General features: G+C 43.7%; 3 protein-coding genes across 4 annotated transcripts; 2 read left to right on the top strand and 1 right to left on the bottom strand.

Annotated features, from left to right (window-relative positions):
• Positions 1-31,652: 31,652 nt before the first annotated feature.
• Positions 31,653-93,003, top strand: LPCAT4 (lysophosphatidylcholine acyltransferase 4). Of its 2 annotated transcripts, XM_058182337.1 has the most exons (14): positions 31,653-31,929; positions 71,572-71,714; positions 71,827-72,047; positions 72,911-73,023; positions 73,653-73,713; positions 74,421-74,479; positions 77,732-77,766; positions 77,864-77,918; positions 78,928-79,010; positions 80,433-80,558; positions 82,393-82,534; positions 84,823-84,921; positions 87,255-87,414; positions 92,317-93,003. In XM_058182337.1, the coding sequence occupies exons 1-14, from the start codon at positions 31,828-31,830 to the stop codon at positions 92,472-92,474; spliced, it is 1,557 nt and encodes a 518-aa protein (XP_058038320.1). In that variant the 5' UTR covers positions 31,653-31,827; the 3' UTR covers positions 92,475-93,003. The 2 variants fall into 2 exon arrangements, with proteins under 2 accessions (XP_058038320.1, XP_058038321.1); XM_058182338.1 differs by lacking the exon at positions 31,653-31,929 and having other exon boundaries at positions 71,581-71,714; positions 71,832-72,047.
• A 1,708-nt stretch (positions 93,004-94,711) lies between these two features.
• NUTM1 (NUT midline carcinoma family member 1) lies at positions 94,712-118,282 on the bottom strand. The gene is made up of 6 exons (XM_058184011.1): positions 118,184-118,282; positions 113,010-113,138; positions 112,729-112,868; positions 105,727-106,016; positions 100,648-100,764; positions 94,712-97,576 (listed from the first exon to the last, which is right to left on the bottom strand). The coding sequence occupies exons 1-6, from the start codon at positions 118,210-118,212 to the stop codon at positions 95,333-95,335; spliced, it is 2,949 nt and encodes a 982-aa protein (XP_058039994.1). The 5' UTR covers positions 118,213-118,282; the 3' UTR covers positions 94,712-95,332.
• A 136-nt stretch (positions 118,283-118,418) lies between these two features.
• On the top strand, positions 118,419-123,834 carry NOP10 (NOP10 ribonucleoprotein). Its single transcript, XM_058183852.1, has 2 exons — positions 118,419-118,622; positions 123,429-123,834. Exons 1-2 carry the CDS (start codon positions 118,569-118,571, stop codon positions 123,567-123,569), a joined length of 195 nt encoding a protein of 64 aa, XP_058039835.1. The 5' UTR covers positions 118,419-118,568; the 3' UTR covers positions 123,570-123,834.
• The last annotated feature ends 2,966 nt before the right edge of the window (positions 123,835-126,800 follow it).

The raw sequence follows: 126,800 nt of genomic DNA, 5'->3' as shown, positions 1-126,800 counted from the left end.
AGGTTTCTACCGGTTCGCCCCAGTTCGGGCGAACCGGTAGTGGCAGCAGTGGGAGGCTCCGCCCACCTACCCGGACGTCATCATGGACCCTCTGTGGATGCACAGAAGGTTCTGCACATGCAGAGAAGTGCCGCGTGCAAGCAAAGTGAGCGCGTGCATACACATGCTCACAGTTCCAAACTGGTAGCGAAGGTAAGTGGAACCCACTATTGATGTATACCGAAGAGATAGAGAAAGGTGGGGCACAAAGACATTCCTGGATGATTGTGTGTGCCTAGACGTCTGCAGGGGAAGCGAGGCGGCAAGTGACATCGTACCAGATGACATCAGGAGATGTGTGACTATCACTTGTCCCAAAGGTGCTTTTTCAAGAAGCAACTGGACTTTCTGGTGGTTTTTCTTTAGAAGACCTTCCGCTTCTCATCCAAGAAGTTTCTTCAGTTCTGACTGGATGGTGAGGAATGGGAGGATTTATACTCCTTGCAGACAGCTGGTCATTTGCATTCTTTTAGCTAGTGGTTGAGGCCACCTGGAGGTTTGTCTGTGTCACCAGTGCAAATGGGTGTGGAGCCTTCTTGGAACTGTTGAAAGGACGTGTTGTAGATTGGAGATAGATGATGTCATATCCTTCCCCCTCTGTTGAGAGAGGGCTGTTCAATCTTGATGTAGATGGCCTCTTTGACCCCCCCCCCTTTGAAGCCAGCGGTCCTCTCTATCCAAAATGTGGACTTTGCTGTCTTTGAAAAAGTGACCTTTGTCTTTTAAATGCAGATAGACTGCTGAATCTTGTTCTGATAGGTTTGTTCTCCTATGTTGTGCCGTGCGTTTAGGAAGTGGATGTTTTGCACTACTCAGGCGACCCTCAGGACACAGATAAACTTCCAGGTGGCCTCAACGACTCTCTAAAAGAATACAAATAATCAACGGCTTGCAAGGAATATAAATCCTTCTATTCCCCACCGTCCAGTAAGAGCTGAAGAAGTTTCTTGGATGAGGAAGCAAAATGTCTTCAAAGAAAACCAGAAAGTCCAGTTGCCTCTTGAAAAAAGCAACCTGGATGACTGAAAATGTCCATAGACATTGTAGGAAGTTAGCACCTACCCCTCTCCTAGGAAAATAAAATATTCTAGGAAATATTAAAAATGCAGAATATTATATTTCCCTGGATGAGGAATGGAGAAACATGTTTTTTAGGCAGGAAACCTAAACCTCTTAATAGCCCCCACCCTCCTCAATAGCCCACAGCAGATGTCCACACTTAAGAGATAAAGAGATAGCTAGGTCTACTCATAGGCAAAACCCTCAAGATCCAACAAAGATAGGATTAGCCCTCTACCCATCTACCCACCAAAAACTATCTACTATTGACCTCACCCTTTTATGCAGGGGCGTGCATAAGAGCACAAAAGTGCCTACCGTTCCTGTCCTATTGTTCCCTTCATTATATCAAATTAACATAGCTGTTGCATACTTTTACTTATATATATATATATATATATATATATATATATATATATATATATATATATATATATAGGTCTTTGGTTGTTCGGGTTTTCTCCCGTGTAAAATTGGAAGTGTCTTGGCGACGTTTCGACGAAGTCGAAACAAAGCCAAACAACAGCTATGCAGCTCACCAGCTCAAATCCCCCTGCAGCACAGACTAGACTGAGCACAACCAAGCCCCCACCAACACAGGACACACCCCCAGCCAATCAGAGCACAGAAAAACCCCCATCCAATCAGAGCACAGCCAAGCTCCCACCCAATCAGTTCAAATCCCCACTAGCAGTTAAAAGGAAGAAACAGCTGCGATCACACATTGCTCCCAGAAGCACGAAGCTGAAGCCTGAAGATGACGAATGAGACTTCGTCGAAACGTCGCCAAGACACTTCCAATTTTACACGGGAGAAAACCCGAACAACCAAAGACCTATATACAAACACCCGTGAAAACCTCAGAAAACAAATATATATATATATATATATATATATATATATATATATATATATATATATATATATATATATATATATATATTTCTTTTATGATGTGTTGTTTTTTTTATGTCGATGTTTGTGTATACTGTTGTGACAAAATGAAATTTAAAAAAAAAAGGCACCTGGGGAGATTGCATCAACCACCAAGGCTCAACCAAGCTTGGGACTCAGGACAAGCCTACAGAGTTGTCCCTGCATGGCCCCATGGGGGTCTGACAACCAATCAGAATACAAGCTCAAATTCAAAAGCCCAGAGAGGGTATAATACTCAGGCATTCTCAGCATCTCTGCCCTTTTTCTTCTTCACCCAACGTCTTCAAGGCATGTGATCCTGTCCACCATTAAAACCGTCTTTCCAAACAGCCACCATGTCCAGAATCTTTCTCCCCACTTGGAACTGAACCCAGAAGGACATTTCTTCCAAAAACATTTTGCTGAAAAATGTCTAAATCTTCATAGACATTTTGCTGATAAATCCACAGACATCAGGGTAAGCGTGATTATGTCAAGCTATATAATACACCCTGCTTCCAGGCGGTGTCTTCTGCTGAAAGGACCACCTGGATGAGGAACAGCTCTAAGGCAGCGTTTCACAATCTTGGCATCTTAAAGATGCCAGTCTTGGAGTACTTGTTTCAAAGGCTTTAAGTGCCAAAGCCCACTGTAACAACATCACCAAAAAGGCATTAAGGGTTGTAAACCTAATCTTGTGTAGCTTCTTCTCCGGTAATATTACACTACTAACCAGAGCATACAAAACATTTGCTAGACCAATTCTCGAATACAGCTCGTCTGTCTAGAACCCGCACTGTATATTGGACATTAATACAATTGAACGTGTCCAGAAATATTTCACAAGAACAGCCCTCCACTCCTCCACTTGCAACAAAATACCATATGCCACCAGACTTGAAAATTTTGATCTTTAGAAAATTTAGAACTACGCCGCTTTGGTTATGACCTAAGCATAGCGCATAAAATCATCTGCTACAATGTCGTACCTGTCAATGACTACTTCAGCTTCAACCACAACAATACACGAGCACACAACAGATAAAAACTCAAGGCAAACTGCACCAAGATTGCAGAAAATATGACTTCAGCAACAGAATGGTCAATGCCTGGAATGCACTACCTGACTCTGCGGTTTCATCCCCAAACCCCCCAAAAATTTAAGACTGGCTACTGTTGACCTCACCACATTCCTAAGAGGTCCGTAAGGGGCGTGCATTAAGAGCACCAGCGTGCCTACCGTCCCTGTCCTAATGTTCCCTTTAATTGTATTCATTTTATGTATTCAATTCATGCTTATACTTATATATATTATCTAATATGTACTCAACAAATAAATAAGTAAAATAAAAATAAAGATGTGTAGACTTCAACTCCCAGAATTCTCCAATCCAGGAAGCACTCAAAACAATGGTTTGCATGAAATGAAATGAACCAGCTAGCTCAGGGGTCTCCAACCTTGGCAACTTTAAGCCTGGCGGACTTCAACTCCCAGCTGGCTGAGGAATTCTGGGAGCTGAAGTCCGCCAGGCTTAAAGTTGCCAAGGTTGGAGACCCCTGAGCTAGGTAACGGAGATGGTTGCCTGGATTCTGAACCAACATCTGTGATGTAAAATATGACGTGACATGGAAATCCAGCTTTGCAGAATGCTCTTAACTTGTGCAATAAATTAATCCCCCCCTCCCTTTTTTTTTCTTTTTTTGCTTGCATAATGCTTTGAGTTACAAAATAACCAAGCAGGAAAGAATTGCTTATCACGCTTAAGCTGTAGAAAAAGTAACGAAGATTAAATTTAAGCAAGCTTATTGTGTTGTGCATAGGCAGCCACTCAGTCCTTAATTGACCTGGTGAAGTACACCATGCGGATTCAGTCAAATAATAAAGGTAGCCCTCGACTTACAAATGATGTGTTTAGCGACCGTTTGAAACTACAAAGGCATCGAAAAAAGTGTCCTAGGAACAATTTTCACACAGATGACTGTTGCAGCATCCTCATGGTCATGTGATCAGAATTTAGGTGTTTGTCAACTGGCATGTCCTGTAGTCATATGATCACCATTTGTAACCTTTCGAGCTGGCTCAAAAATCAATGGGGGAAGAAGCCAGATTCTTTTAATGACCACATGATTCACCCAATCTCTGGGCCATGGCCCACTACTGGGCCTTGAGTTGTTCGGAACTAAAGATCTAAAATGGACAGCTAACTTCAAAAACATCAGCTAAAAAGGACAACAAAGAAGGTTCCTTCTGCGCCAACTCAGTAAGCTCAAACTGCCCAAGGAGCTACTGATTCAGTTTCACAGAGGAATTGCTGATTTGCACCTCTATAACTGTCTGGTTCGGTTCTGCAACCCAACAAGAAAGACACAGACTTCAGAGGATAATTAGAACTGCAGAAAAAATAATTGCTACCAACCTGCCTTCCATTGAGGACCTGTATACTGCACGAATCAAGAAGAGGGCCGTGAAAATATTTACAGATCCCTCACATCCTGGACATAAACTGTTTCAACTCCTACCCTCAAAACGACGCTATAGAGCACTGCACACCAGAACAACTAGACACAAGAACAGTTTTTCCGCAAATGCCATCACTCTGCTAAACAAATAATCCCCTCAACACTGTCAAACTATTTACTAAATCTGCACTACTATTAATCTTCTCATCGTTCCCATCACCCATTTCCTTCCACATATGACTGTAACTTTGTTGCTTGTATCCTTACGATTTATATTGATATTGTTTCCTGATTGCTTATTTGTACCCTATGACTATCATTAAGTGTTATACCTTAGAATTCTTGATGAACGTATCTTTTCTTTAATGTACACTGAGAGCATATGCACCAAGACAAATTCCTTGTGTGTCCAATCACACTTGGCCAATAAAAAAATTTATTCTACTCTAAAAAAACCAGGCCGCAAAAGTGGCGGGTGAGTGCAGCCACTTCCCCACTTGCATGAACAGCAGGCAGTGATTCACTTAACAACGGTGGCCAGACAGGTCGTAAAATGGGGCAAAACTCACTTAACAACTAAGCTTGCTTAGCAACAGAAACCTTGGGTTCAATTGAGGTTGTAAATCGAGGACTACCTGTAAGGCTGAATCACTTCCTAAGCCCCCTCAGAGTTACCTCTATCTAGACCGATTTGTGTTGTGGCTTGTGGGCCGCCGGTCCCTATGGCAACCTAATCAGAGGTGGAGGAGATGTGGTAGTCAGGGCCAGCATCAAGGCAATCGGAGAGCTCTGAGAGGGAAAAGGGAATGGAGCTGTCAGAGATAGAGACAAAGGCAGAGCCTGGGCCGTCCATCAGCCCTCATATGGAGAGTCAACAGCCCCCAGGTCCAGAGGTGGCTGATGAGGAAGAGGAGGAACAGCTGGGTCCAGTGCCTGAAGCATGGATGCGCAGAAGGAGAATAGGAGAGAATAGGAGAGCAATGGAAATCTATGGCCAAAAAAGCCAACACAGTTCTATGTTGCATAAACAGAGGGATAGAATCAAAATCACGTGAAGTCTTAATACCACTTTATAATGCCTTGGTAAGGCCACACTTGGAATACTGCATTCAGTTTTGGTCGCCACAATGTAGAAAAGATGTGGAGACTCTAGAAAGAGTGCAGAGAAGAGCAACAAAGATGATTAGGGGACTGGAGGCTAAAACATATAAAGAACGGTTGCAAGAACTCGGTATGCCTAGTTTAATGAAAAGAAGGACTAGGGGAGACCTGATAGCAGTGTTCCAATATCTCAGGAGCTGCCACAAAGAGGAGGGAGTCAAACTATTCTCCAAAGCACCTGAGGGTAGAACAAGAAGCAATGGGTAGACACTAATCAAGGAGAGAAGCAACTTAGAACTAAGGAGAAATTTCCGAACAGTTAGAAAAATTAATCAGTGGAACCACTTGCCTCCAGAAGTTGTGAATTCTTCAACACTGGAAGTTTTTAAGAAGAGATTGAATAACCATTTGTCTGAAATGGTATAGGGTTTCCTGCCTCAGCAGGGGGTTGGACTAGAAGATCTCCAAGGTCCCTTCCATCTCTGAAATTCCATTCCATTCCATTCCATTCTATTCTATTCTATTCTATTCTGTTCTATTCTATTCTATTCTATTTATCTGAAAGAATAAACTAACCACAACAGCAATGTGCCTTGTGAATTCTTGAAAGACTAATAGTTTTACTATGGCCTGAGATATGGTAAACCATAGCTTACTTCATCCAGTGCCTGAGGTATAATCATGGCACGGGATGAATAATAAGGTTTGAGGTCAGAGGGAAATGAAATGCAGGGGAGGTTTCCTATGATAATTAATTAATGCAAAACAATTTCAAAACAATTGTTGACAGGTATTCTTGCATTAACAAATGAATAACTAGCATAACATGGGAAGAATCTCGTTAAACCTGCCAAGGAACAGTAATCCTTGCCTATTCACTTAGTGATCTTTTAACGTTGTAACGGCACTGGAGAAAAGTGTGACTTACGACCATCTTTAACACTTAGACTAGTGGTTCTCAACCTTTATAGTGCTGCGACCCCTTTAATACAATTCCCCACGATGTGGCGACCCCCAACTGTAAAATTATTTTCATTTTGAATTTATCGCGCCTGAAGCCATATTAGGCTAGCGATTGGGAGTGATTGCAGCTGGCTTGAGAGGGAGACATCAGAGCAAAGATTTCTCTCTTTTTTAATTCTTCGCGCCTGAAGCTGAATTCGGCTAGCAATTTGAAGAGCCTGCAGCTGGCTTGTGGAGTCAACTATTGGAGCGCAATTCTTCGACTCGCAAGTATACTTCCCATATTTCCGATGCTCTTAGGCAACCCCTGGCAAATCGTCATTCGACCCCCAAGGGGGTCCCGACCCACAGGTTGAGAACCACTGACTTAGACCCATTGCAGCATCTCCATAGTCTGATGATAAAAATTCAGACACAGGGCAACTGGCTCATATTTATGATGGTTGCAGTTTCCCAGGTCCTGTGGTCACCTTCTAGGACCTTCTGACAAGCAAAATCAATGGGGAAGCTATATTCACTTAAAAACCATGTTATTATCTTACATGCGCTCAAAAGCCCGATTGGGCTTATTATCCAGGAGATGTCTTATTTTCGGGGAAACAGGGTAATAACTTCAGCGATTCACTTAACAACTGTGGCAAGAAAAGTCGTAAAACGGGGCCAAACTCCCTTAACAACTGTCTTGCCTGGCGAGAGAAATTTTGGACTCAATTGTGGTGGTAAGACAAGACTGCCTGTATTCCGGGGGGGGGGGGGGGAGTGGGGAATCATGACTATTGGTGGCTGGAGAACTCTGGGAGTTGAGGGCTGGGAAGTGGCTCACCAGGCTAATGCAGCCTGTTATTAACACACAGCTGCCTGCAATTACAATTACTGCAGGCTCGAGTCCCATCAGGCCCAAGGTTGACTCAGCCTTCCATCCTTTATAAGGTAGGTAAAATGAGGACCCAGATTGTTGGGGGGGGGGGCAATAAGGTGACTTTGTATATAAATATAAAAATAGAATGAGACTATTGCCTTACACAATGTAAGCCGCCCTGAGTCTTCGGAGAAGGGCGGGATATAAATTCAAAAAAAAAAAAAAAAGTCCACACATCTTTTAGGAGAAACTCTCCTGCACTTTTAGAAGAAACCCTCCTATTCTACTGCCTCTTAAAACACTAGACAACACAGTATCAACAGTACAGACTTTCAAGTTTCTAGGTTCTATAATATCTCAAGACTTAAAATGAACACCTAATATCAAAAACGTCATCCAAAAAGCAGACCAAAGAATGTTCTTTCTGGACCAACTCTATAATATCTCAAGACTTAAAATGGCTCAAACTGCCCAAGGAGCTGCTGATCCAGTTCTACAGAGGAATGATTGAGTCTGTCATCTGCACCTCTATAACTGTCTGGTTTGGCTCTGCAACCCAACAAGAAAGACACAGACTTCAGAGGATAATTAGAACTGCAGAAAAAATAATTGCTACCAACCTGCCTTCCATTAAGAACCTTTTACTGCACGATCCAGAAAATACCTACAGATCCTGCGCATCCTGGACATAAACTGTTTCAACTTCTACCCTCAAGATGACATTATAGTATAGGGCACTGCACACCAGAATAACTAGATATAAGGACAGTTTCTTCCCCTTTGCCATCACTCTGCTATACAACTAATTCCCACAACACTGTCAAACTATCTAGTAAGGCTGTATTAGTTAATTATTCTTCTCATCTTTCCTAATTCCTATCTCCTTATCTTCTGATGACTATAACTTTGTTTCTTGTATCTTACGATATATATTGTTTTATTTAGTATCCTAGTATGATTTATGTTGGTTGCTTATTTAGTATCCTATGACTATCACTAACTGTTGTATCTTATGATTTATAATGCATGTATTTTTATGATGATCATGATCTATCACTTGTTGCTTGTATGTACACTGAGAGCTTATTTACTGGAGACAAACTCCTTGTGTGTCCAATCACACTTGGCCAATGAAGAATTCTATTCTATTCTATTCTATTCTATTCTATTCTATTCCATTCCATTCCATCCCATCCCATCCCATCCCATCCCATCCCATCCCATCCCATCCCATCCCCTCCCATCCCATCCTATCCTTTCACAAAAGAATCTCCATTCTTTTGTGCTGGTTACATCATGAATTAAAGTATTTCATCACCTTATCCTGCTTTTTTTCTTCGCCACAAGTTTGGGCACTTCTTTTCATCATTCACTGACTTGCAACTGACCTCTTGGAAAGTGTGAGTGCGCGGGTGTGCCTGCGCATTGTAACTTTAAAGATAAACACATTCCTTAATCTCTGAGGCATGGAGAGGAATGTAAAATCATAACTGGCTGAGACAGCCCAGTTAGCTCAAAGGGAAATGAAATGCAAGCCACGTGGCCAACTTTTAGTTACTTACTTAATCGTAATGTTGGGTGTGAAAACAGTTGCGTGTTAGTTAGGCATGTTTGCTACGTTTGATTTTATAGAAGACGTGCAAAATACGTGATGGTATGTGAGAGTGACCTCGGGAGACAGGAAGGAGAAGTGAAGACCAGAAAATTAGGGCATAAAAAGTATCTCTATCCAGAGAAAAAAGGAGTACAGGGGAAATGTTTCAGACAGACCCGCCAACTTTTGCAGAAAGTAAAAGCAATGGAGGAGAAAAATATAGTCTTACCCGATTCTGTTAATATAGGTCTCTGAGAAACACTGTTCTAGACAGTAGTGGGAATATTCATAATCTCATAAGTGGAATCTTTGCAGACGGGGATGTCTGCAAGGGGTTCAAAAAAAACAAACAGGTGGTCCCAACCATGCACTCAAGGTCCTACCAAAGCACCCACAAAAGGAAATGTGTTTTCAATTGTGACTATGGAAGTGGAAAGATTTGGCAGTAAAGGGATGGACAATCATAGACCAGAGCTTTGCAAAATTCAGTGACCAAGAAATCTGATCAATACAACTACTAATAGTCCTCAAATTATGATCACTTCACTGATGGCTCCTGAGTGACTTAGGGCCATTTCACTGATGGCTTATACTTAAGTGGTTGTGTCCATGAACTCCTAGATCCTTCTCACAGTTACTGCGATTGAGCCAAGTACCACCTGTTCTATACCTGTGTATTTGCTTTTTCTTGCCTAAATGTACAATTGTACAAATGTACAAAATGTGCAAAAACTCTTGCTCCTTGGGAGGAAAGCTATGGCAAATCTAAACAGCATACTAAAAAGCAGAGACATCACCCTGCCAACAAAAGGGTGTATAGTCAAGGCTATGGCTTCCCAATTGCAATGTATGGCTGTGAAAGTTGGACCATAAGAAAGCCTGAGCCCCAAAGAATTGAGGCCTTTGAACTCTGGTGCTGGAGAAGACTCCTGCGAGTCCCTTGGACTGCAAGGCAATAAAACCAGTCAGTCCTGGAAGAGATCAACCCTGACTGCTCTTTAGAAGGCCAGATCCTGAAGATGAAACTCAAATACTTTGGCCACTTAATGAGAAGGAAGGACTTACTGGAGAAGAACTTAATGCTGGGAAAGATTGAGGGCAAAAGAAGAACGGGATGACAGAGAACGAGGCTGGGTGGAGTCACTGAAGCAGTAGGCATGAGCTTAAATCGACTCCAGAGGATGGTAGAGTACAGGAAGGCCTGGAGGAGCATTGCCCATGGGGTTGCGATGGGTCGGACACGACTTTGCAACTAACTACAACAACAAGATGTTGTCTCCCCATTGCTTTTCTCCCCATTGAATGTCATTTTGTCTGATAGGGCCCATTGTTCAAATCTGTCAAGATCTTGCTGGATCTTAAGCCTATCTTCTGGAAGGTTGGCTATTCCTGATAGCTTGTTGTCATCTGCAAATTTGATAGGTCGCCCTCCTATCCCCTCATCTAAATTGTTTGAGAGGATATTGAAGCATACTGGAAAGAATGGATTCTGCTCTCACAAAGAGTGTGATTTTTTCAGCCGAAAGAGCCTACAGTTTTGCAGTGCTCACATGCAAGATATGAAGACAATGAAATCTTTGTTTGACTCAAGCATCTGGTATTCGGAGCAGATGACCTCTGAGTTCTCGTGGTTATTTGGGAAGTTGATCATTATGAGTTATGAACACCCATGATATTCTAGGCATGCTGATGTCAGACTGTTGCAAGAAATCCCTTTTGTGGCCAGACTTAAGAGAGCAGGGATGTTGCCAACCAAGCATGGGATGAGTCCCTGTATGACCTACAACAGCATATTAGTTACCAAACCCTACTTAGCCAATTATGCTTTAGAGCAGTGCTTCTCAATCTTGGCACACTTAAAATGTATGGACTTCAGGTCACAGAATTCCCCAACCAGCATGCAAGTTTAAGATGGGTGGGCTTCAACTCCCAGAATTCCCCAACCAGCATGCAAGTTTAAGATAGGTGGGCTTCAACTCCCAGAATTCCCCAACCAGCATGCAAGTTTAAGATAGGTAGGCTTCAACTCCCAGAATTCCCCAACCAGCATGCAAGTTTAAGATGGGTGGGCTTCAACCGCCAGAATTCTCCAACCAGCATGCCTGGCTGAGGAATTCTGGGAGTTGGAAGTCCACACGTCTTGAATTTGCCAAGGTTGAGAAACACTGCCCTTAAAAAAAAAAAATCAAGATTAAATTCAACTCTAGCCATCCATTTATCCTACTAATCTCCTGCCTTAAAAATCCAGGACAGGAAAGGTTCCTGCCCAAGCTGGAGTTGAATCTTGAGTGAGCCTAAACCTCACCCCGGTGGTTCTGTCCCCTGTCCTCACGCCTGTTCTCTCTGCAGAGCACAGCAAACCAAAGATAGATCCGAGAAGGTCAAAGAAGGACATGCTGAGTGGAAAACCAGGAGATATGGATTCTCCCAGCTCTGCCTGGATTGTGAAGGCCGGAGCCAAAGATATAAATGAACCTGGGGGACTGCCAGCTTCTTTACACTTTGCTCAGGGAGGTCTCAGAAGGAAAAGGGGGAAAGTTACTGCAGCAGGATTGGTCTACTGAAGTCAACACAGGAGAAGGAAGGGAACTGTTTGTTTATTTGGAAGTATCTCCCAGGCTTGGGACTTAGGTCCAAGAGGCTATCAAATAATTGCAAAGTATCCTGGAGGTTACCTTGGTTGTGTTTTTTTTTGCAGGTATCTCTCTCTCTCTAAATTCTGCTCTTTTTCTTTCTTTCTTTTTCTCATTTGCATGCTAGCAGGGACAAATTTACTGCTGGTCCTTAGCCAGCAGCAAGACTAATGTTCAATGCGGTGACAGTTGTGCAAAGAGACAAATGCTGCCTAGCCCCAGTTCCTCACCCAGCAAGCAAAACCAGTCCTACCTGATTTTGGTATCCAAAGTCCAGCCATCCCGCCCTTTCTAAATATGGCTGGGCCAGCATTTGCCCTTGGAGATGTTTGCAAAGCCTGCGGCTCCGGCTACCAAACTCAGAGGCATCCGCTAGATGTGCCCAAGGTGCTTTTTCAAGAGGCAACTGGACTTTCTTGGTTTTGTTTTTGTTTTCTTTGAGGACTTTTGCCCTCCCTAGGCTCTGGAGGGTTTCCTTGAGCCTCCGGGAGGGCAAAAATGGGCTCCTCAGGCTCCGGAGGCCCTCTGGAGGCTGGAAACGGGCCCATTTCCAGCCTTCCTGAACGTCCAATAGGCCTGTTTTTCACCCTCCCTGAGCCTCTGCGTGCGCCCTGCACTTACATTCATCCAAAATGGGTCGTGTGGGGACTCCTGGGAGGGGAGGGGACGGGTAGGCGGGACCAGCCAGGATTTGGGGGTTCTTCAAACTGCACAGAATCTTAGCTAGAGGTTCTCCCGAACCCCTGCAAACCCCCAGCAGCCCACCCCTGGATGGCAGAAAAGTGAAACTAAGGGGGGGGGAAAACCCACTAATGTGTTGCCTCTTGTGCTCAGTTGGAGTTTTGCATCTGAGGTAGTCCACTGACTAGAACATGCCACGCTCATACCGAACAAGCCAAAGCCTCTGAGCACGTGCAGAGTGCCTTTCCCTTGGTGCTGCCTCGCTGGTCCACTTCTTCCCTTTCCACCACGGCTTTGTTTGCAAAGTTCCCTATTATGTTTGCATTACCTAACTAATTATTATTAGAGCCGTGGTGGCGCAGTGGCTAGGATGCAGTACTGCAGGCTACTTCTGCTGACTGCCAGCTGACTGCAATTGGGCAGTTCGAATGTCACCAGGCTCTAAGATGACTCAGCCTTCCATCCTTTCCAAGGTGGGTCAAATGAGAATTCAGATTATTGGGGGGGCGATAGGCTGACTCTGTAAACCGCTTAGAGAGGGCTGTAAAGAACTGGGAAGTGGTATATAAGTGCTACTGCTGTTGCTATTATTACTATAACTACAATTGGGCATGAGTTTCCATGAATTGCATTTCAGATTGTTGTTGTTTTTTTAAAAAAAATAAAAGGTCTGTTTGTACTGAGACAGACAGAAACAGGCCTTGTGGGTCCTGAACGGCCCTGCACAGTTCTACTTAGCAAAGGTACACCGATATTTCTCACTCCAGCTATGCAAAGAACATTCTGGCCACCGCAGTGTGTCTCTGCAGGTTGTTTCACTTCCTGATAAAAGGAGACATTGATTTCCTATTATATATCTGCAAGGCAGCGTCTGCGGTCCACCCCTGCACCCTGCTGCATTCACGTATCAGCAAGGAATGACAGCAAAGAATTCTGGACAAAGAATTCCAGCTTGTTGATGGAATAGATCCTTCTGCAAAAACCCACTTCTCCATAACAAACCAACTCAGAACTGGTCAATTCTTGGGGGGCGTATCCCCATACCCCAGCCCTATTTTTCCAAGCTACAAAGCTGCTAGGGCTGAAGTACTGAAATGTAACAGTGCAATCCCCTCACCACCTAACAAACATTTTTTTCTACAATATAAGGGGGTGACTTTTCAATTGGATTGTTCCTTAGGGTACAGGTCAGAGTTGGTATTCAGCCGGTTCACCTGAATTGCTAGCAGGAAATCACAGGTGGCCGCGCCCACCTGTCCTGTGTCTATGCCATCCCATTTAGGCACATTTTTTGAGGCCAGGCACATGTGTGGAAGGCACACACGCCAGACCAGTGGTGGGTTTCAATTTTTTTTACTACCGGTTCTGTGGGTGTGGCTTGGTGGGCGTGACTTGGTGGGTGTGGCAGGGGAAAAATACTGTAAAATCCCCATTCCCACCCCACTCTGGGGAAAGGATACTGCAAAATCCCCATTCCTCCCGATAAGCTGGGACCTGGGAAGCAGAGAATAGATGGGGATGGGGCCAGTCAGAATTTTTACTGTAGTTCTCCGAACTACTCAAAATTTCTGCTACCAGTTCTCCAGAACTGGTCAGAACCTGCTGAAACCCACCTCTGGCATGGACACAGGCTCACATTTGTGAACCAGTAGGGAAAGTACGTGAATACCCCCTCTGGGTCAGGTAGTTCTCGGCTTATATCCAGAATTCCACTGCTAAGCAAGGTAGTTGTTAACTGAGTTACCAATTATATGATGGGGTGTTTTTTTTTTTGGCATGGTTGTTAAGCGAATCGCTGCAGTTGGTAAGTGAATCCAAGTTCCCCTATTGACTTTGCCTGTTGGAAATCAGCTGTAGGTCACAAACGATTCTGCAAACATGATAAATACAGGCTGGTAGTCAAGAGCCTGAATTTTGATCACATGACCAGGGGGCTGCTGCAGTGCAAGGAACGGTCTTTAAGTCACTTTTTTCAATGCTTGTTGTTGTTAGTTGCGAAGTTGTGTCCGACCCATCGCAACCCCATGGACAACGTTCCTCCAGGCCTTCCTGTCCTCTACCATCCTCTGGAGTCCATTTAAGCTCATGCCTACTGCTTCAGTGACTCCATCCAGCCACCTCGTTCTCTGTCGTCCCGTTCTTCTTTTGACCTCAATCTTTCCCAGCATTAGGCTCTTCTCCAGTGAGTCCTTCTTTCTCATTAGGTGGCCAAAGTATTTCAGTTTCATCTTCAGGATCTGGCCTTCTAAAGAGCAGTCAGGGTTGATCTCCTCTAGAACTGACTTGTTTATTCGCCTTGCAGTCCAAGGGACTCGCAGGAGTCTTCTCCAGCACCAGAATTCAAAGGCCTCGATTCTTTGGCGCTCAGCCTTTCTTATGGTCCAACTTTCACAGCCATATATTGCAACTGGGAAAACCATAGCCTTGACTATACTAACTTTTGTTGGCAGGGTGATGTCTCTGCTTTTTAGTGCGCTGTCTAGATTTGCCATAGCTTTCCTCCCCAAGAACAAGAGTCTTTTAATTTCTTGGCTGCAGTCCCCATCTGTGGTGGTCTTGGATCCCAGGAAAATAAAATCTGTCACTACCTCCATTTCTTCCCCATCTATCTGCCAGGAATTGAGAGGGCTGGATGCCATTATCTTAGTTTTCTTAATGTTGAGTTTCAAGCCAACTTTTGCACTCTCCTCCTTCACCCGTATCAAGAAGCTCTTTAGTTCCTCTTCGCTTTCTGCCAACAGTCATTAAATGATTGTTAAGTCAAGAACTACCTGTATTGGCAAGTTCCAATGGGTTCCCACATCCCCGCAAAACTATGGACTGTCCCAAGATGGCAGCAGGGGTTGGAATTTGATATGACTTTGCTGCCCTCTGTTGGTTGTTTATACTTTTACATTTCAGGCACGTTTCTCCTCAAACTCTAAAGTTGTGGTGGAGGGCTGAACTTATTGGCCCCACCCAACTCTGTGGAAATCTTCCAACATTGCCATGCCCCTCACGGTCCTCCTCAAAGACCTCCAAAATGCAAAAAGATGTCACCTAACTACAGCGCCATATAATTGATTGCTGAGGCTGTTGGGTATTGTAGTTCGCCAATATTGGGACAGCCACAAGTTGTCCTTTTCGGAAAGAATCTTAAGCAGTTTCAAATCCTGGAATTCCAAAATTAGCATGGAGTTGTGATAGGCTTCCGATGCACCAATTCAAGTCCAGCTTCAGTCCTGGGAGTTCTACGATTGAACCTGCCCACATATTCTCTCAGCCCAGCCGACCTCACAAGGTTGTTGTTATGGGGAAAAAAACAGAAGTAGAGAGTGTTTTTGAACCTCGCCTTCAACTTCTGGAAGAAAGTCAAGCCATAAATCAAACAAGTAAGTAAATACAGGCAAACCTCGATCTACAACAGTTCATTTAGTGACCTTTCAAAGTTCCAAAAGTGACTTATGACCATTTTTCACACTTATGACCACTGCAGCATCCCCGTGCTCACCTGATCAAAATTCAGACGTTTGGCAACTGACTCATATTTAAGACGGTTGCAATGTCCCGGGGGTCGTGTGATCCACCTTTTGCGACCTTCTGACAAAAAAAAAAAAATCATCAGGGAAGCCAGATTCACTTAACAACCATGTGACTCACTTATCAACTGAAGTGATTCACAATGCGTCAAGAAAGGTCGTAAAAGGGGACAAAGCTCGCTTAACAAATGTCTTGCTTAGCGACAGAAACTTTGGTCTCGGTTGAGGTCGTAAATTGAGGGCTACCTGTAAATTTAGCAGATATATACAGAAATAGTGAAGCACCCTTCCTCACTTTCCTGACATCTGGGATTTTCATTAAAAACGCAGTTTATATGTAGGCACATAAATAAAAACCAAATTAGCTGTGGCCAAAATTGTGGAAACCTTTTGGGAAAAGTGTATTTTCTAAAACTAGCTAGGTAAAGGTAAAGGTTCCCCTCGCACATACATGCTAGTCGTTGCCGACTCTAGGGGGCAGTGCTCATCTCCGTTTCAAAGCCGAAGAGCCAGCGCTGTCCGAAGACATCTCCGTGGTCATGTGGCCGGCATGACTAAACACCAAAGGTGCACGGAACGCTGTTACCTTCCCACCAAAGATGGTCCCTATTTTTTCTACTTGCATTTTTACGGGCTTTCGAAACTTTTAGGTTGGCAGAAACTGGGACAAGTAACAGGAGCTCACCCCGTTACACAGCAGCACTAGGGATTCGAACCGCTGAGCTGCCGACCTTTCGATCTACAAGCTCAACGTCCTAGCCCCTGAGCCACCATGTCCCCATAAAAAACTAGCTAACTAACTAGCTAATAATACCCCCCCTTTTTTTAGTAGTACCATAAAATTATATATCAATGGAAAGATAATTTAATCAGGAATGCAATGCAATAACTTTTACGAAGGATTTGCTATATAATACAGAATATTATAAGATCTGGTGTAGATGGTAGGAATGGTTGGAAAATAGGAAAGATAGTAAAATTGAGCAACAGGGTAAAATGTAGATGAAAAGTAGAATAACATAGAATTAAAATATGTATAAATAGTAAGAAAGGACCATTTTGAATAGCTGATAAGAAACAGTGATAAGTATATAAATGTTGTATGTTTGTCTTGTGTTTTAATGTGTTCAAAATAAAAAAAACTTTTTTAAAAAAAGAGTAGCAGTTACTGTATAAAGAAGAAAAGTGAAACACATAGAAAAAACAAGATATACAAAAATGATCATCCTGTCAGTTAATAGTTAGTTGGGTAACCTTTAGCATGAATTACAGCCTTACGACATCTTTCCATGGAGTGAACCAAGTCTTTTAGTTCTGCAGCTGTTATAATGTGAAACCAAGATTGAATGATTGCTTCTATTAACTGGGTTTTATTGCTGGGTCCTTCTGACCAACAACTTTATTTGGCTCCATAGATTTTCAACTGAGTTAAGGTCTGGGCTATTCCCAGGTCATTCCAGCAGTGGAATACAATTATCTTGAAACTCCAAAAAACAGTAGTGTTGTTAGCCATCAAACCTCAAAAGTACACTTTTCCCAAAAGGTTTCCACAATTTTGGCCAGTACTGTAGCTATAAATAGTGGATAGACATGTGTTCTTTTGGACATTCAACCCTGTGGTTTGTTCTAAGCTGCAAATAGAATTGTTAAAATATGTGTAATGTTCTTCCTCTCTGGAAACATGTTTCCGTTCTCCATTAGAATGGCATTTCTTAAGAAATAGCTCCTTTTCCTGCATTTGCAACAACAAATTCTTCTGAGTTCACAGCCATTAAGCTGGTGGTTTTTAGATTATTTGATGTCGTGCCAGAACAGAGCTGCAGGGCTGCCCGTAACCTCTCATACTCTCATTGTTATTGTGCTTAACGTTATAATTAACATAGCTCTTTGTTAAGTTGTGCTATTTTGGCTGTGACTGCCGCTTGCAACCAAGCCTTTTAATTCTGGCAAAGTTGAAATATTAGCCAGTTCAAAAGTGCATTATGGTGGTCTGTTAAATAAACAAATCTAAAAATATGGTTATAGGGGAAGAGAATAACAGGTTTGGAAGGGACCTTGGAGGTCTTCTAGTCCATCCCCCTGCTCAAACAGAAAACCCAATACCAGCGGCCTCCAACCTTTTGGGCACCAGGGACCGGTTCCATGGAGAGAGGTTTTTCGGCAGACAGTAGGGAGCGTGTTTTTGAGCACGGCCTGTAGCCTGCAGATGGGGCTTTGCTTGTTTGTATGGCCCAGTTGATGGCGCACCACACCGGAGTGCCGGTCCATGAACTAGGGGTTGGGGATCCCTGTCCTATACCATTTCAAACAAATGGTTCTCCAATCTCTTCTTAAAAACTTCCAGTGTTGCAGCATTCATAATTTCTGGAGGCAAGTTGCTCTACTGATTAATTGTTCTGTCAGGAAATTTCCCCTTAATTCTGTGTTGCTTCTTTCCTTGATTAGTTTCCATCAGGGGTGGCATTCACTTACCTTCACTACCGGTTTGCAAATGTGAGCATGCGCGTGTGTGCTTGCTTCACTCACACGTGACACCTCTGCACATGCGCAGGGCCTTCTTGTCTGATCTTCTGGTGCTTTGGAAAATAAGTTGACCCCTATTTTCGCCCACTATGGCAGCCTCTCAAATACTGGAACACTGTTATCATGTCCCCCCTAGTCCTTCTTTTCATTAAACTATACATACCCAGTTCCTGCAACCATTCTTCATATGTTTTAGCCTCCAGTCCCCTCATCATCTTTGTTGCTCTTCTCTCCACTCTTTTTTTAATTTTATTTTGTCACAACATTACATACAAGCACATACAATGAAAGGAAACAATAGGACAGGAACAGTAGGCACTTTTGTGCACTTATGCATGCCTCTTATAGTCCTCTTAGGAACGGGGTGAGGTCAATGGTAGACAGTTTTTGGTTAAAGCTTTAGGGAATTTGAGAAGAGTTTACAGAGTCAGGTAGTGTATTTCAAGCATTAACAACTCTGTTACAAAAGTCATATTTTCTGCAATCAAGATTGGAGCGGTTAACATTAAGTTTGAATCTATTGTTTGCTCTTGTATTACTGCTATTGAAGCTGAAGTAGTCTTTAACAGGAAGAGTCTCCACATCTTTTTTTACATTGCGGTGACCAAAACTGAATATAATATTCCAAGCGTGGTCTTACCAAGGCATTATAAAGTGGCACTAACGTTTCAATAAAGGAATGAAATTAGATTGTCAAACAGCTGAGTGAGGAGTGAAAAGATTAAGAGAAAGGGGAAGAAAGGAGAAGAAGTACAGCACTTGTGGGTTGCCCCCGGTTCAGACCAGTAGTATAACTGGTGGGAGGCTTCACCCTGCCCACTGACCCGGATGTCATCAGGAAGTTCTGTGCATGCAGTCCCATTGCGATCAACCCCCTCCCCCAACGCTGTTCTATTTACACCATGCCTCCTTTTGGGGTGTACTGCATGTGTACACACCTTGCATTTGGTGCATGGTGTGTATGCGCAGCCAGCAAACTGGTAGAAAACCGGTTCAGATTTCATCACTGACTTGAAGGTGTGTGGACTTCATCTCCCAGAATCCTCTGGCAGCCTGTGGAATTCTGGGAGTTGAAGTCTATAGGTCTTCAAGTGGCCAAGGTTGAGACACATTGGATTACCGTATATACTCGAGTATAAGCCGAGTTTTTCAGCACGTTTTTTGTGCTGAAAAACGTCCCCTCGGCTTATACTCGGGTCTATACGGCTTATACTCGAGTTTTTTTTAAGCCCTCGGCTTATACTCGAGTATATACGGCTTATACTCGAGTTTTTTTTTTTCTTTTTTTCACATTTTACCGGACGGAAGCCCTGCCGGTGCAGTGAGAGGGCGGGGCGGGGGAGCCGCCAGCCTTCTCAGCTGAGGGAGGGAGGCTTTCCCCAACTGGTAGGTGCCTCATTTCCCACCCTCGGCTTATACTCGAGTCCCCAGTTTACCCCAGTTTTTGGGGTAAAATTGGGGACCTCGGCTTATACTCGGATCAGCTTATATTCGAGTATATACGGTAATTGAAGAGGATCTGAGAAAAGGAGGAACAAGATGCTAGATGACTGCCATAGAAATTAGTTTTTTAAAAAATAAACAACACTTGCTGCAGCCTCACCCTTAGAAATTACAGGGCTTTATGTATGACCTTTGCAATACAGACATAATTTTGTAATAAGCAGGTCAGGCCATAGTGACGACACTATCAAATTTTATCCCAGGAGTGTTTGGAGGAATGCTAAAATTATCACTCTGTCCCATGTTGCCTCAGAGCCAGATCCCTGTTTGCTGCATGATGTTATTCCATATTATTATTATTATTATTATTATTATTATTATTATTGTTGTTGTTGTTGTTGTTATTGTTATTGTTATTATTTTATTTACACAAAATGACAGTATACCCAGCAAACGAGATAACTAAGCTGGATTTCGTATCACAGATCACTAGTCGAACACTTCCCAAGCGTTTAGGACTGCGTGATGTTATCGGCAAATTATGCGAGCAGATCCCAGTAAGGTGGCCTTCTGCAGCTGACCAATGGTGATCTTGTCAGCGCCAATTGCTTTTAAGTGCTTGCCTAGGTCTTTAGGCACAGCTCCCAGTGTGCCGAGTACCACTGGAACCACCTGCACTGGTTTATGCCAGAGTCTCTGCAATTCGATTCTCAAATCTTAATATCTGGTGACTTTTTCAAGTTGTTTCTCATCAATTTTGCTGTCACCAGGTATAGCAATGTCAACCATCCACACTTTTTTCTTTTCCACAATCGTGATATCCGGGGTATTGTGTTCCAAAACTTTATCAGTCTGTATTCGGAAATCCCACAATAGTTTTGCATGCTCATTTTCAATCACTTTTTCAGGCTTATGATCCCACCGGTTCTTTGCCACAGGCAGATGGTAATTGTGACACAAGTTCTAGTGGACCATCTGAGCGACTATGTTGTGACGTTGTTTGTAGTCGGTCTGAGCTATTGTCTTACAACAGCTCAATATATGATCAATGGTTTCATCTGCTTCTTTGCATTTGGGATCATCAGCAGATTTTTCTATTCTGGCTTTGATTACATTTGTTCTAATGGCTTGTTCTTGGGCTGCAAGAATTAGGCCTTCTGTTTCTTTCTTCAATGTTCTGCTGGTCAGCCATAACCAGGTCTTTTCCTTATCTACTTTTCCTTGGATCTTTTCAGGGAACTGTCCATGCAGTGCTTTGTTATACCAGCTGTCAGCTCGAGCTTGCATCTCTGTTTTCCTATATTGATACTTGGTTTGCCGTACTTTTAGCAGCTTCCTCTTGTTGACCTCCATCAAAGCTGGTTCAACACTGTCTTTCACATAATCTGCCAGAGCATGTTTCTCTTCTTCAACTTAGACAACTGAATAATTCTTCCTTTTTTTTTAACATCCTGCTGTCTCCTTCTGCCACTTCTAAGTCTTTTCTGGAAACTGCTAAATTTTGGGGCCTTGGGGCAGAGGCCTTGACTGTGGCTGACAGCGTGCAAGTTTTATAGAGTACACCCTTCCTCATTACAAAATTATTTTCCTGCTGAGGTAAACTCAAAGGCTGGAGGAAGTATGGATGGAATGTCACCTCTGTCCTTCTCACGTTACTTCTGTCCTTCTTAGTCACAGCCTTTTCATCCATTCCTTTAAGCTGCACAATTTGCAGTTTGCAAATCCCCATGTTTCTTTTCTTGAGTAGAACATTTAAGTAAGGTGAGCAACTTTTTTACAATGAGAAGGAGGACACAAATAAATTGAAGAGAAAAAAATATCGTAAATAAAAGAAACATTTTATTCATGGCAACAATAATACAGGGGTCTATAACAGGGGTCCCCAACCTTTCAGACCTCAGGGATCCACTAAATTCATAATTTTAAATCCCGCGGACCACTAATGTGATCTGCCTAATGACTGGCTGGGTGGGCGTGGCTAGGTGGTCATGTGCTGGGTGGGCATGTCCAACTCGATGTCACTCACCTCGAGGGGTGCCTTGCCGGCCTCTACTCGCCCCTCCCCTCCCCTCCCAGCCACTCCTTGCCTCCCCGCCCAGGCTCCTCAGGGCCTCAACAGGAAGCAGTTGTTGGAGCTTAGCAGCCACCACAAGAAAGAGTTGGGAAAACAGCTCAGTTCAAATTGGATATGACTCAGAAGAAGGCTCAGCAGAAGCACCTTACTGAGGACTATGAGCATAGGCTTTCCAAGCAGAGGGAAGACCTGTGGGAGTGCAATTTCTGCCCCCCTCCAACCCGCACAAAAAAACCTTCAAAGGGGGAGATTCTCGGCTGCAACACATATGTTCATTGCACGTATTCGGCCGATGGGCCATATTTTGAGGACCCCTGATTTAGTGCAATATAAAAAAATGCAAATAATTTTTCTGGGGACTACCAAAATTTTCTCGTGGGCCACCTGTTGATGACCACTGCACTATAATATGATAAATGCATAATAAAAAACATTTGTAACAATAACATTTTATATTGTAATTATGCTTACATGCATATTATTATTTAAACGAGTACTTTTCCATTGAATGAATATTTTTGTCAACGTATCATCTTCTAACAATATATTGGAAATACCTGAACAAGAAATATCCTTCATATTGAATTTTACGTCAAGTGCTGCAGCTAGAGTATCAACATTCAATCTCGATTTCTCACTTTTCCAAAAATCATTAGCAATTGAATAAATAAAATTAATTATCAAAACTGAAATAATAACGTAAGGAAATAAACTTGTAAATAAAATTATACATATTTGGAAATTATTAAATAGATAATGAATTAATAAAACGTGAATTATTGTGCTCACCTGTGTATGATTGAATATTCACTGAGAAAGAAGTGAGTCTAATACGTACATGTGTGCCATGTCATGTTTCAGTAAGAAGTAAACAAAGTCACTTGCGTGTGGGACACTCTTGCGCATGGCGCACTCTCTCAAGACAATTCTGTCTGGAGCGCATGCGCCTCATAACCGCATTTCGCCGCAGTGTACTGAGCCTTGACGAATCATCATGTCAAATCAAATACATCACATCACACACAACGGATCGGCTTGGTATCGATCGAATACGGAGATTTACAGATTAGTCTTCAAATATTGGAAAGGAGGACATGTGGGAGGACACTTTTCAAGAGAAGACAGAACTTACAAAAGAAGGACTGGCCTCCCTAAAAGAGGATGATTGGTCACCTTAATTTAAGGCAAGATTTTATGTCGGCAGGGTCAAGTTTTTTATTGCTAAACACATACGCTCTGGTCACGTCTCGGTTGGATTATTGCAATTCTCTCTACATGGGGCTGCCCTTGAGGTGCACCCGGAGGCTGCAGTTAGTCCAGAATGTGGCTGTGCGAGTAGTAACGGGAGCCACTTGTGGCTCCCACGTAACATCACTGCTGCGCAGTCTGCACTGGCTTCCTGTGGTCTTTCAGGTCCGCTTCAAGATTCTGGTTACCACCTTTAAAGCACTCCATGGCTTAGGACCCGTGTACTTACGAGACCGCCTGCTGTTACCTTATGCCTCCCACCGACCCGTACGCTCCCACAGAGAGGGTCTTCTCAGGGTGCCGTCCGCCAAACAGTGTCGGCTGGCAGCCCCCAGGAGCAGGGCCTTTTCTGTTGGAGCTTCGACGCTCTGGAATGCACTTCCCCCTGGTTTACGCCAAGTGCCTGATCTTCGGACCTTTCGCCGTGAACTAAAAACTTATTTATTTATTCAAGCGGGACTGGCATAATAATTTTACTATTTTAAATTGGGGTTTTATGGCTTTAGGGTTTTTAAATTTTTAAATTTTAATGTCGGCCTTTGTTTGTAATTTGCTTTGTTTTAAATTCTGGTTTTAATTGTATCTATATTGAGTTTTATTCTTGGCTGTACACCGCCCTGAGTCCTTCGGGAGAAGGGCGGTATAAAAATCTAATAAATAAAATAAAATAAATAAATAAATACTGGTAGCCCTCGACTTATGACCACAATTGAACCCAACATTTCTGTTGCTAAGTGAGACATTTGTTAGGTGAGTTTTGTCCCATTTTACAACTTTTCTTGCCGTCGTTGATAAGTGAATCACTGCAGGGCTTAAGTTAGTAACATGGTTGCTAAGTGAACCTGGCTTCCCCATTGACTTTGCCAGAGGTGGGTTTCACATAATTTTTTACCACCAGTTCACCGTGCACTGAAAATGTGAACACGCGTGTGCGCCTTTGCATGCGTGTAGCTTAGAAAACGTGGCTAAATAGGATGGCATAGCGCCGGGGCGGGTGGACGAGCCCACCTGCAGGTCGCCCCTATCAGTTTGCCTGAATCAGCTGAATACCACCACTGGACTTTGTGGGTCTGAAAGTGATCACATGACCCTGGGATGTTACAACCAATATAAATATTAACCAGTGGTCAAGCATCTGGATTTTGATCATGTAACCACAGGGATGCTACAATGGTCACAACTTTTTTTCAGTGCCGTTGTAACTTTTTTTTTGTTGTTGTTTACATTTATACCCCGCCCTTCTCTGAAGACTCAGGGCGGCTTACAATGTATAAGGCAATAGTTTCATTCTATTTGTATATTTTTTACAAAGTCAACTTATTGCCCCCCCAACAATCTGGGTCCTCATTTTACCTACCTTATAAAGGGTGGAAGGCTGAGTCAACCTTGGGCTGGGCTCGAACCTGCAGTAATTGCAGGCTTTGTGTTCTAATAACAGGCTTCTCTATTGCCTGAGCTATCCCGGCCCCTAAACAGCCACTAAATCAATGGTTATAAATCAGAGGCTACCTGTAAGGATAAATCTGTTTTATTGCTTTCTTTTGCTGGTGCAGTTGATCCCAAGTTCCGGTTGGGAAGGGCGAATAGTAAAATATTTTTACCTTCCTTGAGAGTTCTTTGATTAGGCTACTGTTTCTTCCCTGCTTGTTCGTTTGATATTGTTTCCACCTTAACTGTTGCTTGCTAGGTTCTCTGATGTTTTTCCTCCTTCACGTGTGGTTATATCAGTATTTTTCAGTCCCACGAACTTGAAGATCTGTCGTGTCCCACTCCTCCGCTGACGGCCGGGTCAGGGAAATCCAAATCAGGCGTGCCTCTGCAGCTCTGCCAAAGTCCTAGCAAAGTCCTCAAGGCAGGCAAGAGACCAGAAAGTGACTTCAGCAAGATATGTTCGACTTTGCCTGACTCAGAGACTACCAGAAAGCAGATCCTTTATATAGGCCATGGGGTGTGGCTCCATGACTCAGCACTTATCCAGGCCTGCCCCTCCCTTCCTTCTGACGCCGCCGCCTATCAATTCTTCTGAAGCGAGGGTCACTCCAGTCGGCAGCTGTTGGTAATTGACCTCCCTCAGGCTCACATGCTGTGGGGGAGGGGGAGGGATCTAGTTGCTCCGTTTGCCTGGGCATGGAGCCAGGGCTGGGGCCGGGAGGTGCTTCCTCCTCCTCAGCCTGTCTGGGCATGGAGCCAGGGCTGGGGCCGGGAGGCATACTAGGACATTCCTCGGCGTTCGGAAGCAGATAAGAAGGCCCCGGCTGCAGTGAGAACGGGCAAGACACAACAAGATGTATGGATTTTGACTTCCAGAATTCCCCCACCTGAATGGAATTCTGGGAGTTGTGTTGTAACCTAGGCCCAAGTAGTTATTACCAGACACAATCAGTCCTGACAAACATATTTTATTAGAACAGTTGAGAATTACTTCATTCTCAGCTTAGTCCAAATTAAGTCCAAAACAAAGTCCTTCAGAAAAAAGTCCTTCGGCCTTTTCACAAACCTTTGTCTTCTTTGACACCCTGCCAAAGGCTTTTCCTGGCAAGAACCCCATGAAGTTCAGACACAGGAGACGCCGACAAGAAACAATTGTAGCAACGGTGCTTTTCTACAAAGAACCCAAGAGCCATTGCTGCTCTTTTAAGCCTTAAGGGGCCAATCATCTCCTGGCCTTACTCCCAAGTTGTCCTTTTTGTTTAGCTGCTCTTGCCTTCTGGCAGCTCTTTGCATGCGTGCACTAGGAACAGGCTCCTCCTGTTCCTCTGCCTCTCTGCTGCCCGCCTCTGGAGGCTCTGGAGTCTGTGCGTCGCCCCCAGATGGCCCCGGCCCCATCTCTGCCTCTACGCAGAACCCTTGTCCGGGCCTTCCCCTGACTCCAGGACTGACCTATTGTCCTCCCCAGCATCCTCACTGTCCAACTCCGCTGCCAGCTGCACAGGCTGCTGGCGGACAACAGCAAGTTGAATTCCACACGTCTTCAGGTTGCTAAGACTTGAGAAACGCTGGATTACATTTTATAAACATATAGAGGCTGAGTTTATCTCTATCTGTTCACTGGTGGCTGATTTGTCAGAATGTCAATCCTGGATTGGATCCAGGCTATGGGGCCATACTGGAAAAGGTAAGGTGCTGGCCTGTGTCACTTCAGCCTGGTCTACCCGCATCACTTCAGCCTGATCTAGCCACATCGCTTCAGCCAGGTCTAGCCAGTGCAAAGAAGAAACATGCCAACAGTTTGGAGAATGGAGTCAAGTTGGCCACGCCCACCCAGTTGGCCACGCCCAGTGAGTGGTGTCAGGCTGGCCATGCCCACCCAGTTGTCTCCCCCGCCCCCCGAGGTCAACCACAGCCCTGATGCAGCCCTCAATTAAATTGAGTTTGACACCCCTGCCCTAGCATTTTTCAACCAGACTTCATTTCCAAGCGGGACTAGCCTAAGAATGTATTTTAGTGAAATTTTAATGGGTTTTAATCGGTCTTTGACCGTTTTAGTGATTCGGCCACTAAATATTTGCTTTTAATTGTTTTTAAATAGTGTTTATTTATTATATTTATATCATAGTGGTATGTGTATTTTAATATTGGCTGTACACCGCCCTGAGTCCTTCGGGAGATGGTGCAGTATAGAAATGTAATTATAAATAAGATAAATAAAATAAATTTCACATGTTGACAGTTGAATTGAAAAGAAGGACTAATGAAAAGAAGGACTAGGGGATACATGATAGCAGTGTTCTAATATCTCAGGGGTTGCCACAAAGAAGAGGGAGTCAGGCTGTTCTTCAAAGCACCTGAGGGTAGAACAAGAAGCAATGGGTGGAAACTAATCAAGGAGAGATGCAACTTAGAACTAAGGAGAAATTTCCTGACAGTTAGAACAATTAATCGATGGAACAACTTGCCTGCAGAAGTGTGAATGTTCCAACACTGGAAGTTTTCAAGAAAATGTTGGATAACCATTTGTCTGAAATTGTGTAGGGTTTCCTGCCTGGGCAGGGGGTTGGACTAGAAGACCTCCCAGGTCCCTTCCAACTCTGTTATTATTATTATTATTAAATGGAATTGGATTTGCCTACAGATTGAGATAAGCGATTTTTTTCATCAGGGCTGCCAGGTGAGAGTCATGGACTCATTGTGTCAATGTCTTACCTGCCTCCCCCACATGGTAGGTGTATTCTAACTCTGGGTTTTCACAGCAATGTGGAAATTGCTACTGTAAATATTTGTGGCTTTGACCTCGCTTGGAGATAGGACAGTAGAATGCTGAAATTGGATATACAGGAATTTCCTGACTCACTAAGGCCATTCGCTTAATCCCTCTTTTGCTAAATAGGACAACTGAGATGGAGAACTGGGTCTCCATGTTTCCTTGCACCAAACAGGGACAAACAAATTCTGAAAGTTGCCAAAAAGGGAAACGATCACCTTAATCACTGCAGTTCCAAGCTAACCCTGTGTCTTAATGCTCATAGAGGGGATTTCTGTATTTTTATTCCAAACAAGCTTACAAAGTGGGTCGAGCCAAGAATGACTTAGCCCATTGATGGTGAACCCTTTAAGACACTGAGTACCCAAACTGCACGTGCATGTATGCCCAAACTAAAAGGGGTGTATGCATGTGGGGACATGCGTGAACGTGCACATGCATGGGCACGCGCAAATGTGCATCTGAGCAGATATGCGCAAACGAGCGGACATGCGCACATGCGCACATGCACAACAGAGACCTGAAGACCAGCTGGCCAGCGGCAGGCAGGGCGTCCCAACACCAACAGTGCGTCAAGAGGTAAGATCTTTTTCTTTCGTGAGTGAAAGAAAGAAATGAAAGAAAGGCCACGGAGATACGACCTGGGGCGACGGCACGCATGTCGACAGAGAGGGCTCTGCGTGCTACCTCTGGCACACGTGCCATAGGTTCACCGTCACGGACTTGCCCATGTTTCTCAACCTTGACAATTTTAAGATGTGTGGACTTCCAGAATTCCCCAGACAACATATGCTAGCCAAAAAACTGGAAGCTTCAAATTTAACGCTTCAAATGACTGCCATACTGAGCACCTTCACTACATTATATTGGTTCTCCTAATTTAATTTTAATTGCTGTACATTAACATTAGGGACGCGGTGGCTCAGGGGCTAGGACGTTGAGCTTGCCAATCGAAAGGTTGGCAGCTCAGCGGTTCGAATCCCAAGTGCTGCCGTGTAACGGGGTGAGCTCCCGTTACATGTCCCAGCTTCTCCCAACCTAGCAGTTTCAAAAGCACGTAAAAATGCAAGTAGAAAAAATAGGGACCACCTTTGTTGGGAAGGTAACAGCGTTCCGTGTACTTCTGGTATTGAGTCATGCCGGCCACATGACTACGGAGACGTCTTCAGACAGCGCTGGCTCTTTGGCTTTGAAACGGAGATGAGCATCGCCCCCTAGAGTCAGCAATGACTAGCACATATGTGCGAGGGGAACCTTTACCTTTAACATTAGTTTAGGTTTTGTTCATTCCTCTCCATCCTGTAAGGGTACAGATGCCCTTGAGCTGAATGTGACTCCATGAAGATGTTCTGAAAACAATGCAAATGTGATGTGCTATTGCTGCCTTTGGGCATTTCTTTAGCTCCCTGTTAAGCCTAACACATTTGCCCTGTGGCATTTCCTAGTGGTCACCTATCCATCCTAAGCAGTGCCAGACAGGATGGGCTATTTCTGAGACAACTGACCCTTCATATAGCACAAAGAATAGAATAGAATAGAATAGAACAGAATAGAATAGAATAGAATAGAATAGAATAGAATAGAATAGAATAGAAAAGAAATTTTTATTGGCCAAGTGTGATTGGACATGAAAGGATTCTGTCTTGGTGCATATGCTCTCAGTGTACATAAAAGAAAACGATACCTTCATCAAGGTACAACATTTACAACACAAATGATGGTCATAGGGTACAATTTAACACTTAATGATACAACTCTTAGTGATAATCATAGGGTACAAATAAGCAATCAGGAACAATCAATATTAATATAAATCATAAGGATTACCAGCAACAAAGTTACAGTCATACAGTCATAAGTGGAAGGAGATGAGTGATTGGAATGATGAGATTAATAGTAGTGCAGATTTAGTAAATAGTTTGACAGTGTTGAGGGAATTATTTGTTTAGCGGAGTAATGGCGTTCGGGAAAAAACTGTTCTTGTGTTTAGTTGTTCTGGTGTGCAGTGCTCTATAGCATTGTTTTGAGGGTAGGAGTTGAAACAGTTTATGTCCAGGATGTGAGGGGTCTGTAAATATTTTCACGGCCCTTTTTTTGACTCGTGCAGGATACAGGATATGGAAGGCAGGTTGGTAGCAGTTATTTTTCTGCAGTTCTTATTATCCTCTGAAGTCTGTGTCTTTCTTGTTGGGTTGCAGAACCAAACCAGACAGTTATAGAGGTGCAGATGACAAACTCAATAATTCCTCTGCAGAACTGGATCAGCAGAGAAGATGAGAGACAAAAGGGATGGAGGAAGGAAGGAAGGAAGGAAGGAAGGAAGGAAGGAAGGAAGGAAGGAAGGAAAGAAAGAAAGAAAGAAAGAAAGAAAGAAAGAAAGAAAGAAAGAAAGAAAGGAGGGAGGGAGGAAGTGTTGGAAGAAATGTCCATCTGGGTTCAGTTCCAAGTGGGAAAAAAGACACTGGATTCATGGAAGTTGCTTGGAAAGAAGGTTTATTGATGAACAGGATCACTTGGCTTCCTGAGCTCCTGAGCAGAAAAGGGAAGAGATGCTGAGAGTGCCTTGGTTTTATTCCCTCTCTGGGCCCCAACCTAGAGTTTCCTTTTCCTGTGTAAGAAATGCACTCTGATTGGTAGTCAGACTCTCAGGGGGCGGGGGTCTTAACTAGCTTTGTGGGCTGTCTGTCTCCCAAGTGCCATGTGGTGAGTTTCTGTTGCTAGATGAGCAGGGAGGGCTAATTTTATCTTCCTGATGTAGAATGGTCTGGCTCAGGCCTTAATGGCCCATTAACAAAAGTGGGAAGGGGGCTGAATTTATGCCTCCCTTTTTGGGGAAATATTCTGTCCTTTCAATAGTTTCCAAAATATTTCTCATTTTCCTAGGAGAGAGGTGGGTACTAACTTCCTACAGAAGGGAGGAAGTTGGGAGGGAGGGAGGGAGGGAAAGAAGGAAGGAACTGTAGGAATTTAGCACCCACCCCCATCCTAGAAGAATGAAATATTTTAGAAAATATTTAAAAAGGCAGAATATATTTCCCTGGATGAGAAATGGAGAAACATGTTTTAAAGACAAAGCAGCTCCCTGCAACTTCCTGCCACCCCCCACCTTTGTCAATGGGCCATTAAAGCCTCAACCAAGCTCACTCATTTCCCCCCACCTTTGTCAATGGGTCAGAGGTAGAAACTCATTCTCCCCACCTTTGTCAATGGACCATCATTTGCAACACAATAGAACAGAAACTCACCACATGGCAAGGCTCAGGCAAGCTTGAGGGACAACCTACAATGTTAACTAAGACCCCTAGACCACCTGGGAGTTTGACAACCAATCAGGATACTCTTCCTGTGCCCCAGAAAGTTCAAAGCTCAGAAAAAGCATAAAGCCAGGGAGCACACAGGATCTCAGCCCTTTTCTGTTCAGGAACTCAAGCCATGTGATCCTGACCACCATTAAACCATCTTTCCAAGCAGCCTCCATGTTTCCAGTGTCTTTGTCCCCACTTGGAACTGAACCCAGATGGATATTTCTTCCAACAGAAAGAACTAAGGGGAGGGAAGAAAGGAAGAAAGGAAAAAAGGGAAGGAAAGAACTAAGGGGAAGGAGGAAGGAAGTCGGGAGAGAACAGGGGTGAAATCCAGCAGGTTCTGACAGGTTCTGGAGAACCAGTAGTGGAAATTTTGAGCAGTTCGGAGAACCAGCAAATACCACCTCTGGCTGGCCCCCGAGTGAGGTGGGAATGCGGATTTTGCAATATCCTTCCCCTGCCACAACCACTGAGCCACACCCACACAACCGGTGGTAAAAAAAATTAGATTTCACCACTGGGAGGAAGGGTAGGAGGGAAAGAAAGAAAGAAAGAAAGAAAGAAAGAAAGAAAGAAAGAAAGAAGGAAGGAAGGAAGGAAGGAAGGAAGGAAGAAAGAAAGAAAGAAAGAAAGAAAGAAAGAAAGGAAAGGAAAGGAAAGGAAAGGAAAGGAAAGGAAAGGAAAGGAAAGGAAAGGAAAGGAAAGAAAGAAAACAAGCAAGCAAGCAAGCGTCTCGACTTGGCTCGTTCCAGATGTTTTGAGCAGCGGTGCCCTTGTTGCCTCCTCTTGCTTCCCATGGTTCCTACCGGCTTCCCGCTGAGAGCGACTTTTTGCCTAGCGGAGAACGGGGAGGCTCATAGACAGCTGGGGGTGGGGATGATGGAGGGATGCAGCGCTGCGCAGGGATGCCGAGTCTTCCTCCTCCTCCTCCTCCATCATCCGGTCCCTCCAAAGCGAAAGTCCGTCCCCCCAGCCATGCCGTCGCCGAGACGACCGCGCCGAGCCCCGCCCCACCCCCCGCCCCACTCCTTAGCATCCTGGCTCCCTGCTGCCGCCCGGCTCCGGTGCCAGGGCGTCCTTCCAACCGCGCGCCCGCTCGCTCTCTCGCTCCTTCCTCCGTCTCGCCATCCTTCGTCCCCCTTCCCCCCGACCAGGCCCCGGGCCCCGGGCCTTGGGGACGCAACCCAGGCTGGAAGGGGGGAGATCCGGCCATGGAGGGCGGCTCGAACCGGGGGGAGGACGAGCCGGCCGCGGCCGCCGCCCCCAATCCCTTCGTCCACGAGCCGCGGCTCAGCCGCCGCCAGCAAGTCCAGGTAAAGCTCCGTGCCCCGACTGCGGCCGGAGAGAGAGCCGGGTAAAGGAAGCCGCGGGGCTGGGGCTCTCTTGTCCGGGCTGGGCTTGGGAACCGACGAGCCGGCCGGAGCCCTGCAGGGAAGGGAAAGGAAAGGGAAAAGCGCAATCCGGGTTTGGCCTGGCCGCGGGATTTTCTCCTAGCGCCTCTTTCTGCTTCTATCGCTCGCCCTTTTGGGTTCTTTGCCTTTGCGCAGCAGCCGGGCGGATTTCCCTTTGCGATCCACTGCGAGGCGTCGCGGGCGGCGGCGACGGCGGCGGTGGTGCGGGAGATCCCGGCTAGCGGGTCACCTTCGGAGGTGGAGATCTCCCGGTACGCCGGCGGGGATGATCCGATAGCCCTGCAAAGCAGGAGGGGTGGAAACGACGATCTCCCTCTCCCCAACTCGGAGAAAGGGGCAGATCGAATCGATGATGATGATGATTTATCATCATATTATATTATATTAATATTAATATTAATTATCATCATCATTTATTACTACTACTACTACTACTACTGCTACTATTATCTCTTTTAATCATTAAACATGAAACTCAGTCAACTAAACCTTCAAAAATGCATCACAAATACCATTGACTGGTGCTAATGGTTGATACGGGTTGCTACCAGCATCCTAGGTATCAAATAATAATAATAATAATAATAATAATAATAATAATAATAATAATAATAATAATAATAATAATAATAATAATAATAATAATAATAATAATAATAGTGTACATCACCCAGTCCTAAACACTTGGGAAGTTTTCGACTAGTGATCTGTGATACGAAATCCAGCATATATCTCGTTTGCTGTGTATACTGTCATTTTGTGTAAATAAAATAATAATAATAATAATAATACCCCAGAACCCTAGAATTAACAGGGTTCTGGCAAAGGGTTTCTTTCAAACATCAATTTCCTTTTTTTGGGGGGGGAGGGTTTTTTCCCCACAATTATGCTAAGGCAGAAGTTTCCTAGAATGAACTTCCGGAAAAGCTGAGTGGAGGAGAGAGGTTTGTGGGTTCAGCTTATCACAGATGAGAGAATTGGGGTGGGGGATGCTTCATATGGAGTGGTTCCCCCCCCAAAAAAAGGATGTTGAAGAGAGCGGCTGGTTGGATGCTCAAATTTGTTGCCAGTCTGAAAAGTTCTGCTTGGTGTGTGGGGGAAAAAAGGGGGGGTCTTGCAAAGCCCCCCTCCATCTTCCCATGCACCACGAAGAACAGAATGTTTTCAGGTTCAGGAGGGGATGGAGGTTTGATATGGGGGTGTGTGTGAGATGCTGCTGCGGTGCATTGTGGGTGATTATGCAGTCTCCCCCCTCCCTCCCAAATCCCTAACCCCCAGCCCCTCCCAAACCCAAACCACTCCAGATGTGTTGCACTGTACGCTCCCTTCCCAACATGGAGGGTTTCTCAGCAGGCAAAGGCAAAGCCCCTTCCCCACCTCCCCATACACACACACACACACACACACACACACACACACACGAGAGAGAGAGAGAGAGAGAGAGAGAGAGAGAGAGAGAGAGAGAGAGAGAGAGGGAGGGAGGGAGGGAGGGAGGGAGGGAGGGAAGCAGGGATAAAAAGGATATATATATATATATGTATGTATGTATGTATGTATGTATGTATGTATGTATGTATGTATATATGTATATATATGGATCCTAATTGTTGATCTTAAAAATGCCTTTGTGTGGGATTTGGACCCCTCCCCTTGGCCTCAAACAGGATGGGGAGGAAGTCTAAGGATCCCCCTCCCCCTGCCCTCCCTCTCCATCAGCAATCTGCGGGTAGTGCAGAAGGAAAACAGGGCCCTGGGAAATGTAATATAAAGGGGTTTTTTTTCCTATTAGACTCCTACACACACACACACACACACACACACACAGTCCCAGTCTTTTCGGTCGGGTTCACGAGCACCAAATTAAGCCTACCTCTCTTCCCAAAGATCCCTTCCTTCCAGAAGAGATCTCTGCTTTTGCCTCCTTCCTGTTTCTCTCCCTTGCTTCTTAATTTGGTCCTGCAGAGATTAAGCATGAACGTGCCTCCCATGCCTGCCTGCCTGTTTGCTTCCCTTGATAGGTCACAAAATGGAGCAGTGGAGAGCTCCTTTTTCTGCTCCCAAGGCTAAAAAGCAGCCTCCAACCTCCCGGGATCAATAGAAATTCTCCCCTATATGTCATTTTCATCACCCTGCACCCTGCTATAAAATGATTCTTTTTTTAAAAAAAAATCTGTTCAATTCTTCCCCTTTTCCCTACCAATCTGCTTCATCCCTCTGGGGCTTGTTTATCCTTATCGCCAGCACATCTGAAATGTTTAGGTCCCGCCTTGCTTAAAAAAAACCTACGCTGGTTCTCCCACTATGCTGAACTTGCCTGCTTTTAACCTTAGTTGTAAAAAACAAACAAACCAAAAAAACTTGCCCGATTGATTGGTTTGTGGTTTAGAGTAGCAGGACAGCAAGAAGTAAATGCATTAGAACAGAATAGACTTCTTTATGGGCCAAGTGTGATTGGACGCACAAGGAATTTGTCTTTTGTGTATATGCTCTCAATGTTCATAAGGAGAATAAAATACATTCACCGAGAATAAAAAGATACGACACTTAGTGATAGTCAAGATTACTAATAAGTTATCAAATCGTACAAGAAAACAAGTAAAAACAATATAATTGAAAGATACGAGCAACATGGTTGTAGTAATAAGCGCGAAGAGATAGATACTAGTAAGGAAGAGAATAATAATAATAATACAATCTTGGTAAATTATTTGACAGTGTTGTGGAAATTACCGTGTTTTCCCAAAAATAAAACCCTATCTTATTTTTTTTTTAACCCTGAAATAAGCGCTTGTTCTTATTGCCATGCGCTCAAAAGCCCGATTGGGCTTATTATCAGAGGAATGTCTTATTTTGTGTCTAGTTGTTTTGGTGTGCAGTGCCCTATAGTGTCTTTTTGAGGGTAGTAGTTGTAACAATTTATGTCCAGGATGTGGGGGGTCTGTAGATATTTTCACAGCCCTCTTTTTGACTCGTGCAGTATACAGGTCCTCCATAGAAGGCAGGTTGGTAGCAATTGTTTTTTCTGCAGTTCTAATTATCTGTTGAAATCAGACAGTTATAGAGGTACAGATGACAGACTCAATAATTCCTCTGTAGAACTGAATCAGCAGCTCTTTGGGCAGTTTGAGCTTAATTAATTAATTAAAATCGTTAATTCAATGCTTCAGTTTGTGTCAAAGCCAGGCACTATTGAAAAAAATGAGTTGTTCTTTTCAATGACTTTTTTTTACACTTTTTACACCAACCATTAAGTGCATTGCATTGTCGTTTGCAGAAAATGATAACGCCGTTTTTGTTTTCATTTTAGACGGTAATGCTAACAACCGAGGTCAGGGATCACCAAGGCCTCTTCAATGCAGTGTTTCCCAGTTTTAGGTTTATAGCAAGGGTCTCCAACCTTGGCAACTTTAAGCCTGGCGGACTTCTACTCCCAGAATTCCCCAGCCAGCACAGAATTCTGGGAGTTGAAGTCCACCAGGCTTAAAGTTGCCAAGTTTGGAGACCCCTGGTTTATAGGGTTCCCGGCATAGGGAGAGTGGGTGAGAAAGAAACAAGGGAAGCAAATAATCTCTAAATGCTTCTCTTTTTTAAAAATAGCGGTTTCATTAAGAATGACAATTGCAACGATAAAAAATGAACACAAATTAGAAGGGAAAAAAATAGAAGGCGTAAAAAAGAAAACACTAGAAAGAAAAACAGAAAAAAATAATAATAATACTGCAAAAAAAGAAAAGAAACATAGAAAGAAATATCCCAAAAAGTGTTTTTTTTTCCCCCCAAAGGGCAACTGGACTTTCTGTTTTTTCTTTGAAGACGTTTTGCTTCTCATTTGAGAAGCTTCTTCAACTTTGAACGAATGAGGCAGAGCTGAAGAAGCTTCTTCGATGAGAAGCAAAATGTCTTCAAAGAAAAAACAGAAAGTCCAATTGCTCCTTTAAAAAAAAAGCACCTTTGGGACAACCATGACCTGGATGACTGAGAATCTCCATAGATATAAAAAGAAATAATTCCCTCCTTCATCACAAGTATAAACGGTTTAAATAACTTAACACCTTCTCTTAAATACAACACATGATCGTTTCTTCTCATATCACACCTCTTAGGTATAAACAATTTCATTAATGACATTTTCCTTAGAGTGTAACAGGACACGGAGAGTTTATTGTATTCTGAACAATCTCAACTTTATTCAACACTTTACACAGCGTGAACAGAGTTTACAGGTTGTGCTTGAGTTACGACCACAACTGGGCCTAAAATCTACATTGCTAAGCGAAACATTCGTTAAGTGAGTTTGTCCCATTTTACAACTTTCCTTGCCGCCGTTGTTAAGTGGATCATTGCATTCGTTAAGGGAGTAACACGGTTGTTAAGCAAATCTGGCTTCCGCGTGGACTTTTGCTGGTCAGAAGGTCGCAAAAGCTGGCCCCAGGACACTGCAGCCGTCATAAATGTGAACCAGTTGCCAAGCATCTTAATTTTGATCATTTGACCATGGGGATGCTGCAGCAGTCATAAGCGTGAAAAATGGTCGTAAGCCACTTTTTTTTCCAGAGCTGTGGTAACTTTGAACAGTCACTAAATGAGTTGTTGTAAGTCAAGGACTAGATTACCTGTATAAGTTGTATCTCTTTAAAGAGAACAAAACTCCTTCTTTTGATTTATTTGCAGACATGACAATTTATATTGCAACAAGAAGGTGTTTTTTTTAAAAAAAAAAATTATCTCCTTTATTTATTCATTTTTTTTACTGTCTTTTTCCAACTGCTTGCCTTTTGCAATGTGGTTTTAATCAATACGATTTCCATCTCATGCCCAGGCCAGAACCTGCCCTGCCAGGGGTCCAAATAAATCTATATCCTCCCAAACTATAAGTAAAACCACAATTGAGGCCAAAATTCCTGTTGCTAAGCGACACAATTATTAAGTGAGTTCTGCTCACTTTTACCACCAAGTGTGATTCACTTAACAATGACCAGTTGTTAAGTGAATCGCAGCGGTTGTTAACTTAGTAACAGGGTTATGAAGCGAATTTGGTTTCCTGATTGACTTTGCTTGTCAAAGGGTCACAAAAGGGGATAATTGCCATAAATATGAGCCAGCTGCCAAGCGTCCAAATTTTGATCATGTGACCATGGGGATGTTGAAACAGTGGTCGTAAGTCACTTGTTTCTGTGACTTTGAACGGTCACTAAATGAAAGTTGTAAGTTGACATCACTTCAACATCACTTATTCAACAACCTTCTCCCCAGAGTTAGAGATTGGATGGTATTTGTCCACTTTTTGTTGGATCAAGATCTGGCTTCTTGATGTAACTACAGGTAGTCCTCAACTTACAACAGTAGATTGAATAACTGTTCAAAGTTACAATGGCACTTGAAAAAGTGACTTCTGATCGTTTTTCACACTTAACGACCGTTGCAGCGTTCCCATAGTCACATGATTAAAATTCAGACTCTTGACGGCTGATGAAATGAAGGCAAATATACGTGTCCCGGGATAATAGAATAGAATAGAATTTTATTGGCCAAGTGTGATTGGACACACAAGGAATTTGTCTTGGTGCATAGGCTCTCAGTGTACATAAAAGAAAAGATACGTTCATCAAGGTACAACATTTACAACACAATTGATGGTCAATATATCAATATAAATCATAAGGATTGCCAGCAACAAAGTTACGGTCATACAGTCATAAGTGGAAAGAGATTGGTGATGGGAACTATGAGAAGATTAATAGTAGTGCAGATTTAGTAAATAGTTTGACAGTGTTGAGGGAATTATTTGTTTAGCAGAGTGATGGCCTTGGGGTAAAAAGTGTTCTTGTGTCTAGTTGTTCTGTTGTGCAGTGCTCTATATAATGAAGGCAAATATACGTGTCCTGGGATAATGAGGTGAGATCGAATTTGGATTGGTCACCGAGACCAGAGGTTTACTCTTCCGAGCTTTGTTTTCGGATTTATGCTGGACTCCATCTTCAGTGGTGGGATGTGGTGGCTCAGTGGCTAAGATGCTGAGCTTGTCGATTGAAAGGTTGGCAGTTCAGCAGTTCAAATCCCTAGTGCTGTGTAACAGGGTGAGTCCCGTTACTTGTCCCAGCTACTGCCAACCTAGCAGTTCGAAAGCACGTTAAAAAAAACCCTGCAAGTAGAAAAATAGGGGCCATCTTTGGTGGGAAGGGAATAGCATTCCATGTGCCTTTGGCATTTAGTCATGCTGGCCACATGACCATGGAGATGTCTTTGGACAGCGTTGGCTCTTCAGTTTTGAAACAGAGATGAGAACCGCTCCCTAGAGTCAGGAACGACTAGCACATATGTGCGAGGGGAACTTTTACCTTTACCATCTTCAGAGAATTTGTCTCTATTAGAATCGGTGCCCACAATTCAGATGCTTGGCTACTAACTCATTATTTGTGATAGTTGTAGTGTCCTGGGATTATATTATGTGATCTCTGTCAGGGTTCCAAGGAACACCCCCAGCGAAATAAAACTCTGAGGCTTGAGGTTCCTCAAAGTTTCAATTTATTAGAGATGTCATGTTGGCACACCTGGGAAAACTGAAAGCTTCAGGTTTTCCATGTCCAGTTGACAGTTCACAGCCCTGCCCCACACCCACAAATTCATCACCTTATCCAATCAACTCTTCACACTCAATTGGATACAATCTTCAGGCAATCTCCATCAGACGCAGGGTGTCCTTGAATACAGAATGTTGTCATGACTTAACTTTCTACCGCTCCAACAACAACCCCCTCCCGATTTCCCCAGCTAAAACATGTGGCAGTTAAGAAGTAAAAAAGAAAATTGCCTTCCAAAACTGACAATCTCTTTTTCTGACTTTTTTTCCTGACTTTTTTTATTTTTTTTAAAAAAACAACAAACCACCTACACATTATTTTGAACAAGATATCAATCAGGTACATAATCAAATACATTTCAAATTTCCCTCCCATTGTATTGTTTATCCAATATTTTCCCTTCCCCTCTTAAAATTTTATTTGTTTGCATATTTCTATTAAAACATCTATTCCATCCCCCTGTTCTGAAATTAATATTAAATCAAATCTAGTCCCTATATTTTACCCCCCACAATTCTCTTTCTTTCCATTCCTTATACTCGCTATCTGTAAGGCTTACATTTCACAAAATACACCAATAATTTTACCTAATTTTTCAAAAACAGACCTATAACAAACAAACAAAAAATAAGAAAGAAAAGCAAGGAAATAGCTATAAAATCTCTTCATTTGAACCTCACCCTTTAATTTCAAAAGGGTCTCTCATCACTTATTGTTTCATAATCCAATTCCAAAAAAGAAAAGTAAGGTAAAACACGAAGTAAAATCTTAGAAAGTTCTCTCATACATCCATTCTCACCGTCCAATTTCAGAAAGGTCTCCCATTCTTTTTTATTTCTTCCTTCATCTTAGAAAAAGAAAAATCAATATGCTTTCACTTTTCAAAGTTCAATTTTTTTTCATAATTATAGCTTCATTACCATTCTTCCCTTATTCAATAACAATTTCCATGCTATCTATTCTTAATAGAAGAGCAAATTAAAAAGGAGCAAACGTTTCTTGCATCTTGAAAAGTTCCCTGTTTATACGCATGTATTTCTATTGGAAGTTTTATCTCAATCTATTTCAATTTCATTATATCCTTTTGTGACTTTCTGACCAGCCAAATCAATGGGGAAGTCAGATCCACTTAACAACTGTGTTACTAACATCAACAGCCATGATGATGCACTTAATAACAGTGGCAAGAAAGGCCATAAAATGGAGCAAGATTCACTTAACACATGTCTCACCTAGCGTCATAATTTTTGGGCTCAATTGTGGCCGTAAGCCAGGGGCTGCCTATCTTAGTCTTTTTAAACATCTTATTGCAACCTACCAATCTAGTATTTCCTATTCATCTGCAAAGCAACTCCAATCGTCCATAGCTTTATAGGAAGCTAGTAGCTGGATACCCATGAAACTATGTGATCGGGCTTGATAAATTGACAATTAAAGCTTGAACATTAATGAGTACTTACCATTGGCCTCTCCTCTCCTCTTCTCTCCCTCAGGCTTGCCGCACAGAAGCCTCTCCTATCTTATCCCCTTCTCTCCCTTTCAGGTGGAGAAGGGGAGTAGAATGTCTAACTCCTTAGCATCAGAGTGTTTTTCAGGTAGGGAGGGCGAGTAGAATGTCTAAACTCCCAGCCCACAGGCTGGATGAGTCACGCGCTGGCCACGCACACTCCCACTCCCAAGTGGCAGTTGGAACAGAGTTCTTTTCAGATGGGGAGGGGGAATAGAACATCTTAACTCCTGAGCATGTTAATAATAATATAAGAAATACTAATGATCTGATGGTCATTTCGAAAAATCCTTTCTTAGCAAGCACCTAGAAGCCAAGAGGAACGTACGTGCCAAATTTCAAGTTTGTAGGCTTTACGGTTCTGGAGATTTCGTGATTACAGTGTGAGTGATATTTCGCTTTTATATTCATAGATAAAAATTGGATCAGCTCAAACTCTTCCCAGTGTTAAGGACATGACTTGCCTTCTTCCAGCCTCTTTTTCTCAAATTCCTAATCTAACCTACATCTTTGGGATTCCCAGAGAATTTCCCATCCTAGTTCAGTGTGCTTCTCCTATATAAATCTCTTTTTGAACTATGCAGTGTATGTGTACAGACCATTTAGTGACCATGCAAAATTACAGTGTCTCACGACTATTTTTCACACTTATGAAAAATGTGAAAAAGTGAGACATGGTCCATTTTCAGATTGAAATGAGGAAGCAGGTTCTATATCTGAACTGACTTTGGAATCCATAGAAGAGTCATTAGAGGTAGTCCTCCACTTGCAACAGTTCACTTAGTGACCATTGGAAGTTTCAGGATCACTGAAAACAGTGACTCATGACCATTTTTTCACAATTATGACCGCTGCAGCACCCCCATGGTCACGTGATCAAAATCGAGCTGCTTGGCAACTGACTCATATTTATGACGGTTCCAGTGTCCTGGGGGTCATGTGGTCCCCTTTTTTGCGACCTTCTGACCAGCAAAGTCGATGAGGAAGCCAGATTCGCTTAACAACCAGGTTACTAACTTATCAACTGCAGCGATTCACTTAACAGCCGTGGGAAGAAAAATTGCAAAACAGGTCAAAATTCACTCAGCCGTCTCACTTAGCCACAGGAATTTTGGGTTCAGTTGTGGTCGTATGTCAAGGACTGCCTGTACACGCACAGAAACACACACAATTTGGTGCGGGGGGGGAGTAAATTCCAATGTTTTGTGATTGTCCATTCAATCGAAGAGCATGTCCAATCATGGCAAATGATACAGATTACACCCTTGGTAATTGTCCGGTGGTGTCCATTGATGTCATTTGCAGAACGATGCCATCGTGTGAATGTCATATAAATCACAGTGAAACTTGATTTGTGGCATGCAAAATCCTAGTTGGATCAAGCTCTGGCAATTTGTCATTAACGCTATTTAAGATTTCTTTCCCACCATTTATAAAAACAATCGGAATGCACACAATAGGTTGCCTAGGCAACCACAACCAGTTTGGGAAGAGATCCGTGGAAATGTAAAAACACAGATCTGATTTACAGTCACATATCAACAAGATCTTCCCAGAATCTCTGGGTCACAGAAAGAGCTTAGAAACTGATCAAACTGAATTAATTAATGCATTTTCTGAACTCGCACCCAGAGGGGGGATTCAGTTAGCTTCCCTACTGGTTCACAGATGTGAGTGGGCCCGTTTTCTGGGCATGCTCTTCGCTTGCGCATGTGCCTTCCACAATGGCCTACAAAACATGGCTAAATAGGATGGCATTACATCCGGGAGGATGGGCGGGGCCTGCACTCACCGCTACCGGTTCACCCGAACTGGACAGAACCGGCTGAATCCCACCAATTGCTTACATTGTAATATTTTGGACAGCACGAAACATAATAAGGTTGATAAAATTTAGTATGTGGGAGCGTAGCCATTAGAATTTTATCCATGTCGGTTAAGTGTCAGCCTCACCAGGTAAACCAGACAGGAAATACATACAACCAGATAAAATATTTATACTTTATTGTAAAGTAGTGCAAGGTCAGATGACGTGGAAAGACCTGGCCCATAGAGTCGTCAGAAGTCGGACATGACTAAATTGATAACATCATCATCATCATCACCACTTTATTGTAAAACTGCTTTAACACAATTTGGCAAGTCTGAAAATACACTTGTCACTCCATCGCTTCCAAAGGTAGTCTTCAGTGACCACAACTGAGCTCAAATTTAATAGAATTATTTATTTATTTTTTATTGGCCAGGTGTGATTGGACACACAAGGAATTTGTCGTGGTGCATATGTTCTCAGTGTACATAAAAGAAAAGATACCTTCATCCAGAATCATAAGGTACAACACTTAATGATAATCATAGGGTAAAAATAAGCAATCAGGAACAGTATCAACAAGCAAGGCACTTGACTTTTATGCCCTTTCTTGTCACAGTTGTTAAGCCAATGATTGCAGTTGTTAAGTTAGTAACACGCTAACGTCTTCCCCATTGACTTTGTGAATCTGAAGTGCATCAGGCTTCCCCACTGATTTCAAAAAATGGTCATAAGTCCCCCTTCTTTTTTTTTTACTGCCATTGTAATTTTGAACAGTCACTAAATGAATGGTTGCAAGTCGAAGTCTTAATTGTATAGCTGTTGAATATAAGTTTCTGAAGAGATAGACACAGAAATGCTTTGACTTAGTGTTGTGGTCTGCCAGCAGCCTGTGGACCTGGCAGTGGAGTTGAACAGTGAGGAGACTGGGGAGGACAATGGGCCAGTGCTGGAGTCAAGGGAAGGCCCGGATGAGGGCTCTGTGTCAGAGGCAGAAATGGGGCCAGGGCCATCTGGGAGTGATGCACGGACTCCGAAGCCTCCAGAGGCGGACAGCAGAGAGGCAGAGGAACAGGAGGAGCATGCGAAGAGCTGCCAGAAGGCAAGAGCAGCTGAAGCAAAAGGACGACTCAGGAGTAAGGCCAGAAGATGATTGGCCACTCCCATAAGGCTTAAAAGAGCAGCAATGAGCTGTTGGTTCTTTATAGAAAAGCAATGTTGATTCCATTGCTTCTTGTCAGTGTCTCTTGAACTTTGTGGGGGGTTTGCCAAGAAAAGCCTTTGGCAGGTTGCCAAAGACAACAAAAGTTGATGATAAGGCTGCAGGGCTGTTTTTGAAGAATTTGTTTTGGACTAAGCTGAGAATGGATTAATTCTCAGCTGTTTTAATAAAATAGGTTTGTTCAGGACTAATTGTGTTTGGTAATCACTACTTGAGCCTCGGTCACAACACTTATGGGAGATTTTTTAAGAAGCATCAGAGGTGGCCATTATCACAAATAGGATGCCAAACTTGATGATGAGAGACGCCCCGTGAAACAAAATCTCGTCCTGCCTTCTAAATGATCTCCCACTCTTGCCTAACTCATCTGAATGACTTGGGTCACTCATATCGGATGACTATATATAGAAACTTCCAGATCAGATTGCTTCAGTACCGATCATATTTAAATCCTCCCTTTATCTAAGCAAGACTTGTGGAAATTGCTCAGAACTGGGAAGGTGGGAGGAGAGGTTGATTCAAAGGATGACTCAGGTTACAAAGCAGAGGTTTTCAGGCTGATACTTCGTACATCTACTTTTTTTTAAAGGAGCAAACATTTAAAACATCTGGTTTGTCTAATGAGATGTTAGTTTTCGCTAAATAGGTGAGCACGTCATAGAGGTGTGCCTCTAACTATTATTATTTTGGCTAGCTGCTGTGTATTATAGTAACCACATATCTGTAAAACTTCCTGTTGCAGAAGGCTTTAATTGTCTTTTTAGCAAAAAGAGAACTCCTTGTTACATTCCTGCCTCTGTTAGAGAGAAATGTAAGAATTGTCCTGAAAAGCATTCACCCTTCGCAGCCAGGAAAAGTTTGGCCTTTACTTATTTATTTATTATTTAAAATTAAATATTATTATTTAATTATTAATAAATATTATTATTTATAACTTCTTTGAGCCCCAGATCTCAGATTCTTTCTATTAGCAGAGGAAGAGAAAATGACGGTGGACAACCGAAAGTGAACACAGGTGGTCCTCAACTTGTGACCACAATGGAGCCCAAAACCTACGTTGCTAAGTGAGAAATGTGTTGAGTTTATACCCCGTTTTACGACTTTCTCGCTGCGTTTGCTAAGTGCAGTTGTAGCTGATGTTGTTCAGTTAGTAGCCCGGTTGTTAAGTGAATCTGGCTTCCCCATTGATTTTGCTCGTCTGAAGGTCGGAAAAGGGGACCACGTGACCCTGGGACACTGCAACCGTCATAACTATGAGTCCGTTGCCAAGCATCTGAATGTAAATCACGTGACCATGGAAATGCTACAATGGTCATAAGTATGGAAAATGGTCACATTTTTAGTGCCGTTGTAACTTTGAATGGTCACTAAGCGAACTGCTGTAAGTCGAGGACAACCTGTATAGGTAGTCCTCGCCTTACAACCACAATTGAACCCAAAATTACCTTTGCTAAGCGAGGCATTTATTTTACGACCTTTTGGCCATGGTTGTTAAGTGAATCACTATGGTTGTTAAATGAAGCCTGTGATCATTAAGCAAATCTGACATCCCTCGTTGATCTCCACAGATAGTCCTCGACTTACAACCATTCATTTAGTGATTGTTCGAAGTTATAAAGGCATTGAAAAAAGTGACTTACGACCATTTCTCACGTTAATGACCGTTGCAGCATCCCCATGGTCACATGATCAAAATTCAGATGCTTGGCCACTGGTTCATAGTTATGATGGTCACAGTGTCCAGGGGTCATGTGGTCAACTTTTGTGACCTTCTGACCAGCAAAGTCAATGGGGAATACAGAGTCATTTAACAATCATGTTACTAACTTAACAAATGCAGTTAATTCACTTAACAACTGCGGCAAGAAAGGTTGTAAAAAGGGGACAAAACTCACTTAACAAATCTTTCACTTAGCAATAGAAAATTTGGGCTCAATTGTCGTAACTCGAGGACTCATCAGAAGCCAGCTGGGAAGGTTACAAATGGTTTCATACAAACACAAATCTGGGACAGTGTCACAGTTTATTCAGCCGGTTCGGGCAAACCGGTAGTGGCAACCTGCTGCTGGGCCTGCCTACCCATGGCGCTATGCTGTCCTATTTAGCCACATTTTCTAAGCCGCATGCAAGCTGTGTGTGTGAGCAAAGTGCTTGTGCAGAAGACGCTCACATTTTCGGTGCGCGATGAACCGGTGGTAAAATTATGTCAAACCAACCTCTGGTCACTTTCATAAATGTATCCCAATTGCCAAGCACCTGAATTTTGATCACATGATCATGCTGTAATGGTTGTAAACTAGTCATAAGTCACTTTTTTCAGCGCTGTTGTAACTTCCAACAGTCATGAAATTTAATGCTTGTAAGTTATAAAGGTAAAGGTTCCCCTCGCACATACATGCTAGTCGTTGCCGACTCTAGGGGGCAGTGCTCATCTCCGTTTCAAAGCCGAAGATCCAGTGCTGTCCGAAGACGTCTCCGTGGTCATGTGGCCAGCAAGATTGAATGCCAAACACGCACGGAATGCTGTTACCTTCCCACCAAAGGTGATCCCTATTTTTTCTACTTGCATTTTTATGTGCTTTTGAAAGTGCTAGGTTGGCAGAAGCTGGGACAAGTAACGGGAGCTCACCCCGTTACATGGCAGCACTAGGGATTCAAACTGCTGAGCTGCCGACCTTTTGATCGACAAGCTCAACGTCCTAGCCCCTGAGCCACCGCGTCCCTAAAGTTATATTTAAGAAAATGTTGGATAACCATCTGTCTGAGATGGTGTAGGGTTTCCTGCCTGGGCAGGGGGTTGGACTAGAAGGCCTCCAAGGTCCCTTCCAACTCTGTTGTTATTATTATATTATTATTATATGTAAGTTATAGGGGAACATTATTTTGTTGGGATACATGGCTGTTTCCTACGATTGTTCCTGGCTGAAGAATTAAATTTTAGGTGTAGTCTGATCTGATTTCCCGTAAGAGTAAGTTCTACTGAATCCATCTGGATTCCTGATTGGTAGGTTTATAAAGTGGTTTAATGGCAAAAATCCAGAATTAGCAAGTTTTTGCTTCTTTTAGGAAGTCCTTCTAATTTCCTGGTTGAGTCTATAACCTGAAGTTTCCTAGCTGCTTCCCATCCAGGGAATAACCAGAACTATTTTTTTTTAAAGAAGTACAATAAATTATAGAATGTTAAAAAGAAAAATCAGAAAAAAAAGAGGAAAATAAGAAAAAAGAAAGGAAATGTAAAGAAAAAGAAAAAGAATGAAATCATCGAATTATGATTTCCGGCTTTCTTCCCAACCAGGAAATGCCATTTTCCCCCTGCCTCTTTAACTCCTTTTTAAATCCATTAATCCTCCACTCAGCCTTCTCTTCTTTCAACAAATATCCATATAAAGCTTCCTTATTTCAGAAGGCATTTCATCTATTCTCCACTCAAAAGACTTTCCAAGGATGCCATAAATCACTTTGATTTTATTTTTGACGTTGATGAATCTTTAATAGAAGTTATGGATCTCCGGCTGAGAACAATAGCATTATGCATTTTGATTTTTCATAATTCACTCGGAGTTACTGCACTGTCTGTATGGCTGGTTGGATGGTTTTCTTTTTTTTCTCAGAATTGACCTTTGTGGATTTAAGAATAACTTTTATTCCTTTTTCGACTATGATTTTATATACAGCTAGTCCTCAACCAGGACTAGCTGGTTTCAGCAAGTTACAACCAGAGGTGGTATTCAGCAGGTTCTGACCAGTTCTGGAGAACTGGTAGTGGAAATTTTGAGTAGTTCGGAGAACTGGTAAATACCACCTCTGACTGGCCCCACCCCCATTTATTCTCTGCCTCCTGAGTCCCAGCTGATTGGGAGGAAATGGAGATTTTTTAGTATCCTTCCCCTGGAGTGGGGAGGGAATGGAGATTTTATAGTATCTTTCCCCTGGAGTGGGGTGGGAATGGAGATTTTACAGTTTCCTTCCCCTGGAGTGGGGAGGGAATGGAGATTTTACAGTATCCTTCCCCTGGAGTGGGGAGGGAATGGAGATTTTACAGTATTCTTCCCCTGGAGTGGGGAGGGAATGGAGATTTTACAGTATTCTTCCCCTGGAGTGTGGAGGGAATGGAGATTTTACAGTATCCTTCCCCTGGAGTGTGGAGGGAATGGAGATTTTACAGTATCCTTCCCCTGGAGTGGGGAGGGAATGGAGATTTTACAGTATCCTTCCCCTGGAGTGGGGTGGGAATGGAGATTTTGCAGTATTCTTCCCCTGGGTGGGAGGAATGGAGATTTTACAGTATCCTTCCCTGGAGTGGGAGGAATGGAGATTTTACAGTATCCTTCCCCTGGAGTGGGGAGGGAATGGAGATTTTACAGTATCCTTCCCCTGGAGTGGGGAGGGAATGGAGATTTTACAGTATCCTTCCCCTGGAGTGGGGAGGGAATGGAGATTTTACAGTATCCTTCCCCTGGAGTGGGGAGGGAATGGAGATTTTACAGTATCCTTCCCTTGCCATGCCCACAGAACCAGTAGAAAAAAATTTGCATCCCACCACTGGTTACAATCATTCATTTAGTGACCATTCAAAATTACAGCGGCCCTGAAGACATGACTTATGACTTAATTTTTCACATGTACAACTTTTACGGTACCCTCGGGGTCAGGTGATCAAAATTCAGATGCTTGACAACTGGCACGTATTTATGACGGTTGCAGTGTCCTGGGGTCATGTGATCACCGTTTGCGACCTTCTGACAAGCAAAGTCCACCGGGAAGCCAGATTCCCTTAACAGTCTTGTTATTTAACGACTGCAGTGAGTCCATTAACAAATGTATCAGGAAAGGTTGCAAAACCCACTTAACAACTGTCTCACTTGAAAGAAATTTGGGTTCAATCGTGGTTCTAAGTCAAGGACTACCTCTATTATTAGTTGCTTGCTGATTGGAGCAATCCAAAATTGTGGACTCTGATTGGAAGGTGGGTTTGAGATGAGTGGAGGAATGCAAACGCAGCACCTATTAAGGAGAATATTTATAGCTCAGGGTTGAAATGAGGGATCCTCGGTGTTCTCTGACCTGGGCTGTTTTCTTGCAGATGCTTCATTTCCCTTTGATGAGCTACCCTGTTTCCTTGAAAATAAGACCCAACTGGAAAATAAACCCTAGCATGATTTTTCAGGATGTTTGTAATATGAGCCCTACCTCCCAAAATAAGCCCCAGTTAAGATCGTCAGCCGGAAAGACGCAATTAGTACCGTATTTCCCCCAAAATAAGACCTAACCAGAAAATAAGCCCTAATGCAACTTTTGGAGCAAAAAAATAATATAAGACCCGGTCTTGTTTTCAGGGAAACACAGTAGCACTGATGATACTACCTAGTTTGGGTAATGAAGAATGTGTTGTAGGAACATATCCAAACCAGGGGTGGGTTCTACTTACCTTTACTACCGGTTCGCAGCGGGATTGTGTATGTGTGCTTGCTTCACTCGTGCGCATGTGCTTGCTTCTGCACATGTGCAGAAGCTTCCTGATGACATCGGGGTCGGTGGGCGGAGCTTACCCCCAGTTTTACCACCAGTTAGCAAGAACCGGTCCAAACTGGGGGCAACCCACCATTGATCCAAAATCAGAGAGCACCAAGGTTTCATCAAACCTAGTACCTGTCTGATTCATTCAAACAATCATGACTATTTACGGGATCCTAGGTTGCAGCAGATAACACCTCCAGCTGTATTACTGTAGAAAATGACATGGCTGCTTTGATGAGTCATGGACTTGTGTGGCAGTTATGTTCCTGTACATTCAGAAACACTAATTGAATCGGACACATTAAACAGCCTATTCATTTCCTTCTTCCTCCTATCATTTATTAACCATGCATCATCATCATCATCATCATCATCATCATCATCATCATCATAGCTTTAAATGTTACCTGTTAATTAAATAATGTGAATACTGTAAGTATTGAATAATATAGTATTGAATAATAGGAATGTTCTACCTCTAATAGATTGTGAGTCAACGTTGACTTTTGACTTTTGGTAGGTACATTTTATGGGTTAACAACTTCACACATAATACTAAGTCAAGGCTCAACTGTGATTTGTTGTTCGCCCAATTTACCTTAAACCATGTTTCTTAGAGATCCACACTTCATGCAAGCCACATGTGTGGAAGTCCCATATTTTTAAACATTAAAATGATATTTTTAAACAAATGTACCATCCTTTCTGCCCCAAAACATCTCAGTTTTGGGGTTGTGTTGTATTCTGACCCAAGTAGGTAGTAGAAAACTCAGTCAGTGTAAAAACAAACAAACTTTATTAGAACAGCTGAGAATTACTTCATTCTCAGCATAGTCCAACTAAATTAAAGCAAATTCCTCCCAACACAATTCCTCAGTCCTATCACCAACCTTGGTCCAATTAGGCAAACTGCCAAAGGACTTTCATAGCAAAAGTTCAGAAGACACTGATACAAAAATTTTTGACTAGATAAAGCTATCAACGTTGTATTCTGGCAAAGAGCCCAAATGCCATTGCTGGTCTTTTAAGCCTTATGGGAGGGGCCAATCATCTCTTGGCCCTATCCTGAGTCATCCTCTTTGCTTGAGCTGCTCTTGCCTTCTGGCAGCTCTTCTCATGCGTGCATTAGGAATAGGCTCCTCCTGTTCCCCTGCCTCACTACTGTCAGCGTCTGGAGGCTCTGGAGTCCGCACATCATTCCCCGATGGCCCTGGCCACACCTCTGTCTCCAGGACTGGCCCATGTTCTTCCTCAGCCTCATCGCTGTTTGACTCCGTTGCCAGCTCTGTAGGCTGCTGGCGGACCACAACAGGTTGTGCTTTTGATTCATACTGTTGCAAAAGTGTAATATTATTCATTGTGCATTCCTTTAAATCAGGGGTGTCAAACTTGATTTCATTTATTATTTATTTATTTTATTCAAGGACTCAGGGCAGTGTACAGCCAAGTAAAAAATCACAGTATAAATATTAAAAGAAGTTAAAACAAACATATTATAAAGTGGCCGAATTTAAAACAATTTAAAATATTAAGATATAAATAACCCTAATAAAATTTTAGGCCAGTCCCGCTTGAATAAATAGGTGCGTTTTCAGCTCACGGCGAAAGGTCCGAAGATCAGGCACTTGACGTAAACCAGTGGGAAGCTCGTTCCAGAGCGTGGGAGCTCCCACAGAGAAGGCCCTATCCCTGGGGGCTGCCAGTCGACATTGTTTGGCGGACGGCACCCTGAGAAGGCCCTCTCTGTGAGAGCGTACGGGTCGGTGGGAGGCGAAAGGTAACAGCAGGCGGTCCCGTAAGTTTGAGGGCCATTGAGGGCCGCATCAGGGTTGGGTTTGACCTGGGGGGGGGAGCTGGGGTGGAACGTGGCCAGCTCAATGTCAGTCATGTTGGGGGCACCTATGGCACACCAAATGCTCTGCCAGCAAAAATGGGCTCCCGAGCTCCGTTTTCGGCTGCGATGGCCTGCAACCCTCTGCCACTGAAAATGGAGCTTCATTTTTGCTGGCAGAGGCACCGGTCTCAGTCTTCAGGGCAGCCCTACAGGCGAAATCTAACCACCCTGTGGGCTGGATCCACTCCCTGGGCCTTGAGTTTGTCATCCTTGCTTTAAATTATGGTATTAGTTTAGTTTAGCTTGGATATTTCAGAATCTTAACAATAACTTAGCAGGTGTGGAACTAAACTCTCATTCTATATAAGTGAGTCAGCTTTCTCTTTTTTAATTAAAAGGAATATTTGTTGTTTGCTTGCAGACATTTCATTACCCGACTAAGTAGCATAACATAACATAACATAACAACAGAGTTGAAAGGGACCTTGGAGGCCTTCTAGTCCAACCCCCTGCCCAGGCAGGAAACCCTACACAATCTCAGTCAGATGGTTATCCAACATTTTCTTAAAAATTTCCAGTGTTGGAGCATTCACAACTTCTGAAGGCAAGTCGTTCCACTTGTTAATTGTTCTAACTGTCAGGAAATTTCTCCTTAGTTCTAAGTTGCTTCTTTCTTTGATCAGTTTCCACCCATTGCTTCTTGTTCTACCCTCAGGTGCTTTGGAGAATAGTTTGACTCCCTCTTCTCTGTGGCAGCCCCTGAGATATTGGAACACAGCTATCATGTCTCCCCTAGTCCTTCTTTTCATTAAACTAGACATACCCAGTTCCTGCAATCGTTCTTCATATGTTCTAGACTCCAGTCCCCTAATCATGTTTGTTGCTCTTCTCTGCCCTCTTTCTAGAGTCTCAACATCTTTTTTACATCGTGGCGACCAAAACTGAATGCAATATTCCAAGTGTGGCCTTACCAAGGCATTATAAAGTGGTATTAACACTTCACGTGATCTTGATTCTATCCCTCTGTTTATGCAGCCCAGAACTGTGTTGGCTTTTTTAGCAGCTGCTGCACACTGCTGGCTCATATCTAAATGGTTGTCACTTGGACTCCAAGATCCCTCTCATAGTTACTACTATTGAGGAAGGTACCACATATATGGTACTGGTGCATTTTGTTTTTTTGGCCTAAATGTAGAACCTTACTTTTTTCACTGTTGAATTTCATTTTGTTAGATAGCGCCCAATGTTCAAGTCTGTCAAGATCTTTCTGTAATTTGAGCCTATCTTCTGGAGTGTTGGCTATTCCTGCCAGCTTGGTGTCATCTGCAAATTTGATGAGTTCCCCATCTATCCCCTCATCCAAGTCATTGATGAAGATGTTGAAGAGTACTGGGCCTAAAACAGAGCCTTGGGGTACTCCACTGCATACTTTCCTCCATGTGGATGTAGTTCCGTTGAGGACTACATGTTGAGTGCGGTTGGTCAGCCAGTTACGAATCCATCTGGTGGTGGTGCTGTCTAACCCACATTTTTCTACTTTATCTAGTAGTAGGTTATGGTCTACTTTATCAAATGCTTTACTGAAGTCCAAGTAAATTATATCGACAGCATTCCTCTGGTCTACTAATTTTGTCATTTTGTCAAAGAATGCGATAAGATTAGTCTGGCATGATCTGTTTTTGACAAACCCATGTTGGCTTTTGGTTATTACTTTGTTTGCTTCTAGGTGTTTGGTGATTCGTTGCTTGATTATCTTTTCCAGAATCTTCCCCGGTATTGAGGTCAGACTGATAGGTCTGTAGTTTCCTGGATCTGTTTTTTTTCCTTTTTTGAAGATGGGAACTACATCAGCTCTTTTCCAGTCCTCTGGCAGCTCCCCTGTGCTCCAGGATCTTTGAAAGATATAGTTCACGTCTGCCAGTTCCTTCAGAACCTTGGGGTGTAATCCATCCGGTCCTGGTGATTTGAACTCGTCTAGGGTAGACAGGTGTTCACTTACCATTTTCTTCCCTATTTTAACTTGTGTTTCTAATCTGTTTTTTGTAGTGCTGTTTTTGATAGGTTGGATTGTTTTTTCCTTTTGTGTAAAGACAGATGCAAAATATGAGTTAAGTAGATCTGCTTTCTCCCTGTTGCTTGTCATCTTCTTGCCACTTTCTCCCAGCAATGGGCCAATTGTTTCCTTGACTTTTTTCTTGTTTTTAACATGTTGGAAGAAGCTTTTTTTGTTATTTTTTACTTTTGTCGCTAGCCTTTGTTCATTGTGAGCCTTAGCTTTCCTCACTTCATCTTTACAGGCTCGGGCTGTTTGCTGATATTCTGCCTTAGTTATTTGCCCCTCTTTCCACTTTTTATATTTGTCCTTTTTGTCTTTCAATTTGTCAGATAGTTCTTTATGCATCCATGCTGGTTTCTTTTGAGATCTACTATTTTTCTTCTTCATTGGTATTGTGTTAGACTGTGCTTTTATAATCTCACTTTTCAAAATTTCCCAAGCTTCTTGAGTTGTTTTCCCCCTGAGGATTCTCATCCATTGAATCCTTCTCAAGCTCTCTCTAAGTTTATTGAAATTAGCTCTCTTAAAGTCCAAGACTCTAGTTTGACTTTGTTCTACTACTTGTATTTGCTTAATGTTGAATTCCAATATTGCGTGGTCACTTGCCCCCAAGGTTCCTGTAGCTTCAACACCTTCTATCATTTCATCTCTGTTAGTGAGAATTAAGTCCAATATGGCTGATCCCCTTGTCGCCTTCTCTATTTTTTGGGAAACAAAGTTGTCTGCTAGGTTTGTTAGGAACCTGTTGGATCTTCCACTTGGTGCAGAGTTTGTTTCCCAGTTGATATAAGGATAGTTAAAATCCCCCATTACTACTGTGATGTGCTTCCTACATACCTTAGTTAGCTGACTAGCAAAAAGTTCATCTACTTCCTCTGTTTGGTTGGGTGGCCTATAGTATAGACCTATGGCAATATCGTTTTTCACCCCTTTTATATTGACCCAAATACATTCAAGATGATTTTCATCATTGTTGTGCTCTATTTCTGTAGAAATGTAGTTATTTCTTATATATAGTGCAACTCCACCTCCTCTTTTATTTGGTCTATTTCTTTTAAATAATTTATATCCCTCTAGCTGTATGTTCCATTTGTCAGTTTCATCCCACCAAGTTTCTGTAATATCATATCTACCCTCATTTACTTGGATTTCTAATTCACCCTGTTTATTCCTCATACTCTGTGCATTGGTGTATAGACATTTGAGTCCATTTGGATTGATCTTGTGTTTACTGTCTACATAACCTGTGTTGACTGCCCCTACTTTCTTGCCACCTGTTGGTTTAGTGCACATGGTACGGCACTCACTGTTAAATGCTTGGTTTTGCTTGATAGCATGGTTGATAGTCTTACCCATACAGACATCTATGTTACATGCACTGATAACCCTTTTAGTTTTTGATTGCTGGGGACAGAAATTTTCTATATCAGTTAATTCTCTGTCCCCACTGTTCAGTTTAAATGTTTATCGAGAAAATCTGTGAATGTATTGCTAAGTAACTCAGTCCCTTTTTAGCATCATCTTTTTAATGAAGATTGCAGACAGCACTGCTGGTGATATAATATGCACGCATACACACAGAGATGTGTCTCTTTCTAGGCAGTTTTAGGCAGTGGTGAAATCCAAATTTTTTTACTATCAATTCTGTGGGCGTGGCTTGGTGGGCATGGTGTGGCTTAGTGGGCGTGGCAGGGGAAGGATATTGCAAAATCTCCATTCCCTCCCCACTTCTGGGGCCAGCCAGAGGTGGTATTTGCTGGTTCTCAGAACTACTCAAAATTTCCACTACCAGTTCTCAGAACTGCTCAAAATTTCTGCTACCAGTTCTCCAGAACCCATCATAATCTGCTGGATTTAACCCCTGGTTTTAGGATAACTAAATAAATGTAACTTCTTGCTGTCTCATCAGCCTGTGTTCTTGGATTGACTTGTCCTTTTGGGTCTGAAGTTTGAGAATTGTCCAGAGGTTATTAGCTATAAACAGAAGCATCCATGGTGTCTCTTTGTGTGCCAGATCCACAAAGTGGCATGTGTGGTGTCCACCATGTTAGAAATTTTAACAGAATAACAGCGTTGGAAGGGACCATGGATATCTTCTAATCCAACCTTCTGCAGGAGGAGAAGCAGAAGCAGGAGATCGCATACCATTTCAGACAAACGGTTGTCCAATCTTTTCTCTAAAACCTCCAGTGTTGAAGCACCCACGACTTTTGGAGGCCAGCCATTCCACTGATTAATTGATCTAACTGTCAGGAAATTTCTTCCTTTCTAGATTGGATCTCTCCTTGATTAATTTCCATCCATTGCTCCTTGTTTTGCCTTCAGGTGCTTTGGAGAATAGGTTGACCCCCCTCTCTTCTTTGTGGTAACCCATTACATACTGGAGCACTGCTATCATGTTACCTCTAGTCCATCTTTTCATTAAACTAGACATTCCCAGAGGTGGTGTTCAGCTGGTTCAGACCAGTTCGCCCGAACCGGTAACAGAAATCGCAGGTGCCCCCCCACCAGCTCTATGCCATCCATTTAGGCATGTTTTTGAGGCCGGGTGCATGCATGGAAGGCATATGCACAAGCAAAGCACATGCACAGAAGGCTGGGCGCATGTGCGGAAGGCAGGTGCGCTCATGAAGTGAGCGTGGACGCACGGTAAACTAGTAGTAACATAATGTGAAACCCACCGCTGGAATTCCTGCATCCGTTCTTCATATGTTTTAGCTGCCAATCCATTTCTGATGCTCTTCCCGCAAACAACTCTCAATCTATGAGGGAATCCTGGTGTACTTTCATATTATAATCTTTACTCTTCTCTTCTCTTCTCTTCTCTTCTCTTCTCATACAATACAATACAATACAATACAATACAATACAATACAATACAATACAATACAATACAATACAATACAATACAATCAATACAATACAATACAATACAATACAATACAATACAATACAATACAATACAATACAATACAATACAATAATACAATACAATACAATTCTTTATTGGCCAAGCGTGATTGAACACACAAGGAATTTGTCTTGGTGCATAAGCTCTCAGTGTACATAAAAGAAAAGTTACCTTCATCAAGGTACAACAATTAATGATAGTCATAGGGTACAAATAAGCAATCAGGAAACAATCAATATCAATATAAATTGTAAGGATACAAGCAACAAAGTTACAGTCATACAGTCATAAGTGGAAGGAGATGGGTGGTGGGAACGATGAGAAGATTAATACTAGTGCAGATTTAGTAAATAGTTTGACAGTGTTGAGGGAATTATTTGTTTAGCAGAGTGATGGCGCTCGGGAAAAAAACTGTTCTTGTGTCTAGTTGTCCTGGCGTGCAGTGCTCTATAGCATCGTTTTGAGGGTAGGAGTTGAAACAGTTTATGTCCAGGATGTGAGGGATCTGTAAATATTTTCACGGCCCTCTTCTTGATTTGTGCAGTATACAGGTCCTCGATGGAAGGCAGGTTGGTAGCAATTATTTTTTCTGCAGTTCTAGTGTCGTCTTCTTAGATTCGGCAAAGAATGTGTGGAAAACCCACTCAAAATAAGGCAGAATGTCTCTTTGAGGGAGATGTGAAAAACGAATAAATACAAATGAATGAAAGTGGTTACTGTTTTGTTTGAACTAAACTTAGCAGTTTTGGGGAATAGAGGAAAGGTGTTAGAAATCCAGCTCCCCTATTCACAGTTTTGCAAACACTCCTGCCTGTTTGTGTTCTATTTTTATTATTATTTCAGTTTTTTAAATTAGTTTATTGAAGTATAAAATACAGGGACACAGTGGCTTAGTGGGTAAGACGCTGAGCTTGTCAATCGAAAGGTTGGCAGTTCAGCGGTTCGAATCCCTAGTGCCGCGCAACAGGGTCGCTCCCGTTACTTCTGCCAACCTACAGTTTGAAAGCACATAAAAAATGCAAGTAGAAAAATAGGGACCACCTTTGATGGGAAGGTAACAGTGTTCCATGCGCCTTTGGCATTGAGTCATGCCGGCCACATGACCACGGAGACTTCTTCGGATAGCGCTGGCTCTTCGGCTTTGAAATGGGAATGAGCACTGCCCCCTATACTCGGGAACGACTAGCACGTATGTGCGAGGGGAACCTTTACCTTTACCTTAAAATACAGAAATACAAAGAAAAATGAAAATAAGGGTAAAATAAGGGAGGAAACGGGGAAGAGAGAAAAGCGTAAAGTAGAGGGGGTGGAAAGTCATTGACTTCCGACTTCTTTTGGTGCAATAGAATAAGGTAATTACATGACACCTTAACTTTTTATTTTTATATAATAATATGTGCTAGCCTTTTCTATAACAACAAACTTATCTAATCAGCAAAACCCAAAATCAAAGTTTCATTTTTTTCCCAACTCAGGCATGAAGTCCAAAAGTGGTTTCCAAGTAGAAACAAAATTAATTGTGTCCTTTTGTTTAATCAAAGCAGTCCGTTTAGCCATTTCTGCTAACTCCATCAGCTTTTGCAGCCATTCATGCATTCATAATCTTTCTACATCAGCGTATATAATATCAAAGCTCCAGGTTTTTTTTCTCAAGTTCTTTGTCCATTAGGCCTAAAAGAAGTCTTTGGTTTTATTTTCATATTCACTTTAAGAATCTTCTGTATTAGGATGTGAATCCTAATACACCAAATATTTCTTCAGGGCAGCATGCCCTAACACCCTAATGGGCGCCCTTCCAATGAGTCTTATCTTATCTGGAGTCCTAACCTCATTTGACTTCCACCCCATGGATGAAGGCCATCCTCCTTGCCATGAACTGGTCTCTACACACGCCATCCTAGTGAAGCGTGCAAACCAGCGTCTACATTTCCTGTGTCGGATGAGGAGAGCATATGTTTCTCCTTCCGTCCTGGCCACTTTCTACAGAAGCACCATTGAGAGGGTTTTAACAAACTGCATCACTGTTTGGTTTGGTGGCAGCAGTGCCTCAGATAGAAAGTCCCTACAGAAAGTAGTAAGGACAGCAGAGAAGATTATAGGAAGATCACTTCCCGTTATTCAGGATACTGCTTATAAGTGTTATGGGCTTAGAGCTCAAAGCATTGTTAGAGACCCCACACAACCATTTTAGGGTCTGTTTCTGTTTCTCCCCTCTGTGAGGAGGTTTTGAAGTATTTTTAGCAGGACTACCCGATTCGTTTCTTATAAAGGTTTTGTTTTATCATAAAATACAAAGAAGAGAAGAAGCTATAGGGAATTAAGGGAAGGAAGGGGAGCTGGAAAAGCGGGATATGAGATACAATGGGAAAGAGAAAAAGAAAGAAAAAGGGCATTGACTTCCAACCCATTTTAGCACAATACAAGATAAAAACACTCCAACCTCAACATTTTGCTTTTACACATTAATATATAACTAATCCTTCCTATAAGAGCAAATCTTTCTGATCAATGAAACCAAAGTCAAAGTTTCTTTTTTTTTTTTTCCTTCACAAGCACAATATCTGGAAGTGATATCCAAATAAAAAGGATTCTGTAACAGCTTTCTTCCCTATGCCATCCATCTGGTAAACTCGCAAGATTTGTTTTTCTCGCCATGTATATAATTTATACATCCAAACCAGACTGTGTTTTTTCTCTATGCCATAGAATACCTGTGTGTGTATATGCCAGTAGTGGGTTTCAATTTTCTTCGCTACCGGTTCGCTATTGGGAGCACGCAGGGGCGCTTTGCTAGCGAGCAGGGGCGCTTTGCAAGCGCACAGTGCTTCTGCGCATGCACAGAGTATTTGTGATGATGTCCGGGTGGGTAGGCGGAGCCTCCCATCGCCACTACCGGTTTGCCTGAACCAAGATGAACCGGTAGCAACCCACCACTGATATATGCATAATTTTGAATTTATTTATTTATTTTCTCATGTTTATGTAGTATATATTGGAGGTGGTGACCCTTTGAGAGTGGTACGCAACGAAATTTCATTTTAATGTAGGCCGATTAGCATACGTATCAAAGTGACAATATAGTTATTCTTAAGTTCTAAGTTCTCGTGCGAAAAATGCACAGCCGACTTACTCAGTCTGGCTGTTTCCCAAAGGAGCGATTACTGGCCCCAACGCTGAAGGCGCTCTGCGACTTAGTATTTATGCCAAGGAGCCCCAGAAGAGGAGTTACAACTGGGAATTAGTTCTCGGCCAGACAGGAATTCTGGAGCAATGCAATAAAACAAGGGACAAAGTTTCTGACTTCTCTCTCATTGGCGTGGTATCTGTCCTTCTAGGGGAGTAAAAAAAAAACAAAAAACCAGCAGGATTTGCTCTTGCTACAACCCCAAATTAGCCTGATGGTTGCCATGTGGACTTAAGCAATGAAACAGATAAAGGTAGCCCTCAACTTACGACCACAATTGAGCCCGAAATGTCTGTTGTTAAGCGAGACATTTGTTAAGTGAATGTGGCCCCATTTTACGACCTTTCTTGCCTTGGTTGTTAAGTGAATTGCTGCAGTTGATAAGTTAGTAACCTGGTTGTTAAGTAAATCTAATTTTCCCCATTGACTTTTGCGGGTCAAAAGGTCGCAAAAGGGAATCACGTGAACACAGTAACTGTCATAAATATGAACCAGTTGTCAAGCATCTGAGTTTGGATCACCTAATCATGGGGATACTGGAAAGGTTGACCTGTGAAAAATGGCCATAAGTCACTTTTTTCAGTGCCATCACTAAACAAACTGTTGTAAGTCGAAGACTACCTCTGTACCCATCCGAAGTCCTCATTAAATCATGTTCAAATTAATTTTTAATTTGCAAGGTGTAGCTTGCCTCTTTTATCCGTTTGTTTGTTTTCTTTGTATGGCTAAAATCATCTAAGATAATTTTAAGTGAACTGAAAAAGTAGGTATACAGTACCTACAGTACCTACAGTAGGTAAAAAGTATATACAGGGTGCAAAATACCAGTTGACCACCAGATGGCAGCAATGAGATACAGAACACACAAAGGTGTGCTGCCACCTGCAGGTTGTCCAGATATTTGCAACCTGGATCTCCTATGTCCATGATGGTGAACCTATGATACACATGCCACAGATGGCACATGGAGCCATATTCGTGCACATGCAAGCTCAGCTCCGGCATGCCAGCTGATTTTTGGGCCTTCTGGGCCCACCAGAAGTTGGGAAACTGGCTGTTTCTGGCCTCTGGAGGGCCTCCAGGGGCATGGAGAAGGCCCGTTTTCACCCTCCCCAGGCTCCTACAAAGGCTTTGGAGCGTGGGAGAGTGAAAAACAGGCCTTCTGGTCCCACTGGAAGTTGGCAAATAGACCATTTCTGGCCTCTGGAGGGCCTCTGGGTATGTGTGTGTGTGTGTGTGTGTGTGTAAGGTTGCTTTTGCCCTCCCCAGGCTCCTAGAAAGCTTCTGGAGACTGGGGAGGCCAAAAAATGGGCCTACTGGGCCCATCATGCCATCACATGCCAAAAGCAGGGGGAGCGCAGTGGGTTGTGCACACATGTGTGGGGAGGTGGGGCGCATAGAATTATGGGTGTGGCCATGTGTGCACACGACACCACCCCTTTATGCTTCCCCCACTTTTGGCACACGATGGCAAAAATGTTAGCTATCACTGTTCTATGCTGAGAAGAAACTTTGCATGTCCTTTGCTGGCCAGTCTACAACAAAGACAAAAACCATGTTAATAGTTATACAATTACAAAACAATTTAAAAAACCATTTTGTTTTGTAATTTTATGAGAGCATTACGAAGATATGGCTAATTTTCCACACGTTTGTCTGCATAGTTTATAATGCTTGAATACCCACTCTGATAATAAAAATGAAAAAATAACCCAAAATTCTGGCAGGCTAGCCCAAAAATTTCACAAGAATCTAGACGAGAATTCCTGGCTTTTTTAAAAAAATATGTTTTATTGGTACATTTTTTCTTTAAAAACTTAAAAAATTTCCATGTCTATCTGAACACTGTGTTGTCTGGACATAATTAATTTTGAGTAAAGGTACAACAATCACCATAATCATACTAGTAATCTTAATAAACATATCAATATTAATCATAAAATAGTAAAACAATTAGTTTGTCCATCTTGCAATATTTTCAGTACAATTTTTTGTTATCTCTTTGAATTTTTTTTAAATTCTGTTTTTATTAGTTAACCATTGGTACAATATCCCATGTTAAAAAGTATTCTGTTTCTTCCTTTTCTTTTATCTTAAGTGTCAGTCTATCCATCTCAGCACATTCTAATATTTTTTTATGTAGGATCTGTTTTTTTTTATTCAGCATATGTCAACATATCACATTTACAATTATTTTTCAGCGTTCCAGCATCGGTAATGCTCATACATACATAACATACATAACATTTTTTATTCTTCCTTTAACCTTATACATTATCTTTAACTTTTAGCATTTCTCTCAAGCTACATTCATATTTAATCCTTACTTCTGTTCTCTAATCATTTGTACCACATTTCCCGGACTAAATAATATTCAGTTTCCCCTCTTTCTTTTATTTATTTATTTTATTTATTTTATTAGATTTATAAACCGCCCTTCTCCCGAAGGACTCAGGGCGGTGTACAGCCAAAATAAAAAGAAACAATGTACAGTTAAAATAAAATTCCAATGTTGGCCTGTCCATTTCAGCACAGTCTTAACACCTTTTTAATCACCATTCTGTCGGAGGACATACTGTCCTGTTTCCAGCTTTGTGCATATGCAATTCTTGCCGCTGTTGTTATGTGTAGGATAATATATTGAATTTTCTTACTATAGTTCCCTTTTATTATCCCTAACAGGAATAATTCTGGTTTTAGCTCAATTCGTTGATTCGTAATGTCTTCTAACTATTTTCTTGTTCTAATCCGGTATTTCTTAGTTTCTGAACAGGACCACCACATATGGTGAAATGTACCTTGATTATGTTTATACTTCCAGCATTCCGCAGACAAATTTGGAAACATTTTGCCAATCTAGCCGGAGATAAATGCCAACCCAGGGGTGAAATCCAAATTTTGTTACTAACCAGTTCTGTGGGCGTGGCTTGGTGGGCATGGCAGGGGAAGGATACTGCAAAATCCCCATTCCCACCCCACTCTGAGACCAGCCAGAGGTGGTATTTGCCGGTTCTCTGAACTACTCAAAATTTCCGCTACTGGTTCTCCATAACCTGCTGGATTTCACCCCTGTGCCAACCGTAAAACATTTTATATAGGTTTTCTTTATAGGCTGCCGACAATGTTAGTTTATAGTTTTTTCCCCATAATTTTTCCCAATGTTCTAATTCAATAGTATAGCCAAAATTCTTTGCCCAGGTGATCATGGTTTTTTCCTCCATCTTAAAACTCAGTAAATAGTTATATGCTTTGAATATCATTTTTTCCTCCATCCGCTGTATTATTTTATCAAGCTCTTATTGCTTCTTATAGAATCCATATTCTTTTAAATCTTTTTTGTCTGAATTTGTATGTATGGCCACCAATCTATATCTACAGTATTCCTTGTTGTTTTAGCTCTTGGTTTATTCTTAGGTTCCTCTGGGCATCTAATAATTACATTTTCATCTGTTGGGACCTCTTCATTTTTCCATTGTTGTGCAAACACTATTCTTGCCGCTGTTACTACATGCAAAATTAAATATGTATTCCCTTCATTATACTGTTCTGGTAGTATCCCCAGCAGAAATATTTCTGGTTTCAAATCTATGTGTTCTTTTATCATTTTCTAACCAAGTATGTATTTTAGTCCAATATTTTTTTGCCTTTGGGCATAAACCTGGTATCGGATTACACTTCCAACATTTAGCTGATAAGTTTTCAAATTCCTGGCTCTTATCAGCATTCTTATGAGAGATGGGATCTATTTTTACTTCTAAAAAAAATCTTTAGTCTTTAAACCTAAACTTTGGAAGCCCAATGAACGGGGAGGGTTTGTGTAGCACAGCACCCATGGGATTCACATTCCTTGGCTTCAAATGGGAAACCATTTGAAGATGAGGGGATTTATGTGATCCACGTAAAGCAGTGGTAGTCAACCTGGTCCCTACCACCCACTAGTGGGCGTTCCATCTTTCATGGTGGGCGGTAGGGGTTTTGTCCGATACTGAAGCACTTTCCTTTTTTAAAATTTAATTGACTTTAAAAAAAATTTCATAGCATTATTTAAAAACATTTTCATTAGGTTTTCATAAAATTCCCCGTGACAATTTAAATTTCTGAAAATATACTATTTGTATCGCCTGCGCATAAGTTTAGTTCACGTTACGTGAGTGAAACTAAATGGTGCTATAGTGCAACCACAGACAAAAGAGCCTCATCCCAAAATAGCTCGCACATCTCCCCCCACACCACCCAGCTGTAACAGACAAGCAGAACTGGTAACCGGCGCCCCCCCAAACCCAATCCACGATGCGTGAAAGGCATGTGCAGACGACGATACACGGCGCATTACTGTGGAACCGGTGGGCGTTTAGAAAATTTTACTACTAACAGAGATACAAAAGTGGGCAGTAGGTATAAAAAAGGTTGACTACCCCTGTTGTAAAGAGAATATATTTGGGACCCCATGTCAAAAAGTGAGACATGGTCCAATTTCAGATTGGATGTGCAAGCAGGTTCTATATCTGAACTGACTTTGGAATTCATAGAAAAATCATTACCGGTAGTCCTCCACTTGCAACTGTTCATTTAGTGACCATTCAAAGTTATAAAATCCCTGGAAAAAAGTTGACATGACCAGTTTTCACACTTACAACCATTACAGCATCCCTGTGGCTATGTGATCAAAATCCAGATGCTTGGCAACTGACTCATATTTAGGGCAGTTGCAGTATACTGGGGTCATGTGATTCCCCTTTTGCAACCTTCTGACTAGCAAAGTCAATGTGGAAGCCAGGTTCACTTAAAAACCATGTTACTAACAACCAATGCAGCGGTTCACTTATCATCTGCGGCAGGAAAGGTAAAATGGGGGCAACACTCACTTAACAAATGTCTCACTTACCAATAGAAATTTTGGGGCTCAATTGTGGTCGTACATTTGAGGACTACCTCTACCATTATAGAATAGAATAGAATAGAATAGAATAGAATAGAATAGATGTTGAGACTCTAGAAAGAGTGCAGAGAAGAGCAACAAAGATGATTAGGGGACTGGAGGCTAAAACATATGAAGAACAGTTGCAGGAACTGGGTATGTCTAGTTTAACAAAAAGAAGGACTAGGGGAGACATGATAGCAATGTTCCAATATCTCAGGGGCTGCCACAAAGAAGAGGGAGTCGGGCTGTTCTCCAAAGCACCTGAGGGTAGAACAAGAAGCAATGGGTGGAAACTGATCAAGGAAAGAAGCAACTTAGAACTAAGGAGAAATTTCCTGGCAGTTAGAACAATTAATCAGTGGAACGACTTGCCTGCAGAAGTTGTGAATGCTCCAACACTGGAAATTTTTAAGAAAATGTTGGATAACCATCTGACTTGAGATGGTGTAGGGTTTCCTGCCTGGGCAGGGGGTTGGACTAGAAGGCCTCCAAGGTCCCTTCCAACTCTGATGTTATGTTATGTTATGTTATGTTATGTTATGTTATGTTATGTTATGTTATGTTATGTTATGTTAGAATAGAATAGAATAGAATAGAATAGAATAGAATAGAATAGAATAGAATAGAATAGAATAGAATAGAATAGAATAGAATATCATGGAATGGAATAGAGTAGAGTAGAATAGAATAGAATAGAATAGAATAGAATAGAATAGAATAGAATAGAATAGAATAGAATAGAATGGATGGAATAGACTAGACTAAACTAGACTGGAATGGAATGGAATGGAATGGATGGAATAGAATGTCAAGGTTCCAGAAATACCTCTTCTGCGTAAAAGAAACTCGGAGGCATTTCTTTTCCAGAGTTCTTTACTAGCATGAGGAGACTGGCACACGATGAGTGCAATTCCAAAACTGAAGTTCCGGATTCTTTTCCCAGTTATACAAACCCCAAGAGTCCCACCCCCCTGACCCCTTTGATGGTCACATGGTCCCACGTTCTTCCAGTTCATTCGAATATCTTCTTGCCACTCTTCCTGCAGATGTGGGGACACCATCCGACCTTGACCGCTTGAAGAATGTTACCATACCCCTCAACCCCCCTCCTCCCCTCAGGGGAAAAATGTGGCAGCGTCTGGAACCCTAAAGTCTAATATGGTTTCCAGGCCTGACAGGCGTCCCCCCTTGGAAAAGAAGCTATATCCTAGGAAAGAAAACAAAGAGTCCATAAAGACATAAAGAAGAGTGTCAGTGGTCCACAATTCCCTTCTACCCCCCCCCTCCCCTCTCCAAGAGGTTTCTTAGGTTTGTCAGGGAAAGTGTCGTGAAATTGTTTAATTAAATTGTCAGCATTTACTTTCCAACTTTTGACCCAAGCTTTCAACTTGCTGCTCTTCCATCTTCACTGGGTCTTTGCACCGCTGTGGAGGTTGCGGAGACTGGGGCCAATTCCAAAAGAGAATAGAATAGAACAGAATCATGGAATGGAATGGATGGAATAGACTAGAATAGACTAGAATAGAATAGACTAGACTAGACTAGACTAGAATAGAATATATTCTAGACTGGAAGACCTTGGAGGTCTTCTAGTCCAACCCCCTGCTCAGGCAAGAAACCCTATACCAGTGATGGCTAACCTTTTCCGGACCAAGTGCTCAAAGCATGTATGTGTGCGGGGGCTGTGCACACCTGAATCCCCAAAATCCAATGTGCTCCCCCCTCGCATGCTCGCGCATCCCCCCCCACGCACCCCATCCCCTGCACATGCGTGGCAGAGACCCAAACACCAGCTGGGCAGTGGGAGGCGCGCACGCATGCGCGGCAGAGCTGAACTAGGGCAACGGCTCACGTGGCCACAGAGAGGGCGCTGCGTGTCACCTCTGGCACGCCTGCCATAGGTTCGCCATCACGGCCCTATACCATTTCAGACTGAAGATTGTCCAGTCTCTTCTTAAAAACATCCAATGTTGGAACACTCACAACTTCTGGAGCAGGGGTCTCCAACCTTGGCAGCTTTAAGACTTGTGGACTTCAACTCCCAGAACTCAGCAACTCAGCAAAGTTGGCTGAGGAATTCTGGGAGTTGAAGTCCACAAGTCTTAAAGTTGCCAAGGTTGGAGACCCCAGTTCTGGAGGAAGGTTGTTCCACTGATTAATTGTTCTCAATGTCCAGAAATTTCTTCTTATCGTAGTTCTAGATTGCATCTCTCCTTGATTAGTTCATTGAATGGAGTTTATATGTTTATAGGAGGCTGTCGGGTTTTGTACAAGCAGCTCAAGAGATTATTCAGACCCTTCCCTTCTCCTGTTCTCCCCCCTCCCCCATAACAATCCTTTGAGGTAGGCTGGGCACCGAGAAACTGACCTCGATATTGGATTTTTCAAGTGTTAGTCCAACATTTTAACCAACAAGGATCAATGTCAAAGGCTAAACCTCAGGACTTTTTTTTTTTTAATCATTTGGAAGCGTTAAAGACGTGAAAACGACGATAACAGCCTAAACTGGTTTTCACAGCCAAATGTATAGAGGAGGGAATTTCCTCAGTTGGACCCACAAAAATGAAGAGGATTTCCAGTCCCTCCCAGTTTGTGCCGTCTTCCCTCCGCTTGCTGAACTCCCGTTTTCGAGCAGTTGTCCCGTTTCTAGAGGGGAGTATCACCCCATCACAAGTCACAGTGTGACTTACGCAAATTGCATCCTGACACAGTTTGTGTCATTGGTGTGATGACTTCAGCCTGCACAGGATCGGACTTACCCCCTGGGCAGGTGCCTGTTGTGATCACTCTGGGCGGAAAATGAAGATGCCGTCGGTAGCAGTTCTTCCAACCACACGATCTTGGCTAAGAGAACATCTCGGCTTTCAGAAGAAAGCGACGTTTCCAAAGTTGCCAAAGTAACAATTTTGTCAAGCGCAATGCAGAAAAACGTGTTATTGTTGCCTTTGCAAGAGGCAGTAAGGAAGAACAAGCAGCAGCGAGGGAACACAGAGAAGCTGAGTTAATCTATCTTCCCATCTTATGAAAATGATCCATGCAAACTAATGTTCCCTTAAAGCAGAGGTCTTCAAACCTGGCAGCTTTAAGACTTATGGACTTCAACTCTCAGAATTCTCCAGCCAGCATAGCATAGCTGGCTGGAGAATTCTGGGAGTTGAAGTCCACAAGTCTTAAAGCTGCCAAGTTTGAAGACCTCTGCCTTAAAGCAATGGGGTTAAGGCTAAGTAGACCTAATAAGATTTATTTATTTATTAGAGTTTTAGCTCACTTTTATTACTTTATATGTAACTCAAGGTGGCGAACATAGTAATATTCCTTCCTCCTATTTTCCTCGTAACATCAACAACAACGACCCTGTGAGGTAGATTGGGCTGAGAGAGAGTGACTGGTCCAAAGTCTCCCAGCCAGCTTCCATGCCTAAGGCAGGACTAGAACTCACTGTCTCCTAGTGATTGACCCAGAGTCACCCAGCCAGCTTTCATGCCTGAGTGCGACTAGAACTCACAGTCTCCTGGTTTCTAGAGCATCTAACCACTACCCTTGCAGTGGAAAATCTAAGGTCAGCAGAGCGAACTTCAAACTGGTTTATGTACGACTCCAAACATACTTTTTATTATTTTTTTTCCTTTTAACTGTATAATTGTTTGCTTATTTATTTGGCTTCTGTATTATTCTTCCTAGAATAATTTGGAAAATGTGCAGATTGGGCGAATCGGTAGCGCCCAAGGTAGGCTCCCCCCACCTGCCCAGATGTCTCTGCGCATGTGCAGAGGCGTCATGCATGAGCGTGCCCACAAGTGAACTGGTAGCAGCCAAAATTGAAACCTACTACTGTTGTGCACTCTTATAGATAAAAATATTTTTGAGCAGAGGTACCCCCATCCCCAAGACACATGGATATATAGTAATAGCAATAGCACTTAGACTTATATACCGCTTCACAGTGCTTTTACAGCCCTCGCTAAGCAGTTTACAGAGTTAGCCTATTGCCCCCAACAATCTGGGTCCTCATTTTACCCACCTGGGAAGGATGGAAGGCTGAGTCAACCTTGAGCCGCTCAGAATTGAACTCCTGGAGTGAGCAGTGAGTTAGCCTGCAGTACTGCATTCTAACCACTGTGCCACCACAACTCTTAGGTAGTCCTTGACTTCTTGTTGTTGTTAGTTGCAAAGTCGTGTCGTGTCCCACTCCTCCGCTGACGGCTGGGTCCGGGAAATCCGAATCAGGCTTGCCTCTGCAGCTCTGCCCAAAGTCCTAGCAAAGTCCTCAGAGCAGGCAGGAGACCAGTAAGTGACTTCAGCAAGATAAGTTTGACTTTTGCCTGACTCAGAGACTGCCAGAAAGTAGCTCCTTTATATAGGCCATGGGGTGTGGCTCCATGACTCAGCACTCATTAAGGCCTGCCCCTCCCTTCCCTCTGTTGCCTCCGCCTCTCCAATCTTCTGATGCGAGGGTCACTCCAATCAGCTGTTCTTGGGAGTAAACCCTCCTCAGGCTCATCTGCTGTGGATGAGGGGGAGGGGTCTAGCTGCTCCGTTTGCCTGGGCATGGAGTCAGGGCTGGGGCAGGGAGATGCTCCTTCTTCTGCAGTTTGTGGGGGCATGGAGCCAGGACTTGGGCCGGAAGGCATACATTCCTCAGTGTTGGGGAGCAGGTAAGAAGGCCCCGGCTGCTCTGAGGGCGGGCAAGACACAACAAGTCGTGTCTGACCCATCACAATGGACAACTTTCCTCCAAGCCTTCCTGTCCTCTAGTATCCCCCGGAGACCATTTAAGCTCACACCGACTACTTCAGTGACTCCATCCAGCCACCTTGTTCTCTGTCGTCTGCTTCTTCTTTTGCCCTCAGCATTGCCCTTGTTCTCAGCATTAGGCTCTTCTCCAGTGAGTCCTTCCTTGTCATTAGGTGGCCAAAGTATTTGAGTTTCCTCTTCAGGATCTGGCCTTCTAAAGAGCAGTCAGGGTTGATCTCCTCTAGGACTAACTTGTTGGTTCGCCTTGCAGTCCAAGGGACTTGCAGCAGTCTTCTCCAGCACCAGAGTTCAAAGGCCTCAATTCTTTGGCGCTCAGCCTTTCTTATGGTCCAACCCTCACAGCAATATATTATAATTGGGAAAACCATAGCCTTGACTGTACGCACTTTGTTGGCAGGGTGATGTCTCTGCTTTTTAATACACTTTCTAGATTTGCCATAGCTTTCCTCTCCAGGAGCAAGCGTCTTTTAATTTCTTGGCTGCAGTCCCCATCTGCAGTGATCCTGGAGCCCAGGAAAATAAAATCTGTCACTACCTCCATTTCTTCCCTATCTATCTGCCAGGAATTGAGAGGGCCGGATGCCATGATCTTAGTTTTCTTAATGTTGAGTTTCAAGCCAACTTTTGCACTCTCCTCCTTCATCCGCATCAAGAGGCTCTTTAGTTGTTGTTTTTTTGTTGTTGTTTTTTGTTTTTTTGTTTTTTTTTTATATCCCGCCCTTCTCCGAAGACTCAGGGCGGCTTACACTATGTCAAGCAATAGTCTTCATCCATTTGTATATTATATACAAAGTTCCTCTTCGCTTTCTGCCATTAGAGTGGTATCATCCTGCCCTTGACTAATAGCAGTTCATTTAGTGACCATTTGAAGTTACAATAAAATAAGGCACTACTTACTTAACAACTTCCTCGCCTAGCTGCAGAAGGTTGAAACTAAATTTGGATTGTAAGTCGAAGATTACTTGCCTACGGCTAAAACATATGAAGAATGGCTGCAGGAACTGGGTATGTCTAGTTTAATGAAAAGAAGGACTAGGGGAGACATGATAGCAGTGTTCCAATATCTCAGGGGCTTCCAGAAAGAAGAAGGAGTCAAGCTATTCTCCAAAACAGCAGTCACCAACTGGTGGTCCGTGGACCATTGATAGTCTGCAAGAAAATTTTGATGGTCCCCAGAAAAATTATTTGCATTTTTTATATTGCACTAAATCAGGGGTCCTCAAACTATGGCCCCTGTGACAGAAGCAATGAATGTTTGTGTTGCTGCAGAAAGTCTCCCCTTCAAGGTCTTTTTGTGTGGGTTGGGGTCTGCTTCAGCCTCCTGGTGTGGGGCTCTGGGCAAAGGCTGGAGGAATGTGCTGCTGGTGGCGAAGAGCCAGAGGACCTTGTTCCAATGGGACTGCATCATGGCCTGGAACTGGCTGACCATCTCAGCCTGCTGAGCCTCCAGGCACTGGTACCTGGCCTTGCACTCTCGCAGGTCTTCCCTCTGCTTGGAAAGCCTATGCTCCTAGTTTTCAGTGAGGTGCTTCTGCTGAGCCTCCTTCTCGGTCAGATCCAATTTGAACTGAGCCACCTGTTTTTCCAACTCTTTCTTGTGGTGGCTGCTAAGCTCCAACAACTGCTTCCTGTTGAGGCCCTGAGGAGCCTGGACAGGCAGGGGAGGAGTTGGTAGGAGGGGAGGGGCGAGCAGAGGCCGGCGAGGTGCCCCTCGACGTGGGTGACATCAAGTTGGTCATGCCCACCCAGTCACATGACCACCTAGCCACACCCACCCAGCTGGTCATTAAGCAGATCATATTAGTGGTCCACGAGATTTAAAATTATGAATTTAGTGGTCCCTGAGGTCCAAAAGGTTGGGGACCCCCGCTCCAAAGCACCTGAGGGCAGGACAAGAAGCAATGGGTGGAAACTAATCCAGGAGAGAAGCAACCTAGAACTAAGGAGAAATTTCCTGACAGTTAGAACATTTAATTAGTGGAACAAATTGCATCCAGAAGCTGTTAATGCTCCAATACTGGAAGTTTTTAAGAAGACATTGGACAACCATTTGTCTGAAATGGTGTAGGGCAAGCCTGTTAACTCGTGGCCTGTAAGCCAGGTGCGTCAAGCACAGGCTATGCCCACCCTGGCTCCCCAAAGGCAAAAAACATCACAATGCATCATGTGACGCGATCGAGTTTGACACCCGTGGTAAAGGGTTTCCTGCCTGAGCAGGGGGTTGGACTAGAAGACCTCCAAGGCCCCTTGCAGCTCTGTTATTCTTTATTCTGTATCTTTTGGAAACCACCCAGGTTTCATAATTTAGAGCAGAGTACCCCAACCTTTCTGGGTTGGGGGCCCAGGGGAAGATGGGATGGGGCAGAAGCCTTTATGCACGTGTGAACAGGGCTGTGAGTGAGGGCGTAACCAGTGATGGGATTCAGCCAGTTCGCATCACTTCGGGAGAACCGGTTGTTAACTTTCTGAGCAGTTTGGCAAACAGGTTGTTGGAAGAAATCATTAGGGCAGAGAACCGGTTGTTAAATTACTTGAATCTCACCACTGGGCGTAACGCAAATGGGGCCATGAATAGAATAGAATTCTTTATTGGCCAAGTGTGATTGGACACACAAAGAATCTGTCTTTGAGTGCAAAGCTCACCGCGATGCTAGCGCCCACTCGACACTTGCTGAGACACTACGTGAGTCGGGGTGTGTGTGCGTGCCAGTATTGGGCTGCTGCTGGTTCAGACCGGTTCGGGCGAACTGGTAGTTCCGACCATCAGCTGGCCCTGTCCATCCGCCCTCACCCTATCCTATCCTATATTTCCTTCTTTCTGGCTCAGCTGATTCGCACCGCACAGCTGTTTTCCGTACTTCCTCTGTTCTGCTTACGAGGGCTGCCTTAGAAGATATGCAGCCGAGCTTCAAATTGCTGTATTTTGAACACTGCTCGCAAGCGCGTTAGGTCCGCATGTGCAAAATGTGCATGCACATGCAAAGTGCGCGCTGACCGAACCGGTTGTTAAACCGGTTGCAGCCCAACACTGGTGCATCCGTGCACTGGCCAGCCATTCATATAGCCTGGTGGCCAAGAGGCCACAGCCCAGTAGTGGCCCCATAGGTTGGGGACCCCCTGATTTAGAGTCTCCTTAAATCAAATTAGAAAATGTAATAAACAGAAAGGAAAGCAAAAGGAAACGAGGGACTGGATCGGGGTGCATCCTTACCACACGGCTCCCAATGAATTTCTTTTCCTTGCAGTTCTACGTGTTGGGGGTTATTCTGGCCCCAATCCGGGTTGCGTTGGCCTTTGTGGTCCTCTTCCTTATCTGGCCCTTCGCCTTGCTCCAAGTGGTGGGACTGCCTGAGGAAGCCTTGCAAGAACCCTGCTCCGGATGGAGAAAGTAAGTAACGGGCGAGGGGGTTCCTGGCTCAGCTCTCCTTTGGACTGTTTGCCTGCAGCCCTCTTAATTCCTCCTCCTTTTTCCCCCCTTCTTCTTCTTCATCCCTTTTCAGCACAGTTTCCCATGGTTCAGTCTACTGGCTGAGTCGCCTGATGTTTTTCTTGCTTGGGTTCATGCGGATCCGTGTGCGAGGTCAGAGAGCCTCCCGTCTCGAAGCACCCATCCTGGTGGCTGCTCCTCACTCCACGTTCTTCGACCCCATTATTTTGCTGCCCTGCGATCTTCCCAAGGTGGTGTCGCGCACGGAGAACCTCCATGTGCCGGTCATTGGAGGTAAGACTGCTTAACATGGCCGGGGATGAGGGCAAGTAGGGCAAGGAGACCCACGTAGGCAATAGGTCTTCCCTTTGGAAGTTTTTCATGCGTTGCATCTCTGCAGCTAGTGCACCTTGCAAGACCATGTGGTTTGAGCTTTTGCTTGTCACATTCCGGATATTTTAATCCGTTCTGAAATGGAACCTTTGGGATTCTAGTCCTCATGATGGTGAGGATATCTGCAGGGGTTACTGCAACTGGCAGTTTAACAGAATAACAGGGTTCGGAAGGCATTTTGGACCCTCAACATCTGAAGGAAAGCCGTTCCACTGATTAACTGTTCTATCACGAAATTTCTCCTAGATTGGTCCTCTCCTCGTTAAAAGTTTCCCTTTGTCTTTCCTGATTCATCCAAGTTTCAGTTTCATCAAGTGGCTTCTGGTTCTAGACAGAGGGGGAAACGAGGAGCCAGCGCTGTCCAAAGACATCTCTGAGGTCATGTGGCTGGCATGACTAAATGCCAAAGGCGCACAGAACGCTGTTACCTTCCCACCAAAGGTGGTCCCTATTTTTCTACCTGCATTTTTTACATGCTTTCGAACTGCTAGGTTGGCAGAAGCTGGGACAAGTAACAGGAGCTTACCCCGTTACGCGGCAGCACTAGGGATTTGAATTGCTGAACTGCTGACCTTTCTATCGATAAGCTCAGTGACTGAGCCACTGAGCCACCGTGTCCCTTTTCACTTAACCTTGTCACTTAATGAACTGTTATAAGTTCGCATCCTTTGGGAAAATATTTCTCAGGCCAGTTGCCTGGCAGTGACTCAGAAAAGCTTTGCATCCACTTGTTCCTCTCTGCCCCCTGTCCTCATCCCCTCCAGCCCTGCTGAGATTCAATCAGGCCATCCTGGTTTCCCGCCATGATCCAGCTTCTCGCAAGAAGGTGGTGGAAGAAGTGAAGAAACGAGCAACTTCCCAGGGGAAATGGCCACAGGTAAAACATGGAGGACCTGATCCATTAAGTTTGCTCTTCTTGAGGAACAAATTTGGGAGGGTTAAAGGCAGTGGTGGGATTCAAATTTTTCCACTACTGGTTCTGTGGGCATGGCTTGGTGTGCGTGGCTTAATGGGGGTGGCACCTTGCTGTGAGTGACCTTGAGTTGGCCATGGCCACTCAGTCACATGACCTCCCCCTCAAGGAGGCCCTGGGAAGACTAGAGCCAGGGAATGGCTTGTTCCCTGACCCAGGCGAGGCGGGCAGCAAGTGGGTGGAGACTCCAGGGCCTTGGGGAATGGCAGGTCCCTGGGCCCCAGCCCCCGACCCAAGGCGAAGGGTGAACAAGCGGCATGCTTAACTTTGGTGAGCTGAGCAGAGCGGGCAAGACGCGGAGGCGACTGGCGAGGTGATTAGTTGGGCCGTGTGTCAAAGACAATATATATAGGGTGGGATGGGCGGGCAAGCATCGAGTGGGTGGGAGGGCAGGGGAGGAGTCAGCCAGAGGTGGTATTTACTGGTTCACTGAACCAGTTAAAATGGCCACTGCCGGTTCACCCAAACCAGTCCAAACCGGCTGGTTAAAGATTTGGAGATCCTCTCTTGATTTGTGTGACCTCTTTCTCCAGGTGCTTTTCTATCCTGAGGGGACCTGCTCAAACAAAAAAGCCTTACTGAAGTTTAAACCAGGTAAGACATCAGCAAGCCTTTTCAACGGGTGTAAAACAATGGATTGGTTTACCAATCCAATTAAGTACCATTGGAGATTGCCCTGCCTAAAAAGACAACTCTTTTTGATTGACACAAGAGGTTACCAATAATTAGTGCCTTTTATTGCCTGCTTTGAAAAGCAGACAGGGTCGCCAATTCGATTAATTCTAATCTCTTTTGAAAACTGAAAAAAAAAAGACTTTCTGAGTTTTTATTTGAGTGAAAACTTGTGAGTATCCATATCCTTCAACCTTAAAATATATGTACCTTAGATTCCTCTTCAGCACTCCGATGAAAAAAAGGTAAATCCCTGTGGATTTTACTCCGCTAGTCATTGCCAACTCTAAAGGGCGATGCTCATCTCCATTTCAAGGCCATTGAGCCAGCGCTGTCTGAAGACATTTCCACAGTCATATGGCCAGCATGATGTCACGGAGTGCTGTTACCTTCCTGCCCAAGTGGTACCTATTTATCTACTCGCATTTGTGTGCTTTCAAACTGCTAAGTGGGCAGCAGCTAGAGCGAGGACGGGAGCTCATCCTTTCACATAGCACTCGGGTTTCATACCTGGGTTGCCGGCTTTCTAACCAATAAGCCCAGCCTCTTAATCACTGAGCCACTACGCCACCCTTACAGCCCTCAGGACAGATGAGTAAATCTTGAACGCGTGTGCTTTATGTTCTCAGGTGCCTTCATATCTGGTGTTCCCATTCAGCCGGTCCTCATTCGCTACCCCAACTCTGTGGTGAGTTTCCATGAATTTTAGGAGAGTGTAAGCATTATAATAATTACATGTAGTCCTCAACTTACAGCCACAACTGGGTTCAGAATTTCTGTTGTTAAGCAAGGTGGTTGTTACCCTGTTTTCCCCAAAATAAGACATCTCCTGATAATAAGCCCAATCGGGCTTTTGAATGCATGGCAATAAGGCCAAGCGCTTATTTCAGGGTTCAAAAAAATATAAGACAGGGTCTTATTTTCGGGGAAACACGGTAAATGAGTTGTGCCTAATTTTGCAACCTCTTTTACCACAGTTGTTAAGTGAACCACTGCTATTGTTGTCTGTGGAGATTCTCAGCCATCCAGGTCATGGTTGTCTCCAACAGCCTGCCCCTGTGTTTAACAGTGAAGGGAAACAGGGCAGTAAACATCTTGCAGAAAAAGCACAGCTACACAACATAGTTCCTTCAGCAGTTCCGAGAAGGCTCCACACCCATTTGTACTACTCAGGTGACCCTGAGGACACAGACAATCTCCAAGGGGCTTCAACGACTATCAAATCAAATCAAGTTTATTACAGTCAAAAACCAGAGACCAGAATAATAAAAAACACTCAAGGAATATCCAGTTAAAAATTCTAGAATAAAGTAATAAATAACAGATAAAATTATATTAAAATCACAATTTGGCATCCCCTTTGTCAGTTACACACATGGCCTAACTATACTATAATATCAATCCTTGAAACCGTGAGGCCCATACTTATTAAATACTGTAATGCAAAAGGGTTTGCTACATTCTTTGTGTAAAATAACTATGATGGATTAATCATGTGTCTCCGACGAATCCCCAGTGCTGTTGCGCAGAATCTAGCCACCTGCGCTGTAATCAGTCTGTTCGTCCTTAAGCAGCCACTGGAGATGGATTCTCGAAAAGGATGCAAATGACCAGCTGTCTGCAAGGAATATAAACCCGTCCATTCCCCACCATCCAGTCCGAGCTGAAGAAGCTTCTCGGATGAGAAGCAAAATGTCTTCCAAAAAAGAAAGAAAGAAAGAGGAAGAAAGAAAAAGAAAAAAAGAAAAGAAAAAGAAAGTCTAGTTGCCTCTTGAAAAAAACACCTTTTGGACACTGCAATTGTTTATTTATTTATTTATTTGATTTTTATACCGCCCTTCTCCCGAAGGACTCAGGCAAAATAAAACAAACAATACAAAATACAATTAAAATGCAATTTAAAAAACTTATTTAAATTAGCCTGACAATTTAAAATTTTACCATACACTAAAAAACCCCATTTAAAATTAATAAAATTTGATATTTAAAATTCAATTTAAGCCAGCCCCGCGTGGATAAAAAGGTGTGTCTTCAGTTCGCGGCGAAAAGTCCGAAGGTCAGGTATTTGGCGTAAACCTGGGGGAAGCTCGTTCCAGAGTGTGGGAGCCCCCACAGAGAAGGCCCTTCCCCTGGGGGCCGCCAGCCGACATTGTTTGGCGGACGGCACCCTGAGAAGTCCCTCTCTGTGAGAGCGTACGGGTCGGTGGGAGGCATGTGGTAACAGCAGATGGTCCCGTAGGTACCCAGGCCCTAAGCCATGGAGCGCTTTAAAGGTCGCAACCAACACCTTAAAGTGCACTCGAAAGGCCACAGGTAGCCAGTGCAGTCTGCGCAGGAGCGGTGTTACATGGGAGCTACGCATAGCTCCCTCTATCACCCGCGCAGCTGCATTCTGGACTAACTGAAGCCTCCGAGTGCACTTCAGGGGGAGCCCCATGTAGAGAGCATTACAATAAGCATTACAATTGTTAAGTAGCGTGTTTCCCCGAAAATAAGACCCAACTGGAAAATAAGTCCTAGCATGAATTTTCAAAATGCTTGTAATATAAGCCCTACCCCCAAAATAAGCCCCAGTTAAAATTGTTAATCAGACAGATTCATTTAGTACCATGTTTCCCTGAAAATAAGATCTAACCCAAAAATAAGCCCTAATGCATCTCTTGAAGCAAAAATTAATATAAGACCTGATCTTATTTTGGGGAAAACACAGATAGATCACACAATCATTAAGCAATCTAGCCCTCACCTCCAAATGGTAAAGGTTGCATATGATGATCATGTGACCTTGCTAAAACTATCATAAATACCTGCCAGTTACCGAGCACTCAAATTTTGATCACTTAACCATTAGGACTCTGCAACGCTCATATGTACAAATATCAGTTGTAAATTACTTTTGTTGATGCCGCTGTAACTTTGAATGGTTGCTAAATGAATGGTTTTAAGTTGAGGACTATCTTACTGATGCCAGAGGGTTTTTTTTCTGTATTTTTGAAGCTGGTTTTTTTAAGTAAATGTTAAGCTACAACATCCCAAAGGTGCTTATTCAAGAGGCAACTGGACTTTCTGGTTTTTCCTTGAAGACTAGAAAGTCTAGTTGCCTCATGAAAAAGCACCTTTGGGGCAACCATGACCTGGATGACTGCGAATCTCCATAGATGTTAAGTTAGATCAGTGTGTTGTTGTCTGTTGGCCACCGGGCCCTCCAGCAGCCGAATCAAAGGAGGAGGAGGAGGCGTGGGAGTCAGGGTCAGCATCAAGGCAACCTGAGAACTCTGAGGAGGAAGAGGGAGTGGAGCTGTCAGAGAGAGAGAGACAGGCGGAGCCTGGGCCATCTGTCAGCCTTCAGATGGAGAGGCAACAGCCCCCAGGTCTAGAGGTGGCTGATGGCGAAGAAGAGGAACAGCTGGGTCCAGTGCCTGATGTGCAGTTGCGCAAAAGGCAGAGGAGAGGAGAACAGTGGAAATCCGTGGGCTGATCCTTGGGTTAGCCACTGCTGCTAGCAAAGCCCAACCCTAGCTCTGGGGATAAAAGGCAGGGGGCAGAGATGAATAGATGTGGCAGACAACTCTTCATCTTCCAGCCGGACCAACTTGTCAGCCTGCGATGAGAGAGAAACTTTTGCCGGGACTGCCGGCACTCCTAATTAAAGGAATCTTTGAGTTAACTTCAGAACTATGTTCTAAGCTGGGTCAGAACACAGTGTCTAACTTATTAGTGCTTATAAAAATGGAAGTGGAGAAGCAGCTGAAGAGCCCTTGGAGGTTTTTCTGTGTCCTCAGGGTCACCTGAGTAGTGCAAATGGGTGTGGAGCCTTCTTATGGATTATATGGATCTCAATTATGGACCATTATGGACTCATTATATTACGGTGGCCCCTTATGGATCATGCCACTTTGTTAGATAAAACCAAATATCTCTCTTTTTGTTTTTTGTACAGGATTCGACCACCTGGGCATGGAGAGGACCTGGAGTGTAAGTTCCTAATAATGGTTTTATAAGAGTAGCTGGCTATATGTATTCCCCTTGTCAGCGAGACCAAGTCTCCGTCATCTTCCATTTCTTCTTCCAGGTTAAAAGTCATCTGGTTGACTGCATCTCAGCCTTGCACGACTGTAGAAGTAGAGGTAAGAAGAAAAGAGGGGCGATGGTGATCATTCCTCTTGGGGTGATCCCTTGGTGCCTTTTCTGCCTCACAGCACTGAACTGTACTTGGTTCGAAGTTCTGTTTTATTTGCGGGACTTACTGTATTTTTCAGACTATAAGACGCAACTAAATTTAGAAGAGGAAATCAACAAAAAAAAGTTTTTGGCTTTCTTGGGCCTTTTTTTGGGCCTTTTCCAGCCTTTTTTTGGCCCATTTCCTAGGCTTTTTTCAGCCCATTTTTGAGGCTTTTTTCAGGCTGTTTTTGAGGCTTTTTCAGCCCATTTTCAAGGCTTTTTATGGCTCATTTTCAAGGCTTTTTTCAGCCCATTTTTGAGGCTTTTTTTCTGCCCATTTTTGAGGCTTTTTTCTGCCCATTTTGAGGCTTTTTTCTGCCTATTTTTGAGGCTATTTTCTGCCCATTTTGAGGCTTTTTTCTGCCTATTTTTGAGGCTTTTTCAAGTCATTTTTTCCCAAAAAATTCACCAAAAATAGGCTTGAAAATGGGCTGAAAAAAGCCTCAAAAAAAGGCCAAAAAATCCCTCAAAAACAGGCTGAAAAAAGGCCTGAAAAAGGCCTGAAAATGGGGCATGCGGATGTAAAAACAGCCGGCGGTTGGGGGGGCTTCAACAATATTCGGTCTTCAAGATGTACAGACATTTTCACAATCTTTGGGGAGACAAAAAAGTGCATCTTATAGGCCGAAAAATAGGATGCTTTTTTTTTTCCTGGAGCTTGGATCACACTTAGGCTTTGTCTGGAGTGTTGGAGGCCCACTCTAAAAAACAGTGGATAGGAAATTTCTCCTTTCTGCCCTATTAAAAATTACAGTTTCATGTAGACTTGGGCACTCAGGTTCCAGTCTTCAGATTGGCCTACAATCTTTCTTAAAGTTGATGCCATTGTCTTGACAATTCAGGCTTTTGCATATTATAGCTCAGTTCTCCAGAAATTAAAATTTCCTTTAATTCTGATTTTCTTTTCCTTTCTAGTTTCTTCCAGTTTATCAACCCAGCCCCGAAGAGGCTGTGAACCCCACACTATATGCTAACAATGTCCAGAAAGTGATGGCCAAGTGAGTTGGAGATACTTTTTGTAAACAGGGAGTTCGGGGTACAACAGAAGGAAAGATAGGCTCAACGTTATAAGAAATGGTCAAAAGATATTGTGACAGGTTTGGGATCCAGGTTCTGTGTGCTGCTGAAACTGAACTCTGAAGACTTGAGAAGGCACCTGAAAAAACTGAATTCATAGTAGAGAAAGCCAGGGGAGAAATGTAAAATTTGTTACTACCGCTTCTGTGGGCGTGGCTTGGGAGGGGCTAATGTGACTGGGTGGCCGTGGACAACTTTTTTTAAAACTACTTTTAAAAGCATTTTTTCTACAACCTCTTCAGCTGAAGAGGTTGTAAAAAAAATGCTTTTAAAAGCCTGTGATGATCAGGCAACTCAGCTGGGATTGCCAGAGGGAAAAAAGCTTTTAAAGGGTTCTGATGGCCCCAGCTGAGTTGCCTGATCACCAGAACCTTTTAAAAACATTTTTTCTACAACCTCTTTGGCCGAAGAGGTTGTAGAAAAAATGATTTTAATGGGTTCTGATGATCCCACCTGAGCCGCGCAATCATCAGAGGCTTTTTACTTTTAAAAGCATTTTTTGGCCGAAGAAAAAATGCTTTTAAAAGTAAAAAAAAAACAACCTCTGATGATTGCGCAGCTCAGCTGGGGCGGGGAGGGGCGGGGATTTTTGCTACCGGTTCTCCGAACCACCTGCCACCATTGCTACTGAATCGGGCGATCTGGTCCGAACCGGGAGCATTTCACCTCTGGAGAAAGCCCAAGGCTCTTGATAAGTTGACCAGACTACAAAAGTTGGCCAGTTCATTAATATTTATGGCAAAATCCATCAATGTACAGCTGGGGTGTCAAACTCAAGGCCCGAGTCCCAGATCTGGGCTGCGAGATGCTGAAATCCAGCCCACGGGCCCACTCTTGAAACAGCAAAGGACCGGCCCATGGTGCCTCTGCCAGCAAAAATGGAGCCTCTCCAGCTCCATTTTTGCTGGCAGAAGGTTGCAGGAAGCTGTTGAAGCCGAAAACGGAGCTCAGGAGCCCGTTTTCGCTGGCAGAGCGCTTGGGCCACCACAGGCGCCTCCAACATGTCAGTGACGTTGAGCTAGCCATGCCTACCCTGGCTACGTCCCCCTTGGTCCCCCCAAAGTCAAACACAACCCTGATACAGCCCTCAATGAAATTGAGTTTGATACCCCTGATGTAGTGATTTTCCCGTCTTGCTAGGCTTTGAATCTGATGACCTCAGCAAGAGACTAGAAGCTAACATTTATTCTCTGGAAAATATACTGAGGTGTAACAGGAGAATTACTGCAGCTGTAAGCCTGATTCTTGGTGCACGTGGATAAGATATTTCTCCTCTTGCTTGATAGGTCTGTATTTACCCATAAGACTCTTTTTGTCCTTACATTGTTTCCTTCTTTAACTAGAGCCCTGGGGATCCCTGCCACAGATTGCGAATTTGTGGGCAACCTTCCGGTGACTGTTGTAGGGCGCTTGAGAGTAGCCTTGGAGCCACGCATCTGGGAACTGGGGAAGGCTATCCGGAAGGCCAGGTGAGAGGTCACCGGGACAAGGAAAGAGCTTTGGTGGATGAAATCAGTGGTTGAATCTCATCCTTCATTCAACTTGGATGCCGCAAGAGAAGACAGGCCTCTTTTGATATATTATGGGTCAACCTCTCCTGCTATTAGGGAGGAGCAGATGAGGTACCACTTCTGTTCTTGGGAATCTAATGATGGAGGAGGGGTAGCTGTTAGGGAGCCAGAAATTGACCAGCATAGCGTAAGCATTGGCACAAGGTCTGCTTTGTGAGCAGCAGAGCAGGTAGAAGTAGAATGACACCTGGGAAAGAACCACGATTGTCCAGGTTGGTGAGTTTATAATTTCCAGTTATACAGTATTCCACTTAATATAATGAAGCATACCAGAAAATCAATTGTATGTTTTTCTTTCCTTCCTTCCTTCCTTCCTTCCTTCCTTCCTTCCTTCCTTCCTTCCTTCCTTTCTTTCTTTCTTTCTTTCTTTCTTTTTCTTTCTTTCTTTCTTTCCCTTCCTTCCTTCCTTCCTTCCTTCCTTCCTTTTTCTTTCTCTCCCTCTCCTTCCTTCTTTCTTTCTCCCTTTCCCTCCCTCCATTTCTTTCTTTCTTTCCTTCCTTCTTTCCTTTTTTCTCCCTTCCCCACCCTCCCTCCTTCTCTCTCTCTCTCTCTTTCTTTCTCTCTCTCTCTCCCTCCCTCCCTCCCTCCTTCCTTCCTTCCTTCCTTTCTTATTTTATTTTATTTTATTTTATTTTATTTCTTCTATGTTTTTGTTCTGTATATTGTTACCACACTGAAAAATTCTAATAAAAATATATAAAAAGTAGTCTGTCACTCAAGGTAGCCTATGAACCAGTTATAGGGATAATTGAGGAAAACATGGTTAAGTAAATCAGGGTTCAGCTTTACTGCTGTGGGGAAAACAAATACAATTCCACTAAAATGGAGGAACGCTTGCCGACTTGCCTGCGAGGGCAGGGTAAAAATGTAAAATAAATAAATGTATTTTTTCTAAATCCCTCCCCCCCCCCATCCCTTTCCCAACAGTGAGTATGCAAATTCATTCTATTCCAATGAAGCTAATTTGCATTTTTGTTTGCTTAAGTGTTCTGGAAAATCTGTTATCACTGGATATTGTATACTATTAAGAAAAGCAAATGTTTTGCTTTTATTCTTTCATATCTCAACATATTTTGGACAGAAATTAATTAAGTTATAATTCTGATTGTTTGTTATCATAGTAAGTCTCAAAAAACCGAAGAGAATAGGAAGACATTCTCTGTGGGGGAGAAAACCCTGCCCCGCCCCCAAAAGAAAGGCTGAGTTCAAAAATGGCTCAGGGGTTGAGAGAAAACAGTGCCCCCACCAAATTCCCCCAGCACATCTCTCCTATGTTCTGGTCACATCGCAGAATTGAGCGCATGCAACACACCCTGCGCTTTTCTGTTCACAATAGATACAAAAAGAGAAGTGTTTCTGCGTCACATTACTCAACAAACACATTGTTTATACAGAAGAAAGTATGGATACTGTAGGAAATGAGCAGGCTGAGCCCGAGGAGGGATGGAGGCATCAAACATGTCATCAGTTTAGAATCCTTATGTAGCCACAAGCAGCCTCAGTCCAGCCCCGGTGAATTCCATTGACTTTTATCTAGTGCCAATGGGCCTTTACCGTTAGCGGATCAAATTTATGTAAGATAATATGAAATAAACTCGTATTTTCCAATGCTATCCCAGCTCCTGGTTTTTTGCACCTGACAGAGGCCTCTTTGTGGTTGATGCTGCTAAGAGGACTCACAAGTTTTCCGGGCCTCATTCCTTTTCACTTTTGCAAATATACCAATCAACAGATACCCAATGGAAGGAATCAAATACAACTTGGATGCGCTTCCTGTCGGCACTTCAGGGCAGGTGGGACCAAATGAGCTTGCCCAGTGTCTAGGACTGGCCTGTCCTAAAGCTGTGGAAGAGATCTGCGTCTATTTCCAACAGGTATGATAGAATGGAATGGAATGGAACGGAACGGAACGGAACAGAATAGAATAGAATAGAACAGAACAAGTGGAGTGGAGTAGAGTAGAATAGAATACAATAGAATAAAACAGAACAGGTTGAATGGAATAGAATAGAATAGAATAGAATAGAATAGAATAGAATAGAATAGAATAGAATAGAATAGAATAGAATAGAATAGGACAGGTGGAATAGAATAGAATGGACTGGACTGGACAGGACTGGACAGGACTGGACTGGACTAGAATAGAACATGTGGAATGGAACAGAACAGAATGGAACAAATGGAATGGAACAGAACAGAACAGGTGGAATGGAATGGAATGGAATAGAAGGAATGGAATAGAAGGAATGGAATAGAATAAAATAGGTGAAATGGAATAGAATAGAACAGAACAGAACAAGTGGAATGGAATAGAATAGAATAGAACAGAACAGAACAGGTGGAATGGAATGGAATGAAATAGAAGAGATGGAATGGAATGGAACGGAACGGAATAGAATAGAACAGAATAAGTGGGGTGGAGTAGAGTAGAATAGAATACAATAGAATAGAATAGGTGGAATGGAATAGAATAGAATAGAATAGAACAGGACAGGTGGAATAGAATAGACTGGACTGGACTGGAATAGAACAGGTGGAATAGAATAGAATAGAACAGGACAGGACAGGTGGAATAGAATAGAATAGAATGGATTGGAATGGAATGGAATAGAACAGAACAGAACAGGTGGAATGGAAAAGAACAGAATAGAATAGAGCAGGTGGAACGGAATGGAAAGCAGAACAGAACAGGTGGAATAGAGTGGAATGGAATGGAATAGAAGAGAAGAGAATGGAATGGAATGGAATAGAAGGAATGGAATAGAATAGAATAGAACAGGTGGAGTGGAATAGAATAGAACAGAGCAGAACAGGTGGAATGGAATGGAATGGAATAGAATAGAGTAGAATAGAACAGAACAGAACAGAACAGGTGGAATGGAATGGAATAGAACAGAACAGGTAGAATGGAATGGAATGGAACGGAACAGAACAGAACAGAACAGAACAACAGAACAGAATAGAATAGAACAGAACAGGTGGAATGGAAAAGAACAGAATAGAATAGAACAGGTGGAATGGAATGGAAGAGAAGAGAATGGAATGGAATGGAATAGAATAGAATAGAATAGAACAGAACAGAACAGAACAGAACAGAACAGAACAGAACAGGTGGAATGGAATAGAATAGAGTAGAGTAGAATAGAACAGAACAGAACAGGTGGAATGGAACAGAACAGAACAGAACAGAATAGAATAGAATAGAAGATTTGGAAGGGATCTTGAAGGTCTTCTAGTCCAACCCCCTGCTAGAACAGGAAGAGGAGTACAGGTAGTCCTCGACTTACAACCACAGTGGAGGTTTCTGTGGGTTCAGTCAGTTTTGCCCCATTTTACGACCTGGCTTGACACCGTGGTTAAGTGAATCGCTGCGGTTGTTCAGTGAGTAACACGGTTGTGAAGCGAAACAGGCTTCCCCCCATTGACCTTGCTTGTCAGAAGGTCACAGAAAACTATCATATGACCCGGGGACACTGCAACTGTCATAAATAGGAAGCTGTTGTCAAGCATCGGAATGTAAATCACATGACTATGAGGATGCTGCGTCGGTCATAAGTGTGAAAAATGTTTAAGTAAATGTGAAAAACGGCCATAACTTACTTCTTTTCAGTGCCGTTGTAACTTTGGTCACTGAATGAACTGTTGTAAGTCGAGGACTGTATTACTGCGTGCATAGGCAAGAGTGGTTTCTTTCTTCATTCGCCCTTTGCCTTGTTTGTACTTAAGCAACTCTTTCAGGAGTGGGCTGCTGGGGGTTCAGAGGGGCTTGGGAGAACCTCTAGCTAAGATTCTGTGCAGTTCGGAGAACCCCCAAATCCCATTCCTGGCTGGCCCGCCCACCCACCCCTCCCCTCCCAGGAGTCCCCACGCAACCCATTTTGGATGCAGGTAAGTGCAGGGCACACATGGAGTCTCGGGGAGGGCAAAAAACGGGTCTACTGGAAGCTTGGGAAGACTGGAAAGGGGTCTGTTTCCGGCCCCCAGAGGGCCTCCGGAGCCTGGAGAAGGCAAAAATGTCTGCCCCCCCCCCACCAAGGTGCAGGAGGCTGACCAGGCCACACCCACCATGGCCATGGCCACACCTACCCAGCAACTGGGCAGAGAACCCCTTGCTAAAATTTTTGAAGCCCACCCCTGAACTCTTTTATGCTTCGATTCCCAGGATTCCAACGGAAACATGGATGCCCGGGAAGTGGCCTTAGCCCTAGAAGCTCTACAGGGAGAACATGACCCACAGCAACTGACACGTCGGGCTTTTGAGGTAATGACTCTGATTAGCTTTGAGGGGCAGAGGAAACGAGCTTGCAGAAGGCCGGGCGAGATGTTTAGCAAGGACTTGGATCCCTGCTGGCTAGGGAATTCTGGGAGTTGAAGTCCTCACACCTTCAAGGATATCATGATTGAGAAACATGGAGTTAGTACTTGGGTGGGGAACACCTGGACATGCCAGGGCTACCCTAGAAAGTTTTTTAAAAAATCCCAAAAAAAGAAAGTAGCAAGCCACTTTCATGTCCCAAAGGTGCTTTTTCAAGAGGCAACTGGACTTTCTGGTTTTTCTTTGAAGACGTTTCGCTTGTTATCCAAGAAGCTTCTTGGATAAGAAGCGAAACGTTCTCAGTGCTTCTTGGATGAAAAGTGAAATGTCTTCAGAGAAAAACCAGAAAGTCTAGTTGCCTCTTGAAAAAGCACCTTTGGGATAACCGTGACCTGGATGACTGAGAATCTCCATAGACATTAATAACCCACTTTCATATTGCTGTTGAGAAAATTACAGGGATCTGTCCATAAAGTTTTCCAGAGTTAAGCTCAATTCAAGATCTTTCTCTCATGTGTAGGAGAGAGTTCTCACAGTGTCGGTGAACTACAACTGATGGCAAATCTGTCCATTGCAATTCCCCTCCCCACCCGCGGCTCTTCCGTGCCAAAGGGAGGGGCAGGAAGGAAAAAATACAGATGGGTTGGAATATTGTTTCTCTAAATAGAGCTTGGTTCTCAAACACAGCAGGCCCTAGAAATTTTTCCTCACGGCTTGCTAACTTTATAAACATCACTCGTCAGAAATTACGGATAGTCCTCTACTTACAACCTCAGTTGAGCCCAAAATTTCTGTCTCAGCTAAACGAGACTATTGTAAAGTGAATTTTGCCCCGTTTTACATTTTTTCTGGCCACAGTTGTTAAGTGCAGTTGTTAAGCTAGTAACGATTGCATGAATCTGGCTTCCCCATTGAACTTGTTTGTCAGAAGGTTGCGAAAGGTGATCACGTGACCCCAGGACACTGCAACCGTCATAAATATGAGTCAGTTGCCAAGCACCTGAATTTTAAACCGTGTGACCACAGGGTTGCTACAATGGTCATGTGAAATATGGTCATAAGTCACTTCTTTTCAGTGTTGTCTTAACTTTGAACTGAGGGCTACCTGTATTGGATTCTTGTGAATTTCATGGAGTGGGTCCAGTTCTGGGTGGCGAGTGAAGCCCGACATCCAGAATATTTGGCAGTGAGGTCAAAAATATGGAAGGCGAAAAGTTTGTAGACACAGAACGTAAACAGCAGTGGGGAAATCCTACTGGTTCGCACCAATTCGGGTGAACCGGTAGCAATAAAAGCTACCAGTTTGATGAACTGGTAGTAAAAAAACTACTGGTTCGTCTGAACCAGTATTTCCTATCATCAGCTGTGCCATGCGATTTATATTCACTAAAAATCTAGCGAATCTAAATCGCGTGGTACAGCTGTCCCACCCCCTCACAGTTCTACGTATTTTTCAGAGTATAAGACACACCTTTTCCCCTTAAAAAAGAGAGTGAAAATCTGGGTGCGTCTTACACTCTGAATGTAGCCCCGCCCAGCTTCTCAAATGGAGGTTTCAGAGGCTGAAAAAAGCATCAGAAATGAAGTTTCAGAAACGAAGCCCCCAAACAGAGCTTCAGAAAAAAAGCCCCCAAACAGAGCTTCAGAAAAGAACCCACAAACAGAGCTGCAGAGGCTTCTTTTCTGAGGGTCTGTTTTGGAGGCTTTCAGGGGCAGAAAAAAGTTTTTTCTGAAACAGAGTTTCAGAAGTTTCAGAGGCAGAAAAAAAGCAAGGCACAGAGCTCACAACCAAGGAACCTGTTGCTAAAATTCACCTCTGGGAACAGCTGATTGGGGGTATTCTGGGAGGCCAATCCATCTGCCAATCAGCTTTTTTCTTATTTTCCATCCCAAAAACTAAGGTGCGTCTTATACTCCGAAAAATACGGTACCTGGTTAAGTGTCCTTTTTCCATGTGAAGCGCGCATTTGGCGTGTGCATGTGCATGCGCAGCGTGCATTTGGCACATACCGCGCATGCGCGGGGAGCAAACCTCAGAGGATTTCACCACTGCCTAAAGAGTGGAAGACGTGGTGGACATCAGCATGGACATCAAAAGAAAAGATCAGTAGGAACTGTAGATTTAAAGAAAGTGGAGCTGTGAATGGCAGAGCTAGATAGGTTTTGCGAAATGTGTTTCTGTTTCCTTCCTTTGTCAAACTCTTCTTTATATTGAATTACAGTGAAATGCTAACATGATTTATAGTAATGCATTTACTGGCATCTTTCCTGTCAACCAGCTATTCTCAGAGATGGAGGCCAAGACAGGAACCTCTTGTCTGCACCAAGATGGATTCTGTACCATTTTGCGCCTCCTGCTGGGCACTCCAGTTGTGGACGGAACTGAACTCTATGGCCGACTCTGCACCGAGGACCACAGCCAGGATGGGCTTAACCTTGGTGAGACGGGGCAGGGAGAAGAAATGACAGGATGGGAAAGGAAGCACCCAACTGTGTACAGTAGTAGGTCATGCAAAGGATGTTCAAAAAAATCCATGCAGCAAGTCATGGAAGAAACAGACGGACAGAAAGGATACAGGGAGTTGAGAAAGAGGAAAACTGTTATTTTCTGGCCACTGATACGATATGGAAACACTATGAGGAAAGCACAATTTGGATAAGAAAATTTCGAGGGGCTCATAGGCCATATGTCCCACACCAACGCTTATTCTGTAAGCTGTGGAGACCTCCAAGATCATGTTCCTAGGTCTAAATGGCGACTCTTCCATTTATAGTTATCTGAGTTGCGATGTAGAAGGAAATATGGGCAGAAATCCACTTGTTAAGCCTCTTTTAAGCCTAGTATGTCCGTTTTGTCTTTCAATACCCTCAGCAATCACCCAAAGTATTGAAGAATCATGAATATGATTCATTTTGTAGCTCAGGGTGGAAATGAGGGGTCCTTGGTGCTCTCTGAGCTTGGTTGTTTTCTGTCAGAAGTTTCCTTACCCAAAGAAGGTAACATTATCAGTGTGGGACTAGATGTGACCTAGTTTAGATAAGGGAATGACTGCAAGAAAACAACCAAGCTCAGAGAGCACTAAGGAACCCCTGAAATATCATTGCCAGGGGTGGGCTGCTGGGGGTTCAGAAGAACCTCTAGCTAAGATTCTCTGCAGTTCAGAGAACCCCCAAATCCCACTCCTGGCTGGCCTTGCCTACCCCACCCCTCCCAGGAGTCCCCACACGGCCCGTTTTGGATGTGGGTAAGTGCAGGGCTCGGGGAGGGTTAGTGCAGAAATGCGGGTAAGTGCAGAGGCTTGGGGAGGGCGAAAACGGGCCTTTCGAAAGTCCACGAAAGGCTCATTTCCAGCCTTCAGAGGGCCTCCGGAGCCCGGGAAGGCCGTTTTTGCCCTCCCGGAGGCTTGAGGAAAGCCTTTGGTGCCCGGGGAGGGCAAAACACCCACTCCCCCCACCATGGTGCAGGAGGCTGACTAGGCCACGCCCACCCAGCAAGCGGGCAGAGCTTTACCCCTTGCTGAAACGTTTGAAGCCCAGCCCTGATCATTGCCACGCTACTTGTGGCTGTAGGAGATCTAAGGCTTAAAAGATGGCCTCTGGTTGCCTGCTCCGCTAATCATGGAAGCAGTAAGGAAGGTTACTCAACTAAGGAGAGAAATGACGGTCCACGTGTGAGCTCTTAAACAGGGGTCTCCAGCCTTGGTCCCTTTAAGACTTGTGGACTTCAACTCCCAGAGTTCCTCAGCCAGCTTTGCTGGCTGAGGGATTCTGGGAGTTGAAGTCCACAAGTCTTAAAGGGACCAAGGTTGGAGACCCCTGCTCTAAAATGTATAGAAAGTGGTGGTTGCAGAAGAATCCTGCGGTTTTTTTCACAACATTTTTGGGAGTGGTTTGCCACTGCCTTCCTCAAAGGACTTGAGAGAGAGAAGGACTGGCCCAAAGCCACGCAGCTGGCTTTGGGCCTAAAGGAGCAGCATCTAATTTAGTTTGGCTGATCTCGAACAACAGCAGGGCCAAGTTATGCCTGGCTAAGTTTTTGGACAGACGACCGCTCCCACCATGTCTCAGGGCCGTAGGCTAGGCTGGGAAGTCTGGAAAACATCTTGGAAGAAAGCAATTGGCAAACACATTTCTGTATTGTCGCCATAAAACCTACCCAAGGCAGTCAGCAGGACTGGATGCGGGGCATCTTTGCCTGGGTCAGCCCACAAGTGATCTGGGCTGATCTCAGGGGAAAAAAGCAAAGGGTTTTTGACATTCTTGATCCTTGGAAAGGAAAACCACAGAGTAATTTCTAGGCTAGGAAGTCAAAAACACATCCTAAAAAAACAGTGCAGTAGTAAGCCACTTATGATAGATACTACAGAGGAAGGATCACCAACCTTTCAGACCTCAGGGACCACTAAATTCATAATTTTAAATCCTGCGGACCACTAATACGATCTGGCTAATGACCAGCTGGGTGGGCGTGGCAAGGGAGGTTATGTCACTGGGTGGGCATTTGCCAACTCGATGTCACTCACGTCAAGGGGCGCCTCGCCAGACTCTACTTGCCCCTCACCTGCCAGCCGCTCCTCACCTGCCCACTCGGGCTCCTTAGGGCCCCAGAAGGAAGCAGTTGTTGGAGCTAAGCAACCACCACGAGAAAGAGTTGGCAAAACAGCTCAGTTCAAATTGGATCTGACCGAGAAGGAGGCTCAGCAGAAGCACCTCACTGAGGACTAGGAGCATAGGCTTTCCAAGCAGAGGGAAGACCTGCAGGAGTGCAAGGCCAGGGACGGGCGTCTGGACGCTCAGCGGGCTGAGATGGTCAGCCGGTTCCAGGCCATGAGGCAGTCCCACTGGAACAAGGCCCTCCGGCTCTTCACCACCAGCGCCTCTTCTCCCCAGCCTTTGCCCAAAGCCTCGCACCAGGAGGCTGGAGCAGACCTCAAGTCGGAATTTCTGCCCCCTCCGACCCACACAAGAAGACCCTGAAGGGGGAGATTCTCTGCAGCCACACAAATATTTATTGCATGTATCCGGCCCAGGGGCCATAATTTGAAGACCCTTGATTTAGTGCAATATAAAAAATACAAATAATTTTTCTGGGGACCCACCAAAATTTTCTCACGGACCACCAGTGGTCCATGGACCACCAGTTGGTGACCGCTGCTACAGAGCATTCTGGTGCTCAGAGGTCTTAGGAGATTGTCAGCCATCCAGGTCATGGTTGTCCCAAAGGTGCTAACAGTATTCCAGAAGACAACTGGATGTTTATTGGGTTTTTTTCTTTGAAATTCTGGACAGACAGAACCACCGATTTGAAAGAGGAGGTCAAAAAGGCCATCTACGGTAGTGGCCAAAATTGTGGGAACCTTTTGGGAAAAGTGTATTTTCTAAAACTAGCTAATAACACCACTTTTTTTTTGGCGGGGGGGGGGGAGCAGTACCATAAAATGATATATCAATGGAAAGATCATTTAATCAAGATGGACCGTAATTTATTTATTTAATTTATGGGCCGTAATAGCTCAGGCTGTTAGAGCCTGTTATTAGAACACAGCTGCCTGCAATTACTGCAGGTTCAAGCCCGGCCCAAGGTTGACTCAACCTTCCATCCTTTATAAGGTAGGTAAAATGAGGACCCAGATTGTTGGGGGGGCAATAAGTTGACTTTGTAAAAATATACAAATAGAATGAGACTATTGCCTTATACACTGTAAGCCGCCCTGAGTCTTCGGAGAAGGGCGGGATATAAATGTAAACAAAAAAAGAAAAGAATGTAATGCGATAACTTTTATGAAGGATTTGCTATTAGAATAGCAGCTATAGTATAAAGAAGAAAAGTGAAATGCGTAGAAAAAAAGAGATGTACAAAAATGATCACCATAGAAAAAATGAGATATACAAAAAATTTTACCACTTGTCAATTAATATTTAGTTGGGTAACCTTTAGCATGAATTATGGCCTTACAATGTCTTCCCATGGAGTGAACCAAGTCTTTTAGTTCTGCAGCTATTATAATGTGAACTCATGACTGAATGATTGTTTCTGTTAACTGGGGTTTATTGCTGGGTCGCTTCTAACGAACAACTTTCTTTAGCCGGTTCCATAGATTTTCAATTGGGTTACGTTCTAGGCTATTCCCAGGTCATTCCAGCAGTGGAATAGAATTATGTTGAAATGCCAAAAAAGAAAATACACTCTTCCTAAAAGGTTTCCACAATTTTGGCCACTACTATATGTTAAAATTAAACATCCCTCTCTTAACAATATCTGATACCACCTATCTCCTGTCTTCTGCACCCGTTTGAATTCTGATTCAGTTGACCCTGAGGGTACAAATAAACCCCCAAGTGGCCTCGATGAGAACTAAGGACCAGATGACTGCATAGAATATACATCTTTCCATTTCCCACTAGTCAGTTAGAACTGAAGAAGCTTCTCGGATGAGGAGCGAAACATTTTCAAAGGGGGAAAAAAACCCCCAAGACTGTCCAGTTGTCTTTTGGAAAAAGCACCTTTGGGACATTTTTGTGGTCATCTAAAGCAGAGGTCTCCAACCTTGGTCCCTTTAAGACTTGTGGACTTCAACTCCCAGAGCAAAGCTGGCTGAGGGACTCTGGGAGTTGAAGTCCACAAGTCTTAAAGGGACCAAGGTTGGAGACCCCTGATCTAAAGCAGAGTTCCTCAATCTTTCTGGGCTGGTGGCCTGGAAGGGGCCCCCAGCAGGTGCCTTTATGATGCTTATGGCAACAGGAGTGGGGAATGTGCATGCACACATACATCCATGCACTGGCCAGTCCCTCAGGTGACCCAGTGGCCAACGGCCACAACCCAATAGCGGATGGTGGCCATGGGTGTGCTGCTGAGGGTTTGCAGGGAGAACCTGTAGCTAATATGCTGTGCAGTTCGGAGAACCCTCAAATCTCACTCCTGGCTGACCCCACCCACTCCACCCCTCCCAGGAGTACCACCACCGCCCGTTTTGGATGCAGGTAAATGCAGGGCATGCACGGAGGCTTGGAGAGGACAAAAACGGGCCTACCAGAAGATCGGGAGAGCCTCCAGAGCCTGGGGAGGCCATTTTCGCCCTCCTGGAGGCTCGAGCAAAACCCCCAGAGCCGGGAAGGGCAAAAATGCCCCTCCACACCACCGTGGTGCAGGAGGCCAACTAGGCCACGCCCACCCAGCAACCGGTCCTTGCTAAAAATTTTGAATCTCACCCCTGGCCCAGAGGTTGTGGACCCCTGATCTAAAGCCACGCTTGGTTCAAGAGAGACTTAACTTCTGTGGTGCCCCCTTTGGAATCCCTTTTTATAATGACGCAATTTGTTTTTGCTCTTTTCTTTAACCAGGTCAATTCCAGGACTTCGCTCTCCATCACCCCGACTATGCTCGTCTGTTCAGCACGTACCTACGCCCCCCTCCAGCCTGCGCTCTCCCCAAGCCTGCCCAAGCCTCCACTTACGCTAACGGTGTCTCTGCCATGCCTCCCAAAAGCAAGGGTGACTGAAGCCCTCCCCTGCCTATTAAGCCATGTGTATCCAACGACCGTGAGAACCACCCCTCTCCCCACACACAGAGACACACAGCCATACCACACACTTTTGGCCACAACAGAGCCCCCGTTCCTTGCTTGCTCCTTGCTGTCGGGGTGGTTAGGCGGACTGGGGCCGAGACTCTCCCGCCCCCCCCCCCGCTCCCCATCTCAGGGCAAACGAAAATGGGGAAATCACAGCCGCAGTTTTTTTGGGGGGGGAATTGGGGCTTCTCTGGGCTTACTTTAGAGTTTTGTTTGGGGGGGCGGGAGGGCAAGGGGCTAGGATTTAATCCTATCCTTTAATTTACGTTGTTGAGTTTCGTTTCGTTTTCGTCAAGAGGAAAGGATGAACCGAAGGATGAGATAGCATCGTTTTTTGGGGTTTCATTTTCTGTTTTGTAAAATATAAGAAAGTGCTATTTTATATATAAGATAAACATCTATATCTCTATAATAAATATAAATATATATATATATATATGTATTACATTTTAAAACAAAAGACGGTTTCTGGACCTTTCTTTTTTTTAAAAAAAAAAAAAAGTAATGATATGGAGACAACTGTTTGCAGTCTGGATTTTTCATCTTACTCATGATTGCAAAAGGAGATTAAATATTGCAAGGTATCCCTACTACCTAACCAGGGGGATTATTGCATTGGTGGGTAGTCCTTGACTTACGACCGCAATTGAGACCGAACCGTCGATTGCTAAGCAAGGCATCCGTTAAGTGAATTTCACCCCGTTTTATGACCTTTCTTGCCAAAGTTGCTACGTGAATCACTGCAGCTATTAAATTAGTCCCATGGGTTGTTAAGCGAGACAGTGAATTTTGCCCCATTTTACGACCTTGGCCTGCCACAGTTGTTAAGTGAGTCGCTGCCGTTTTTAAGTTAGGAATATGATTGTTAAGTGAATCTGGCTTCCCCATTGACTTGGCTGGTCAGAAGATCGCAACATGGGATCACATCAGTTGTGGGATTCAGCCGGTTCTGGTGAACCGGTAGCGGCAACTGCGGGAGGCTCCGCCCATCCGCCTGGACATAATGCGCAAGCACTACACATGCGCATGCGCAGAGGAGGCGCGTGCCAGAGAACATTTGCGAACCGGTAGGGAAGGTAATCACATGTCCTGGTACACTGCAACCGTCATAAATATGAGTCAGTTAAGCATCTGAATTTTGAGCACATGAGCGGGGGGGGGGGGGAGAGGTGCTGCAAAGTGTGAAAAACCTTATTTTTTTCCCCCATGCTGTTGTAACTTCGAACGGTCACTAAATGAACTGTTGTAAGTCGAGGTCTACCTGTATAACGTCCTGGAGCGTTGTTCAAAATTGGGAAGGAAGATACATTTCCTTTTTTTGCCCCTCCTCCCTTTTTTGGGACACTTTAATTATGCTAAGAATAAGAGATTGGTTTTACTGTCCCGACTGGCTTGACTGAAATATAGCCAATGTCAAGGTTCCAGAAAAACCTCTTCTGCATAAAAAAAACCTCAGAAGCCATTGTTTTCCAGAGTTCGTTACTAGCATGAGGAAACTGGCACACGATGAGTGAAATTCCAAAACTGAATTTCCGGATTCTTTTCCCAGTTATACAAACCCCAAGAGTCCCACCCCCCTGACCCCTTTGATGGTCACATGGTCCCACGTTCTCCCAGTTCATTCGAATATCTTCTTGCCACTCTTCCTGCAGATGTGGGGACACCATCCGACCTTGACCACTTGAAGAATGTTACCATACCCCTCAGCCCCCCTTCCTCCCCTCAGGGGAAAAATGTGGCAGCGTCTGGAACCCTAAAGTCTAATATGGTTTCCAGGCCTGACAGGCGTCCCCCCCTTGGAAAAGAAGCTATATCCTAGGAAAGAAAACAAAGAGTCGATAAAGAAGAGCCGTGATGGATAAGAAGGAGACGGAGTTTGGGATTATTGGAAAATACCTTATTTACTTTTTCTTGAAATGTTCCCGTATTATTCAAGGACTGTTTTTTTTTAAAAAAAAAAAATCGCCCGAACCAACACAAACGTTCCATTTCTGGAAGCCATAAAACCGCTCCCATTCATCTAGTTGTCCTCCACGTGGCTATAATTGTGATACCCATCATCCCCGACCGCTCCTCCCCTTATCCCCAGCCACTGCACTTAGAAAGACTTAAGTTTTGGAAAGACTGCTTTGCTATAAAAAAAAATACTAAGCAGATCCTCTTTCTTTCTCAAATTATAAAATACCTCTCCTGGTCCCCTAAATTTGAAAGCGACAAAACATGGCTTTCTCTTAATTGTGCCACACAATTGTTATCTCTCCCCTTTTCTCCCCTCGCCATGTTTCTAATAAGTTTTATGAAATCAGCATCGTTGCCTAGCTGGCCGTTCTCCAACTCATCAGGAATCATTCTCCCATTGTTGGGTTGGGCTTTTCTTTCATCCACGATTCACCCCCAAGTTCAGTCCAAGATGGAAGTAGGAAGACAAAACCATTTTTTTTCCCCACGCCCCGAAATTAGCAGAAATCAGACGGCTTTTGACTCCTTCCTGCAGAGACAGTCGAGGGATTTTAAAATTGTTTTTAATTTGCCAAGAAGCATGAACAACTGGGGTGGACGGGTGGTTGGTGGGAGATGTCCTTAAAAAGAAGCGGGGTGTTTTTTTTTTAGAAAGATACAAAAACCAACAAAATTTGTTTGCCAGCTGCATTTTGAACAATGATGGGGTTCTGGAATCTCAGGTGAATGAAGGTGATGCTTATCAGTGCAGGGTTGTTTTTTTTAAAAAAAAAGAAAAAAAGACTTTTCTAGGATTGCTGATGACAACCCACTTAGGAGCTAAGGGCCAGTTACTGGTTGCGAAGACGCTTGCTCCTCCGAGTCCCTGTGATGTTGCTCTTTCTCTTGTGATAACGGTGGACGGATGAGTTAACTTCCAAATTTGTGTTGGCAAGAAGGCTGGCATTCTGGGATAATTGACCCTTGGAGCAATGCCTTGGCTTAACTTGCTCTGCAAGGTCCATGGGTGAAAAGCTCAGCGTGTCCCCTTGTTCCATGGTGTGAAGCAACTGGTCGCTGTGAGGAGAGAAGTTGAGCTTGGAGGCGAGTAACGAAGAGAAACTGGACAGCTCTTCATCCTCTTCTTCCTCCTCCTCCTCTTCCTCTCCTTCGTCTTTGAGAACACCTTCCATGGTTTCTCCAGGGAGGTCCGGAAGCACCACATTCATCACAGTGACTCTCTTGACCAGATCACCTCCTACCTGATTCCAGTTACTCGTTTCTTTCTCTGGAGTGACTGGCTCCCAGCAGACTTTGGATTCACTTTTTAGAATTGTAGGGTTAAATTCAATGTTTCCATGACTGCTGTTGCCTTGGAGGCTAAGGGGTGGTGGAAATGCACAAGTGGGTACAGGGGTATGATCTCCATGGAGACCACTGTTCTCTCCATCAGCCTCACTCATAGAGATATAGCCGGAAGGATCCAAAGTAGGTTTTAGGCACTCATCGTTTTCCATCTGTGGAGGGACCTTATCCTGATCTGAAAATGGTCCCTGAGACTCCTGGAGTTTCTCAAGACCGCTCTGGACAATCAAAGATGGTGGCTCACGCCTGGAAAAGGTGAAATATGGTGGGTGTTCAGAACCTCCATCTGGTAACTGGTCTTCAAGCTTCCCTCCCTCGGTAGAAACACCTAAACAAAATGGCTGCATATTTTTTCTGCCCAACTCAATGCTTCCTTTTAAACTAGTCTCTTGATGAGCTAGTTCAGTTGATGGTTGGTCCTCCTGTCTAACACAACTCGACTGTTTGTGCAGGGTTAAGTTATCGCTGGGAAACCTTATGCTCGTCCCTTGGCTTTTGTTTTTTGTGGATATGGTCTTCATTTGCTTTACATTCGTGTGGGCCTTCCTCTGAGATATGGTCTTGGCCCCTTGGCTAATGAGTTTGTGACCAATTCCTGAAAGAGCTGGTGTTAGTCTGTCTTGTCTCGCTATGCTTCGACCACAAGGCTTTATATTTGTAAACTGAACTGCAGTAACATTAGATTTCTGAAGGCCTTGGATCTGGTATTGATCTTGGCCTGCTACTCCTTGGCAACTCTCTTGCTTATCATGTTCAAACTGAATGACTTCCGGACCTCTGGCTTTTCTTTGAGTGTCCTGATAAAATCTCATTTTTCTTTCCTGATAGTCGAGCTCCGCTTTACTAGCGGGACTTTCAAGCCCCACGTCTTCCTGACCCTGAGGTGGATTTATGATCTGTTCATTCAATTCTCTATGTCCACTGAAACTCAGCGTTAGATGTTTTTCCCACTTGTGGTTCCCTACTAACATCAGATGGTCTTGTTTACTACGTTCATCCTGGTTTGAAGGAGACACTTGCGCTGCCCGTACAGTTTTCACTTCTCCTTTCTGGTTACAATCCTGGGTTGGTTTTACATTATTCCAAATTATCTGAATTCCATTCTTCACGGGTGCTACGACTCCATGGCTGCCCTTCTCTGTAGACTTAGGGGACGCTACTTGATCCATCTTCTTTGGTTCCTGGCTGATATCTTGTTTTGAAGAGACGAATCTTACCATTTCTGGCCTTGCTCTGCTATCCCTTGGTGATGCTAAATGACTACGAAGGGTGCTGTTTCCTTTCACACTCAGAAAGGTCTGAGCTGGGGTTTCATTACCATTATTCATAATTAGATCTTTTTCCTGGGATTTCTGTATGTCCTTTTCCGCTGGCGTCTTCAAAGCGGGTAGCAAATTCCCTTCCTGAGAGTCATGACTGCAGTATTCGCGAGGAGAGAAGCTTGCTCTGACGGTCTTTAGGAAAAACTCTCTGTCACCCAGTTTTTGTTGTGTATTAGAAGCAGGTGGAGAACTGACAGTGGAGTTGGCCAAGTCTACTTGACTGGCTCTGGTGCCCTTGTTCGTGGAAGACCTTTTTAAAGCCTGTCGCAACATGTCTTCTCCTTTGCCGTTACCACTGACCTCATCTTCCTCCTCAGACTGTGATGGAGTGGAATCCGAATGGGAAGTAGGGTAGACAGAAGGATCTCTTTCCTCTTCAGATAGTGCCAGAAGTCTCTTCTCCGTTAACTGAAGAGAGACAGAGACAGAGACGGTGAATCAAGATCATGTGAAGTACTGATAACCACTCTATAAAGCCTTAGTAAGGCCACACCTAGAATACTGCATCTAGTTTTGGTCACCACACTATTTAAAAAAGATGTCAAGACTCTAGAAAGAGTGCAGAGAAGAGCAACAAGATTGATTAGGGGCCTGGAGGCTAAAATATATATGAAGAACAGTTTCAAGAATTAAATAGGGCTAGTCTAGTGAAGAGAAGGACCAAAGGTGACATGATAGCAGTATTCCAATATTTGAGGGCTGCCACAGAGAAGAGGGGGACAACCTATTTTCCAAAGCACCCAAAGGTCAGACAAGGAACAATGGATGGAAACTAACTAAGGAGAGATTCAACCTGGAAATAAGGAGAAATTTTCTGACAGTGAGAACAATCCACCAATGGAACAGCTTGCCTTCAGAAGTTGTGGGAACTTCATCACTGGAAGCTTTGAAGAAGAGATTGGACAGCCACTTGTCAAAAATGGTATAGGGCAGGGATGGCGAACCTTTTTGGCACTGAGTGCCAAAAAGGGAACAATGATCATCTGGGATGCAACTTGGAAGAAGAACTGCCTAGGGCGCATGGCGCACACCAGAAAATGAACTTTAGGTTTCCGGTGCGTGCATGCATGCCGGCAAGCTACTCTTTTTTATTTTATTTTTTTATTTGCATTTATATCCCGCCCTTCTCCGAAGACTCAGGGCGGCTTACATTATGTCAAGCAATAGTCTTCATCCATTTGTATATTACATACAAAGTCAACTTATTGCCCCCAACAATCTGGGTCCTCATTTTACCTACCTTATAAAGGATGGAAGGCTGAGTCAACCTTGGGCCTGGTGGTGGGGCTTGAACCTGCAGTAATTGCAAGCAGATGCTAATAACAGACTGTCTTAACAATCTGAGCCACTCAAGGACCCTTCCAGACTCTTCCAGGTCTCTGGTGGTCATGGATGCATGATGATCAGCTGGCTGGCGCGCATGCTCAGACAGGAAAATGGAAGACCAGCTCTTCCAGTTTCCGGCACTTCTGCACGCAAAAAGTCCAGCTGATCGTCACACGTGCATGTGCACCAGAAACCCAGAAGAGGAACGGGCAACATCGCACGTGGCAGGCCACATTTCCGCATGCCACTTCAGGCACGCGTGCCATAGGTTCACCATCATGGGTATGGGGTTTCCTGCTTGAGCAGGGAGTTGGACTAGAAGTTCTGCAAGGTCCCTTCCAACTCTGTTCTTTTATAGGGCCCTCTATAAACAGAAGCTCCACAGTGTAGTCTGGTTATTGGGAAATCCTTACCAACATTGGCCTTCAACTATATCAACTGTACTTTAGGCCTATCAATAGGTGGAGGGCTCAGTCTTTTGAGGACTAAGCCCTGCCAATTTGAGAGAGTTTCATATGGCAGGAAATGCATAATGTCCCTTTGTCATTGGTGGTATCACTTCTTGTTCCCAGTTGGACATGACCATTTAGATCAGGGGTCTCCAACCTTGGCAACTTTAGGCCTGGAGGATTTCCCCATGTATTTCAGAAACTTGGTATGGCTAGTCTAGAGAAAAGAAGGACGAGGGGTGACACAATAGCAGTATTCCAGTATTTTGAAGGGCTGCCACAAAGAAGTGGGGGGGGGATCAATTTGTTTTCCAAAGCACCAGAAGGCAAGACATGAAACAACAGATGGAAACTAATGAAGGAGAGAAGCAACCTGGTATTAAGGAGAAACTTCCTAACAAGTCAGAATAGTTAACCAGTGGAAGAGCTTGCCTTCAGAAGTTGTGGGCGTTTCATCACTGGAGGCTGTAAAGAAGAGACTGGACCACCAATTGCAAAGAGTCTCCTGCTGGAGCAAGGGGTTGGACTAGAAGGCCTCCAAGGTCCCTTCCAGCTCTATTCTGATTGATATGAGTTTGAACAAGACTAGGGAGTCTCAATAGAAAATAGAATTTCTGTACCCAATTCTGTCTGAACTGATCTATAAAGATGCTCAAACTCTGATACAGAAGTGATTCCCATGCAGTGGTCTTACTGGAATAATACCTGGGTATTCATAACTGAGGACCTCCTCCCCCCCTCCCAAATTAACACTTGGAGAGTAACAAGGAATTAACTTAATTCCCTGTTATTTTTTTTTTTAAGTTTTGGAGTTGGCTTCAAAGTGAAAATGGCGGCTGTTCTTTAATGAGCTAATCAGTTGAAAACGAAAGTGTTACAATTCTCACTGTTTGCTGTTTATTGCTGAAGACCTGCTGGAGATTTTTTAAAACATTGTAACGAGAAGGGGGAAGAGACATTGAGACTGTTTCTTTAAAAGACTTAGAAGATTTATACGTAACATTAAGTTAAAGAGAAATTTTAAGAGATGGCAGCAAAACAATTAAAGACAACTGTAACAAAAACCCCAGGAACACCGGGAGTTTCTCCAGCACATACAGCAGATACAAAGTCACTAAATTTGGAAGCACTTCAGGATAATTTAAAAGATTTTATGAAAGAATCTCTTAATGATGCTATGAATTTGCAAACCTCTCAGATAGAAGATAAGTTTAAATTAATTACAGAAGAAATGTCAGAGATGAAAAAACAGATGTTAGAAATTCAAATTGGAAATAAAGAAGTCAAGGAAGGTTTGGTGTCAGCAGTACAGGGTTTGGCATCAAATGTGATTTTATTGGAGCAGGAAGTATTGTCAATATCTTGAGCGACAGGCATGCTACAGCTCGGTTTCATAAATTCCTTACTGTTTCATTCCCCCCCCCTTTAATTTCGTAGTTCTGGACAGCTGGAAAGGATGTACTTAGATATACCTAATTACAGACGGCCATTTTATTATTCTTACTTTAAAAATGAATAAATTACTTTTTGAATTAACATGGCACTTAAACTCTGGAACACACAAAAAGGCCCTTACTAGCTTCAGCCCAAGGTCTAAAATTGTAGAATGGCACCCTTGCTTCTAATCCTATTCTGCATGCCCTCCCCACTGCAGGATTGCAATCATCCCCTACCTTCCGTTCAAATTTCATTTCCTTGTATTACCTGGCTAGGGGTCAAGTTTAACTCCTCTGCTAACTCTTCTACCAGGTCCAAGGGATCCTGGGTTTTCTCTGGAGACAATAAGTCCGCCATAAATTGTGGGTGGATAACAGCTTCCACCTGCCAGAGAGAAGAAAAGAAAATAGGCCAGCTGGAGGGTAACTACAAAAAGCATCAAATTATCTCACAGTCAAACTCACTGGTATGAACCCAATTACATCAGCGGTTGGTTGCACATATTCTTACCCCTGGTTTGCCGCACAGGCATGGTCACTTCACATGTGTGCGGGCCTTCCACACGTGCGCCTGGCCTCGAAAATGTGGCTAAATAGGATGTTTTTATGCCAGAGCAGGTGGGGCGGAGGCGGGCCTACCCATGATCTCCGCCTACCGGTTCATCCAAACCGGTACAAACCGGCTGAACTCACAATGATAAGCAGCAACAAAAAGTGAGAAATTGGCTAGCAGAAGAGATTGCACACTCTATTTGTGTAATAAATCCAGAATAATAACAGGCAGTCCTTGACTTATGACCACAATAGAGCTGAAAATTTCTCTTGTTAAGTGAGACTTTGTTAAGTGAGTTTTGCCCCCAAAACTCTTGCCACGGTTTTTAAGTGAATCGCTGGCAGTTGATAAGTTAATAAACTGGTTATTAAGCAAATCTGGTTTCCCCCCCCTCCGTTGACTTTGCTTGTCAGAAGGTTGCAAAAGGAGATTCTCATGATGTCAAGGCATAGCAATGGTCGTAAATATGAGGCACTTGCCAAGCATCTGAATTCGGATCACAGGATCACGAGGATCCTGCAAAAGTCATAACTGTGGAAAAATGGTTGTAAACAGTGCCATTGTAACTTTGAACGGTCACTAAGAAAACTGTTGTAAATCGAGGACTACCTGTAATTGAAACCACTATGGAAAATCAGGAGTGAGAGGAACATAATGGTTAAGAATAACATAATGGATAAGATGTAAAAGTAGGAGTGACCAATGTGTAGCCTGCAGACAGATGCGGATCTTCAAAGCACATTTTTAGGTCCCTGTAATTCCTCAAGATACGGGACGCAGTGGCTTAGTGGCTAAGATGCTGAGCTTGTCGATCAAAAGGTTGGCAGTTCAGCGGTTCGAATCCCTGGTGTCACGTAACAGGGTGAGCTCCCATTACTTGTCCCAGCTTCCGCCAACCTAACAGTTTCGAAAGCATGTAAAAAATCCAAGTAGAAAAATAGGGACCACCTTTGGTGGGAAGGTAACAGCATTCCGTGTGCCTTTGAGTGTTGAGTCATGCCAGCCACATGACTATGGAGACGTCTTCGGACAGCGCTGGCTCTTTGGCTTGGAAACAGAGATGAGCACCACCCCCTAGAGTCGGGAACAACTAGCACATATAGGAACCTTTAGCTTTACCTAATTCTTCAAGATCGTGATACTGGAGAATTCAACAAGCCACTGAATTTGGGTGGATTTTGAGATCAAATTGGTACATTCATTCATTCATTCATTCATTCATTCATTCATTCATTCATTTATTTTTCAAATTTTTATACCGCCCTTCTCCAAAGACTCAGGGCGGTGTACAGCAAATAAAACACCAATAATCCCAAAAATTTTAAAATACAATATCCAGTTTAAAAATCTAATTCGATCGCTGTATATTAAAAATGTTAAGTAAGAAAATTACAAAATAGAATAAAACCCCTGTTAAAAGCCCACTAAAAACCCACAGTATTAAAATCAATCAGGCCAGCTCCGCTTGGTGAAAAAAGAAGGTCTTGAGCTCGCGCTTAAAGGTCCGAAGATCAGGGAGAAGACGGAGTCCCACCGGCAGATCATTCAACAAGCTGAAGCCCCCACAGAGAACGCTCTTCCCCTGGGGGCCGCCAGCTGACATCTTTTGGCCGACGGCACCCTAAGGAAGCCCTCCCTGTGAGAGCGGACTGGATGCACCGGACAATGGGAGGTAACTGGCGGCAGCAGGCGGTCCCGTAAGTATCCCGGTCCCATGCCATGGAGCGCTTTAAAGGTGATAACCAGCACCTTGAAGCGCACCCGGAAGACCACCGGCAATCAGTGCAGCCTGCGCAGGAGAGATGTTACATGGGAGCTATGAGGTGCTCCCTCAATCCCCCGCACGGCCGCATTCTGGACCAGTTGGAGCCTCCGGGTGCTCTTCAAGGGGAGCCCCATGTAGAGAGCATTGCAGTAATCCAGCCGGGAAGTAACGAGGGCGTGAGTGACTGTGCACAACGAGTCCAGATCCAGGAAAGGGCGCAATTGGCGAATCAGGCGAACCTGATGAAAAGCTCCCTGGCGACGGCCATCAGATGGTCTTCTAAAGACAGCCGTGCATCCAGGAGAACACCTAAATTGTGCACCGATTCCCTGGGGACTAACGATTCGCCCCCCACAGTCAGCAATGGGGTAAGCTGACTGTGCTAACCCCATTGCTGAAGCTCCTTGGCTAGGCTTCACATGCATATTTCCAATTAAATGAGAATACTTGTAGCATAGGTTGAAAGCAGAGTCCTTGGTGCTCTCTTAGCTTGGTTGCTTTGCTGCAGGCGTTTCATTACCCAACTAAGGAACATCATCAGTGCTGCTGGTGCACTGCTGATGTTCCCTACTTTGGGTAATGAAACATCTGTAAGAAAACAACCAAGCTCAGAGTACATAGGTTTTGGTTACGACCTTTAAAGCGCTCCATGGCTTAGGGCCTGGGTACTTATGGGACCGCCTGCTGTTACTGCATGCCTCCCACCGACCCGTACGCTCTCACAGAGAGGGACTTCTCAGGGTGCCGTCCGCCAAGCAATGTCGGCTGGCGGCCCCCAGAGGAAGGTCCTTCTCTGTGGGGGCTCCCACACTCTGGAACGAGCTTCCCCCGGGTTTACGCCAAATACCTGACCTTCGGACCTTTCGCCGCGAACTGAAGACACATCTTTTCACTCGCGCAGGGCTGGCTTAAGTTTTATCGATTTTAAATTTCTTATTACTAATTTTAAATGGGGTTTTAGTTTTTTATATATTTTAAAGTTTTTAGGCTAATTATAATAAGTTTTTTAACTTGCATTTTAAATTGTATATTGTATTGTCTGCTTTTTTACTTTTGCCTGTACACCGCCCCGAGTCCTTTGGGAGAAGGGTGGTATAAAAATCAAATAAATAATAATAATTAAATAATAATAATAATATTTCCCTTTAAAATTACCTCCGCCGCCCTTCACCACAAAAAAACCCCTGAATATTCCCTGATGATCTCAGTAGGTTGTTCTTCCATTCTCTTTAGGTCTTCAGAATCCTGAAACAAGTATTTGGCCTTAATTGAAGGAATGTTTCTCAAGTGAGGTTAAGTCAAGACTCGTATGGAAAAGCAAAATGGATTGATAAAGGGAAGATCACATTCGGAATGGCATCGCTCAAGAGACGGATAGCTGCTTGCAATAAGACACAGACTCTTGAGACAAAGATAGCAAAAACATTTTGGTTAAGCAAGAAGGCTGGTCTGCTGATGTGAGTCTAATGGTCTATTCCAGGGGTGTCAAACTTGAGGCCTGCGGGCTGGATCTGGCCCACAGGGTGCTTAGATTTGGCCAGCGGAGCCACTCTAGAAACAGCGAAGGACTGGTCTGCGGTGCGTCTGCTAGAAAAAAATGAAGTCCCGAGCTCCATTTTCTCTGGCAAAGAACTGGAGGAGGATTCCCCCCAGCCCAGGTACCCCTGATATGATTGACATCGAGCTGGCCATGCTCACCCGGCCCCCTGAGGTCAAACACAACCCTGATGCGGCCCTCAATGAAATTGAGTTTCACAACCCTGGTCTATTCCTTTCCACCCTCCTTATCTTCTGCCTCTTACATGTCAATTACTGTATTCTTGGACGAAGGAAAGAATAGCTGCCCATGGTCATCATGATCATCTTCGTCATCATCATCATCATCATCATCGTACAACCTATCTGCGAATTACAGTTTAACCCTGTGTAGCATGCTAAATCTCCATTTTAAAATGTGAATTCTCGAGGGAAGAGAAGCTGCAAAATGATGCAGAATAATGTACTAAAAGGTAAAGGTTCCCCTCGCACACATGTGCTAGTTGTTCCCAACTCTAGGGGGCGGTGCTCATCTCCGTTTCAAAGCTGAGGAGCCAGCGCTGTCCAAAGACATCTCTGTGGTTATATGGCTGGCATGACTAAATGCCAAAGGCGCAAGGAACGTTGTTACCTTCCCACCAAAGGTGGTTCCTATTTTTCTACTTCCTTTTTTTACGTGCTTTCAGACTGCTAGGTTGGCAGAAGCTGGGACAAGGAATGGGAGCTCATTCTGATACGCAGCACTAGGGACTTGAACCGCTGAACTGCCAACCTTTCAATCAACAAGCTCAGCCTCTTAGCCCCTGAGCCACCGCGTCCCTTATAATGTACTACAATAATGTACTCTATTACTGTTCTGTCCCCCTCGCCTCAGTCCGAGCGATGATTTAATTAGCCGGCACTATCAGCTCTGGCAGCAAACTAGTGAGCGTCTGCCAAGTGTCTTTGTTATCTCCCTTGATGCTGAGTCAACAAACAGTACTTCAGCTCTAGGCAAGCAGTTGATTTGCCTGCTACGAAGAGGCATAGCAGCCCTTGCTGCTTTTATATCCTGTGGGGTGTGGCTCCATGACTCCGCACTTCCTAGGCCTGCCCCACCCCTGCTTCTGTTGTTCCTGCCTCTCCTGCCTACGAAACCTAGGGTCCAGCCAGGCCTGATTGCCATCAGCTGGGTCTGGAGGCGTGGCCGTGTGGGGGAAAGAGTCAGGGGATGGAGGCCTCGTTAGCTCCTCCACCTGGCCTGCCTCTGGCTCCTGGAGCTGAGCCAGGGAAGCCGGTGCTCCCGAGGTAAGTCCTGATGGCCCTTCCCCCTCACTTTCCAAGTCACTTTCTGGCAGGGGGCCCGGCTCGGGGGACACAGACACAACAATTACATTAATAATTATTAGTGTACTACATTACATTAGTACATTATTAGGTAATGTAATTATGTAATTACCTAATAATGTACTACAGAAGAACAGATCCTCCTGCCATTGGATGTTCTTTGTTACCTTACAAACAAATTCTTCATCGTCACACAGCTGATCAATATACTGAAGCAGGCCAGGGTCTGGGAACACCCCTTCCTCCTGGTCCTGGGTATCTTGGCACATCCCTTGTTCTTTCTTCTCAGCTTCTTCTTCCTCCCAGCTGGGGTTCAGGCCTTCCATGATCTCTGCGTACTGGTGCACGGCCTCAGCAGGGATCTCTCTGGGTGCGCCTAGGTTGGAAGTACTGGGCGGGCGCCTCTGGCGGCGTCGAGGCTGTCGACTCTTGGAAGCTGACTTCTTTGGGATGTACACTTTTTGGGAAAAGAGGGATTGGGGAGTCAATGCTGAAGAAAATCCCCTGGAATAGAATGATATGGTCTACTCAGTCCTACAGTTGACCGACCAAGGGTCTAGGACTATGAGGGCGAACCTATGGCCCATGTGCCAGATTTGGCATGTAGAGCTCTCTCTGTGGGCACGCACACCATTACCAGCTGCTCTTCTGGTTTCTGGCACACACATGCACACTGGCCAGCTGGTCTTCCTGAGTGCCGAAGCGCTGGAAAATGACCCCCAAAACACAACATTTTTCAGGCTGTTTTTCGGGCTCTTTTCAGGCCCTTTTTGGGCAAGTTTTCAGCCATTTTCGGGCCATTTTCCAAGACCAAAAAATGGTCTGAAAATGGCCTGAAAAACAGCCAAAAACCAGGCACATGCACGCCGGCCAGCTGGTCTTCAGGTTTACGGCACTCGGGTGCGTGCACATGCACAAGTGTTCTGGTTTGGGCACTCGGTGCTGAAAAGGTTCACCATCACTGGTCTAGGACAACTTGCTATGGCCAATTTGCCATGGCCAACTCATGGGATAACTTGGGCGGGAGAATTCAATGCTACATTAATAGTTTCATTGTTACTTTTATTATTGGTGACCGTATTTTTGTTGAAATTATTATAACCCTTGTTACAATAGAGCCATGGTGGCAGAGTGGTTAGAATGCAGAATGGGAGACTATTTCTGCTGCCTGCTGGCTGCCTGCAGTTTGGCAGTTCGAGTCTCACCGGCTCAAAGTTGACTCACCCTTCCATCCTTCCGAGGCCGGTAAAATGAGGACCCAGATTGTTGGGGGCAATATGCTGACACGGTAAACTGCTTAGAGAGGGCTGTAAAAGCATTGTGAAGCGGTATATAAGTCTAAGTGCTATTGCTATTTCTGGATTAACTTTCTTTGTTTTATTATTATTGGCCAATGTTCCATCAAAATTAATTTAACTTTTGTATCTGTTGAATTGCCCGTTGGTGAGTTGGCCGTGACAAGTTTGCTGTGGCAAGTTGTCCCATTCCGGACCTACGATTTGTGGTGGATGGCCCGGGAAAGACCTAGATGTTAGCTGAGGAGAAAATAAAAGATTTTTCCACAGTTTTCAAAGCTGCTGTTTGAAATATTCTTTTCCTTCATTTGGATTGACCAATGGAAAGAATCACTGACGCTTCCACAATTGGATAAATTCAGGAACTTATCCAATTGGTTTCTGCCCAGGTAAATCCTAAAGCAGTTTTCACTGATGTGTAACATCTGGGCTGGTTATATTGTTACTCCAGGCAGCAGACCACCACTGCCTAAAACATATGAAGAACGGCTACAGGAACTGGGCATGGCTAGTCTAGTGAAGAGAAGGACCAGGGGAGACATGACAGCAGGGTCCCAATATTTGAGGGGCTGCCACAGAGAGGAGGGGTGTCAACCTATTTTCCAAAGCACCTGAACACCAGACAAGGAATAATGGATGGAAACTGACCAAGGAGAAATTCAACCTAGAATTGAGGAGGAACTTTCTGACACTGAGAACAATCAACCGATGGAACAGAAGTTGCCTTCGGAAGTTGTGGAAGCTTCATCACTGCAGGCTTTCAAGAAGAGACTGGACTGCCATCAGTCAGAAATGGTGTAGGGTCTCCTGCTTGGGCACGGGGTTGGACTAGATGACCTACAAGGTCCCTTCCAACTCTATTAATCTAATCTAATCTATAGTGATGGTCTTGTCCACTTAGCCGTAATTTATATAGTCAGCAGCACTGAAACAATGGTGCAAGTCCTCATGGCTTCTGTATATGCATGAGTCCTACCCTGCTTTTCAACTCAGATACGATTTAAATGTTCCCTGCTAGAAAAATAATAAAGCTACCATCTCTCAGCAACAACAATCTTGGTAATTACCAGGCACCAGCAATACAATATGGAAAATGCCACCACCTAGTGGTTACTTGGAGACCTGTTGCTTGGATGTGGTCCTAAGCCATGGTTTACATTATTAGCTTTTATTAATAATAATATTTTGATCATTATATGCTGTTGTTATAACTGGCAGGTTTATAAGCCACAGGTATTCCTCAATTTACGCCCACAATTAAGCCAAAATTTCTGTTGCTAAGTGGATTTTGCTCCTATTTACAACAAATAAATAAATACTTGTAAATACTCAAATAAATAAATACTTAAACAAATACTATTTTGATTTTCGCAATTCAGCAGTCCTATGCTTCTCTGAAACCTGGTTAAATGAATCAATTGAAAATAGTAGCCTGAACATTCCAGGGTTTCAGATTGAACGGTCAGACAAGATTCCAGAAACATCTGGTAAAAAGAAAGGAGGAGGCTTATGCCTATATATTAGCAGAAACTGGTGTCAAGATTTTAAAATTCTGTGACAATAATTTAGAGACTCTAATTATCAACTGCAAACCTTACTATTCGCCTCGTGAATTTTCCTCATTTCTTCTAATTGCTGTTTATGTCCCACCACAAGGCATTACGAACTCTAGCTGACCAAATCATGGAGGCTGAAGCCAAACACCCTGATTAACTGGCCATTGTTTTGAGAGATCTAAACAAGGCAAACTTAAGGAAAGAGCTACCAAAATACTTTCAGCATGTCAATTATCCAACCAGAGGCAAGAATACTCTAGACCATTGCTACACAACACTAAAAGATGCTTATCGGTCTTTACCACGTGCAGCTGTAGGACACTCTGATCATTGCATGATTCACCTTGTACCTGCTTACAGGCAAAGACTTAAAGCCACAAAACCAATAATTAAATCAGTGAAGACCTGGACGGAGGAATCAAAATTAAAGCTACAGGCATGTTTTGACTGCACTGATTGGAATATTTTTAAAGATACCTCTGCAGACCTGGATGAACTCACAGATACTGTAACATCATATGTCAGCTTCTGTGAAGACCTATGTGTACCTACAAGGAACTTGCGAATATACAGTAACAACAAACCTTGGTTTACACCTAAACTTAAGCAGCTACGACATTCCAAAGAGGAAGCCTACAGAAAAGGTGATAAAATGCTGTACAATCAGGCCAGAAATGCACTAACAAGGGAGATCAGAGCAGCAAAAAGAAGCTACTCTGAAAAGCTAAAGAATCAGTTTTCAGCAAATGAACCAGCAAACATGTGGAAAACTCTTAAAAATATCACCGACTATGGCAAACCTCCTTCCCAGGCTGAAGGTAATCAAACAACTGGCAGATGACCTGAATGAGTTTTACTGCAGGTTTGAAAGGAAACTACAGCCACGTATCTCCACAACCCCCATCTCAGACACACCAACAACAGCCAAGCCTCCTACAACTGACTCCATTTCATTGGGTTCACAACCCCTAGTGATCACAGAAAAGGAAGTGCAGGACCTATTTCACAGACAAAAGCCAGGAAAAGCTCCAGGCCCAGACAAGATAACTCCTTCTTGCTTAAAAGTCTGTGCTGACCAATTGGCCCCCATCTTCACCCATATTTTCAATAAATCACTAGAGATGTGCTATGTTCCTTCTTGCTTAAAACGCTCTACCATCATCCCAGTGCCAAGAAGCCCACCATCAAGGAACTGAATGACTACAGACCAGTTGCTCTAACATCTGTAGTCATGAAAACCTTTGAAAGGCTAGTGCTTTCCTACTTGCAAACCATCATGGATCCGCTGTTAGACCCTTGCAATTTGCATACCGAGCAAATAGATCAACAGATGATGCTGTTAATATGGCTCTGCACTACATCCTACAACATCTTGAGTCTCCAAAGACCTATGCAAGGGTCCTTTTTGTAGACTTTAGTTCAGCATTCAATACCATCATTCCAGACATTCTTCTAACTAAGCTAAACCAGCTACAGGTACCGGAACAGACTTGTAAGTGGATCACAAGCTTCCTAACAAACAGGAAGCAGCAGGTGAAGCTAAGCAAGATCACATCAAATACCTGTACAATTAGCACAGGGCCCCCAAGGCTGTGTGCTCTCCCCACTTCTCTTCTCTGTATACCAATGACTGCATCTCCAATGATCCATCTGTTAAGCTACTGAAGTTCGCAGATGACACAACAGTGATTGGTCTCATTCGAGACAATGACGAATCCGCATATAGACGAGAGGTCGAACAACTAGCCTTGTGGTGCAACCAAAACAATCTGGAACTGAACACATTCAAAACCGTAGAAATGGTGGTAGACTTTAGGAGAAACCCTTCCATACTTCCACCTCTCACAATACTAGACAACACAGTATCAACAGTAGAAACCTTCAAATTTCTAGGTTCTATCATATCGCAAGATCTAAAATGGACAGCTAACATCAAAAACATCATTAAAAAAGGACAACAAAGAATGTTCTTTCTGCGCCAACTCAGTAAGCTCAAACTGCCCAAGGAGCTGCTGATCCAATTCTACAGAGGAATTATTGAGTCTGTCATTTGCACCTCTATAACTGTCTGGTTCGGTTCTACAACCCAACAAGAAAAACACAGACTTCAGAGGATAATTAGAACTGCAGAAAAAATAATTGCTACCAACCTGCCTTCCATTGAGGACCTGTATACTGCACGAATCAAGAAGAGGGCCGTGAAAATATTTACAGACCCCTCGCATCCTGGACATAAACTGTTTCAACTCCTACCCTCAAAACGACGCTATAGAGCACTGCACACCAGAACAACTAGACACAAGAACAGTTTTTTCCTGAAGGCCATCACTCTGCTAAACAAATAATTCCATCAACACTGTCAAACTATTTACTGAATCTGCACTACTATTAATCTTCTCATAGTTCCCATCACCAATCTCTTTCCATTTATGACTGTATGACTATAACTTGTTGCTGGCAATCCTTATGATTTATATTGATATATTGACCATCAATTGTATTGTAAATGTTGTACCTTGATGAACGTATCTTTTCTTTTATGTACACTGAGAGCATATGCACCAAGACAAATTCCTTGTGTGTCCAATCACACTTGGCCAATAAAAATTCTATTCTATTCTATTCTATTCTATTCTATTCTATTCTATTCTATTCTATTCTATTCTATTCTATTCTATTCTATTTACAACCTTTGTATGAGCTCCGGTGGCGCAGTGGTTAGAGTGCAGTATTGCAGGCTACCTCTGATGACTGCCGGCTGCCTGCAATTTGGCAGTTCAAATCTCTCCAGGCTCAAGGTTGACTTGGCCTTCCATCAGGGGTGGAATTGAAAAAATTTAGCAACAGGTTATTGCCCGGTTGCAGGATGGGCGTGGCCATGGGGGTATGGCCTACTCGGCTTCCTGCACCACGGTGGGGTGTTTTCACCCTCCCCAGGCTCCGGAGGCTTTATTCAAGCCTCCGGGAGGGCAAAAACGGCCTCCCCTGGGCTCTGGAGGCCCTCCGGAGGCCGGAAATGGGCCCATTTCCCAATTTTCGGAACTTCCAGGAGGCCCGTTTTTCACCCTCCCAGAGCCTTCACTCGGGCCCTGCATTTACCTCACATCGAAAACAGGTCATGTTGAGACTCCTGGGAAGGGAGGGAGGGGCAGGGCCAGCCAGTCCTTGCAACTACTGGTTTGGCGAACCAGATGTAAAATTAGCATCCGGTTCGCCTGAACCGATCCAAACCGGCTGAATCCCACTCCTGCCTTCCTTCCTTCTGAGATGGATAAAATGAGGACCCAAATTTTGGGGGGCAATATGCTGACTCTGTAAACTGCTTAGAAAGAGGGCTGTAAAAGCAATTTGAAGTAGTATATAAGTCTAAGTGCTATTGCTTTCTTGCCATAGTTTCTTGCAGTTGCTAATAACACAGTTGTTAAGTGAATCTGGTTTCCCCATTGACTTTGCTTCTCAGAAGGTTGCAAAAGGTGATCACATGACCTCGGGAGATTGCAACTGTCATAAATACACACCAGTTGCCAATCATCTGAATTTTGATCACATGATCATGGAGATGCTGCAACAGTCATAGGTGTGAAAAACATTAAGTCAGGTTTTTTGACTTAACCGTCCCTAAACAAATGGTTGTAACTCAAGGCCTATCTGCAGTTTGCTCATAAAACCATGTTTTGCCAACGGTATTGCTTCGATTACCACATACAACAGGTAGTCCTCAATTTACAACCGTTATGGAGCCTGCCCATTAGGGTTGTGAGTCAGGATGACTGGATCTGTTTTTTTTTTTTGGCAGTTGTTAAGTGAGCACGATGGTTGTAAAGCGAACCCCGTTGTTTGTTGTGGGGTGCTTTTGCCAAAAATTGGAAGTCAACCCAGGTTTTCGGGTTGTAAAAACGTTGTAAAATTTTTCACATGACCGCAGGATGTGACGAACAGCCATAAATGGGTGTCTGGCTGCCAGGGGCCCCAAAATGCAGTCACAGGACCATGAGAGGGGCTGGGGACTCAGCCATTGCAATTTTGGAATTGGGTCATGAGTACCTTTGGGGAGGGGGATCTGTTATAAATTATAATGGCCACTGTGTGACCGGTTATAAACCAAGGACTATCCATAATCCCAAATCAATCAAACCACAAACATAGACCCACCTCATAGGGCAATAAAGGGATCTTATGGCAAACAGGGACCTAATTTTCTCATCATGCCTGTTGTTGACTTTCCTCAGATAATTCTCTGAATGGCTTCCCTGAGGTGAACAAACCATTTTCTCCAACATCAGGTGATGGGGGGGATGGGGTGTGGGGTAGACAGTACCTTGCTGTTGTCCAGACTCGGGGACGGGGGACATTGGCGGCTTGGTGGGTTTGGGGACTGGGTTTTGGAACTGGGAACAGGTGGCCAAGAGTTTCATTTTTTGGATTTGCTGTTCTTCTTCGGCTTCAAATTCCATGAACCTAGGGACGGATGGAGACAAAAAAGATGGAGTAAGGCGGTCAACGATCTTAAGCCCACACCAGATACACGTAGTGTAAATTGAGGGGACCCGGGGGTGGAGAGGGGGATACTAAAAGGGGAGACTTGGAGCCAATTCTCACTTTTCTGCCATTTCATAGAAGATCATGCGTTCAAAATTGCTGCTGTGCTCCCATTCCTGCACCGCACGAGGGACCCCATCCTCTAAGGTCATGTTGGGACGAAGGCGGGCCAGTGAGCGCAGGACGGGGCTGTAGGGCAGGATGGCAATATTGTACATCAACAAGATTTTCCAATTCCGAACAGTCCTCTTCATTGTAATGGGGTACCATCGCCCACTTTAGCATCTCCCACCGCAAGACTCGTGACTCTCCATCCCACCCACCCCTCCTTCCCCAAGCCCTCGTCTTCAAGACCCCCTCAAAGTACCTTCTCTGCTTCTTGGCCTCTCCAAGTGTGTCTCAGTGGTTACGGCGCTGTGATAAAAGTGTAATTGAATATAAGCGTACAAAACAAGAAGAGAGTAGCAAGGGGTGAAGGAACCAACATTTCGAGATGCACTTTAAAAAAACAATAAGACAAAGACGAGGGGGAAGTTAGCGATAGATTGTACGAAGACTGGCCTGTGAGGAAAAGCAGAAGAAAAACTTCGCAGCTCCAGTAAGAGTGGGTTTCCTTTGGGTCAGAATTTTTAGAAACTCATTTTGGGGGTGCTGATTAAAATTTTGATTCTGCTTTGTTTCTTGACATCACACAAACATTTGACCCAAACACACTTGGAAATGTAGCTGCAGCCTGAATTTAAGCAGTCTAGTTTAGAATATTGGTGAGACTAGAAATTCACGTTTAAATATCCACTCTGCCACAAAACGTATTGACTCTTGGCTTAGATACTGGCTGCGTTAAACCGCAAACTAGGCAACCACGTATTTGCTTCTCCAGGCTATATGATTGGTTTATGGTGCAAATACTGCATGAACCCTGAAACTTGTATTCATGGAATGATCACCCCATGATCATCCAGTTAACTGTAAGTAAATACATCCTGTGATGAACGAAGCAACATCTGAGACCAAGATACTTTACAGAATTGTTGGGAGGATAAATCTGAAGGGAAGATTACGACTGATGCCACTTGGATGCTGAAGAGGAAAGGTGGCCTATAAATTAATCAAAGGAACAAACAGCTTCTGGTTGCCTATCCTTAGACGCATAGATCTGAAATTTTAGATGGACCTCTTGCTTTGGAGCTAAAGTTGAAATCTCTGTAAAAAGTGACTGTCTAACTTTACATCCTGGATTGCAGGTTTCACAAAGAGAAATTTGAGAGAGGTGGAACAAACCAGTTCTTACTTTGCTACCAAAGCCATATTATTTTGGCCTAAGCCATTCCCCCTCCCACAAGTCTATTATTCTAATGGGTTGAACTGAGGACCTTTTGAAAAATAGGATTTTCTCTCTCTCTTTCTAAAATAGGTTTGTCCCAGGGAAGGATAATTTAAAGCAGGAGTCACCAACCTTTTGGACCTCAGGGACCACTAAATTCATAATTTTAAATCCCATGGACCACTAATATGAATTTTTTAAAAAGATAAATAGTATTTAGTGCAGTATAAAAAATGCAAATAATTTTTCTGTGGACCACCAAAATTTTCTCACGGACCACTAGTTGGTGACTACTGATTTAAAGTGTCTTAATCCCAACTCATAGTCTAGGTCTGTGATGGTGAACCTATGGCACACATGCCCAAAGTGGCACACAAAGCCTTGTCGCCCGGCACGCACAGCCTTGCCTGTTTGTCTTCAGAGTTTCTGGCGTGCATGCACGCACGATGATCAGCTGTCCTTTGCGCATGTGAAAATATTTACAGATCCCTCACATCCAGGATATCAACTCCTACCCTCAAAACGACGCTATAGAGCACTGCACACCAGAACAACTAGACACAAGAACAGTTTCTTCCCGAATGCCATCACTCTGCTAAACAAATAATTCCCTCAACACTGTCGAACTATTTACTAAATCTGCACTACTATTAATCTTCTCATAATTCCCATCACCAATCTCTTTCCACTTATGACTGTATGACTGTAACTTTGTTGCTGGCAATCCTTATGATTTATATTGATATATTGACCATCAATTGTATTGTAAATGTTGTACCTTGATGAACGTATCTTTTCTTTTATGTACACTGAGAGCATATGCACCAAGACAAATTCCTTGTGTGTCCAATCACACTTGGCCAATAAAAAATTCTATTCTATTCTATTCTATTCTATTCTATTCTATTCTATTCTATTCTATTCTATTCTATTCTATTCTATGTGTCAGTGCCAAAAACATCTGGCAGCCAGCTGATTGTTGAGCGCGCATGCGTCCTAGAACTTGGAAGTTCGACTTTTCCAGAGTGCAATCCCTTCGTACGCGCAGTGCCAAAAACCGCCCTGCGCATGTGCATCATCCAGCTGATCATTGGGTGCACATGCGCGCTAGAACCCAGAAGTTCGGCTTTTCCGGAGTGGGGCCCCAACAAGCGTGCATGTGCACGCGTGACGTTTCCGTGCTTTAGACCAATGATGACGTTCGCCATCATTGGTCTAAAGGTAAAGATAAAGGTTTCCCTCGCACATATGTGCTAGTCATTGCCGACTCTAGGGGCAGTGCTCATCTCCGTTTCAAAGCCGAAGAGCCAGCGCTGTCCAAAGACGTCTCCGTTGTCATGTGGCTGGCATGACTCAACACCAAAGGTGCATGGAACACTGTTACCTTTTCACCAAAGGTGGTCCCTATTTTTTCTACTTGCATTTTTACGTGCTTTCGAAACTGCTAGGTTGGCAGAAGCTGGGACAAATAACAGGAGCTCACCCCTTTACACGGCAGCACTAGGGATTCGAACCGCTGAGCTGCCGACCTTTCGATCGACAAGCTCAACGTCCTAGCCCCTGAGCCACCTTGTCCCTTATCACTGGTCTAGGTTCATATATTATTCGATACCATGGTTTATCAGACACCACTAAACCATGAAGTCTAAATATGTCACCCAACAAGCTAAACCAAAATCTAATACATTCCCTTAGGGTTTGGTATATTGGCTGAACCCTGTCTGTATCTCCTTATCATCCCAAATCAAGATCAGATTTCCAACCTATGGATCTTGCCCACCAGGATCCTCACATGAAAAAACAAGCAAGAGCTTCTGCATCAGGTGTGGCTGGGAAATGGTGTCGTGCCAAAGCCTTGTAGCGTTGCCAACGCCGGTAATTCTCGTAAACTCCCTTGGAGGTACAAGCAAAAGAGGTGTCACTGGAAGGTGACCCTTGAGCAGATGGGACAGCCTCAGGTGCTCTGGTTTTCCGACCACCTGGCTCCTCACCGGCTTTTGTCAACAACACAGTGCGGATGCCGGGACCACCAGGTCCATCCCGGCGCTGGGTGGCCCAACCCAATGGCATCCCTGTCAGGAAGAAAGTCTGAGTTCGGGGCAGTTCCTCGCTACCTCCCATAAGAGGTCCTTCGCGTTTCAGTTTGATGATCAGCTTGCTTCCTGGGGTGTCGGCTGAGGTCACCAGTAAAGCAGCCCCAGGAAAAGCTGGCAGAAGGAGTGAAGGAACATTTGGAGGGCAGGATGAGAGGCCGGGGCCCTGGGTATGATTCTGGGAAGTCATGATCCTATAGGAGAAAGAATCTTAAACAAATTGAGCTGGTCAAGAAAACTGGCTGTCGGTGAGGTCCTGCTGTAACAACATTAGTGGAAGTGGATTGGATGCTGGGTCTTCTGGGAAATTCATGAAGCCGGCATCTGGTTTCCAAGAAGATCGTTCATTGTTGACTTGACTCTAAGTGCAAAGGTTGAATAACGGTTCCAGAACTTGGATGTCTTGGTGGTTCTAATAAGGGGGAGGAAGTTTAAAGTTCTACCTGCAGATCTGACCTGAATTGTCATGCAGCGCATCTGTATTTATAAGTCCCATTATGCGACCATCATGGAAAATACTTTGAGACGCCATGGTTCCTTCAGCCAGAAGGAATGTTCTACTCCATCTCAACAGTACTTCCCAAGGGCCTTTTCTCTCGGACCTTTTACTCTTCATCTGTAAACAGGAGTAGGTTACAATAAAGTATTGGGTTCCGTGATTAAGATTCATGCCTGATGTTATTCTGTGGACAATACAGCACTTCTCAAGGTAAAGAAGCAAGTTTTAGAAATTACTTTTGGTTCAACTGATAATCCTTTCTCTAGCTGAGACCTTTTAAAATAATAATAATATAGGAGCCCTATAAAGTTACATACCTGACCCCAAATATGACCTAAGTCCAGTTTACTAAAACTGAAACAGCAAAAAGTGGGTGAGTATAGTTCCTGTTTGTGAGGCGCAGTTTAATACATGATGTCTCTTCTGACATCGGGCACTGAATTGTAGGCACGTTATCCCCTTGAGGGAGACTGACCCTTACAATATAAGCCAGTTTGAAACTGTTTAACTGTCACATGGCCTCTATTAACAGAACTTTGAAAAAAGTAAGTTTGGAGAAAGTACCAATAAGCCCTCCTCCGAGATTTGCTCCCAGGTCATACAATGGAATAGGGGTGTTGGTTTTGGGTGACACCTAAGAGAAAATTGATTTCTATATTTTATAGGTGCCTTCCAGCTTTACTCTACAACCACGTTTATTTCATCTGACTGGAAATGCGATACTCTTCTCCTCTACTTGTTCAAACCACGGGCTGTCACAAATTAAGATGCTATCATCCAAATTTTTATTTTCCAAAACAGTGAAAGGTTTGGACAAACCTATCTTCTGCAAAAGAAAAAAAAAGTGGTCAGTGTTAAAATACAGCTGTATCTTTTTTTCTTTCATTTTGATCTACTAAAATTCATCATTTATTATGGCAATGTTTGTCAAACATGGCAACATATAAGACACGTGGACTTCTATTGCTGGCTGGGCAAGTCAAGGAGCCCACACACCTTACAAGTGAGCAGGTTTGAGAATCACTGTCCTGGAGTGGTGGGTTCACTTTAAGCTAGGGTGGTTTTGTTCGACAAATCTAATTTTCTGGTTTCCATAATTTAGTGAACCATAAAAGAATATCCATGGGCGGGGCTTACCCAAAATACAGAAAATGCAGAAAACACATTTTGGGGCTTATCCAAAATGCAGAAAACACAAACATTTAGCTAGCTTGTGAGTTACTGGGGTGTGCAAACACAGACATAATAATTTGGTACGGGTTTAGTACGCGTGTGAACTTAAGCCACTAGTTTATTCAACAAGTAAAGGATAAGTTACTCTATCAGCACAGTTGCAAACCAGGGCATCACGTGGACCCATTCTCAGCGAAGATGCTTTCTATAGCTGCTGATGCAGAGTAACGAGGCTTGGCACGCCGGAAAACGACTACCCTTCCCAGAATTCATTGAGGGAGGAGACTACAACTTCCGGGAGAACGCTGGGAGGCAGAATGTGAATCGTGGCGCTTGAAGCTTTAATAAAACGACAACTCCCAGAATGCTCCGGTTTTTTGGGGGGAGGGCGGTTCTTCCTTGGAGGATTAAAGTGTAGGGGGATCCCGGAAGCGGTGACATAGCCACGTGCCTGTGTGAGCGGAGAAGTGCGTTTTTTGTTTCACAATAAACTGTGAAGTCAGCGGCGTTGCGGTTGCAGCTTGGCCACAATGTTTCTGCAGTACTACATCAATGAACAAGGGGAGAGAGTCTACACTCTGAAGGTAAGGCTTGATCGCAACAGAAAAAGAACAAGAGTAGGAGAATTGGAAGGGACCTTGAAGGTCCTCTAGTCCAACCCTCTGCTCAAGCAGGAGATCCTATACCATTCCAGGCAAATGGTTGCTCAATCTCTTCTTAAAAGCCTCCGAGGATGGAGGCGAGCCGTTCCGCTGATCGTTCCCCCCCCCCCCACTGTCTCTTTAGTTCTAGGTTTGCTTCACTCCTTGATTTGTTTCCATCCATCGTTTCTTGTCCTGCCTTGTGGCGTTTTGGGAAACAGGTTGACCCCCCACTCCTTTGTGGCAGACCGTCAATTATTGGAACAATGCTATCATGTCACCTCTAGTCCTTCTTTTCGTTAAACTGCTAGATCAGTCCACTTCCTGCAGCCGTTCTTCCTATGTTTAACACAGGGGTCTCCAACCTTAGTAACTTTCAGGGTTGTGGACTTCAACTCCCAGAGTTCCTTAGCCAGCTTGAAGTCCACAAAACAAATTCCTTCTGTGTCTAATCACACTTGGCCAATAAAATTCTATTCTATTCTATTCTATTCTATTCTATTCTATTCTATTCTATTCTATTCTATTCTATTCTATATTCTATTCTATTCTATTCAAGTTACTAAGGTTGGAGACCCCTGGTTTAACAGATTAACGAGAATTAAGGAAGGGATCTTGTAGGTCCTCTAGTCCAGGGAGTCGGCAGCCTTCGGCTCTGGAGCTGCACGTGGCTCTTTCACCCCTCTGCTGCAGCTCCCTGTCACTCAAAATATGCGTCACAACTGCCAATGTGCGACACCCGCCGGCACGCGATTTATTGAGCTTTTCAACCTTCAGAAGGGCAATCATGGATAAATCCAAGAAAAGTTTCAGAAGAAAACAGAACATTTCATTCAAGTATATACGCTAGTTTTGTGGCCGCTCAAGAAGTAGACAGGCACGGGAAGGGTTTTGTAGCTCCCAATGTTTTCTTTTCTGTGGGAAACGGGGCCAAATGGCTCTTTGAGTGTTTTAAGGTTGCAGACTCCTGATCTAGTTCAACAACCCCCACTCCAAGCAGGAGACCCTACACAATTTCTGACAAATAGCAGTCCAATATTTTCTTGAAAGTCTTACCCCCTCACAATGGTTATTGGCACACTCGGTGCCACACCAGAAAAATCATGGATAACCCTTAGAAAATGTACATGATGACCATCCTTCAATCTGTCAATTGCAAAAGGCCACATTTCTTGGATCCACACAAACATTACATTCATATATTATGACATTTGGGAGGGAAACAAAGAGAGGTAGAAAATAACCCCACAAAACAGTACAAGCCAAAAGAATGATAGCAACGAAAGTAAACCCAGAGAGGAACAGAAAGGAAGAAAGGGACATCAATTGTCTTCTCCACATTTCTGGACAAAGAGCCACTGGGTCTTTAAGGTCATTTGAAATACCAGCAATATGGAAGCCATTCAAATTTTGGGCTGGGCCTTGTATAGTTTATAGGATAGTGATGGCTAATCGTTTTGCCATCGCGTGCCAAAAATGGAGGGAGTGCGGGGGGGACGCACAAATGTTCCCACACCCATAATTTTATGCTCCAGAGGCTTTCTAGGAGGCCTGAGGAGGGAGAAAATGGTCTTTCCCACCTCCCTCCAGAGGCTGGAAATGGCCTGTTTGCCGACTTCTGGTGGGACCAGAAGGCCCGTTTTTCTCACTGGAAGTTGGCAAATGGTTGTTTCCGGTGTCTGGGGGTGGGGAGGCCGTTATCACCCTCCCCAGGCTCCTAGAAAAGCTTGAGCCTGAGGAGAGAAAAATGGGCCTTCCCCACCTCGCCAATGCCCTTCTGGAGACAGGAAACAGCCCAGAAGGCCCGAAGATTAGCTGGCTGGCACGTGCATGCCCACCGATATGACTGCGTGCCACAGGTTTGCCATCAGGGTTATAGGATGATGAAAATAGTTCTTAATGTAATATCACTGCCTAGCTTTGGGATTATTTACTGTGAAAATCATATGGTAATTAATTTATGATACCTACTTATTATATTATTCATTACTACATTTTGATTTCAGTCTCTGACAAGAAGCTGAGCTTGGTATTGTTCCAAAAGTGTTTGAAATAAGATGTTTTGGAAACGTGTTGCCAATTTCATATCATGCTAAACCAAAACCAAAGAAACAGTGAATCCAGCTGTTGTAGCTTGTAAATCAGGGTTTTGGGTTTAATGTGATGCATGAACTGCATACACTTGCACACACACACATACACACACACACACACACACACACACACAGAGCCTCTCATCTCACTAAAAATGACTCTTGGCGGTATACAATGTATTTTAATCACTACATTAGACTGGCTCTCAATACTACTAAAACTTTTTTCCATAACCTTTAGTTAGGCAAAACGTTAGGAAACCCATAGGACAACACTTTTTGAAACAAAGTACTTCAAATGGGCTAATTTATTGAAGGCATCCATCATCCAGGACTCATGACTTCTGTGAAATTTGGCAAGTGTTAGAAAGCTTTTTATGACACAAACATTATCATAAAACAGTTTGTGACAAGAGTGCAAAATGTCAAAAAATACATCCTGTGTTGATGTTTGATTGTGCTCTATCAGCGGTCCCCAACCTTTCTGGCTCCATGGAGTGATTGGGAGGGGATGGCTTTGCGCACACAGCTGTTGTGGCCAGCAGAGCTGGCAGCAGATTCGGACAGTGAGGAGGTTGGGGAGGAACATGGGCCAGTCCTGGAGTCTGGGGAAGGCTCTGATGAGGGCTCTACGTCGGAGGCAGAGAGGGGGCCAGGGCCGTACGCTAGTTATCAGCTGCCTTTGGAGTCAGACATCAGTGAGACAGATGAACAGCTGCAGCCTGTTCCCAGTGTGCGCATGCACAGAGTTGCAAGACAAAGGGAACAGCTAAAGAACAAGGGTCGACTTGGGAGTAAGGCCACAGTTGGATGATGAATGGCCCCTCCCAGAGGGAATAAAAGAGGAGCGAAAGGGGAGTGGAGCTTGCAGGAGGCAATTAGTTTGCTTAATTGGTTCGTGACTCCTTGCCAAGTTTTGAAGATATCGGCCTGGCCAAGCCAGATAAGGTCTGTGACTGTAAATTCTCCCTTGAAAGACTTTGCTGGATGTGAATGAGAAGAATTCACAGTAACTTAATAAAAAAGGGGGTTTTGTCGGGGCAAGTAGTCTGCTTCATGCTCTTGGGAAGCCTAGGTCAGAACAGCAGCCTAGATCCTGCGCATGTGAAGATGAAACTTCGCTCACCTGCTGCTTGTATGGCCCGGTTCGTAACAGCTGCGGACCGATATCAGACTGTGGACCAGGGGTTAAGGATCCTTGGGCTATAGATTGCAACATAGTACGAGTAGAGAATATTTGTACCTTAGAGTTGAATTGAGGGGTCCTTGGTGCTTTCTCTGAGCTTGGTTGTTTTCTTGCAGACGTTTTGTTATCCAACCAGCTAACATCATCACTGAACATCTAGCACTGATGATGTTACTCAGTTTGGATAATGAAACGTCTGGAAGAAAATAACCCAGCAGAGAGAGCATCAAGGAGCCCATCAGTTCAACATGGGCTATTTTCAAGGCAGATACATCTCTGAATGAATCCCAGCTTTTCCAGTGAAGGCAGATCGCTAGAAGCTCTGTCACTGTTGAGGAATCTGGCAAGGAAATATCTCTGAAATGATGACCTCCATGTGGTCACTAGTTGTCTAAGGTTAGACCTGTTTTTGATAAGAAAGCACATTGGTATCAATCAAACGCCAAGGGACACATGCCGAGCTTTTCCCGGAGCTGAGTCTGTGTGCGTGAGTGAAAATAAAAACTCCAGCGAGAACTGCAGGAAGACTTTAACATCTGTTAGCACTTTCCAGTTTGCTTAAGTCCGTTAGTTGATTGGTGGTTGAATATACTTCTCTGAATTAAAGAGAAGCATTTGTAGCACAGTCCCTATGCAGAGTACTGAGCACCTCATCATTGATTTTTCATGGTCTTTAATAGTTTGCATATGTTCTGGATAGGGTTCCAGTGAGCTTCCAATACATTATGCTCATATAGCTGTTTTCTCTGAGAGATAGGGGTCAAAGGTGAAATGCTCCCGGTTTGGACCGGATCGCCCAATCCAGTAGCGATGGTGGTAGGTGGTTCAGAGAATCGGTAGCAAAAATCCCTGCTCCTCCCTGCCCAGCTGAGCCACGCAATCATCAGAGGGTTTTTTTTACTTTTAAAAGCATTTTTTCTTCGGCTGAAAAAATGCTTTTAAAAGTAAAAAAAAAAGCCTCTGATGATCGCGCGGCTCAGCTGAGATCGCCAGAGTCTTTTAAAAGCATTTTTTCTACAACCTCTTTGGCGGAAGAGGTTGTAAAAAATGCTTTTAAACAGTTCTGGCGATCCCAGCTGAATTACCTAATCGTCAGAGGCTTTTTTTCTTTTAAAGGCAAAAAAAAAAAAATACTTTTAAAAGAAAAGCCTCTGATGATCAGACAACTCAGCTGGGATCGCCAGAGCCTTTTAAAAGCATTTTTTTACAACCTCTTCCACCAAAGAGGTTGTAGAAAAAATGCTTTTAAAAGTAAAAAAAAAAAAAAGTTGGCCACACCCAGCCTGTCACATTACCGCAACCCCCCCCCCAACCAAAGTCACGCCCACAGAAACGGTAGTAACAAATTTTTACATTTCACCACTGGTAGGGGCCCCGCAAGGCTTTAAGAGGGAATATATTGATTTAAAAGTCAATACGTGATCTTGAAATTGAAATCATGGTTCTGTCTTGCCTCCCCTGGCTTTGTAGAAAATGGATCCATCGGGCCAGCCAACATGTTCAGCCCACCCTGCTCGCTTCTCTCCTGATGACAAATATTCTCGACACAGGATCACCATCAAGAAACGCTTTGGTGTCCTGATGACCCAGCAGCCTCGGCCTGTGGTTTAAATGTGCGTCCATCCTGCTTCCCAAGTTACAAAGGCAGCGAGATAAGCTTCGGGAGCAGCTTTGAAGAAGTGGATGAAGACAAAAAATACCTGACGATCTGCATTCTGCCATCCATGTTGTTGATGTTTTTCAAACTTGATTTAAATTCCCTTTGTGTTCTGTGGACGAGGAATGAATGACATCCTGCAAGAAAGACAAAATTACTTTATTCACTGTTTTTTTCTGGCTATGTAATTCTGCAAATAAAGTGAGATTTTTTTTCCCATTGTTCTATTTCGTTAGCATGATGGGTCCATGTAGTATTTCCAGAGAAGGATAGCTTCCCTCCCCCACCCAATATGGTAGGGCTATCAATATCAGAAACGCTGGAAATAGCGGCTTGTATTTTGAGTGGATGATTTTTTTAGTTCTTGAGTTAACCAGCTAATTTTGGGTAATGTGGCACAAGTGGATTGATGTTGAAAATAGCCCTCATTGACAGCTTCTCATCAAATTGTAGGGAAATACTGAGCCGGGTACCATAATGTTCTGTCCTCCTTCCTTAGCTCAATTTTTTTCAACATTTTTTCCTAAATAATTTGGGTCCGGAAAAAGCTTATCAGATATACTGATACTACAAAATTGGATGGGATCACTAATTTTCTGGAAAAAAAATCCAAAATGTTCTTGTAAAATAACAGTGAAATTGAACAGACAAATGCAAAGTCATCCCTCTGAGAAATAGACAACAAATGCATAAATACAGGATGGGGCTTGGCAGTAACGTTTAGGAAAAAGAGTTTGGAATAGCAGTTTGTCATAAACCATCTGAGTCAGCAGAGTAGTGATGCAAAGAAGGCAAATATTTTAGGCTCTTTCAAGGGAAGTATAATTTCCAAATCATAAGTAATAATTTCTGTTCATTCTGCATTAGTTGGATCCACACCTTGAATTTCTTGTGTGTCCAATCACATTTGGCCAATAAAGAATACTATTTTATTTAAAATTTCAATACTGGATACTACTTTTTAAGATTCAGAAGAATTGAAGCAAGTTTCACAAAAACTACAAAGATGATCCAGGGGACGAGAAACTAAATTTCATGAACATATTGAGAAAATTCTAAGGGTACATAATGCTTTTCAACTCTCTGCAAAGTTGCCAACAAAGAAGGCTAAAAATCAGCCCTTTGTCATGCTCAAGATCAAAGTATAGAATTAAGATAGAGGAAGGCAGATTCCAGCTGAATCCAAATTGGCTGAGCAGATGGTTTCCCTGGAATTGGGATGCCTTGAAGATATTCTTGCAAGTGAGCAGAAAAGTGCCTAAATTGTCACAATTTTCAATCAGGCCTACTTGTGCCAATAGCAACTATATTAATGTAGGGTGTTGTTTTTTTTAGCAGTTTGAATTTTGCTGGTTGCTTAGTCTCAACAGATTGGGGCATTTCATTTCGGTGGGTTACAGATGAGACTTCTTGGGCCATAGCTGAGAACCCAACAAAGAATCTTTGCCTCACCTGATTCTTATCCAGAGATTGCTATTCTCCTCACCTTTCATTTATTGTGTCTCTTGTACATATTATCTATCCTTTGCAGCACAATTCTTGAAAATCTTAATGCTCTTGGAGAAAGGGTGATCAACCATGCCAACACTCCAGCAGATGGTTGTTTTCTACTACCGGTTATCTGGTATCATCATATGGATGCAGAACACTGAAGGGGGTTGCTTGTTATGAATTCTGTCTTGTTCTTGTGTTGCTTGGGTTTTCACTTCCTGCCTCAAACTGGGGGTGGGAAGGGTTGATCTGAGCCAAAGGCTGCTATTTAAAATGTCTCGGGTGTTCACATCCTGCTGCTGAAACCGCATTAGGATTAGGGGGAAGCCAGACAATAAACAGGAGGGCTGCTGCCGCTAGATTCTGAGCAGAGAAGCTCATGTGAATTAAGCAAGGCTGAATCAGCGCCCAGCTGACTTTCTTCCATGCTATTCAGTCTGGTGCAGCTTTTTTTGCTGACTAGGTGTGTGTAAAAAATGGGGAACAATTTGTGTCTCCCAAGCAGGGAGAATCCATGCAAGTATATTTGGGGTGGCACGCCAAAATTGGATGTTACACAGAACCAAAGTGTGGTTGGATAGCTTTGGGGTGTGAAACCTCAAAACAGGAAGTTTTCTACATATACAAAAAAAAAAGTATCACTTTATCTTTCCCCCAACACCCTTTGGGCTGCTTAGGATTTGCAGGGGGAACAATGCGGTGCAACTGCAGGACTAGTCTTAAGAAGACTGTTTCAAATCCTTGGGCTCAAACTAGTATCTCAGTATAATATAGGGGGAAAGAGCAGAATAGCAAACGTCCTTAAGCTTCATGGAAAAAACCCCATTTATTAAACTTGACCTGCCCATTTATCATATAAGATGGACTATGACTCAGGCTGGTCTATGCTGAGATGATTCAGAACCTCTACATTGAATCCTTTCCAAATGTATTCAGCATTGCTTTCCTTTTTTTTGTATCAGTCTAGCAGTCTTACCACCAAGAGGATCCAATCATTTTAGTCAAGAACTAGAAAAAGCTGAGGGGAGACAGACCGGTCAATTACTTCCCTCCTACAGTGCCAGGAAGCAAATTCAACTCTGATTTAGTAATTTAATTTAATTTAATGAAGTTAAATATGGTTTTCCTCTTCCAGAAAGTTTTCAGGAGAAGGGGAAAGAAGGCAAAACAGAACTTAATGGTGGGATTATTTGGGATGGGTGAAAAGGGAGGGCTTCCTTGCATAGACTGAAAAATGACACGAGGCTTGCATTGTGATGCCAATAATTTTGATGGCTTTAGAAAGGAATTCGACTAACATTAGGCCCTCCATGACTACAAATTTTGGGAGGTATATATTTGGAATATCTCACATGCCCTAAATAATCACCAGTGACTCAGAAGCAAGCATGGAAAGGAGCTGTTGGTCTAGTATTGCTTGCAGGCTTCCTGGATTCATATGCCCCAAAAGTCACCTTGGGGCCACAGTCCTGCAAAACTCTTCTAACGGCCTAAGAGCTGTGATATTCCAACATATCTGCTTGAAGGGCACTACCACCCTGGAGTCAAATACATCTTCATATTGCATTGCTACAATGGATTTGCATTTTTCCATTACATTTTTCTGCAATATCACTGCATGTAATGAATTGCTTCTTTGCACACCATTATGTGCCTATAGCCTTTGAAGAATGTTTTAGCAACTTTAAGATGGG

This window comes from Ahaetulla prasina, chromosome 4 (genome assembly GCF_028640845.1).
Source record: "Ahaetulla prasina isolate Xishuangbanna chromosome 4, ASM2864084v1, whole genome shotgun sequence".
In the NCBI taxonomy this organism is placed as follows: Eukaryota; Metazoa; Chordata; class Lepidosauria; order Squamata; family Colubridae; genus Ahaetulla; species Ahaetulla prasina.
The sequence above is the reverse complement of the archived record's forward strand: the minus strand, read 5'-3'. Positions and strand labels throughout refer to the sequence as shown.

What these genes read in the sequence shown, in the direction of transcription:
- LPCAT4 (XM_058182337.1), top strand. Translation starts at nt 31,828, where the DNA reads ATGGAGGGCGGCTCGAACCGGGGGGAGGACGAGCCGGCCGCGGCCGCC. An exon ending in CCCTGCTCCGGATGGAGAAA is followed by an intron (nt 71,715 to 71,826) that starts GTAAGTAACGGG and finishes ATCCCTTTTCAG; the next exon opens with CACAGTTTCCCATGGTTCAG. An exon ending in CCATGTGCCGGTCATTGGAG is followed by an intron (nt 72,048 to 72,910) that starts GTAAGACTGCTT and finishes CATCCCCTCCAG; the next exon opens with CCCTGCTGAGATTCAATCAG.
- NUTM1 (XM_058184011.1), bottom strand. Translation starts at nt 118,212, where the DNA reads ATGCCCTGGTTTGCAACTGTGCTGATAGA. An exon ending in TTTGCAACTGTGCTGATAGA is followed by an intron (nt 113,139 to 118,183) that starts GTAACTTATCCT and finishes CCTGCCCTACAG; the next exon opens with CCCCGTCCTGCGCTCACTGG. An exon ending in TTCTATGAAATGGCAGAAAA is followed by an intron (nt 112,869 to 113,009) that starts GTGAGAATTGGC and finishes ATCCGTCCCTAG; the next exon opens with GTTCATGGAATTTGAAGCCG.
- NOP10 (XM_058183852.1), top strand. Translation starts at nt 118,569, where the DNA reads ATGTTTCTGCAGTACTACATCAATGAACAAGGGGAGAGAGTCTACACT. An exon ending in AGAGAGTCTACACTCTGAAG is followed by an intron (nt 118,623 to 123,428) that starts GTAAGGCTTGAT and finishes CTGGCTTTGTAG; the next exon opens with AAAATGGATCCATCGGGCCA.